The sequence below is a fragment of the Salvia hispanica genome, chromosome 4 (genome assembly GCF_029641045.1).
Source record: "Salvia hispanica isolate PSC_SH4W2 chromosome 4, Shi_PSC_v1, whole genome shotgun sequence".
Lineage (NCBI taxonomy): Eukaryota > Viridiplantae > Streptophyta > Magnoliopsida > Lamiales > Lamiaceae > Salvia > Salvia hispanica.
The window spans coordinates 59,226,580-59,368,166 of record NC_142695.1 but is presented as its reverse complement, the minus strand read 5'-3'; the positions used below and the strand labels follow the sequence as shown (position 1 = coordinate 59,368,166).

The 141,587-nt window shown below is 37.0% G+C and overlaps 15 protein-coding genes, 2 long non-coding RNA genes and 13 pseudogenes across 19 annotated transcripts; 14 read left to right on the top strand and 16 right to left on the bottom strand.

The window, feature by feature from the left end:
* Positions 1–1,857: 1,857 nt before the first annotated feature.
* LOC125195629 (ATP-dependent helicase rhp16-like) lies at positions 1,858–10,356 on the bottom strand (annotated as a pseudogene). The gene is made up of 8 exons (XR_016128912.1): positions 10,300–10,356; positions 10,146–10,217; positions 9,291–9,497; positions 4,826–4,828; positions 3,715–3,816; positions 3,456–3,610; positions 3,207–3,296; positions 1,858–3,122 (listed from the first exon to the last, which is right to left on the bottom strand). The product of XR_016128912.1 is annotated as an ATP-dependent helicase rhp16-like (transcript).
* A 136-nt stretch (positions 10,357–10,492) lies between these two features.
* Positions 10,493–11,360, bottom strand: LOC148929752 (uncharacterized). Its single transcript, XR_016129095.1, has 3 exons — positions 11,122–11,360; positions 10,974–11,047; positions 10,493–10,592 (listed from the first exon to the last, which is right to left on the bottom strand). It is a non-coding gene; the product is annotated as an uncharacterized LOC148929752 (long non-coding RNA).
* A 140-nt stretch (positions 11,361–11,500) lies between these two features.
* LOC125195628 (uncharacterized) lies at positions 11,501–13,178 on the bottom strand (annotated as a pseudogene).
* A 2,681-nt stretch (positions 13,179–15,859) lies between these two features.
* On the bottom strand, positions 15,860–17,799 carry LOC148929751 (uncharacterized). The gene is made up of 4 exons (XM_089069681.1): positions 17,173–17,799; positions 16,460–17,110; positions 16,272–16,369; positions 15,860–16,086 (listed from the first exon to the last, which is right to left on the bottom strand). The coding sequence occupies exons 1-4, from the start codon at positions 17,797–17,799 to the stop codon at positions 16,023–16,025; spliced, it is 1,440 nt and encodes a 479-aa protein (XP_088925807.1). The 3' UTR covers positions 15,860–16,022.
* Positions 17,800–21,295: 3,496 nt separating this feature from the next.
* Positions 21,296–27,058, top strand: LOC125196821 (DNA repair protein RAD16-like). The gene is made up of 15 exons (XM_048095461.2): positions 21,296–21,417; positions 21,525–21,593; positions 22,017–22,960; positions 23,456–23,578; positions 23,653–23,732; positions 24,019–24,079; positions 24,161–24,310; positions 24,393–24,478; positions 24,590–24,665; positions 25,108–25,311; positions 25,498–25,602; positions 25,692–25,844; positions 25,983–26,071; positions 26,157–26,240; positions 26,385–27,058. The coding sequence occupies exons 1-15, from the start codon at positions 21,375–21,377 to the stop codon at positions 26,455–26,457; spliced, it is 2,340 nt and encodes a 779-aa protein (XP_047951418.2). The 5' UTR covers positions 21,296–21,374; the 3' UTR covers positions 26,458–27,058.
* Positions 27,059–30,129: 3,071 nt separating this feature from the next.
* LOC125196543 (uncharacterized) lies at positions 30,130–33,244 on the bottom strand. Its single transcript, XM_048095106.2, has 3 exons — positions 32,832–33,244; positions 31,629–32,226; positions 30,130–30,612 (listed from the first exon to the last, which is right to left on the bottom strand). The coding sequence occupies exons 1-3, from the start codon at positions 33,126–33,128 to the stop codon at positions 30,377–30,379; spliced, it is 1,131 nt and encodes a 376-aa protein (XP_047951063.2). The 5' UTR covers positions 33,129–33,244; the 3' UTR covers positions 30,130–30,376.
* A 3,506-nt stretch (positions 33,245–36,750) lies between these two features.
* On the bottom strand, positions 36,751–39,285 carry LOC125195627 (premnaspirodiene oxygenase-like). Its single transcript, XM_089057714.1, has 3 exons — positions 38,951–39,285; positions 38,254–38,806; positions 36,751–37,421 (listed from the first exon to the last, which is right to left on the bottom strand). The coding sequence occupies exons 1-3, from the start codon at positions 39,283–39,285 to the stop codon at positions 36,813–36,815; spliced, it is 1,497 nt and encodes a 498-aa protein (XP_088913840.1). The 3' UTR covers positions 36,751–36,812.
* A 1,119-nt stretch (positions 39,286–40,404) lies between these two features.
* On the bottom strand, positions 40,405–40,993 carry LOC148929750 (premnaspirodiene oxygenase pseudogene; annotated as a pseudogene).
* A 3,093-nt stretch (positions 40,994–44,086) lies between these two features.
* On the bottom strand, positions 44,087–44,647 carry LOC148929749 (premnaspirodiene oxygenase pseudogene; annotated as a pseudogene).
* Positions 44,648–44,662: 15 nt separating this feature from the next.
* Positions 44,663–45,138, top strand: LOC148929748 (bicyclo-germacrene synthase pseudogene; annotated as a pseudogene).
* A 1,606-nt stretch (positions 45,139–46,744) lies between these two features.
* On the bottom strand, positions 46,745–49,645 carry LOC125195626 (premnaspirodiene oxygenase-like). The gene is made up of 2 exons (XM_048093759.2): positions 48,704–49,645; positions 46,745–47,530 (listed from the first exon to the last, which is right to left on the bottom strand). The coding sequence occupies exons 1-2, from the start codon at positions 49,610–49,612 to the stop codon at positions 46,922–46,924; spliced, it is 1,518 nt and encodes a 505-aa protein (XP_047949716.2). The 5' UTR covers positions 49,613–49,645; the 3' UTR covers positions 46,745–46,921.
* Positions 49,646–58,325: 8,680 nt separating this feature from the next.
* LOC125195625 (premnaspirodiene oxygenase-like) lies at positions 58,326–60,797 on the bottom strand. Its single transcript, XM_048093757.2, has 2 exons — positions 59,886–60,797; positions 58,326–59,095 (listed from the first exon to the last, which is right to left on the bottom strand). The coding sequence occupies exons 1-2, from the start codon at positions 60,792–60,794 to the stop codon at positions 58,478–58,480; spliced, it is 1,527 nt and encodes a 508-aa protein (XP_047949714.2). The 5' UTR covers positions 60,795–60,797; the 3' UTR covers positions 58,326–58,477.
* A 3,325-nt stretch (positions 60,798–64,122) lies between these two features.
* On the top strand, positions 64,123–65,082 carry LOC125197272 ((-)-isopiperitenol/(-)-carveol dehydrogenase, mitochondrial pseudogene; annotated as a pseudogene).
* A 315-nt stretch (positions 65,083–65,397) lies between these two features.
* On the bottom strand, positions 65,398–67,920 carry LOC125192145 (premnaspirodiene oxygenase-like). Its single transcript, XM_089070261.1, has 3 exons — positions 67,586–67,920; positions 66,890–67,442; positions 65,398–66,009 (listed from the first exon to the last, which is right to left on the bottom strand). Exons 1-3 carry the CDS (start codon positions 67,918–67,920, stop codon positions 65,398–65,400), a joined length of 1,500 nt encoding a protein of 499 aa, XP_088926387.1.
* Positions 67,921–73,594: 5,674 nt separating this feature from the next.
* On the top strand, positions 73,595–74,731 carry LOC125196631 ((+)-cis,cis-nepetalactol synthase NEPS3 pseudogene; annotated as a pseudogene).
* Positions 74,732–74,884: 153 nt separating this feature from the next.
* Positions 74,885–77,161, bottom strand: LOC125195624 (premnaspirodiene oxygenase-like). Its single transcript, XM_048093756.2, has 3 exons — positions 76,833–77,161; positions 76,141–76,693; positions 74,885–75,645 (listed from the first exon to the last, which is right to left on the bottom strand). The coding sequence occupies exons 1-3, from the start codon at positions 77,156–77,158 to the stop codon at positions 75,034–75,036; spliced, it is 1,491 nt and encodes a 496-aa protein (XP_047949713.1). The 5' UTR covers positions 77,159–77,161; the 3' UTR covers positions 74,885–75,033.
* Positions 77,162–80,219: 3,058 nt separating this feature from the next.
* Positions 80,220–86,525, top strand: LOC125192260 (bicyclo-germacrene synthase-like). Its single transcript, XM_089057742.1, has 7 exons — positions 80,220–80,348; positions 84,048–84,324; positions 84,416–84,785; positions 84,869–85,084; positions 85,247–85,388; positions 85,474–85,728; positions 86,075–86,525. Exons 1-7 carry the CDS (start codon positions 80,220–80,222, stop codon positions 86,351–86,353), a joined length of 1,668 nt encoding a protein of 555 aa, XP_088913868.1. The 3' UTR covers positions 86,354–86,525.
* A 1,481-nt stretch (positions 86,526–88,006) lies between these two features.
* LOC125191597 (premnaspirodiene oxygenase-like) lies at positions 88,007–90,144 on the top strand. The gene is made up of 2 exons (XM_048088987.2): positions 88,007–88,915; positions 89,505–90,144. The coding sequence occupies exons 1-2, from the start codon at positions 88,007–88,009 to the stop codon at positions 90,096–90,098; spliced, it is 1,503 nt and encodes a 500-aa protein (XP_047944944.2). The 3' UTR covers positions 90,099–90,144.
* A 2,486-nt stretch (positions 90,145–92,630) lies between these two features.
* Positions 92,631–93,544, bottom strand: LOC125196688 ((-)-isopiperitenol/(-)-carveol dehydrogenase, mitochondrial pseudogene; annotated as a pseudogene).
* Positions 93,545–94,757: 1,213 nt separating this feature from the next.
* On the bottom strand, positions 94,758–96,734 carry LOC125196686 (bicyclo-germacrene synthase-like). The gene is made up of 6 exons (XM_048095299.2): positions 96,629–96,734; positions 96,178–96,553; positions 95,870–96,085; positions 95,650–95,791; positions 95,309–95,563; positions 94,758–95,232 (listed from the first exon to the last, which is right to left on the bottom strand). The coding sequence occupies exons 1-6, from the start codon at positions 96,717–96,719 to the stop codon at positions 94,954–94,956; spliced, it is 1,359 nt and encodes a 452-aa protein (XP_047951256.2). The 5' UTR covers positions 96,720–96,734; the 3' UTR covers positions 94,758–94,953.
* A 2,903-nt stretch (positions 96,735–99,637) lies between these two features.
* Positions 99,638–103,513, bottom strand: LOC125196687 (premnaspirodiene oxygenase-like). Its single transcript, XM_048095300.2, has 3 exons — positions 103,477–103,513; positions 100,900–101,798; positions 99,638–100,222 (listed from the first exon to the last, which is right to left on the bottom strand). The coding sequence occupies exons 1-3, from the start codon at positions 103,487–103,489 to the stop codon at positions 99,638–99,640; spliced, it is 1,497 nt and encodes a 498-aa protein (XP_047951257.2). The 5' UTR covers positions 103,490–103,513.
* LOC125196895 (bicyclo-germacrene synthase-like) lies at positions 100,586–104,605 on the top strand. Of its 2 annotated transcripts, XM_089070050.1 has the most exons (8): positions 100,586–100,596; positions 102,414–102,495; positions 102,572–102,848; positions 102,924–103,299; positions 103,392–103,607; positions 103,686–103,827; positions 103,913–104,167; positions 104,327–104,605. In XM_089070050.1, the coding sequence occupies exons 2-8, from the start codon at positions 102,493–102,495 to the stop codon at positions 104,603–104,605; spliced, it is 1,548 nt and encodes a 515-aa protein (XP_088926176.1). In that variant the 5' UTR covers positions 100,586–100,596; positions 102,414–102,492. The 2 variants fall into 2 exon arrangements, with proteins under 2 accessions (XP_088926176.1, XP_047951512.1); XM_048095555.1 differs by lacking the exon at positions 100,586–100,596 and having other exon boundaries at positions 102,379–102,495.
* A 1,650-nt stretch (positions 104,606–106,255) lies between these two features.
* Positions 106,256–107,568, top strand: LOC125196896 ((+)-cis,cis-nepetalactol synthase NEPS3-like). The gene has a single exon (XM_048095556.2). The coding sequence runs from the start codon at positions 106,264–106,266 to the stop codon at positions 107,065–107,067; it is 804 nt and encodes a 267-aa protein (XP_047951513.2). The 5' UTR covers positions 106,256–106,263; the 3' UTR covers positions 107,068–107,568.
* A 3,805-nt stretch (positions 107,569–111,373) lies between these two features.
* LOC125193631 ((+)-cis,cis-nepetalactol synthase NEPS3 pseudogene) lies at positions 111,374–112,361 on the top strand (annotated as a pseudogene).
* A 3,889-nt stretch (positions 112,362–116,250) lies between these two features.
* Positions 116,251–116,601, top strand: LOC125195623 ((+)-cis,trans-nepetalactol synthase NEPS2 pseudogene; annotated as a pseudogene).
* A 3,347-nt stretch (positions 116,602–119,948) lies between these two features.
* Positions 119,949–121,405, bottom strand: LOC148929747 (uncharacterized). The gene is made up of 3 exons (XR_016137631.1): positions 121,249–121,405; positions 120,774–120,839; positions 119,949–120,299 (listed from the first exon to the last, which is right to left on the bottom strand). It is a non-coding gene; the product is annotated as an uncharacterized LOC148929747 (long non-coding RNA).
* A 2,558-nt stretch (positions 121,406–123,963) lies between these two features.
* On the top strand, positions 123,964–125,952 carry LOC125196717 ((-)-isopiperitenol/(-)-carveol dehydrogenase, mitochondrial pseudogene; annotated as a pseudogene).
* A 4,306-nt stretch (positions 125,953–130,258) lies between these two features.
* LOC125196700 ((+)-cis,cis-nepetalactol synthase NEPS3 pseudogene) lies at positions 130,259–131,374 on the top strand (annotated as a pseudogene).
* A 2,410-nt stretch (positions 131,375–133,784) lies between these two features.
* On the top strand, positions 133,785–135,112 carry LOC125196884 ((+)-cis,cis-nepetalactol synthase NEPS3 pseudogene; annotated as a pseudogene).
* Positions 135,113–139,739: 4,627 nt separating this feature from the next.
* On the top strand, positions 139,740–140,834 carry LOC125197199 ((+)-cis,trans-nepetalactol synthase NEPS2-like). The gene has a single exon (XM_048095912.2). It carries the CDS (start codon positions 139,836–139,838, stop codon positions 140,628–140,630), a length of 795 nt encoding a protein of 264 aa, XP_047951869.2. The 5' UTR covers positions 139,740–139,835; the 3' UTR covers positions 140,631–140,834.
* The last annotated feature ends 753 nt before the right edge of the window (positions 140,835–141,587 follow it).

The following is a 141,587-nucleotide window of genomic DNA, read 5'->3' as shown; positions in this document are numbered from 1 at the left end:
ACAAGCAACTTCTTTAAATGAAGAATCATAAGCATCTATCTAAAGTAGGCCTGTAGAATTTCACTTGTTAACATCAGAATTTGTCAATCAAGAAACAACCGTCAATATTTTAATATTCCATTTAACAATATATCCACAATATCTTGACACATTTCAGATCAAAAATACACATTATCAACATAATATTTCCCCTAATTTAAGCCTTCACAGTTATCCATTGAAATTCTACAATTTAACTAGAAAACAATTTAAATATGGACAGAATAAATGCAGTAACGGTGATTTCATATAATTATTCCTAATGCTTGAAGTTAGGTTTAGAGCTTTACACCTTGAGACTTCCTTTTTTTCTTGGAGATTGAAAAATGTGGGAAAATAAGCTGTGTAGATGAGGAGGATCGCGGCAGTCGACGGCGGGTGAGGTCGTTGCAGTTTGAGCTGGAAGTGGAGAAGCCGTGAAGAACACTGGAGAATATGATCTCTGAAATTCTATTCCATTTTGCAGTAGTGTGTGTGTGTGTGTGTTTTTCAAGAAGGAGAGGGAATTAAAACAGAATCTGTCAGTTTCCCTCCACCGTACTTGGATTTATCAATTATATCAGTTATTCATTAAATAGAGATTATAAACTATAAATATTTATAGTAGATGAAATTCGTACTATATGGTATTCGTATTTGATAATTTTATCAGAAATAGTATAAGGTAATTTTCACAAAAACCATTATTTTATCTAGGGAATATGACCTTGTAGCATTATTATTACTCCCTCAGTTTGCCGGCGAATAGAAATCCCGTCTTTTTTTTTTTTTCTATTTTAGTCCGCCCGCGAATAAAAGTCCCGGTTCACTTTTACCATAAATAGTACTCCCTCCGTCCGCGAATAGGAGTCCCAGTTGGCTATTTTCATCCGTCCGCCATTAGGAGTCCCGGTTAGACATTTTATCTTGGGAATATAAAAAATGACCCCACTTTTCCCTTAATTTAGAAGCTGCAATTAATTTTAATCCACTTTGATTGCAAATAATAATATAAATGGGTCTCACATTCTACTATCACACACTTAAATTATTACACTCAAACTTTTCTTAAAACCCGCACCCAACTCAACTGGGACTCCTATTCGCGGACGGAGGGAGTAATAGGCTCTAACATTTCAATAATTCATTTAACTCACATTTCATTTAAAACTAATACTACAAGTGAGACCCTTATTCCACTAACTTTTTTCTATCCACTTTTCTTTACATTTCTTAAAATCCGTCTATTCGCGGACGGAGGGAGTATTGATTAGAAGTATTTGCTCCGGGTTGTTTTCTAATTAATTCCAATATATTATAAGAGTATAATATATAAAATAAGTAAATTTAATGGGAAAAAATTATCATTAGAGACTCTATTATTTATTAATTGGAGAATGCGTCTCACTATATTAAATCTGTGAGAATTAATGTTTTCTCTTCGTAAATAGTGAGTGATATGAGATACAATTATAACAATGGCTACCTCCGTCCTCCAAAATTTGCTATACTTTGACCCGACACGGGTTTTAAGAAATGTAATGAAAAGTGAGTTGAAAAAGTTGGTAGATGTGAGTCCTACTTTTAAAGTATTAGTTTTATAATAAAATGTGAGTAGGAATGATTTAGTGGAATATGGGGTCCACTGCCAAAAATGGTAAAAGTAAAGTGTATCAAATTTTTAGGAACGGACTGAAATAGTAAACTGTATCAAATTTTCAGGGACGTAAGATAAATGTTCAAAAGAAAATTGTTATTCTATTTGTGAACAACAAAAAAAATAATGGTATACATAAATATTCTAACACGGCATTTATTTAAATATGCAACAAACAAACCAACAAAAATCAGAATTTAATAGTTGCAACTTTTTAAAAGTCAATAACTAATTAACTACACTATTTCAGCAATTAACGCAAGAAAAAAATGAAAATAGGAAGACTAATATTCCAACGGCTACTATTATGTCACATTACAACTTCAAATATTCAAGAAAGCTGATAAGCAGCTTCGACAAACGAGAGACGATAGGTTTGATAATTTTATTAAGAAAACGAGAGAAAAAACAACTTATGTGAAGGACTACATGAAATGTAATGCCAGATGGCATGTCAATCAAGTTCAAGACGATCCTAAACAGCTTTCAAGTGTCGAAAAGTTTGTCCGGAATAGATTTGCAGTCTGTTCACCTGTTGTAGTTTGGGATTTAATCGATCAAAGTCGATTAAATGTATTTCAGCCCTCCATCTCTCATCACTCTCCCTCTTCCATCTCCGCCAGCCACACTCACTGCCTGATAGGGCAAAACGCGCGCTGCGGCTGGGCCCCAACACTCCCCTGCAGTCTGGAAAAAGTGGTCGTTGCATTGCGGATGCCCTCACAAATGCAAAATAGAGGGAAAAAAGTGAAAAAATTACACTAAACCACTGAATTTCAACTGTTTCGGTTCACTCGGACAATATTCAGAGCTCTGTCTGTTGAAATTTAACGAATTTTAATATTCACTTATTCTATTTTCATAACAGCAAACAGAATAAATTGCATGATACTGACTCAGTTACAGAAATTAAACCAGATCAAATAAAGCAAACGGTGTGATCTTATATCTGTAATAGAGAGGCTTAGGATTCGAATTCCACCACCAAAACTGTAACACATTCATGCCTTTAACACATTCTTTGCCAAAAGGAGCCACAACTACCTGACTAGTTTTAGCAGTTTGTTTGCTCATCGAAAGGAAACACTAACCGATTGTTGCGACAAAAATCTAGAATTTCCCAGCAGACTGATGTAGCTTAGGGATCAAACTGGTATACCAGATCATCTGTTGTTAATTTATCCTGAGCCTCTGACGATTCATCCAGAACACGGCATCAAAGTGACACGAGTTAAGAATATAGGCGGTCGAGTTGGAGAAGGTTCTAGACGAATCATCGGTATCTATGGTTATATGGTTATTTTCTGCTCCCTTGTTACAGATAATAAAGGTCATAAACAAAACTTATAAGAGAATATCAACTAACCCATCGACTAATGATTCCTTCTGCTCCTGCAACTTGAAAACTCTTTCCTCAATGGTGTTTTCAATAATAAACTTCACAATCCTTAGAAAGAAAAAATGGGAACGAAAGATCAGAACCAACGTAAAATCTACGTGCAGACCTTAAACAACAACTCATTTAACATACCAGATTGGTTTATATTGGCATATTCGATGAATTTTTGTCTTGCGCATGCCACTCCATGGCAGGATTCCACCATGGATCCATAATGGAAACCTAATGCCATCGAAATGAAAATCATTAATTAACTTGTGGCCATATATCAGTATCTATATGAATACAATTCAGGAAAGGCAAGAACTGACTGAAGCTGTGTGTTTAAGATATCAGAGGGCAATAAAGTTCTAATAGGATCGAAGAAAATGAAATTCTTACATGTGAAGCTACTGTGAGATTGAGGGCAACACCCCCTGCTTTTAAGCTCATTAAAATCACTCTTCAGCTAGGATCCTCGGTAAATTTTTTTATAGCAGTATCTCTAACTTTCATAGCCATGGATCCATCTAAAGGAGCACAAAGTTCACTCCAGACTATTCACAAAAAGGAAAATAACTATTATGTGTTTTTCCTTTAAATAAAGTAATAAACAAACAAATAAAATACCAAACACTTTACAAGTTTAAAACCAATTCACATTTTGAAGGGCATAGTGTATGAGATCCAGGAAAGGCAAGAACTGACTGAAGACAATTGCCTTGGTAGAACCATCCCTTTCAACCATAAATCGAATTTCTTCCTGTTGAGAAAACCGGGCAAATTTTCTCTCAAATAGTGAAATGAACCGATTCAGTAATTTTAGAGTTAACCCAATGGGGTCTACCTCGATAAAATTACTTCCTCAAATAAATTCTCTGGAAAGACTGGTGGGGACACTGTCCTCTCTTAATTACCAGACTCCAAACAGAATTTATCAGTCGGTGTACAAAACACTACTACAACAACCCGCAAATAATATTGAATACAATATTACAGCAGAAAAGCAAACCCAGAAATAAATGCGGAACAAAATAAATAATAAAGAAAGAACACACCCGAAACTTTGATAACGAAGTTCGGCCAAATTGCCTACGTCTCCGAGCACCCTCAGCAGAGCCCGATTATATTAAATGGAGAAGAGAAACAAATGTTTGAGGATATTTAAAAATGGGGCAGGAGAGTTCCTTTTATAGGCAACTCTCCCCCAAACTAATCCTATCCCCACCGATGTGGGACAAATATTTTGCTAACAAAGTCAACAATTGTTGACTACAATTCAACAAATCTCCACCTTGGCAAAAAATTTCAAGTCCCACCGAACACGAATCTTCTCCACCCAAATAAATGACTCGCGGTGCTTTCATATTGGCGCTGTCAAGCGCCAACTCCAATTCGCAGAATATTAACCAAGTCCAAACAATGTTCAAACTTGGCTCTCGTCACCACCTTGGTCAACATATCTGCAGGATTCTCCAAAGTCGGAACCTTTCTGATGACAATTTCCTCTTCTTCGAGAATTTCCCGCACAAAGTGATAGCGAACATCAATATGCTTCGTCCTTGCATGAAAGACCTGATTCTTTGCTAAATGGATAGCACTCTGTCTGTCAGAATATACTTCAAGTTGTTTCTGACCAACACCCAATTCTTTCAGCAACCCATGAAGCCAAATTGCCTCTTTCACAGCTTCGGTAATGGCCATGTACTCTGCCTCTGTCGTAGACAAAGCTACCGTTGACTGCAAGGTAGACTTCCAACTAACTGGCGCACTCGCTAAAGTGAACAAATAGCCAGTAGTAGATCTTCGCTTATCCAAATCACCAGTATAGTCGGAATCACAATATCCGACTGCAAAATGACCAAGTGATTTATCCTGCTCAAACAACAAACCAATATCTATAGTATCTTTGATATACCGCAGAATCCATTTCACAGCTTGCCAATGACCCTTGCCTGGATCATGCATGTATCTGCTCACAATACCAACGACCTGTGAAATGTCGGGTCTTGTACACACCATTGCATACATCAAGCTTCCAACTGCGTTAGCATAGGGAACTTTCGCCATATATTCTCGCTCATCATCCGTATTTGGAGATAACTGAGAACTAAGTTTCAAATGAGGAGCAAGTGGGGTACTTACAGGTTTGGAATCATCGTTTATACCAAAACGCTGAAGTACTTTGGTCAAATACTGCTTCTGTGTCAGCCAAAGCTTGCCTCCCTCTCTATCCCTTGTAATCTCCATGCCGAGAATCTTCTTGGCTTCCCCCAAATCCTTCATATCTCGAACTCCTTACTCAACTGAGCCTTCAATCTGTCAATTTCAACTTGGCTCTTTGATGCTATTAGCATATCATCAACGTATAAGAGAAGGTAGGTGTAGGACCCATCTTGAAGTCTGCGCAAATACACACAGTGGTCGTATTTGCTTCTTGTGTACATCTGATCCTTCATAAATTTATCAAACCGTTTGTACCACTGTCTTGAAGACTGCTTCAATCCGTACAACGATTTGTTCAACTTGCAAACCCAGTTTTCTTTACCAGCAACCTTGAATCCCTCTGGTTGGGTCATATAGATTTCCTCTTTCAAATTACCGTGTAAAAACGCGGTCTTCACATCAAGTTGAGCTAGCTCCAAATTCAACTGCGCTACCAAAGCCAACAAAATTCTAATGGAGGAATGTTTAACAACAGGTGAAAATACCTCATTGTAATCAATTCCCTCCTTCTGGGCGTAGCCTTTAGCTACCAATCTTGCTTTGTAGCGAACATCATCTTTGTGAGGAAATCCCTCTTTCTTTGCAAAAACCCATTTGCATCCAATTGCCTTCTTGCCTTTCGGCAACGGCATCAGCTTCCACGTCTTATTTTTCTGAAGAGATTGCATCTCTTCTTCCAAAGCACCTTTCCAACCATCACTTTCTGAACTTTCAATAGCTTTCGAAAAGATACCTGGAACATCATCAACAACTGGAAGCGCATATGCTACCATATCCGCAAAACGAGCAGGTCTCTTATTTTCCCGCCTCGTTCGCCTGACTGCAATTGGCTCTGATTGCTGCGAAGGTTCTTGGGATGGAACCTCTTCATCATCTGACTCTTCTTCTTCCGTAGGAGAGTCATTTGTGGTGTTCGTAGTCGGGATCACAACTGCATCTTCGAACTCCACCTGCTTGGGTGTATACTCCACCTGCTGCGAAGTATCACTACTATTTGGATTTACCTTATTCAACATGGAAGATTCATCAAAGGTAACATCCCTACTTACAATCGTCTTCTTAGACTCCAAACACCATAACCGATATCCTTTAACACCAGCACTGAAACCCATAAACAAAGCCTTCTTTGCACGTGGATCCAATTTTGATTCAGTGACATGATAATATGCAACGGAACCAAAAATACGCAAAGAATCATAATCAGTTGCAGGTTTACCGGACCATACCTCTAAAGGAGTCTTGCCATCAATGGCAGAACATGGCAAACGATTGACAATGTGTTGAGCGTATGTAATGGCCTCAGCCCAAAATTTCCTGTCTAGCCCAGCATTAGACAGCATACAACGAACTTTCTCCACTAGTGTTCGATTCATACGCTCTGACACTCCATTCTGCTGTGGTGTATTTCTCACTGTGAAGTGCCGAACTATGCCACACTCCTGGCATACATCTTGGAAAGGATCACTCTTGTATTCTCCCCTGTTGTCTGATCGGAGAACCTTGATCTTCCTCCCCATCTGATTTTCAACTTGAGCTTTCCATTTTAGAAAAATCCCAAGGACTTCATCTTTGCTCTTCATAGTGTACACCCAAACTCTTCTGGAAAAATCATCAACAAAAGTGACAAAATAGTGTCTACCTCCAAGTGACGGAGTCTTGGCAGGTCCCCACACATCAGAGTGCACGTAATCCAGAATTCCCTTTGTATTATGGATTGCAGTGCCAAATTTCACTCTTCGTTGTTTTCCCAGAACACAATGCTCGCAAAACTCTAATTTGCAAGACTTCGTACCTTTCAGCAATCCTTGCTTGGCGAGAATTTGCAATGATCTCTCACCAGCATGTCCCAATCGCAAATGCCAAAGCTTCGTCGCCTCTGCATCCTTCTTGCTACTCGAAGTTGCAGTTGCTACTGTCCCAACAACTGTACTACCTTGGTAGTAATACAAATTGTTCTTCCTCACGCCTTTCAACATCACCAATGCTCCTGAAGTTGCTTTAAGAATTCCATCTAGCATCATCACAACTAGGCCTGTAGATTCTAAGGCCCCCAAAGAGATGAGATTCTTCTTCAACTGGGGCACGTACCGCACATCCTTTAAAATTCTGGTGGATCCATCCTGATTTTGCAGCTTGATTGAGCCTATCCCGACTGTTTTACATGGACTGTCATTTCCCATGTAAACAAGTCCGCCATTGATTTCTTCGAAATCAAAGAACCACTCCCTGATGGGACACATATGATAGGTACAACCTGAATCCAATATCCACTCGTCTAGATGCGATGTTGTAGGTGAAACCGTCAAAGAACAATCCGACTCTGCATCATTTTTGCATTCAGCAACATTTGCATCCTGCGAAGCCTTTTCTTTCTTCTTCAATTTTGGGCAGTCTTTCTTCCAATGTCCTTTCTCATAACAGAAAGCACACTCATCTTTGGCAGCTCGTCTTTTCGATTTGGACCTTCCACTTCTCTCCTTTGATCGGCCTTGTTGACGACCCCTTGCCACTAATGCTTCATCTGTAACTGCTTTGCCTTTCATTTTATCTGCCTTTCGCAATTCATGACTATACAAAGCAGAACATACAGTATCTAAAGACACATTCTCTTTACCATGGAGCAATGTGGTCTCCAGATGTTCAAATTCATCAGGAAGAGACGACAACAACATCAATGCCAGATCCTCATCTTCAAATTTCACATCTAAATTTAGCAGGTCTGCTACTAACTGATTAAACAAAGTAATGTGTTCATTCATAGTGGTACCTGATCGGTATTCAAATCGGAACAACCTTTTCTTCATAAGGAGCTTATTCTGACCACTCTTCTTTAGAAATTTGTCCTCCAGTGTCTTCCACAATCTATGTGCAGAAGTCTCATTCTTGACAGCATACTTCTGCTCCCTAGACAGACACGACCGAATTGTTCCACAAGCTAACCGATTTATGGTACTCCAATCTTTATCATCTATATCTTCTGGTTTCTTTTCTTCAATGGCAATGTCAAGACCCTGTTGGAAAAGAGAGTCTAGAACCTCCCCCTGCCACATACCAAAATGGCCAGTACCGTCAAATATCTCCACCGTCAATTTCATATTTGACAGTGGAAGCCTCGACCATGATGACGAACTAGCCTTGACTTCTTGATCATTACCCGCCATTACAGACTCAAAATAAAGTATTCAATATTACAAACAAATAGAACCAAGGACGAACCTTGGCTCTGATACCACTTGTGGAGAAAACCGGGCAAATTTTCTCTCAAATAGTGAAATGAACCGATTCAGTAATTTTAGAGTTAACCCAATGGGGTCTACCTCGATAAAATTACTTCCTCAAATAAATTCTCTGGAAAGACTGGTGGGGACACTATCCTCTCTTAATTACCAGACTCCAAACAGAATTTATCAGTCGGTGTACAAAACACTACTACAACAACCCGCAAATAATATTGAATACAATATTGAATACAATATTACAGCAAAAAAGCAAACCCAGAAATAAATGCGAAACAAAATAAATAATAAAGAAAGAACACACCCGAAACTTTGATAACGGAGTTCGGCCAAATTGCCTACGTCTCCGAGCACCCTCAGCAGAGACCGATTATATTAAATGGAGAAGAGAAACAAATGTTTGAGGATATTTACAAATGGGGCAGGAGAGTTCCTTTTATAGGCAACTCTCCCCCAAACTAATCCTATCCCCACCGATGTGGGACAAATATTTTGCCAACAAAGTCAACAATTGTTGACTACAATTCAACACTTCCCTCTGTAGTAAATTATACTCACAACGAAGCAGTTGCAACAGATTAATCACGAAAATATTTTACCTAAACCAAAGCTAAACATAGGCACACAAATCTATCTATCAATAAATTGATCAGAAAAAAAAGAGAAAGAAAGAAAGATGGGATGCATGAGTTATTATTTTTATTGCAGAAATCAAATTATCATATTTCCTTTTTTCCATTGAAGGGTTGAGGAGAAATTACAAAATCGCACATACCAAGGCTTCAATTTTGGTACTCGTCAGAAAATCCTGAACATCCTTAAGCTGAATTGTATTATTCAAAATACTCAATGGTCTGAATCCTTTAATGGTTGTTTTTTACTTTTGCTTTTTCCCATCATTGTTGGTGGTGAATTCAACTGCTTTGCCCTTTCTGTCCATTGAAGCAGGAGAAAAATCCACAAGATACGGATGATCAAGTGCCTGCATTTTAGTAGGATTAGTTAAAGTTAATGATCAGAAAAGTGAGGTATGGACGGAGTTTGGGAGCAATAAAATGATCCATGTTGCAATGTACTTTGTTATACGTAATAAACACAGAATTTTGCTTGCAACTAGAAACCCAAGCATGTGTTGGGTTATACTGCATCAGTTTGATCATATCCCACTTTCTTTATTTGTTGTTTTAGACAGGTCTTGTCCAAATTTGGAGTTTAAATCATTATTTGTTGCCTCATAGCTAATCTATACATGAAAAAATACTTCAGTATACTAATTCTGATAAGCTGATTACAAACATTTGATTATAGAAATTCATGACATGCTAAAGTTAGATGTCCAATCCTGCTTATATTGTTTCTGAAACTTGAACAATATATAAACATTATATGAATATGTTGAACATTAAATGAACCAAAATCTTAGCATAAGGCTGATCCAACAATAACCTGTCATAGACGTGTCAGTAGAGCCAATATGTTCCTGCATGGACGTATCTGCCAATAAGACACAAATATTGTATTTGTAAAGTGCCTTCATTTGCGTTCTTGGAGGGGGTAAACTTTTTACAATTGACAGATAAACTCGAAATGATAGATGGTGAATTCAGATGGCATACTTATTAAACTCTACTTGAGTTTCATCGTAGAGTGCTGTATAATAGTCTTCTTCATCAGCATCGAGTGAATATGTTTTCAAGGTAACCTGAATTAAAGCAGACTTACAATATATGACAATGCTGAACAATTCAACAATAAATTCTGATTGTTTAACATAAAAAACATACAATTCTATAAGGTAGTACAAGATCAGCTGCTCTGCCCTCTTTTGTCTGCCTTAACATTACACTTTTCAAGATTTTGTGCTTTAACAAAATCATAGCACCTCTACTGACCACCGTATTACCACGACGATATAGTATCGGCTTGGAAATATACTAAAATAATGAAAATATTGCTGGTCAATATGATATGTCTAAATACAAAAATGTCAGGAAAAATATATTTATCTATGCTCACTCTCGTCCACCAGCAGAAGTGTCGAGCATCTTTATGCTCACATCCTGGGCATTCTGCAGAACTGTAACACATAAAAGGTTCAGATATTTAAACAGCTAGACACAATAGATATTACACTATAGTTATAGTAACATCAGAACACAATAGGATACAAAGACATGCATTGCACTGGATCACAAAATTACTCTTAAGCAAGGAACAGAAAGGGAAAAACATAATTAATCTAGGGATATAAATAAAAATTATGGTCAAATTGCAATTAAGTATTGCAAGTCTGATCTGATATACATCCCATATTGAGACTAAACAAATATCCCAGTCCCATGTTTGCTTGTTTGGGTTTCTTGTACGTTCTCTCTCACACAGACCAGACCAGTGAGGAAGAGAAGACAGAAGAAGAAAAGTAATTGACAAAGAGATATGCCTTAAACTCAAGCTGTACCTGTGATCAAGCGTATTGCAATTGCAATCCCTGCAGCAATGATATGAGAAAGGAACTATCTGGACAAAGAGAATCTGAAAGGAATTTCAAACCTATTAGTATTGTGCAGTAAGTTTGAAGGTACCACTCTTCAACAACCATAACTTACAATGTAGTAGAGCTCGTCCACAAGGAGGTAACAATGGAACACTTTTGATGAAAGAAACAAAGTCCAATCTGTTGGCAAGGGAGAGAGAATTACAAATAGCAGAATCATACAGATACAGTGACAATAAATACCTAATTCAACAATTCATTGTTATTCATTGGATGTGATTAGTTTGAGCCCTTGTTTTACAAAATTAGCGGGTACATATGCTAAATGTATATTTCTCTTATACAAACCTAGTCAGACCGCTGGTTCACAAAATTATATTGATGAATTAATGAATCTCTTCCAACACAATGCATAAGTAATCTGTTACATGCAAAAAAGAGGGGCATAAATACCCACCGTCCGCAAACAAGCATAACGAAGGAACTTTATGACCCAACTTTGACTCTCATAATCATCAGTCTGCCAAAGAAAACAAATGCTTTATTCCAAACAAAAGTTAAGTAGCTAGATTCATACAATGGTTACATATCAGGGTTACCTCATCCAATACAATACGTTATGCAAAATATGCTTTCCCTCGGATGAAGTTTGGCCAGTCGCATCTGAAATCTCAATAGAATTGTCATTTTCCACTTCCTTGTGACCACTAATATTTATCTATGAACCTCAGCATTCGGCTTAACAATTCGAGGCCAATAGCAACATCTCAAGTGACCTTTTAACTTACGCACATGAAAGAACAACGCTGACATTCTTCTTTAGGAGTCATCACATAATTTCTATATTCCGTCTCACCAACTCCATATGTCATAATAACAAAATCATAATCCAAAAGCTGATGCTGACCAAGATTTTGTTTCTCGGCCGGGACCAAGATAGACAAAAACTTTGGTGCTTCCTTTTGAAGTGAACCGAACAATCACTCTAACCAACTGCTTGACAGCGACAACGGGACGCATAACAAGTGTACCCTTTATTTGTGGTTATTCACCTTGAAGAACTTCGTGTTGAGATACTTCTTTTGAAAAGAATGAGCACTATTTCCTGGAGAGTCTCTCCCATTCCCATCTCATCGGCAAGGATGCCACCTCAGGCAGAAGATTCCTCTTGCCCCAAAGCCCAAGCTAGCCACCCCTGTAATCTTAGCAGTGGAATTATCAAGTCATCTGAAGGATCGAAAGTTATCAGTATTTCATTCTGATTAACTGGTCGAAATCTATTTTTCTTGTTCTAATTTTTGCCACAAATTAGACTGGCCTATGTTTTTTCTTCCTACCTTCTGTTTCCAACCAGATTCCTCAGCTATGTCACCAGCAAAGTCAACTAAAATTCCTTCCATAATCTCAGTATCTGCATCCTCACTCTCTTCCTCCTCAGCTTTTTTACTACTCCGGCTTCCCCTTTTTGCATAGGACTCAGTTTTCCTCCTCTTCGGGACACCATCAGAATCACTAGTATCCAAACTCAAGATGAAAAGTGAGTGATGCCTCTAACAAATGTGGTTGGGCGTAAAGGGCTAAAGAGTGAATGTATACTAACAAAATTGAGTTTCACCTAGACGATTAATGGAATGGTAGATGTATGGAAGTAGGGAATAGCCATTCGTAAACCATATTTAGCCGAGTTTAAGTCTATCGAGCCTACACACCTATTGTTTCATAAAACATGATTGATACTCATTTAAGTCTAAGGTTTTCCTAAATCTATATCGATTTTTCACGCCTCAATATTTTTAGAAATACCACTACCTTCATGGTGAGAGACTTCCAAACAGCTCACCACAAATTAAATTTACAAAATATATATCCAATTTCACAATGCATTAACAAAACACTCCCAGAACAGCCATCAATAATCATTCCGAACAACCAACCTTGGCTGAAACATCACTCTGCGCCACTTCATCATCTTCCGAATCAGAACTTTCTGTGTAGTTGATCTTCTCTTTCCACTACATTTCTCTTCTCTTTCTCTGCAGAAATTTCACTTCTCAAAGTCGGTAAACAGCAATAAACACTACATCTCCATTAGCAGAAATTGAACCTTAAAGGCTTAAAATCAGAAACCGACAAGAAAAGGAAAATTATCTTTAGAAGAAGAAGCGCCATCTCCGTGAGAGCGGAGCTGTTGCAAGCACAAATTATCATATGCAATGAGCAAGCTAAGCTGAGGTGGAGAGGAATAAGCTACGTCGACAAGTGAGTATAATCTTCTAGTATGAGCTGGCAGAATTGTGCTGACTCAGTGAGATAGTGCAGCTATAAATAGAAGGCAAAGGGCAGTTGTTATTCATTCATGAAAAATGTGTGTTAGCTTGCGAGCTAGGGTCATCGTGAGAATCCGGTGATCCGGTGATTCTCCGTTGAGCTCGGGCTGAGGATCGTGGATCCGAAGCACTTCTATCTTAGCTTAGTTCACATTTCATTATCGTTCAATTCCTTTGTTCTTATTTGATCATCTGAATCTATCAAATCATCCGTATTACATTCTGCAATTGGTGTTATTAGTTGATTACTTGAGTTCTCTGTTTTTGTATAAATTGTGGTGTTGATCTTGTTGATTTGGCATTGATTGGTGGTGTTATGGTGTGGATTGTGGAGTTGTTGTGTCGATTACGCTGTGGATCGTGCGTAGGTCTCATTAAGCAATTGGAAAATCAAAGTAATGAACAAATCACAAAATAGGGTTTAAACGATTTAGCTGCTTGTTTGATTGTTAACTCAGAAATTTCGCGCCGGAGGCTGCTTTAAAAGGATCGTGATTCTTGACAAATTACGATTTCAGCCTTTTCAGATTTTGTATTAATATTGCAAAATCAAGTAAAATGATTAAATATATACTATCTCATTTTACCATTTAATTTTACCATTTAAAGAGTCATTTTGATCTCTTGCTATTTTTAAGAAATTGTATACTCTATGAAAAAAAATAAGTGGAATATGAGACTCATTTTTTATACTCCCTCAATGTAGTTATGTTGTATTTTTTTTTGATTGTCCCAAGGCAATTAATTTATTTCTTTTTTTGGATTCGTTACTCTCTCTTCGTTTCTCTAACTTTATTCTTTCTTTTATTTTACTTTCTCCACTTTAACCTTTAAGACATCAATTTTTTAAATCTCATGCCCAAAAGAATTCCTTCAACTATCTTGAAATGGAGGGAATATTAGTTCTATAGTAATAGTAGCAATAGATTGTGAGTGTAATAATTAGTGGAATGTGGCATCCGTAAATCATGGACAACCCAAAATAATAAAATGATTTTTTAAATGATAACATAGAAAATTGTAGAATTGTGGAAGCATATAGAACAATAAAAAGTGGAGATAAATATAATTAATGTACCAACGAAATGTAAAACATATGAGTAGTAACATAAAAAAAAGCTTGATAACAAAATATAAAGTATATATTATGTATACTTCTTCCGTCCACTAATATAAGGCCTCGTTGATTGGACACAAACTTTAAGAAATATAGTGAAAAGTAGACGGAAATAGTTAATAGAATGTGAGTTCAAATTTTATACAAATAAAGTTGGTGAATATGAGGTTAATTGTCGAAAATGAAATACTGTTATTAATGAACGGACAAAAATGATAAATAGAACAATTATTAGGGAATGGAGGGAGGAGGGAGTAAATACTGCCTCCTTAAATGTATCATATTTGACCGGGTCTTAAGAAATTGTTTGACTTTTATATAGAAAAGTGGGTAGAAAGTTAGTGGAAGATGAGACCTATTTTCATATATTGATTTTATAATAAAATGTGAGTAGAATGAGTTAGTGGAATATAGGGTCCACTTTCCAAATATAGTAAAAGTGAAACGAAATATTTATTGGCAGATAGACGAAAAAGGAAAAGTGGAACATTTAATGACGGACTGAGGGAGTAATTTTTTAAAGTATCTCATGTGGATAAGGATCGAACTCAATCTCACGAAAATTTGAAACTATGTTGGTTAAAACATACTACCTCCGTCCCTGAAAATTTGATACAGTTTACTATTTCGGTCCGTCCCTAAAAATTTGATACACTTCACTTTTACCATTTTTGGTAGTGGACCCCATATTCTACTAACTCATTCCTACTCACATTTTATTATAAAACTATTACTTTAAAAGTAGGACCCACATCCCACCAACTTTTTCAACTCACTTTCCATTACATTTTTTAAAACCCGTGTCGGGTCAAAGTGTAGCAAATTTTGGGGGACGGAGATAATAAAAATTTAACAGTTCAACATTTAGATTTGCCTATGCATATATATAGAAAACTATGAATTTGAATGAAATTTAGTATTTTATGGAACTTGAGAGGATTAATAAATTGGACAAATTATAATCAAATCAAAATATTGCTATTAAAAAGTACTTCCTCTGTCTCACATTAGAAATCTCGTTGACTTTTCTACACTCGTTTGTAAAAACTAGTGTTATAGCCCTCGGGCTATGCGCAACACGAAATATGTTCGTTGTGTTAATTAGGTGTTGTGAATAAACTAAACAAAATAAAAATAGCATCATCACAATGGTGAGGATGATAACGATGATTGATAAAATAATTTAATTTAATCCAATTTTTAGTTGCATGATGTAGTCCTATCGGTCAAACCAAACACTCCGATATCGAACGCATTTATCAAATAATCACTCTTGAGTATTATTACTGCATTAAAACGCGTAAACTACTAAAAACAAGCAAAAGGGAGCCACGAATTCAACTTGGTATGAGAAAGAATATATTGTAAGGATATATCGAAAAACAAAATGCAATACATGCAAAATTTTGAGGAAAGATTTTGCCCCTCCTAGCTTAAATAGCTTTACCACTGATAACAAGGATAAGTTCAAATCTAATAACGGAAATGTAGACAAAATCACGATTCAAACTAACTAATCGTAATAAAAAAAGCTAAAGCGCAAGTCATCCTCACTTTCCTAACACTTCCTCAAAGAATAGATAGAGCCCATGTCGTCACCATTAAAACATTTATCCAAAGAAGCACATTTACCCTACAAATAAAGGGCAATACACATATAAATCTATTTGTATCTTTAACAAATTGCATAAGAATTCAAAAACATATCTAAAAATCCTAACTTGGGCTTTGATGCATTCTTGAAGGTTGGTTCATTGCAAAATGTCTAAAAGAAAGACATAAGCTTTAAAACCTAAAAAGGAGAAATGAATTTCATACCAGGGAATACAAATTGGTTGTTTTCTTGATATTCGATTAAGTAGACCATTGGTCAAAGCAGAATTCGATGTTATAGATGCTTTCAATATGCTTAAAGCCTGCATAGAGAATTTTGTTTCAAATCATAAATACTTATAAGTATCATATCACTCTATAGATGAATGAAACAAGAAGTCAAGTGAATTTACCTCTTCCAAGCCAATTTCTATCTCCACTTCCTTCAAATCAGCTAATGAAATCATCTGCTCATTGAGACTGCAAAGGATTGAGGAAATGCAGAAAGGCATCACAGTTAAATCATCCATCACCTGATATGTTCTTGATCCAATGATATAATTTCCGTGGCCTTGAGGAAAAGCAATACGAGAAAACATAGAGTCGTCTTGATAGTGATAAGGTAAGATTTCCTCATCGAGAGGTAGAATTTGGTTTTTGGATATATAAACATGAGGTATCTTGGGTTTGATCAGCCTGTTTTTAGCCTCCGGAGACTTGAAATGCTTGTCGTCTATGAAATTGGAAATGCTCTTGTACAAGTTGTCAATACTTTTGATAGAAGACTTGCTTGCCAAAAGCCACTCCACTCCTCCAAGTGGGATGACGAGCAAACTAAATAGGAATTCGATGAATTCTTTCGTTGCTTGAGCAAACAAGACCCTATTTGTCGATTTTTGTAACGTGACCTTCAATATCATCTTCTTGGAGCCTGGATTTTCTTCCTTTTCAATGCGAGTTAATGTAGTCTCAAACTCGGATTCTCTCACATGTCTTGTTGTACTCAGTAAGACATCTGACAACGGTGTCTCAGAAATCATCGATGCCCTGAGCAAATTCATGATCTAACAAGAAGAATATATCAACAAGTGAACACAAAGTTGTCAAATGGAAGATCAAAACTAACCTCATTGAGCCCAAAAGTCACATCCACTAACTCCGCACCTTTTGTTCCTGCGATGTTAAGAAGGCTAACTGTTTGCACAACCCCTTTTTCATCGGGCACTATCTGCAAATCATCGGTTACGATGAAAGTTGTTGTATTTATGGCAAATACTCCACTGCTACGATCAGCTTGAGATAGCTTCGGTTCATGATCATATGTTTTTATAACAACTCCACATTTGCAAAAAGCATATTGATTGGCGCTTACGCTGATGAATCTAAGTTTAGAGCATCTCATACACAATAAATACTCTGGCTGGTAATCACTAATATTAAGCTTTAGTCCTCCACAGTCCTCGTCGAATGATGAAGTTGGATTAAGCAGAATATTCTTGGTACCCTTTGTCCAAAAATGGGATCTATCAAGATTCGCTATGGTGTTGTATAGATTGTTTATGCATCCTATAACAGGTGTCTCTTTTGCTCCATAGTGTTTCTCCAAAACATTCACGATTCTTCCTAATGGCAATGTCAAAAAGCTTAACAAAATATCTACAAAATCTCCATTGCATTCGGCAAATAGCACCTCAGTTTTCTCCTTATTTATCATCACTTTCATTGAGATCTTTACTTCTTCAGCATCAGACATTTTTGAGTGACTCTACATATGCAATAATCTTTTAGATTGTAAATAGCAAAATTAAAATAATAATAATAAGAAGAAGAAATTACTGATTTCTTGAGACATGATTGGTTGTATACAATTGAAGGGATTATGATCATAATCATAATTATCTAAATAAGAACAATATCGATTAATGACTGTTAATTCTTCTAAAAACATCTATGTTAAGAGGTATCAACGATCAATTAATGATGTAGAATAAACGATATACCTAATCACAATTGAATTTATTGTTTCGTCAGACAAACGGCTGGGCAGCGCGGCGGAGTTCAGGTGGTAAGAGGTGGCGCCTCCACAGAGGTGAATAATACGTGTAAAAATAAAATTATTAATGCATGTATAAATAAATTCAGATTAGCTGGCTTGGGCCATGATATGCATTGGGCCTGATCTGAGTTGTATGGGCATAATTAGGTTAAGAAGATAATAGGGAGAAGAATAGGTTGTAAGTAAACATGACTTGTGCTCCAAACTATCATATTCTAACACTCCCCTTGAGTTGAGCGGTGGGATCACCAAAACTCAACTTGCAACTAGAATTTTAACCAGGGGGACCCAAATTACTGTTAAATTTTGTTGAGTTGTTTTGATGTCGAGTTGTTTCAGTATCTACGACATGAAATTAAATCAAATATAATTAATAGAGAGATGTACGCGAGAGATGTATAATGAGATAATTAGAGGATGGTAATAAAAATAGAGATACAGTGACGACATCAACATCGATATAATTAAAGAATATATTTTTTTATAATAAAGAGTATTAAAATTAATTTTGCTAATATTATATACTTATTTATGAAATAAAAGAGTTATTTTCTATCTAGATTTTTAATAGTAATAAATAACATATCATTTTGAACCTAAGATCACTCCGTTATAACTTACAAGTACACTATCCATACCAATTGCACCGCTACGAACTTTGTTAAATTATTCATACATATATAGGGTAAAGTTCGAAAGGGTGAGGGGCCCAACAGCCCACTGGCCCCACCCTAGCTTCGCCACTGCTTGCGAGACTTCTCGAGATGACTACCTTGTTGAGAATTTCTGTCAGTTGATCTTCAGATCGGACAAATGAGAACTCAACCGCTCCATTCCCAATTGTCTCTTTGATGAATTGTCAGTCGACCTCCACATGTTTAGTTCTGTCATGCTTGACCGGATTTTTAGAGACGCTTATGGCCGCCTTGTTGTCACATAATAACTAACACTTTTCAGTGGGTAGCCTTATTTCGGTCATCAATTTCTCAACCACAGAATTTCGGTTAGGGCACTTTTGTCACTCTTAATTCAGCCTCAACGCTTGATGATGCCACCACCTTTAGCTTTTTGCTCCCTCATGTTACTAGATTTCCATCAAGAAAGGTGAAGTATCCATAGTTGACCTTCTGTCCACTCCATTACCTGCCTAGTTGGCATATGTGTAACCATGTATGGGGCAGATCTACATTGTATCTTGGTGGGGCATTTGCCCCTCCTCAAAAATGATATCAATCCTATTATTTTTCAAATTTGCAAATTTAATTTGTTTATAATTTTCTCTTAAATGGCTCCTTCTCAGTACTTCAAAATTTGTTTCTAATATATTTTTGCCCCTCCTTACATCAATTCCTGGCTCTACCCCCTCCATGCCCTGCAGTTCCTTTAAGATATCCGACAATCCTCAGCACAACTTCCAAGTGGTCCACTACTACTTTTATTGTGTAGACGATATCAGGCCGAGTATGGGCTAAGTAGATGAGCTTTCTGTTACAGACGTGCTCCGTAACGAGGCCGGTTAACTAACTTCTCAGAGGGATACTACACAATATCAGGCCGAGTATGGGCTAAGTAGATGAGCTTTCTGTTACAGACGTGCTCCGTAACGAGGCCGGTTAACTAACTTCTCAGAGGGATAAGGTGATCGAACCTTCGACGTTCTCGAAAGATAGACCATGAATTGCTGATTTTCGTACGTTCTCCGACGAACAACAACTATGAAACGAAAGATAATATTCTTGTTGCTCAAGACAAGTTTAGGAAAAGTATTTCATTGATTAATTGATTTCCCCATACAATGATATAATCTCTCCTATTTATAATAATAACATACTACTACCCTAACTTATTTAATAAGAAACAAATATCTAAATATAACTGGAAAAGATATGGTGAATAAATAGGAAACTAAATAATTGGAATATCCTATGATATAGGATCGTATCACTTTCCTACTAGGCGCTGATATCTTCACCTATCTGCTTTCCTAACCATGCCCCATTAGTTCGAATGCGTCCGAGCGTTGCCTTCCTTCTAGTGCGTAAATATGGGATATATCTTCAACTTGCTCGGGAATGAACTCCTTTTCTTCTTCTTCGTCCTCTTCTTCCACCTTCATATGAGCCTAAAATTTCCTCTTGCGCACGTGATTCGGAACCCGTACCACTCGTCGCAGTACCAGCAAAGCCCTCGTTTGGTTCGATTGGCCTTCTCTGTTGAACACGTTGTTTGCTCGATAATATGCAAACGATGGTCGTCTGACATCAACAAGTAGTCGAAGTTATATTGGATACAAGGATATTTTAATTATTTCATTGACATATAGTATATTTATTATATTTTGTGATCATACTTGTTATGATATTACAACTTTTTTTATATGTTTTATTTCATTATTATATAAATGAATATATTTATATTCAAACTTTTTTTTACTGTATGCTGCCACAATTCTATTACCCTTCTATCATAAAAAATAGTCTTATTTATTAACAATAGCTGATTTTTATGAAAAGTTAATAAAGTAAGAGGAAAGAAGAAAAATAAAGTAAAATATGAGAGAAAGAAGAATAAGTAAAAAAGTATGAGAGATTAGAAAAAAATAGATATCGTACAAGAGAGAAACTTTTGATTTTTAGAAAGAGGCTATTTTTTTGGATATCTCAAAATGTCAAAATAAGCCTATTTTCGTGGACTTATTATATGTCACCATTTCTTTTTGCACTATAAGAGCATCCACAATAGTGGACTAGCCGCTTGTCCGTGCGCTAGTCCACTATTGTGACCGACGAGTGGCAGACGGACTAGCCAGACGGACTAGCAGTTTATTCGATTTTTTTTTATTAATGTAATTTTTTTTTAATTATGTATGTTTCTTTTAATTTATATAAAATGGTTGCATTTCTCCGCATTCGTATCAAAATTTTAATTTCGTATTTCTAAATTTGTGATTTTGTTTGTTGGCTAGTCTTAGTGTTAGTCCTAGTGCTTGTCCACTATTATGCAGTGAGATGGTGACGTGACATTGCAGTGGCTAGTCCTAGTGACGTGACAAAAGTTATTTTTGGATGCTCTAAATACAAAATATGAAAAGGGTAAAATCGTAATTTGATACATCAAGATTCACGATTCCACGCCTTTTCTCCTTCAAACCGTTTATAACAGCATTTTCCCGCCGCGAAATTCACCGGTAACACTCAAACAAGAAGCTAAATCGTTCAAACCCTAATTTTTTTTTTCTGATTCGTTCACTACTTTGATTTTCCAATTGCACAATGAAGCTCCGCTCTCACGGCGATGGCGCTTCTTCTTCCAAGGGTAATTTTCCTTTTCTTGTCGGTTTCCGATTTTTAGGTTCAATTTCTGCTTTTGGAAATGTAGTGTTTGTTGCTGTTTATCGACTTTGGGAAGTGAAATTTCTGCAGGGAAAGAGAAGATCAACTACAGAGAGAGTTCTGATTCGGAAGATGAAGAAGCGCCGCCGAGTGGTGAAGGTTAGTAATTGACCGTGTGTGATTTTGAGCTACAATTGGGTGTTTGAAATGATGAAGGATGGCTGTTTTGGGGGTTTTTTGTTAATTCATTGTGGAATTGGATATTTTATTTGTGGTGAGCTGCTTGGAAGTCTATCACCATGAAGGTAGCTGTATTTCTGAAAATATTGGGGCAAGACATGAGAAAACCTTAGACTTAAACGATATTATCAATCATGTTTTAGGAAACAATAGGTGTGTAGGATCGATAGACTTAAATTCGGCTAAATGTGGTTTACGAATGGTAATTACCTGTTTCCATACATCTAACTGTGCTATTAATCGTCTAGGTGAAATTCAATTTCGTTAGTATACAATCACTCTGTTGCCCTTCACCCCAACCACATATGTTGAGCCATCACTCACTTTTCATCTTGAGTTTAGGTACTAGTGATTCTGATGGTGTCCCGAAGAGAAGGAAAACTGAGTCCTATGCAAAAAGGGGAAGTCAGAGTAGTAAAAAAGCTGAGGAGGAAGAGAGTCGGGATGCAGATACTGAGATTGCTGGTGACATAGCTGAGGAATCTGGTGGGAAACAGAAGGGTAGGGAGAAAAAACATAGGCCAATGTTATTGTGGAAAAAAATAGAACAAGAAAATAATAGATGGATTGAAGAGAACTACCAAAGAGATTTCGACCAGGTGAATCAGAATGAGATACTGATGGAAACTGTCAAGCCTTCAGATGACTTGATAATTCCACTGCTAAGATATCAGAAGGAGTGGTTAGCTTGGGCTTTGAAGCAAGAGGAATCTTCTGCCCAAGGTGGCATCCTTGCCGACGAGATGGGAATGGGCAAGACTCTCCAGGCAATAGCGCTCGTTCTTCTCAAAAGAAGTATCTCGACAGGAAGTTCACCAAGGGAATCATCGAAAATAAAGGGTACACTTGTTATATGTCCCGATGTTGCTGTCAAGCCGTGGGCTAGAGAGATAGATTGGTTCACTTCAAAAGGAAGCACCAAAGTTTTTGTCTATCATGGGGCCGACGGAGGAAAATTTTTTTATCAGCTTTCGGATTATGATTTTGTTATAACGACATATGGAGTTGTTGAGAAGGAATATAGAAATTATGTGATGACTCCTAAAGAAGAATGCTGGGGTTGTGGAAAAATCTTATATGTGGATAAGTTGAAAGGTCACTTGAGATCTTGTAAATGGCCTTGGGCTGCTAAGCCGAATACTGAGGTTCATAGAAAAAATGTCAGTGGTCGCAAGGAAGTGGAAAATGACAATTCAATTGAGAGTTCAGATGCGACTGGCCGAACCTCATCCGAGGGAAAGCATATTTTGCATTGTTTGGTTTGGGAACGTATTGTATTGGATGAGGTAAACCTGACATTTAAGTTTTAACCATTGTATGAATCTAGCTACTTTACTTTTGTTTGGAGTAATGTGATTGTTTTCTTTGGTAGACTGATGATTATGCTAGTGAGACTGTGAGTGTCAAAGTTGGGTCATAAAGTTCCTTTGTTATTCTTGTTTGGCTGGGATGGTGGATATTTATGCCTCTCTTTTTGGCATGTAACAGATTACCTGAGCATTGTGTTGTAAGAGATTTATTAATTCATCAATATAATTTTGTGAACCAGCGGTGTGACTAGGTTTGTATAAGAGAAACATTTAGCATATCTACCTGCTAATTTTGTAAAACAAGGGCTCAAACTAATCACATCCAATTAATAACAATGAATTGTTGAATCAGGTATTTCTTGTAACTGTATCTGTATCTTTCTGCTATTTGTAATTCTCAGGACTTTTCTTATTTCATCAAAAGTGTTCCATTATTACCTCCTTGTGGGCTAACTAATTTTTCTGCCACAGGCTCATTGTATCAAAGCAAGATATGGTACTATGAAAAGAGCTGTCCTAGCTCTAAAATCTAGATATAAATGGGCTTTAAGTGGTACTCCCCTAGAGAATCATGTGGACGAGCTCTACTACATTGTAAGTTATGGTTGTTGAAGAGTGGTACCTTCAAACTTACTGCACAATACTAACAGATTTAAAATTCTTTTCAGATTCGCTTTCTCCAGATAGTTCCTTTCTCGTATTATTGCTGCAAGGATTTCGATTGCAATTGCAATACGCTTGATCGCAGGTATAGCTTGAGGATTTTGGTAATGCCTTTGAGTTTAAGGCATATCTCTTTGTCAATTACTTTTCTTTTTCTGTCTTCTCTTCCTCACTGGTCTGGTCTGGTCTGGGGTGAGAGAGAAAGTACAAGAGACCCAAACAAACAAACATGGGATGGGAATATTTGTTTCGTGTCTTGATTGCAATTTGACCATATCCTTAGAATATTTATGTTTCTTCTCTTTATGTTCTTTGCATTTCTCTGTATCTTATAGTTTTCTTTACATATCTGAACCTTTTATGTGTTACAGTTCTGCAGAATGCACTGGATGTGGGCATAAAAATGCTCGGCACTTCTGCTGGTGGAAGAGAGTGAGCATAGATAAATATCTTTTTCCTAATATTTTTGTATTTAGACATATCATATTGACCAGCAATGTTTTCCTATTTTAGTATGTTTCTAAGCCGATACAAAATCGTCGTGGTGATCCGGTGGCCAATAGTGGTGCTATGATTTTGTTAAAGCACAAAATCTTGAAAAGCATAATGTTAAGGCGCACAAAAGAGGGCAGAGCAGCTGATCTTGTACTACCTTCTAGAATTGTATGTTTTTTAAGTTAAAAAATATGAATTAATTGTTGAATTTTTCAGCATTGGCATATATTCTAAGTCTGCTTTGATTCAGGTTACCTTGAAAAAATATTCACTCGATGCTGATGAAAAAGACTATTATACAGCACTCTACAATGAAACTCAAGAACAATTTAATAAGTATGCCATCTGAGTTCATTTGGAGTTATCTGTTAATTGTTAAAAGTGTAACCCCTCCAAGAACGTAAATGAAGGCACTTTACTCATACCATATTCGTGTCTTATTGGCAGATACGTCCATGCAGGAACATTGATGTTGATGAATAACTATATCCACATAATGACTCTACTGACACGCCTACGTCAGGTTATTGTTGGATCAGGCTTATGCTAAGATTTTGGTTCACTTAATGTTCAACGTATCCATATAATGTTTATTGTTCAAGGCTTCAGAAACAATACAAGCAGGTTTGGACATCTAACTTTAGTTCTACGATTAAATGTTTGTTATAAGATTATTAGAATCAGTATAGTAAAGTATTTTGTCTTTTATAAATAAGTTCTGAGGCAACAAATAATTATTAAAACTCCAAATTTAGAGAAGACCTGTAGAAAACAACTAATAACGAAAATGTGATACTGTCAAACTGATGCAATATAACATGCTTGGTTTTCTAGCTTCATAATTTTTTTTGTGATTTTTACGTATAATAACGTACATGGCAACATGGATCATTTTATTGTCCTCCAACTCCATCCATGCCTCACATTGCTGATCTTTAACTTCAACTGATCCTACTAAAATGCAGGCACTTGATCATCGGTACCTTTTGGAATATTCTCCTGCTTCAATGGAAAGAAAGGGCAAAGCAATTGAATTCACCACCAACAATGATGGGATAAAGCAAAAGTCAAAAATGACCATTAAAGGATTCAGACCATCAAGTATTTTAAATACAATTCAGATTATGGGTGTTCAGGATTTTGAGACAAGTACCAAAATTGAAGCCTTGGTATGTGTAATTTGTAATTTCTCCTCAACCTTTCAATGGAAAAGCATCCCATTTTTTTCCTTTTTTTTTCCTGACTAATTTAGTTATAGATAGATTTGTGTGCCTATGTTTAGCTTTTGGTTTAGGTCAAATATTTTCTTGATTAATCGCTTGCAACTGCTATGTTGCGAGTATAATTTACTACAGAAGGAAGAAATTCGAAATATGTTTGAAAGGGATGGTTCTGCCAAGGCAATTGTCTTCAGTCAGTTCTCGCCTTTCCTGGATTTCATACACTATGCCCTTCAAAAGGTGAGTTGGTTTTGAACTTGTAAAGAGTTTGGACTCTTATTTGCTTCTTTAGGAAAAACCCATAATAGTTATTTCCCTTTATTGAATAGTCTGGAGTGAACTGCGCTCATTTAAACGGGTCAACGGCCATGGAAGCTAGAGATACTGCTATGAAAAATTTTACCGAGGATCCTAGCTGCAGAGTGATTTTAATGAGTTCAAAAGCACGGGGTGTTGCCCTCAATCTCACAGTAGCTTCACATGTAAGAATTTCGTTTTCTTCGATCCTATTGGAACTTTATTGCCCTCTGATAGCTCAAACACAGAGATGTATACAAAATGTGTGTGATACTGATATATGGCCACAAGTTAATTTATGATTTTCATTTTGATGGCATTAGTTGTTCATTATGGATCCGTGGTGGAATCCTGTCATGGAGCGGCAGGTACAAGACAGAATTCATCAAATAGGCCAATACAAACCAATCCGGTATGTTAAATGAGTTGTTGTTTATGGTCTGCACGTAGATTTTACGTTGGTTCTAATATTTTTTCCCCATTTTTTTCGTTCCAAGGATTGTGAAGTTTATTATTGAAAACACCATTGAGGAAAGAGTTTTAAAGTTGCGGGAGCAGAAGGAATTGTTAATCGATGATGGGTTAGTTGATATTCTCTTATAAGTTTTCTTTATGACCTTCATTATCTGTAACAAGGGAGCAGATAACCATAGATATCGATGATTCGTCCTGAATCTTCTCCAACCCAACCGCCTATATTCTTAACTCGTGTCACTTTGGTGCAGTGTTCTGGATGGATCGTTGTTGGCTCTGGAAAGATTAACAGCAAATGATCTGATATTCCTGTTTGCTCCCTAAGCTGCATCAGTCTGCGGGAAAATTCTTGAATTTTGTCACGACACCGGTTAGTGTTTCCTTTCGATGAACAAACAAACTGCTAAAACTAGTCTGGTAAATTTGGCTCCTTTTGGCAAAGAATGTGTTAATAGGCATGAATGTGTTACAGTTTCAGATGGTGGAATTTGAATCCTAAACCTCTCTATTACAGACATGAGATCACTTTACTGTTTTTTCTATCCAACTAAATAAACTAGAATTTAAATATAATGCAATGTATTCTGTTTGCGGTTATGAATATAAAACCTAAATACTGAAACAAATTAAATTCAGTGGTTTAGACTAGTTTTTTTTTTCCTTTCTATTTTGTATGTGTGAGGGCATCCACAATGCAACAATCACTTTTTGAGACTGCGGTGGAGTGTTGGGGCCGAACGCAACGCACGTTTCACCCTATCGGGTAGCGAGTTTGGCCGGTGGCGGAGATGGAAGAGGGAGAGTGATGAGAGATGGAGGGCTCTTTTCATTTATTTTTCTAGCAATTTTTAACTACAAATATAAATGTCCATTATTTATTGAATTTCTATGTTAATGTAGTTATCATAAAATTCATAGCATTTGATTTTGTTGTTGCAAAATGTAAATTAGAGATTATTATGTAATTTTAATTTATTTCAGTCATGTAAGCTATAATTTTTTTTAAATTTTAATTTTAGAAATATCACAGATAATATTAATAAATATTTTAATTGAAAATTAACAGGTTTACTAGAGTAGTAGTAATTGATAAATAAACATGGATTACGGTAAGTGTTGGTAAAAAGATTGCGTTTGTAAAAAATAATGTGAGGAACATCGAGTCCTAAATTTAATGAAAATGCTAATCGAGTGAGTACTTTCACTAATTTATCGCATCGAGAATTTAATATTGTGGAAATTTGAAATAAAATTTAGATAATATAAAAATACTAATATGTTTGTGATTCATGCAAATTCGGTGAGTGCACGATCATAGGCTTAAATTATGGCGACTTATTTATTTAAAAATAGTAATAATTAGGCATCGTACGAAATATATATTTGAGAAAGATAAATCTAATATAGAGAAATTTGATATAGAATTTTGTATCAAAATTTGATATAGAAATAGCTTCCCATGGTATTGGTGTGACGTTCAATCCATTTTTGGATATGAAAGATAAGTGGAGAAGGCTCAAATTATAATTCTATAATTTTATACTCTTTTCCCCAACTTGCATCTCTTCTATTCCTTTTCGTTCAAGTTATGCATATTTTGTTGTTTTCCTTTTCTATATTTTTTAAAGTAAGGTTATGCAAAATATTCAATAACTTACTATATTTGGTGTTTGTATTGGAAAGACCATAATTTGGTGTGTGTTTTACTGTTATGTTCCTAATATGCATTTAATTGAAGAATGATCTTTATAATATGATATATTTTCAATTATAATTTTATTATTTTTTTAATTATTATATGGTAACTATTTATTTTCTCTCTCTTTTTTTTGTAGTGTTATCAATGTAAATACTTATATTCTTTGAGCTCGATTAATTGAGAGTATATGATACATGATGAATGCAATTGGTGATCATTGGGTTTCTATCTATTTTAGGATGTTTTCAAAGCACAAATATGGGCTTGTAAACTTTGAATGAGAGAATATATGACACATGATGAATGTGAATATTTTCTTGTCCTATCTTATGCTTTGGATGTATATGATCATAATGTAAATCATACTAGTGTTTTTTGCGTGTTATGTAATTATTTGTTGTAAAATTCTAAATTTTGTATTCAATTGAAAATTGATCATACTCCTTGCTATAAATTGTTATTGGGTTATATGAAACCTACCAAAATTGGATATTTAATTATCATACCACTAGACATTAAATAGAATAATACTATTTCGGATTAAAATCCACAATGTCGTCATAATATGTAGAAAACCTCAATTTCGAAATTGGATAAACCCTAAATTTTGTGTGGCCGACTATAAAATTATGGACATGACGTTGTGTGGATGAGGCTTTTTTCTCAAAGTTCTCAAATTAAAGGTACTAAGATACAATGTATAGAACGTGAAGCCTCATTTTTCTTTAATTCTTTTTCATTTCTCATAATAATTGAGAGATAGATGAGAGAGAAATTAGAGATGGTATGGACTGCGTGAAGTCTCTTACAAGATCACAATTAGGAAAGACTATTGAACATTTCAAATTCCTAATTTGCTTTGGCCACTTGTAAATTATTAGTTTATTACACTACTTATGTAAACAACATCTATGTAATTAGCTCTCTTTTATTTTATGTTAGTATAATTTATTTTGTTTTGATCTTGGTACCCCAAAAATTATTATTCAGGTCATTATTTTAACGAATTACGTAACAATTAGAACCTGGCCGGTTAGTTCATTTTCCAAACAAATTTAAACAAATGAATAAAATAATAAATTAGGCTTTGATTTTTATGTAATTCATAAATTAATAATATCAATAACAATTTTTAAGATTTATAATTGAATTAAATGTTACATACAATTGTAGACTTGTAGTATAACTTTCTCTTTGTGTTATTTATAGAGAGATGTTACATAGTACCTTATATGAGAATCAAATTTGTTCATTTATTTGTATTCTGCGATAAGTTAATATTATATGAATGAAAAAGTCCACAAAAAATGTGAATAATCTGGAAAAGACTTACTAAATATAGCTAACACAAGATGCTGTGTTTTTGCGAGATTGCGGATAAAAGTATACTATTTCAATTGATCTAATTAGTGTATCCAACTGGATTGTATACATTTTTCTCATTTTCATATTTTGTTGTCTTTCCTTGAATGTGAGGATTCTTATTTGGACCAATAAAAAATGACTACCAATTATTTTTTTAATAAAATATGTTTAGTACTAGGTAAATAAAAAAAATCCAGAATAGTGTTTTTATTAATGTTATTTATTAAATGAGATAATTGATGAAGTAATAGTACACAAATTATAAATGACATTTCTTCTGAGCCACACTTATTATATGGAGTACTAGTATTTAATATTATCTAACTTGTACATGCCTTATGTCTACATTAATACATCAATATTATATTCGGTTTGTACATCAATATGTTTAGTATGTCATTTCTTATGAGACATATTTGTTATTTTATATAATATTATCTAATTAGTACAGTCTTATGTCTTCATTAATACATCACTTTAATATATATATTCGGTTTGTACATCATATTTAGTAGTAGTACCAAAAAATTTAGGACTAATGATCGAATCCATCTGAACTTTAGTAGTTTATCAATTTTATCATGGATTTTGAAATCTATAAAATTTATCTATACTTTTTAATAATTTTATTAATATATCCTAGTATTTTTTTTCAACTTGTATCAATTTCGATTTCAGAATTTTACTCCCACATAAAGTGATATCGTGACATAACAGCATCGGAAAATGACCTATATTGTTTTTCACCCAAAAATTAGTTATATACACGAATATAAATATTTATTTCTACTTTTAGAATCAATTATTTGGAAACAATTAATTGTTTAAATTGGTACCAGTTCAAAAGACCAAGATAGAATTGTGTAAGTATAAAAGTTGTGATTTAATTGACACAATTACTAAAAAAATAAGGTTAAAAATGATAAAATTACTAAAAGTTTGAAATTGATTCGATCATGAACTCAAAATTTGATCCAAATAATGTTTCCAAGGAATACACGCATAAAGAAAGTACACTTCATGAACCAACACACAATAATATTTGAAACTACACCCTATTCAAATCCATATATATAACACATATTCATAAGACAATGTTTCAATCTTTTACCTTTCCAAATATATATACTCTCAATTCTTCAAGATTGATGCATTTGGTAGGGTTCTTGATTAATCATATCAGTAAATGCTTGGCATATTATTCCAAAGGCAAGATCCTGCAACCGGGTTGTACTCTGAGTCGATGGGTTGACTATGCATGGTGTTGCTTGTACCATTGGTCAAAATTGGCGATTCGCTTCCATCTTCTTCATCCCAATCAGGGATTGGAACGGATAGCGGGAAGTTATCTAGAAGGCTCATTAGTTCGTCGTCCATCGGAGTGATGCCCGTTCCGGGAGCCTTCGCATCAACACCTATGCCAAACCATAAGTTGTGAACAAGATCAGTAGAGAATAAGATAGCTTAACCTAATAAATATTAGGTCAAGGTAAGTAGAATTGAAGAATGAGGTTAATTCTTGATACTCAATAGGTTTAGGGCAATCACCATTGTCAATAAAATAATTTGATTTCATAATATATAATATATTTGAACTCTATATCTTCGAGTACATTTAACTTTTTTTAATTAAATGTAAGATTATCTGTGGCATATTCGAATGGGCCCAACCTTGTCAGAAAGGAGAAGGTCACAACTGTACCGCAATATCATTAATGTTAATATGGCGGCATAATAATTGACATTTTGTCGATGAACGATGACTTTGCCGATACTATAATCAGCAAAATGCATTTAAATACATTAGCAATAGTATCTACATTAATAATGCTATGTGACCATATTATGCCATAAAACGATTCTCCCTTTTACCAAAACGCACAAAGTGTTACACATGTAAATTGACTCAGTGCACTCTTAAATTACGAGAATGTCCCTCTTATGTGCGTAAAGATTCCCCGTGTAGCATCTATAAAGCCGGAATATATTTTCCGGCCTTAGACCAGTAAATTTCTCCGCTCTAATCAATTACTAAACTTATATTCTGCCAGAAAATTTACTTTAGTATCAACTAAATGAAGAACCAAATCACTATTAAATCAAGCTTAAATGACATTTAGAACTACATAAACCACAATCATCGATATAAACCATCAACTTAAAATTCTAAACCAAAAATTGACTGCAAATTCTGATTAGGGTTTATATAACACAAACACCAATCAATATCATCAAATCAATCCAAAATCCGTACTCCACTAAACTAAAACTAAACACAAAAATCTCATATATGCTACATTGTAAAACTATAAATCAAACTATTTTGAACCAAATAAGTTTTTTTTTTTAATTTTTTAAAAAGGATCAATAATAGTTTCTCATCTAACAGATCATAAATCAAATAAATTTCGATTATAAGAATTAATCATACCTTCATTGCTACCATTCGAGCTCGAACCCCCGAAATCCAAATCCGTTCCTTCTTCCCCCAAATTCCGAACCAACAAATCCTCCAACAGCCCGCTTCTACTCCTCCCCGCCGCCTCATCGCTCGACGAAGCTGCCGGAGTCACCGCCGCCGATTGGATCGAAGGCTCCAATCCATACCCGACCGAATTGGCCGGATCGAAACCGATCATCGGCAGCTGATTCAGCAGCCCTGGATTGATGAAAGTCGACGAAGCCATCGTCGGATTCGAGGCGTCCACCGACATCGTCAGGCCCCCGCTGTTGCTGTCGTGGTAGAGCTTCAGCTGCCGGTGATGATGATTCGGTGAGGAATTGATCATCAGCGGCGGCGGAGGAGGAGGAGCGAAGGCGAGCAGCGGAGACGGGCTGTGGCGGTGGGAGACGGCGAGGAGAGAGGAGAGGGACGGATTGGTGGTTTGTGGCGGCGGATTGTGGCGCTCCTCCTCCTCGAATTGCTGTGGCCGGTGCTCGAAGGGGTAGATCGGTAATCCGGCTTTCAGGCGCCGCTTCAGGCGAGTGTTCCAGTAGTTCTTTATCTCGTTGTCTGTCCTTCCCGGAATCTATCAAAATCAAATAAAAAAATATACAAGCCAAATTTAATTAAAACTCCATTTCAGTTACCAAAAAAAACTTGAGAAAAAATTGGCCTTCACACAAACACACACAAATTGCACACACATACACATACTTGTAGAGAAGCCATACAAAGGCAAAATTTAAAGGTTTAATTACAAAAAAATAAATTTGAGAAAGAATTAGTAAAACACATACATAGATATACATAGATAGACATGAGAAGCAATATGATCCAAATTTAATGTTTCAATTACAAAAAAAAAAAAAAACCTTGAGAAAGAACAACACATAGAGAGAGACTTGATAAACCATACAAGGCAAATTTAATGTTTCAATTACCAAACAAAGAAACTTGAGAATGAAATGGTAAGAAGAATTGGCTTTCCCCCAAACACACACACACACACACACACATATATATATATATATATATGTTTCAATCATAAAAACAAAAAAACTTAAGAAAAAAAAATCTCACACAAACACACATGTATTTTTTTTTTTGATGCATTCAGAAAGGCTTAAAACCAGAAATGGCGAGCAGAGGTCACACACATACGTATAAAGAGAGCGAGAGAGGGAGACGGACCTGAGAAGCCATGCGAGCCCATTTGTTGCCCATTTGGGAATGAAGCTCAACAATCAGGCCTTCTTCCTCCGGAGAGAAAGCTCCCTTCTTAAGATTAGGCCTCAAATGGTTAGCCCATCTCAGCCTACAGCTCTTCCCACACCTCAACAGCCCCGAGTTCCTCTGCACCGCGTTCCAGTTCCCCTCCCCGTGCTTCTTCACGTATTCGACCAACACCAAGTCCTCAGCCGCGGTCCAAGGCCCCTTCTTCAACGTCGAATTAGAACTCCTTAAACCCCTTCCACCAGCCTGCTCCATCAACCCTTTTCTTCAAATTGAAAGAAAGAGAGAAAGAAAGAAAGAGAGAGAAAGAGAGAGAGAGAGAGAGAGAGAGAGAGAGGTGTTGAGTAAAGGAAAGAATGGAGACTGTGTGAGAGTGTGAGAGGTGATGGTAATTTATAGGTGAAGCCTTATACTTCGGCCCCTTGTTGAATGCTCCTCCTCCATTTCACAATTTGGTTGTGAAATGACCAAATTGCCCCTTCCTTTCTAATTGAGGGTAATCGGCGATAAAGTTAATTTGCCTGTAAATACACGAGCTATAATTGCGTTTTCGTTCATTGTCAAAAAGATGTATGGACTTCTGGCTTTTCGAGTTTGGAATTTTGTTAATTACTTGATTTTTTTAAAGTTTGGCACGAGATTCGCACGGTGTATTAATTTCTTATACCGCGTGGTGTATGAATACAAATTCCGGTAGAATAAAAGAGGAAAAGATAGAGTTTTGTGGCTGTAGATTTTTAAGCCATTCCGTGACTACTTTCCGGTGAGTATCTTTGGATTTTAAATCAGTCTGAGTTGTTGCCTGTGAAATTTACACTCATGCGAATCTAAAAATTAAATGTTCATGCATTTTTTTAAAAAATTAGTGCTAGTTAAAAATATATTTTTATTAATAATTAAACAAATATTAACAACAAATAAAGAAAAGAAATAAAAAGAAATTATGGGTGTTGATTTGTGCAATGATCTTGGTCCAAATTCATATATCATTTTTGTACTTTTGCATGCTTTTCATGAACCATGGTTTCATCACGGTATTCAATATGTAGTATGAGATCATATTAATCTTTAGTAATTCACATGTATTGCACTTGATTTTAAGTTACTTACCTTATTTCATACATTGTCGAGATTCAATTTAATGTTATATGCCTTTGTTTCTAAATGTGTAATAGTGAAACACCTATAAATTTGAGTTTGATGGACAACCTTGATAAAAGAAAAATAAATATGTTATAACTTTAATCAATCTATCTTGATCCATTGAACAAAGAAAAAGCTAAGATAATTTCCTATTGTTCCGAGTAATCCACAAGCAACCATTCCACCTCATAATATTCTAAATTTCTAATAATACTACTCCCTGAGCATATAAAAAATGGGTTTTACATTTGAGTATTTTTTTTTCACTCACTTTCCTTTGTTTTCTTAAAATTCAAACCAAACTCAAATGAGACTCATAATAACAGACGGAGGGAGTATGATTTATTGAGGAGATCGGGTTGACAAAAGAAATCATATTAAATTATCATAACTTGAGAATTCATATTAATTACTCTTCGTTCCATAAAAATTATCTCACTTTTCCTTCTACTTTGTCTCATTAAAGATGACACATTTCCATTTTTTAAAATGGTTATCTCTCGCGTTAATATAAAAATTATAATTTTCTCTCTTTACATAACACACAATATAAACCTCCTAAAATCTCATGTCATTCCATAAGTGTGACTTCTTATGTGGAATGGAGTGAATATGATTTATAACATGTATACATACTTATTCCCAGATTTGGACTTCTCATTGGAATATCGAAATGACTTTAAATATCAAGATTTTCTAATACTATTACTGAAATCTGTCTAAAATAGACACTATAAGGATAATACAGATATTAATGCAAAGTTGGTAAAGTATGAGAAAGAAAATGAAAGATAGTTTATATAATGTTAGTGAATATTAAAATCTACTATTAATATTATTAATAGTGTAATGTATTGTGAAAAAGGTTAAAAAAAGTTAAAACAATCTAATTTTTGTGGACAGATTAAAATGACAAATGGAGTACTTATATAATACTACAATAGTAAAGAGAATGGTGTACCCCGATTTTAAATAGTTTATTACTACTATTATGATTATCGGCAGTTAGAGCTGCAGAGCCAAAAATACAATTTAAGAGGGGCAATACAAGGAAATTTTAAGAAAATGATAAGCGTTACGTATGTATAGAGAAATTTAATTAAATTTGTAAAATTGAAAAGTAAAATAATCTCATCTTTTCAAGATGTAAGCGACGTGTGATTTTAGAATATGTTGTTTAATGTTAAATAGAGAAAGAAAAAAAGATAATAGAAGTAATAACAAAAAGTAAGAAATGATGGGTAAGTGTGTTAATTAGTATTTACTTTTAAAAAAAAAGGAAATATCCAATTAAAAAGAAAGTGTGATACTTAAAATTTTGAGATAAGAAATCATCCCGTTGATATCAAAATCAATTTGGATTTGGATTTGGATTGCGTGAGTGAGATAGTTGTTTCGTGTTAACTCTCCTCTGATTTTATTGAATCATAGAGTGAATAAAGTGATATATATTTAATTTATTCTTTAACGTGAAACAAATTCACTATCGTATTTTCTATGTCTTTTTGATTGTTAGTTTGTTGAATATGAAAGAATTGTAAAAATTTTTAATTTTGAATTAGCTCGAATTTATTCTGTAAGCATTATAAAATGTTTTACTCCTATTATGGAACAAGCTTAAAGTGGGCTTAGATTAGTATTTTGTAAAAGCCCAATAACATTCCAAGTAACCTGTATTCATAATGGGCCAGACTGGTTTAGCCCGAACCAGTTCAATTACTAGCTTTAGGCGTTAGAATACTGAACTTAAATGGAGACTTTCGGCCTTAATCCGCAAACCCGGTCGAGCAGGATTAGTCGGATTCCGCCGAAGGTGGGTTCAGTATATCTGTGGTTAAACAAAAAAAAAAAGAGGGTGAAAAATTCAACTTAATTACTAACTACCCTCTCCATCCTTCATTAATGGTCTCGTGCATTTCTTTTTTCACGTGTCTGTCATTAAATATCTCATTTCATTTTTATTAGTTGATAAGTAGACCCTACATTTCATTAGCTCATTATTCTCACATTTTATTACTATAAAATTAATATATAAAATAGGAGTCACATTCCACTAACTTTTTTGCCGACTTTCCTTTATAAAGTCAAAAAGTTTCCAAATATAGGACATTTAATCATAGACGAGGAGAGTAACTAATAAAAAATTAAATATTGGTTCGACTTAACTCATTTGCACCCTTAATTAAAATGATCATATAATAGTTTCCTATCTACTTCTATGTTGACTCGAACCACTGATTTAAGTCATTGTGGAACTTCTGATTTCAATTACTTCTTTCATCCCCCATTATAATTTTTAGACATCCCCTATTAGATGTCTTATTTTACTTATATAATGATAAATAGACCTCTAGAAAAATGGGCTATCCTTGCATGATTCAACTTATCACACTTTACAAAAGATGCCATCACAAACAATCTATCATTACACCACCCTTTTGCTGCATTTATATATTGTAATACTAATACTACATTTCAAATAATGTCATAAATCATGATACTCCTTCCGTCCCATAAAAGTTGAGTCATATTCCTTTTTAGTCCGTCCCAACAAAGTTGAGTCATTTCCTTTTTTAACAAAAGACAAAACATCTAATCACTTTTTTTTTATTCCATCATTTACTTTACTCTCTCTTATCTTTCCTACTTTTTTCATCTCTCCTATTTATTTAATATAAATTCTTAACCTCCGTACCCAAAAATTTTGTATCAATTTTTATGGGACGGAGGGAATACTAAATATGTGGTCCAATCCTTCATCCACAATATATTATAGCATCATAGCATGTTCATTAGCTAATTATACGGAGTCGCAACCACAAATAAATTTTGTGTTCTTGAAGCCACTAGCCCAAAAGTTTCAGTCATGTCCAAATCCTCAGCCCTGAAACCTTCCGGAAGCTTCCAATCGAAGTTGTATAGTAACTGGGCTAGAGCCGACTCCATGGTAGCCAAGCCGAACGCCATCCCGGGGCACATTCTCTTTCCAGTTCCAAAAGGCAAATATTCGAAATCACCACCTACAAAATCCACAACCTGATTCTCGAACCTCTCGGGCTCAAAATTCTCTGGATCTTTCCAATACCTCGGGTCCCTCTGCATCGCCCAATTATTTACCATCACTATCGCTCCAGCAGGTATGGTGTATCCGTTGATCACACGTTCCTCGTTGCAAGCTCTAGGCAACATCGGACTAGGAGGGTGCAACCTTAGAATTTCTTTGATCACCAGTTTTATATATTTCAGATTATAAACGGTGTTGTTTTGTTCGATACTCGGGTTTTCTTTCAAGGCTTGTCGTACTTCAGCTTGTGCCTTGGCCATCACTCGAGGATGCCTCAATAGTTCTACCATGGCCCAGTCAATTGTTGTTGCCATAGTATCAGTTCCAGCAGTGAAAATATCCTACATATTGTAAAAGTTCAATTTTGTTACAAACAAGATGATCTAATCAAGTCAAACTTACTTTGAATAATATATTTGACTAAAACCTTGTGCATAAATAATTTTTCCTTACTAGTATAGACAATCGCTTATTGGTTGAATATATACTAAATATAGAGTGATTGACTATTAACAAATAACATGAATTGCGATATACAGGTTTCAATCCTTACATTAATAGTATTAGGAACATTTTTGTTTCAGTAGTCTCAAATTTTTAAAGGTGAAGTTAAAGGGGTTGGACTTTTTTTAATCGGGTTAGATAAGTCCTATATCAAATCGGATCAAATTTAAAGCCAATATACACCGTTGAATCAGTAATTTTTCTAGTATCAGTCCAAATACCTCAGACACTCGTGATAGAAGTCCATGACATTTCATTCCAAAACTATGTATTAACCATTTTTCTCTTTACAACAACGTGAGACTATTATTTGTTTCAATTATTTAATTTACCAACAAAGCCTATTGTAAGCAAGAATCATCAAGCAATACAAAAACTCAATTCAATTCTACTCTCTCTGTTCCATAGTAGTGGAGTCATTTTGTCATTTTGGTAAGTTTCATAGTAGCAGAGTTCCCTTTTCAGTAAAAATCAACACATTTTTTCCCACTTACTTTACTCTCTCTTACTTTATTCTCTCGTCGATTTTTTTTCATTTCCTACTTTATTCAACCTTTTCTTAACTCATTTGATACAATTTTTTTTTTGAAATTGCATGTCGAAAAGAAACGATCCCACTACTATGGAAAGGATGGAGTATTGAGTTCAGAGTAAGAGAAATTTACTTACAAACAACACAGCCTTGATATTTTGGTTGTCGATGGGAAACTGCAGCTGCCCTTCCTCCTTAGCCCTAAGAAACACATCCACCAAATCCTCACCCCCAAACTCCGAATTCCGGCCGCGATTCCTCCTATGCCGGTCGATAATGTCGTCCAAAATCTCATCCAGCTCGCGCCGCATCCTCTTCATCCGCCGCAGCCTCGTCCAGCTCAGCGCGGCCGCGATCCTCGACGACGGGAACAGATCCGCCGCCTCAAACCCCGCCGCCATCTGCAGCGAATCCGACATCATCTTCAACAACGTCTCGTTATCCTCGCTCACGCCCCCGAAGGCGGCGCGACAGGTGACGGAGCTCGACAACGAGAAGATCTTCTCCGTCAAATTCACGGAGCTTCCGGAAGATTGGCGCAAGGAATCCACCAATCGGTTTGACTCGTCTCCTCTGATCGATTCGAATAACCGCACCATTTTCGAGCTGAAGAGCTCGTTGACGCAGAGCTTCCGCATCTGGCGCCAGTAGTCGCCGTAGGGGCTGAAAGCGACGTCGTTGCAGTTGTACCTGTTGGCAAATGAAATAAAAAAATAAATATAACAATATCACACGTCGATGTAAAAATAGAACTAAAACCAGTATATAAGTCTCATGGCCACTCCTTCTATCAGTATCACCAATTAATTTTAGGATGGAACCGTCTATCAGTACCACATGATCTCGGCTGCAACGGTCTGAGGCCGGTCCGCAAACCAGGGGTCGAGGTCTTTGAGCATTTCTTTCGCGATTTCAGGGGACGAGACGACGATGGTGGTGGACTCGCCGAGCTTGAGGTGCATCAAGGGGCCGTGTTTGTTGGAGAGATATCTGAAGCAGCGGAAGGGAGGGTTGCTCATCTGGTGAAGGTTTCCGATTATAGGAAGTTTTCGGGGGCCGGGTGGAAGCTGTTTTTTCGGTTTGCCATTTTTGGATTTCTTCCATTTTTTGAAGAAGAAGAAGATTGCAGGAAGAATGAGGGTAGCAAAGGCTGTAATTAGGTCGAGCATGTTAATTTGTTGATGAAATAATTCAGGAGGAAGGATGGAGTGTTATACTCCCTCGGTACAGGATTAAATGTACCAAATCTAACCAGCACGGGTTTTAAAATATTATTTAACTTTATAAAACAAAGTGGATAGAAAAGTTCGTGAAACGTGAGTCTTATTTTTTCATAGTAGTTTTATAATGAAATGCTCCATCTCATAATAAAAGTCATACTTCATTTTTACCGTAAATGGTAAGTACGTCCCACATTCCACTAACTCTTTTCACCCATATTTTATTATAAAGCCAATATAAAAAAGTGGGTATTATATTCAACTAACTTTTCCAACTCATTATTCTTTACATTTCCTAAAACCCGTGTGCACAATAAAATTGACCCCTATCATGGGACGGAGGGAATATAAGATACTCCCTCCGTCCACGAAAAACAAAGCACATTTTTCATTTTTGGTTGTCCATGAAATATAGGGCCCCATTTAAAAAAGAAAAGTTTTCACCCAACATTCCACTAGCACTATTTTTCTCTTACTTTTTTTCCTTCGCTCTTACTAATAATATGGACCCCACATTTGTTACTACTTGTTACTTTTTTCTCTTCTCTCTTATTTTACTATTCCCACATTAAAACTCGTGTCAGTTACAATGTGTCTTATTTTTCATGAATGGAGGGAGTATTTAATAGCGGACGGACTGAAAAGGAAATGTAAGATACTTAATGCATGTGGAGTACATGATTAATAAACACTATACAACAAAAAAACATAATATAAAAAAAGGGCATGATTTTGAAATATATTGATTGAATATTTCAAAATTATGATTTACTATCTGTCACAATCACATGTAGCGTTCTTTGATTTTTATGGGATTAGGTGGATATTTATAGTTTAATATGTAAAGGTTGTGACAGACACGTTAAAAAGTGTTTTTATACCTTTGGCTAGCGTAACATATTTGAGTTGGGAATCAAGTAGGTAGGTAAGCAATTTGATTAACTTTTCAGTGATGACAAAAGAAGTAGAGAGAGGTGGCCCCTAATTCAAAGCTAATTCATATTATTGGTCGGTTCAAGTAAAAGCATCAAGGCAAAAAATCCGAAAAAGAAAGCACATTGAAGGAGTCTACGACACAATTGTAGGCGTATATGGAATAGCGACAACAAATAAATTTTGTTGTCTTGAAGCTGTATTTCCAACTTTTTCAGTCATGTCCAAATTCTCAGGATTGACACCTTCCGGAAGTTTCCAGTCAAAGTTGTAGAGCAATTGAGCTAGAGCCGACTCCACGGCGGCTAAACCGAACGTCGGCCCGGGGCATATTCTTCTTCCAATCCCAAACGGCGAGTATTTGAAGTCACCACCTACGAAATTGAGATCTTCAGTCTCGAATCTCTCGGGCTCAAACCTCTCGGGGTCTTTCCAGTAGCTCGGGTCCCTCTGAATACCCCAAATATTTACCAACACCATTGATCCAGCCGGTATGGTGCATCCGTTGATCACGTGTTCCTCGTTGCAAGATCTAGGAAGCATCGGAACCAGGGGATGCAGCCTCAGAGTCTCTTTGATCACCAGTTTTAGATATTTCAGATCATAAACGACGTCGTTTTGTAAAATTTTAGTAGTATTACTTTCATCCAAGGCTTGTCTTACTTCTGCTTGTACCTTGGCCATCACTCGAGGGTGCCTCAACAATTCTACCATGGTCCAATCGATAGTTGATGCTGAAGTATCAGTCCCGGCAGTGAAAACATCCTGCATTTTCATAAAAAAATCAATTTTGTAAATTGATACTCCTTCCGCCCCTCATTAAATTTCCAACTTTCACTCGACACAGTGAGTGAAATAATTTAGTGAAAATGTCTATATTCCCATTTTATAATAAAGAGTAAAGACCAAAATTGGTCTCGAACATATGGCCATTTTTACTATTTTGGTCCCAGACATTATGTTTTGATTTTTTGCATCCCAAACATTTCAACTCAGATCACAATCAGTTCAAAACTGACGGATCCGTCAAATATTACTACCTCTGTCTCTGAAAATTTGATACAATTTACTATTTCAGTCCGTCCCTGAAAATTTGATACACTTCACTTTTACCATTTTTGGTAGTGGACCCCATATTCCACTAACTCATTCATACTCACATTTTATTATAAAACTAATAATTTAAAAGTAGGACCCATATCCCACTAACTTTTTCAACTCACTTTTCATTACATTTCTTAAAATCCGTGTCGGGTCAAAGTGTAGCAAATTTTGGGAGACGGAGATAGTAACGATTTTGGCCTTTACTTTATAATAAAAATAAGTTAGTGAAATGTGAAGTGTATTTCGCAGAAAATGAGACAATTAAAAGAAGAACACAAGAGACTACTTACAAACAACACAGCCTTGATGTTGTTATTATCAATAGGAAACTTGAGCTCCTCTTCTTCCATAGCCCTAAGAAACACATCAACCAAATCCTCACCCCCAAACTCCGAATTCCCCAGTTTCCGGCCACCGGATTCAGCCCGCTTCCTTCTATGTCTGTCGATAATGTCGTCCAAAATCTCGTCGAGCCTTCCCCGCATCGTCTTCATGAGCCGCAGCTTCCTCCAGCTCATCGCGCCGGCTATCCTCCACGACGGGAACAGATCCACCATCTCAAACCCTCCGACCATCTTCTGCGAATCCGCCATCATCTTAATCAGCGTCTCACTATCCTTGCACGCGCCGCCGAAGGCAGCGCGGCAAGTGATGGAGCTCGACATCGCGAACAGCTTCTCCGTGAAATTCACAGGGCTTCCGGAAGATTCGTGCCACGAACGGACCAAGCGAGCGTTCTCGTCCTCTCGGATCGATTGGAACAGACGCACCATTTTCGGAGTGAGAAGCTCGTTGATGCAGAGCTCGTAACGAAAGCATGTATGATTTATTGAGGGGATCGGGTAAACAAAAGAAATCATGTTAAACATAACTTGAGAATTCATATTAATTACTCCTCTGTTATTCCGTAAAAAATGTCTTATTTTTTCCTTTTACGTTGTCTCATTAAAAATGTCACATTTCTATTTTTTGAATGATTTATAATTTTCTTTCTTTACATAACACACAAAATAAAACCTCCTAAAATCTCGTGTCATCCAATAAGTGTGACGTCTTTTGTGAGATGGAGTGAATATTATTTATAACATGTATACATACTTATTCCCAGATTTGGACTTCTCATTGGTATCGAAATGACTTTAAATGTCAAGATTTTCTATTACTATTACTGAAATCTGTTCCCTAAAATAGAGACTATGGGGATAATACAAATATTAATGCAAAAATGATAAAATATGAATGAGAAAGTGAAAAATAGTTTATATAGTATGAGTGGATATTAGAATCATACTATAATGTTTTGGTGAAAAAGTTTTTAAAAAACGGTACCCCGATTTTAAATGTTTATTACTACTATTATTGTTATCAGCAGATAGAGCGGAGCCAAAAATACAATATAAAAGGGGAAAAACAAGGAAATTCTAAGAAAATAATAAGCGGTATTTATAGAGAAATTAAATTAAATTTGTAAAACTGAAAAATAAAAATATCTCTTCGATATGTAACACTTGGGCGATGACATGTGATTTTAGAATATATTGTTAAGTATTAAATAAAAAAAATAGTTGACAGTATTAAAAAAGTGAGAAAAAGGTAATAGAAGTAATAATAAAAAGAAAAAAAAATGATGGTTAAGTGTGTTAATTACCTTTTTTGAAAAAAAGAAATATCCACTAAAAAAGAGAATGTGATAAATAATAGTTCTCTATCTACTTGATCATATTATTTAAAAGAACAGCCACTACGTAACTGCGGATATTTTCATAGATGATAAATAATAGTTCCCTATCTACTTCTATGTTAGACTCGAACAACCGATCTAAGTGATTGTGGAACTTCTAATATCAATTAGTACTTCTTTCATCCCCCATTATTAGTGCCACTTCTTATACTTTAGACATCCCCTATCAGATGCCTTATTTCACTTATATATTGATAAATAGACTTAATATTTCAGTTACTCATTTCACTCATATTTTATTATAATACTTTCTTCATCCTACAAAAAATTTCACTCATATTTTATTATAATACTTTCTTCATCCTACAAAAAATATGTGCACTTTTCATTTTCGTTCATCCCATAAAAATATTGGCATTACTATTTATGAAAAGTTTTCATCAACTCAATACTCATATATATCAATTTATTTACAACTTATACCTATATGACCCACTATTACACATCATTAAACACTAATCGAGTCTAACTATCAACTAACACTACTTTTTTTTTTGTTTAACCACAGGTGTACCGAACACGCCTTTGGCGGAATCCGACTAATCCTGTTCGACCGGGCTTGCGGATTAAGGCCGAAAGTCTCTTAGCGGGTGGCGGGGTTTGAACCCGTGACCTCAAGGTGACCACTGCCAACTGCGCTGCTGGGTGTTGGTTCAACTAACATTACTTTAACTACTCTTCTCTTCCTCTTTTTTGCATTACCAATTGTGCATTAATTATTGTGCCATTTCAAATGCACTATTTTTTTAGGACGGATGGAGTACTAAATATCAAAATATATTTATCTTTACATTTTTTAAAATATGTGGTAATTCAAAATGGGACACGTATCAGGGGACAAGACAATGTATATATAGACCTAAAAAACAAACAAGCAAAATACAGATATGACAGCTCCATCAGTTCGATCCTTGAGGATTTCTCACGAAAATATCAAGTTTTACATTACCAATCTATTAGCATGCTCACTAGCTAATTATACGGAGTCGCAACCAGAAATAAATCTTGTGTTCTTGAAGCTACTAGCCCAAAAGTTTCAGTCATGTCCAAATCTTCAGCCCTGACACTTTCCGGAAGCTTCCAATCGAAGTTGTATAGTAACTGGGCTAGAGCCGACTCCATGGTTGCCAAGCCGAATGCCATCCCAGGGCACATTCTTTTTCTACTTCCAAACGTCAAATATTCAAAATTACCACCTACAAAATCCACAACCTGATTCTCGAATCTCTTGGGCTCAAGCTTCTCTGGATCTTTCCAATCCCTCGGGTCCCTCTGCATCGCCCAAATATTTACCGTCACCATCGCTCCATCCGGTATGGTGTATCCGTTGATCACGCGTTCCTTGTTGCAAGCTCTATGCAGCATCGGAACGGGAGGGTGCAGCCTCAAAGTCTCTTTGATCACCAATTTTAGATATTTCATATCATATACGATGTCGTTTTGTTCAGTGTTAGTAGTATTTTCTTGCAAGGCTTGTCATACTTCAGTTTGTGCCTTGGCCATCACACTGGGGTGCCTCAATAGTTCTACCATGGCCTATCAGTGATCATGAGTGATCATGTTAGCAAAAAAGATTTCGATTGGATCGTAAATGAACCTCTAATTGTTCGAGCCGCATCAGTAATTTGTCGATTAACGGATGACCTAGTTGGAGATCAGGTATGTGGTATACATTAACATTAGTACTTATTAGACTTTGTGATGGTCTAGTAGCAGAGTGGTTAATGTTCGTTATCAAATTAATGTAGTTCGACCAGAAACCCTCATCGCAAATTTGTTACATGAAACAATATGGAGTGCCAGACGAGGAAGCTCGTGCTCAAGTTAAGAAACGAGTAAGGAACGCATGGAAGGATATAAATCAAGAATGCCTTGAGCCAAGACCCGCGTCTATGTCGATTCTTATGCATGTTGTCAATCTTGCTCGCGTCATAAACCTACTCTATTCGGACGCTGATTGCTATACTGATCCCAACAAATCCAAAGCATGGGTAAAGATGGTGCTCATTGAGCCCGTGGTGTGATATGAAACGGTCCAAGCATGAACCGAGCAACGGAAGCCATCAACAATGAATCACAGTTCAATTGAGACACAATTCTGGCGCCAAAAAGTGCTTCATAGGTCATGTATGAGTCTTTGACTCATCTACTTTATTTTTATTTTGTTATTTAATAAATGTTCTGGGTTTTCTTTGTCGGTTCTTTCCCAGATCGAATAAGTGAGTCGAACCGCATAGGGTCTTTAAACAATAAATATGTAATCCTTATAAGATTAAGGTATGAAATATATAAATTTAGCTAATCTCTTCCTTTCTCTCTCTCTCTCTTTGGTTTAAAACCCGAACCCTCCGATAACAAGCACCGCATTCGTGTTCATCCTCCCCTTTCAACGGTGACCATCCATCGAGTTGATTTTCCGAATTCAAGCTTATTTTGATTATTTATAAACTCGTTTTTCTGTCGGTTTGATTGGCTTGTTGATAAGCTCGTATTTTTTCTTCTCAAATTTTATCAAACTATGAAGCGATGAGTTCATGAATATTTAATTTATTCTTCAAATGTAATGTCTATTTGATTTGTTAGCGTGTGCGAATGGAAACTTGGATGTTCTAATTTTGTAGTATGATAAAATAGATGTTTTTTTCCAATATGAAATGACTTGTTATAGAACAAGCTTGGAGCGGGTATAGATAGTGCTGGGCTTAGGCCTCTAGTCGAGACTGGGCTCAGTTGGGCTTTTGTAAAAGCCCAATAGGATTTCAATAGCCCGTATTCATAACTAGTTCAGAGGACCATAATTATGATTACCCAAATAAGTACTTCTAAACTTAAGAGGGTGGAAATTTCAACTTAATTACTCCCTCCGTCCCACATAATTTTACCCAGTATTCCATTTCAATCCGTCCCACATAATTTTACCCATTTCACTTTTACTATTTTTGGTTGTGTACCTCATATTCCACTAACTCATTCCTACTCACATTTTATTATAAAACCAATACTTTAAAAGTAGGACCCACATCCCACCAACTTTTTTAACTCACTTTCTATTGCATTTCTTAAAACCCGTGCTAAGTCAAACTGTGTAAAATTATGTGGAATGAAGGGAGTATTAACTAACTATTAAAAAAATAAATGCTGAGTTGACTTAAGTCATTTGCACACTTAAACAAAATCATATAAAAATTATCTAAAGTTACCAACACTATATAATTGTTGGAGTTTTTTTAAAGGATCAACAATGGTTACTCGTCTACTTCTGTGATAACTCGAACCACGATGTATTGAATGCACTAAGCATTCCATTAACTCATACGGAGTACTTTATTTTAATACTCCATCCAAATAGAGATTTTTTCTATTTTGGCTCGTCTCATAAAATTAACACATTTCTAATTTTGATAATTTCTTTCTAAAGAGGTGTCCATTCTCTTTTAAAAATATTATAATTATTTTTTCTTTCTCTCTATTACTTTAATAATTATGTATTATAATTCATGTCAATTTTTATTGCACTAATTTTTCATGCACAATTTTTCACGTTTATTAAAATCTTAGTCAAAAGTGGGATACATGGAGCTGGGTGAGTATATAAACAGACATAAAAAAACCAAATAAGCGAAATGCCAATATAACAACTCCATATGTTCTTTGACTATTTCCACCAAATAAGCAAAATGCCAATACCATATAATATATTTGACTATTTCCACCAAATAGTTGATGTCCATTATTCTAGAGTTAGAGTGGTCTCTTGGTAATAGCAAGTTATACAATAACAGTCCATTAACATGCTAATCAGCTAAGTTATATATACGGAGTTGCGACCACAAATAACTTCTGTTTTCTCGGAGCTGACAGCCCCACAGTCTCAATCATGTCCAAATCCTCAGCCCTGACACCTTCCGGAAGCTTCCAATCGAAGTGGTAGAGCATCTGCGCAAGAGCCGACTCCACAGTAGCCAAGCCGAACGTCATCCCGGGGCACATTCTTTTCCCAGTTCCAAACGGCAAATACTCAAAATCACCACCCGTAAAATCCACAGCCTTTTCCTCGAATCTCTCAGGCTCAAACTTCTCTGGATCTCTCCAATTCCTCGGGTCCCTATGCATGGCCCATACATTCACCAACACCATTGCTCCAGCAGGTATGGTATATCCGTTGATCAAATGTTCCTTGTTGCTAGATCTAGGCAGCATCGGACCCGGAGGGTGCAGCCTCAGAGTCTCTTTGATCACGAGTTTTAGATATTTCATATTAGAAACGACATTGTTTTGTTCAAGACTAGAGTTTCCTTTCATGGCTTGTCGTACTTCAGCTTGTACCTTGGCCATCGCGCTAGGGTGCCTCAATAGTTCTACCATGGCCCAGTCAACAGTTTCTGCTGAAGTATCAGTTCCCCCTGTAAGTAAATCCTGCATATTGTAAAAGTCCAATTATTTCAAAGAGACAACAAAATCAAAGACGAGCATAATTGAACATATTTTGGAAGATTTCTTTCCTTAGACCAAAAGAAAACAGCTAGGGACATTTTTTTAAGAGCAAATGTCAATTTTGGTTCTAAATATTCACTTTTTGAAAAACTGGTCCATAACAAATGAAATTCTTGTCGGAGTGGTCATTTTTTAACGATTCTGTCAAAAATCTAAAGGTCATACCACTGTGCAATTATCGTTGACCGTTAGTTTTTTAACGGAACCATAAAAAAAGGACTACTTCGTCGTCATTTTCATTTGTTATGAATCTGTTTTTCAAAAAGTGAATATTTTAGACCAGATTCGTATTTAGGTCATATGTTTATGACCAAATAATCCTCTACTCTTTTTTTAAAACACTAATCTGTGTTTCTAAATATACCAGAGGCACAACCTCATTCTTGTTGTGCAAACTACAATTAGTTGACGCAAATGGACGCAAATGGAGACGTTCTAAAAAGCTAATTTTACCAAAAATATACAAGTTAGTGATGGTTAATTCTAACACTAATGAGCAATATTTAGGCATTCAACATACTTAGTGACTGAATATTGACAGACCGGTCATTAAAAATTTTGTAACTAAAAATTATTGACGGATTTGTGTCGCTGAAATTATAATGACGGAAATCAAATCGGCCGCCTTGGAAAGTTCGGATTAGTGACGGACTAATTCTGTCACAATTAGTGACGGCTCTTTCGGTCACATATCCGTCACTAATTCTTGAAATTTTTGACATGTCACTAATATCCGTCACTAATTCTTGAAATTTTTGGCAAGTCACTAATTTCCGTCACTAATTAGTACTCCCTTCATTCCGCTTTAGCAGTCCCATTGACTTTTATGCCCTCTTTTTGTAAAAATGATATAAAATAGTTAAAAAGGAAAAATGGTAAATTAAGAGAGAGAATAATATAGAGAAGAGTCTTATCTACATTATTGTCTCTCTTACTTTATCATTTCTTCACTTTAACTATTTTTTATCATTTTTACAAAAAGAGGACAAAAAAGTCAATGGAACTGCTAAAGCGGGACGGAGGGAGTATTACCTCTTTAGAATTTCTTATTTTTACAGACAGATGGAGTAAAAATAAATAGAGATGTCTACTTACAAACAGCACAGCCTTGATGTTGTGGTTATCAATTGGAAACTTGAGCTCCTCTTCTTCCTTAACCCTAAGAAACACATCCACCAAATCCTCACCCCCAAACTCCGAATTCCCGACTCTCCGGCCATCCCCGGCCGCAATTTTCGCCCGATTTCTCCTATGCCGGTCGATGATATCATCCAAAATCACATCAAGCTTGCGCCTCATCTTCTTCATATACCGCACCTTCCCCGAGCTCAACGCAGCCGCAATCCTCGACGACGGGAACAGATCCGTGACCTCAAATCCCGCCGCCATACGCAGCGTATCCCCGATCATCTTCATCAGCGTGTCACTATCCTCGCAGGCGCGGCCGAAGGCCGCCCGGCAAGTGATGGAGCTCGACAAGGAGAAGATCTTCTCCGTGAAATTCACGGAGCTTCCGGAAGATTCGCGCAGGGAATCGACCAGGCGAGCGGTCTCGTCTCGCCGGATCGACTCGAAAAGCCGCACCATTTTCGGGCTGAGAAGCTCGTTGATGCAGAGCTTCCGCATCTGGCGCCAGTAGTCGTTGTAGGGGCAGAAAACGACGTCGCTGCTGTTGTACCACATGATCTTTGTGGCAATGTTCTGCGGCCGGTTGGCGAAGCTCGGGTCGAGGTCTTTCAGCATTTCTTTGGCGATTTCAGGCGACGAGACGACGATGGCGTTGCAGTCACCGAGCTTGAGGTGCATCAAGGGGCCGTGGTGGGTGGAGAGATCTCTGAAGCGGCGGAAGGGTGGGTTTCTCATCTGATGAAGGTTTCCGATTATAGGAAGTTTTCGGGGGCCGGGTGGCAGCTGTTTCGTTGGGTTGCCATTTTTGGACTTCTTCCATTTTTTGAAGAGAAAGAAGATTGCAGGAAGAATGAGAGCTGTGATTAGGTAAAGCATTTTTTTTGATGGAATAATTGTAGAGGATAGATAGAATGGGTGCGAAAGTTGACTTTATAAAAGAAAGTGGTAGAAAAGTTGGTTAAATAGAATTTTTTTTTATATTAGTTTTATAATAAAATATGAGTAAAATGAGTTAGCGGAATGTAGTTCTCACTTACCAAATATTGTAAAATGAAATGGCACATTTAATAGCGGACGGACTAAAAAGAAAATATAGTATACTCCTTCCGTCCACAAAAAATAGAGCAATTTGTGTATGACACGTGTTTAATGTAGAATTGGTAAAGTAAGAGAAAAGTAGAAAAAGTAAGAGAGAAGGAGAAAAAGTAGAATGGTGTGTAGGGTTATTATTTATTTAAAAACGGAGGGAGTATTTAATAGCGGACTGACTGAAAAGGAAATGGAGTATAAGATACTTAATGCAAAGGGAGTATATGAATAACAAACACTAAACAACAAAAAAACAGAAAACAGAATACAAAAAAATGGCATGATTTTGAAATATATTGATTGAATATTTCAAAATTATGACTCTGTCATAATCACATGCAGCGTTCTTTGATTTTTATGGGATTAGGTGGATATTTATAATTTAATATGTGAAGGTTGTGACAGACTGACAGAAACATGTTAAAAAAGTGTTTTCATACTCAATAATCGCCTTTGGGAGGAGTAACATATTTGATTTGGGAATCAAGTAGGTAGGTAAGTAACTTTATTAACTTTCAGTGATGCCAAAAGAGGTCGAGAGAGGTGGCTCCTTTCTTGCATCTGATTTTGCCCAATAACAATTTCTTACTCAATTCGTAATTCAAGGCTAATTCATATTCTTGGTCGGTTCAAAAATTCATATTATAGGTTTGATTGGCTTGTTAAAGTAGTGAGTTATGAATATTTAATTTATTCTTCGATGCGAAATAAATTCACATGGACTTTTAATGTGTATTCGATTTGTTAGTGTGTGTGAATGGAAACTTGGATGTTCTAATTTTGTAGTATGATAAAATCGATTTTTTTCAATATAATAATAATTACTCCCTCTGGAACGTTCCATAGTAATGGAGACGTTTTTTTTTGGTACGGAGATTAAGAAAAATTGTGTTAGGTGAGTTAAGTAAAAAGAGAGAATAAAGTGTAAAATGAAAAAGATAGAGAGATGGAGAGAAAAAAAGTAAAAGAGAGTAAAGTATGTGTGAAAAAATGTGATGACTTTTTACTAAAAACATAAATGACTCTATTACTATGGAATAGAGGGAGTACTATAGAATGACTTTTTATAAAACAAGCTTGGAGCGGGCATAAATAGTGTTGGGCTTAGGCCTAAGTTGGGTTTTTGTAAAAGCCCAATAGGATTTCAAGTAGCCCGTATTCATAAAGGACCTGACTTAACCTGTTTAATTAAAATTTCTAGTTCAGTTACTAATGTATAACTAGCCAAATAAGAGCATCCAAAATAAGAATAGGTCAGTCATAAAAAAATACATTAAAAAAATGCAATAAATAAAAAAAAATGCATAAAAAAAATTAAAAAATAGCGCTGGCCGATCGGTTCGCCACAATGGCGGCCAACGCCCTCAAATCGGCTAGCCCACGCCGATTTTTTCGCCGATTCGCGGCTGACCGTTTCCAATAGTTCGGCTAGCCGACCGGCTAGCGACTATTAGAGATGCTCTAAGTACTTCTAAACTTAAGAGGGTGGAAAATTCAACTTAATTATTAACTAACTATTAAAAAAGTAAATGCTGATTTGACTTAATTCATTTGCACACTTAAACAAAACTATAAAATTATCTAAAATTACGGACACTAAGTAATCGTGGAAGTTCTTTTTTAAAGGACATTAATGGTTCCTCGTCTACTTCTGTGATAACCCGAGCCACCGATGTATTGAATGCAGTAAGCATTCCATTAACTCATATTTTATTTTAATACTCCATCCAAATAGAGATCTATTCCATTTTGGTTCGTGTCATAAAATTAGCACATTTCTAATTCTGATAGAGGTGCCCATTCTCCATTTATAATACATACAAAAAAAAATTTCTAGCTTTTTTACATTAACAATTATGCATTATAATTGTGTCTATTTTTATTGCACTAATTTTTCACGCACAATTTTTTACGTTTATTAAAATCTTAGTCAAAAGTGGGATACATGGAGTAATAGGACTAAAGGTCCGATTGATGAATTGAGCACTCAAACTTGAAGGAAAACTTGATGAAAAGCCCTAACAATGAACTAGGGTTTGGAACGAGAGCAAGGGAATGAGAAAATAAAAGTGGTTTATTTCTTTATTTCTCAATACTCGATATAAGGGAATTCTATAATTTATAGTAGGGATGTCAATGTAGCCCGTAACCCGTAAGCTGGCCCGAATAGCCCGCCAAATTTATAGGGTTAGGGTCGAAAATTTTTAGCCCGATAAAAACAAAATCCGATTAGCCCGCACCTGATTAACCCACAACTCGTTAGGGCCAGACCCGAAAACCCGATAAAATTTCCATTATTCTATTTTTTTCTCCTAATTCGACACTTTATTAATTAATTTTAACTAAAAAAATAACTTTCAAATTTATAATTAAATATACAAATTATGTATTGAATTTTTATTAATATAATAATTGATAAATAAATTTAAAACTTCAAATTCACCAAATAATTCTAAAACATGCATTAAAATTCAACAAAAGATCTCAAACATTAGTATTTGATCATGTTTATGAATGTTTAAGCATATATCTCAATATATCATAATTAAATGTTTTATATTGTATTCCCTCTGTCCCATTAAAAATGCAACGTTTTCCTTTTTAGGTTGTTCCACTAAAAATGAAACGTTTCCTAAAATGGAAACATCACTCTCTCTACTTTTTCCTCTCTCCTACTTTACTCTCTCTTCATTAACTCACAAAACAACACTTGCATAAAATCCTGTGCCAGAAACCAAATGTTTCATATTTATTGGGATGGAAGGAGTATAAATATTAGTCATTTTAATCATGATTTATTGGATTGATCGCATGTTAATATTATCGGTAGCAACCCGATTAACCCGCTAGGCTAGCCCAAAACCCGAGCTTTTAGGGTTAGGGTTGAACTTTTATAACCCGAAAGAAATCACAACCCGATTAGCCCGCACCCGATTGACCCACAATCCGAGTAGGGTTGGCCCGAAACCCGACAGGCCGGCCCGATTGACATCCCTAATTTAAGAATTCCCCCTGCTTGATTCGGACTTACGATTCAGGAATGAATGAAGAAGAAAATCCGAAAAGATTTGACTCAATCTTAAAAGGAAAAACGTTCAACAAAATAAGGAAAATCACAATTAAAAATATCAAAAGAAATCTAAGGAAATCCATGGTCTAATAGCTGACGAAGTATTTATACATCATGGACCGAGATTGGACACGTTTGGGTCGATCACTCTTCAATGGTCTATTCATACTTCGTCCTCTACCGCCAGCTTCTTTCTCATCCGCTGCCGGTGACGTCCGATCAGGTTGCATGGGTGTATGCGGCTCGGTATCCGGCGTTACTTGTGCATCAAGCTCCGTAGTCGTATCAACTCCCCCCTCCTTTGGAATCGCCTTGTCCTCAAGGCGTAAATCCGGGAAATTCTTCTTCAACAGACCCGCATCCTCCCAGTTTGCGTCAGACAACGCATCTGAAGACCACTGCACCAACCATTGTTCTTGAGGAACTCGATCGACTAACACAGTTCGGCTGGCTATAGCACGCATCGGAGTATCATTTGGCTGACTCCAGTCATCTGTAAAAGGTGATACCGCTTTAATGCTAGGGATGAAGGCTTTAGGAGAGACACATGGAACACATTATGGATTCGACTATCCACAGGCAATTGGAGAAGATAAGCCACTTTTCTGATCTTTTCCAAAATGACATAGGGACCATAATAACGACGAGCTAACTTGTTCGTGAGAGCCTTCTCCACCGAACGTTGGCGATATGGCTGGAGCTTAAGGAAAACCGAATCTCCCACGTTGAACTCCACAACACGACGTTTGCGATTTGCAAATTCCACCATAGAGCATTGTGATTTAGCGATATGAATCTTCAGAGCTCGGAGCATTTCCTCCCTCTCCGTAAGCATATCAACAACGTCGGTGTTGTGAGAGGGCTTAACATAAGTGTCGAACAAACTCGTTGGTTCCCATCCATACAAGGCTTGAAACGGTGACATTCCAATGCTAGAGTTGATGCTGCAATTGAGCGCAAGTTCCGCCCAAGGAAGAATGTCAACCAACGTTTCGGCCGCTCATAAGTGAAGGTTCTTAGATACTGCTCCAATGCACGATTTGTCACCTCGGATTGGCCGTGCGTCTGCGGATGATAAGCAGTTGTGAACTGAAGTTTTATCCCACTTAAGGTTAAAAGTTCATTCCAAAAGTCACTCATAAAAATGGAATCCCGGTCGAATAAAAGCTTCTTTGGAAAGCCACGGAGTTTCACCACTGTTTCAACAAACAACTTCGCAACTTGTCGCACATCGAACCCCGGCTTTAGAGCACCAAAATGAGCATACTTAGATAGTCGGTCCACTACCACCATGATTGCCGTCTAACCGAATGACGAAGGCAGCCCTACGATGAAATACATGGAAGCTGCTTCCCAAACCATGTCAGGAATTGGCAGAGGTTGAATGAGACCATTCGGTTTGTCGCGCATATATTTCGTTGCCTGGCAGGTGTAGCAAGCTGCAACATATTCCTCCACATCTCTCCGAAGGCCCGGCCAATAAAAACCGAGGCCACCCTAGCGAACGTCCGCCAAACTCCCGGGTGCCTCGCTGCTTGCGAGTCGTGGCACTCTTCGACGATGGCTCGACAAACCGCTGAATCTCTGCTCAATAGTAGTCGCCCCTTGAAATAAAGAAGGCCATCCATGACCGAAATGTGCGGTGGTGCCACTCCGGCAGCCACATCCTCGTGCAAACGAACGAGGTCTGCCAGTGCCGTGTTATCAGCGCGAACGATCTCGAGAATCGCTGGAATCAGGCGAGCGTAGAGCTCAAATATCTAGGCGTCCCTGCGTGCGGTTCCTCACTCTTGCGAAACAAAGCGTCCACCACCTTATTTGCTGCGCCCGACTTGTACTCAATTGTGAACTTGAAACATATTAATTTCCGCACATAGAATTGCTGATCGGGAGTCTGTACTACCTGCGAAAGGAACTCTTTAAGTCTCCGTTGATCGCTTCGGATAATGAACTCGCGACCCAGTGAATACTGTCGCCATTTCTTTACCGCTTCAACAATGGCGTATAGCTCCTTATGATAAGTAGAAGCCAAACGACGGCGGGGTCCCAGCTTCTTGCCGAAATATGAGATCGGGTGGCCTTGCTGCATAAGGACCGCTCCAACTCCAAAATCGGAGGCATCAGTTTCAAGAAGAAACGGAAGGGAGAAATCAGGCAGGCGCAAGACGGGAGTAGAGGTCATGGCCATTTTCAGTGCTTCAAAACTCGCAGTCGCGGAGTCCGACAAAACAAAGGCATCCTTTTTTAATAATTCTATAAGTGGTGCTGCGATAAGTGAGCAATTCTTGACAAACCAGCGATAATACCCCGTTAAGCCCAAAAACCCGCGCAGTTGCTTGATTGTCGAAGGAACGGGCCATGCCACCATTGCCTCGATTTTTGCTAGGTCTGCTTGCAATTGTCCAGCCGAGATAATGTGACCTAAGTAGTCGATAGTCGTGACCCCGAAGGCACACTTCGACTGCTTAAGGAAGAAGGAGTTTTCTTGAAGAATTTTGAGAACCTGGTGCAAATGTTGGATGTGTTCCTCCATGGATCCACTGAACACCAAAATATCATCGAAGAATACGATTACAGATTTGCGCAATAATGGCTGAAATATATTATTCATCGCTTCCTGGAAGGTCGAAAGCGCGTTGGTGAGGCCGAATGGCATAACCAGTAACTCAAAATGTCCGTCATGGGTACGGAATGCCGTCTTATGAATATCACCAACATGTATACGAATCTGGTGGTAGCCTGAGCGGAGATCAAGTTTAGAGAAAATTCTGGCGGCATGTAGCTCATCGAAAAGTTCATATGCTGTAGGGATTGGGAAATGGTCCGGTGTTGTTACAGCATTAAGGGCACGGTAATCGACACAAAATCGAATAGTGCCATCCTTCTTACGAACCAACAAAACGGGAGAGGTGAATGGGCTCGTGCTCTACTGAATCACACCCTGGGAGAGCATCTCGCGGACCAGTTTTTCAATTTCCGTCTTCTGAAAATAAGGGTAGCGATACGGTCTGACATTGATAGGCTTAACTGTTGATGGAAGATGAATCTTGTGGTCCCATTGATGGGCTGGTGGTAGACCCGTCGGAACAGCAAATACCCCCTCAAAATCAGCCAAAGTGTCGTGTAGGAGAGGATTGATTGGCAGCACCAGCTGCTTCTCGGACGCTGTCTGGTTCTCGATGGGCACGATTTCAAAAACCTCGGAATCAGGGTCGTGGCCGATGAGAGAAAATAAACCATTGTATGATATCTTACGGGGAGGTATATCCTCGCCCCTCAGACATATCGGTCCCTAACCCAACTCGAACTTCATCGTATGTGTTCTGTAATTCTTTGTCACATCCCCCAGATCCTGCAACCATTGGACCCCCAATATAACATCCGGGCCTTCCAGTTGTAACAAAAATAGGTTGATGTCAAAAGGATGTCCCTGCAATGTCAACGGGGTGCTAAAACTCACATAATCACAACGTAGAGAAGCACCATTTCCCACAAATACACGAAAAGGGAAAATAACATGGAGTGGAAGACATAACCTTTCAGCAACGGAGGGTTTGATAAAATTATGTGTGCTGCCCCCGTCAATCAACACCGACACTTGAGTATCATGTATTGTGCCATTGATCCGTAGCGATCGTGGTTTCAATTTCGGGCCAATGACATGAATAGTAGACACATCGCCTGTGATTATCATGTTTTCTCCGTCCTCGGCGAGCAAGGATTTCTCTTTAGTATCGGCCTCCTCCTCATCACTATCTTCACCAATAAGAGCATAAAACTTCTTGCTGCATACGTGCTCACGAGTGAACTTCTCAGGACAATACCAACAAAAATTGCGCCACGTCCTATCAACCTTCTTTGCTGCTAAAATTCGAATAATAGGGTAGTCACGCGGCTGGTTATCGCACGGTGTCGCTGCAGGCTTTTGGCTCGGCTGTGGTTTCTGTTGGTCCGAGGTTCTAGCGGTCTGTACCGAGTTCCTGAACTGTTGCCGCTGGTCGCGGTTGTTCTAACCCGGGCGGCCCGAGGAAGGCGTCGGCTGGAGGGTCGCTGCCTGACACGCTGCCAATTGTTGAGCAAGGGCGATAGCGTCGGTGAGGGAGGCCGACCTGCGGGTCAATAGTTCAAGCTTCAAAGCGGGAGCCAGTCCAGCAGTAAAAAGGGATGTAAGGGTCCCATCTCCCACGCCGGAGACCTTCTATAGTATCGACTCAAATTTAGCCATGTAATCATCTAGGGATCCGGTCTGTCGCAAGGTTGCCAGACGTCCCACATAATCCTCATAGAGATCGGCGTCGAAACGACGTTTGATGTCCATCAAAAAACCATCCCATCCACGACCCTCGTTGTTCGCTTCCCAAAAGGTGAACCACTCCTCCGCAGCATCATCCAATAAGAACTCCATCAAGTACAGCCTATCGTTCAAAGGAGTGAAATTGTGGTTGTAATACATTTGGATCTTCTTAATCCACATATTGACTTTGTCGCCACTGAAACGCGGGGGGTCGAGCTTAAGTTTGGGCCAGGTATCAGCGTCAAAGCTAACAGGTTTGACCAAGATTGAGCGCGGAAGAGACCAGCCTCTCGTTGGTTTGCCTGCTATCGCCGCGTCGCCGTCGGGCGGTTTCTTTCCGAGATTCTCAACCGCGACTAGTAGCTTAGCCATGTGGTCCTCGATGCTTTTGTTTAGGATTTTCTGTTGCCTCTCAAACGATTCGTGCGCGAAGCGATTAGATTGAATTTTCATCTCGTCGCTAGCGACACGCAGCGTCAAGTCGTGAACCATCCGGCCAGCCTCTTGAAGGGAATATTCCTCCGGATCGGTGTCATCACGCGGCGAAGAAGTGCTTCCCGTCATCGTCGCTGTGTGTGCGGGGGAAGAGAAGGTCAATGAAGCACCGGATAATAGGACTAAAGGTCCGATTGATAATTGAACACTCAAACTTGAAGGAAAAATTGATGAAAAGCCCTAACAATGAACTAGGGTTTGGAACGAGAGCAAGGGAATGAGAAAATAAAAGTGCTTTATTTCGGGAAAGAATCAAGAAGAAAACCCGAAAAGATTTGACTCAAGCTTAAAAGGAAAAGCGTTCAAGAAAATAAGGAAAATTATATATTAAAAATATCAAAAGAAATATAAGGAAATCCACGGTCTAATAGCTGACGAAGTCTTTATACTTCAAGGGCCAAGATTGGACACGTTTGGGTCGATCACTCTTCAATGGTCTATTCATGCTTCGTCCTCTACCGCCGGCTTCTTTCTCATCTGCTGCCGGTGACGTCTGATCAAGTTGCATGGGTGTATGCGGCTTGGTATCCGGCGTTACTTGTGCGTCAAGCTCCGTAGTCGTATCATGGAGTTGGGTGAGTATATAAGCGGACATAAAAAACCAAATAAGCAAAATGCCATACAACAACTCTATAAGTTCTTTGACTATTTCCACCAAATAAGCAAAATGCCAATACAATAAGAACTCCATAAGTTCTTTGACTATTTCCACCTAACAGTTGGTGTGCATTATTCCGAAGATAGAGAGGTCCCTTGTTATTAGCAAGTTTTACCATAACAATCCATTAACATGCTAATCAGCTAATTTATACGGAGTTGCTACCACAAATAACTTCTGTTTTCTCGGAGCTGATAGCCCAACAGTTTCAATCATGTCCAAATCCTCAGCACTGACACCTTCCGGAAGCTTCCAATCGAAGTGGTAGAGCACCTGGGCTAGAGCTGACTCCACAGTAGCCAACCCAAACGTCATCCCGGGGCACATTCTTTTCCCAGTTCCAAACGGCAAATACTCAAAATCACCACCTGTAAAATCCACAGCCTTATCCTCAAATCTCTCGGGCTCAAACTTCTCTGGATCTTTCCAATTCCTCGGGTCCCTCTGCATGGCCCATACGTTCACCAACACCATCGCTCCAGCGGGTATGGTGTATCCATTGATCGAATGTTCCTTGTTGCTAGATCTAGGCAGCATTGGACCCGGAGGGTGCAACCTCAGAATCTCTTTAATCACGAGTTTTAGATATTTCATTTTAGAAACGACATTGTTTTGTTCAAGACTAGAGTTTCCTTTCATGGCTTGTCGGACTTCAGCTTGTACCTTGGCCATCACGCGAGGGTGCCTCAATAGCTCTACCATGGCCCAGTCAACAGTTTCTGCTGAAGTATCAGTTCCCCCTGTAAGTAAATCCTGCACATTGTAAAATTCCAATTTTGTTAAAGAAGGTATCAATCAAAGCAAGAATCAACAAAATCAAAGACAAACATAACTGAACAAATTTTGGAAACTCCCTCCATGCGCAAGATGTTATCCATGTTTGACTTGGCACGAGTTTTAAGAATTGTGAAGAAAAGTGAAAGTGGGGTTCATTTACCAAAAATTGAAAAAAAGCAAAGTGGACAATATTTCACGGACGGACCAAAATGGTAAAAATGGACAACATTTCAAGTACGTTGGAGGTACAATTTTGACACTAATACGTATTTTTAAATATACCACCAACGCTTCGACACACATCCTTAGACCTGCCCAAAATTTACTGAACCGGTGGTTAAAACCAAAACCGTAACCGCCGATTATGGTTCCGAACCGAAACCATGACAATTTATTCGAACCGAAACTGTCGATTTTTGAACCGTGGTTCGGTTCAGGTTCAAAAATTTTCGAACCAAAACCATGTCGAAACAGCAAAAAACCGTCGGAAAACCGTGAAACCAAATGGGAACCGCAAAAAACCAACCGTTCGGAACTGAGAAAAACAATAAAATAACAGCCGGTTTGGAACCGAAACCGATGGTTTTGGATCTGGAACCGGAACCGGCAGTTCCGAACCATAACCACCAGTTCTGGAACCATGGGCAACTATACATATCCTCATTCTTGTTGTGTCAACTAAAATTAGAGGACACAAAGGAAAACGTTCTAAACAGCTAATTTTACCAATTGTGCATTAAAACTCCGAATAGAGATATCTACTTACAAAAAGCACAGCTTTGATGTTGTGGTTATCAATTCGAAACTTGAGCTCCTCTTCTTCCTTAACCCTAAGAAACACATCCACCAAATCCTCACCCCCAAACTCCGAATTCCCCAATCTCCGACCATCCCCGGCCGCAATTTTCGCCCGATTTCTCCTATGCCGGTCGATGATATCATCCAAAATCACATCAAGCTTGCGCCTCATCTTCTTCATATACCGCACCTTCCCCGAGCTCACCGCGGCCGCAATCCTCGACGACGGGAACAGATCCGTGACCTCAAATCCCGCCGCCATACGCAGCGTATCCCCGATCATCTTCATCAGCGTGTCACTATCCTCGCAGGCGCGGCCGAAGGCCGCCCGGCAAGTGATGGAGCTCGACAAGGAGAAGATCTTCTCCGTGAAATTGACAGAGTTTCCAGAAGATTCGCGCAAGGAATCGACCAGACGAGCGGTCTCGTCTCGCCGGATTGACTCGAAAAGCCGCACCATTTTGGGGCTGAGAAGCTCGTTGATGCAGAGCTTCCGCATCTGGCGCCAGTAGTCGTTGTAGGGGCAGAAAACGACGTCGCTGCTGTTGTAAAACATGATCTCTCCGGCAACGTTCTGCGGACGGTTGGCGAAGATAGGGTCGAGATCTTTCAGCATTTCTTTCGCGAGCTCTGGAGAAGAGACGACGATGGCGTTGCGGTCACCGAGCTTGAGGTGCATCAAGGGGCCGTGTTGATTGGATAGATCTCTGAAGCAGCGGAAGGGAGGGTTTCTCATCTGGTGAAGGTTTCCGATTATAGGAAGTTTTCGGGGGCCGGGTGGCAGCTGTTTTTTCGGTTTTCCATTTTTGGATTTCTTCCATATTTTGAAGAAAAAGAAGATTGCAGGAACAATGAGAGCTGTGACTAGGGAAAGCATTTTATTGATGGAATAATTGAAGAGGATAGAGAGAATGGGTGCTTTATATACTAAAAAAAATCAACATTTAAACATTATTTTACTGAAATCTAGTGGACAAAAGAATGCATCAATCATGGTGGAAATTGAAAGAGTATAAAATTTCGTTATAATGATTAACCAATAGTATAACATCTAAAAATTGAACTACCTTCTTCCCACAATATTTGACTCACGCAAGAGTTTTAAAAAATATAAAGAAAAGTGAGTTGAAAAAATTAGTGAAATAAGGGTTTCACTTTTATTCATTAATTTTATAATGAATGCGAGCGAAATAAGTTAGTGAAATGTGAGATCTATTTACTATTTATAGTAAAAATAAAAGTGGACTCTTGTGGGGGACGGAAGTAGTAATTTTAAAGTAATTGATTGATTATTTTAAAAAAATGGTATATAAAATATTTTAATATTCAAGTTTTTGTTATGAAAACATAACAAGATTTATTAATAAAGTTTCATTTTAAAGTAAATTTAATTAAAAATAGTATGGATAAAGGATGCCACCTGGTATAGATGGTTGGCCTTTCACTTTCGTTGAATTTTACATGATATACGGTATAGATTGTGTTTCAATCTAGTAGTATTATTTTATTTTGAATATACTACTCAATTCTTTTATTTTATTAATCGACCATTCAGTAATACACGACATAAGCGCATGCAATGTTTCTTTCAATAGTTAGATATTATAGTTTAATGTAAAATAGGTACGTATTCCTAAACATTCATTAATTTCCTCCAACTGTTCGGCCGATGTATTCCATCCGTCCTATAATATATTAGCACATGGATTTTAGTATTATTTTGTGTGTTAGGTGGAGAGATAAAATATTATATATATTAATGTGAGAGGAGTTCTTTTCAAAAAATGATATATAATATTTTTTACGGGACAAACTAAAAAGGAAAGTGTGACATCTATTATGGTACAAAGGGAGTAACTTATTACTATTAAATGCCTCATATTTGTATGACGTAGGTTTTAAAAATTGTTTAACTTTAAGAGAAATGGATAAGAAAAGTTAGTGGAGTGTGAGTCTTAGATTAATATTTTAATTTAATAATAAAATGTAAGTGTATGGATAATATACACTTTGGTAGGGATGGACCTAGCTCAGGCCAAGCTGCCGCTCCAGCGGGGGCTTGGCCGGAGCCGGACTCAGTAACCCCGCGCTGCTGTCCGCTGTCTGCCCAGATATTTTCTCGACTACTATGTGAGATTTTCAGAAATAAAGATATAAAGGTGGGCCTTGAGCATTAATTATTTAACTACAAAATATTGGGCCTTGTAATTTGTTTTTGAGAGATTGTTGTATTAAATGTGTTAAATTAGATTTAAATTTTAGTACTAGGAGTTGTGATGAATGTCGAACCCTTCTTAAAGATCGAACTAGAGACTAAATTTGGGCCACTCATTTTTCTTAATTCTTAATCTTATGGTTATGATTAATTTAATATTTTGTTAAATAAAAACGTTTATTAATTTTTTTAAAAAAAAATTTAAATTTTTTATTATTTTTTTTATATATATATTTTTATTGGATAAAAACTTGCTGGAGTAAATAATGAACTATATTCACTACATAATGAACTAAATGAATATATGTTATAAAGTAATTTTTCGCATTCATTATATACTGAATTTACTTCAACTGAAAGATAATTATGTCATAACACATTATGAAGTAATAAACTAATGAAATGAAGTATTAAACTAATGAAATGAAGTAATAAACTAACGGAATGAAGTAATAAACTAACAGAATGAAGTAATAGCATGAATAAATGAAGTAATAAACTAACGGAATGAAGTAATAGCACGACTGAATGAAGTAATAAGTTCATAACAATAAATGACTGAATAACTAATAAACTAAAGGAATGAAATAATAACGTGACTGAATGAAGTAATAAACTAACGGAATGAAGTAATAACCCTAAACCCAACTGAAAGATAACTATGTCATAACACATTATGAAGTAATAAACTAATGGAATGAAGTAATAGCATGATTGAATAAAGTAATAAACTAACTGAATGAAGTAATAAACTAATAGAATGAAGTAATAGCATGAATAAATGAAGTAACAAACTAACGGAATGAAGTAATAGTACGACTGAATGAAGTAATAAGTTCATAACATACATTCATTTAGTTCATTATGTAGTGAATATAGTTCATTATTTACTCCAACAAGTTTTTATCGAATAAAAAAATTTAAAAAAATAATTAAAAAAATAAAAAAATTTAAAAAATTTAAAAAAAATTTAAAAAAATAAAAATAAGTTTTTAATTAATAAAATATTAAATTAATTGTAAATTAATCATAACCATAAGATTAAGAAAAATGAGTGGCCCTGATTTGGTCTCTAGTTCGGTCTTTAAAGGTGGATTTGTGGTTAATAGGACTCTTAATACTAGTATATAATTTTATACGGAGTATCGAAAATAGTTGAAATAAATAAGTAAAACTAATCTTTTTACCAAAATTCTTATCCTATGAACTTCTATACGTGTATTAGAAGGAGGGTATTGATTTTATGTGTAGCATCATAAGTGATAATTATGATAACATATTTTTTTAATGTCAATAAAAGTATTAACTTTTTTTTGTGATTTGATATTTTTACAAACCAAACAAAAAAAAACTGAATTATATGTATATATATTTTATACTATATTATTATTATTATTATTATTATTATTATTATTATTATTATTATTATTTATTTTGAATATTTTAATAATTTTATTATTTTTAAAAAATTAGCCCCGGCTACTTAAGCTTTCTGTTTCCGTCCTTGCACTTTGAGTTCGGCATGAGTTTTCGTGCAAAATTAGTAAAGTAAGAGACATGCAGAAAGAAAAAGTAATTAAAATAGTTATTGCAGAATAGGTCTCACCTCATTAGACATAAAAAGAGTTTCTAAAATTAGAAATTACGTATTCTTGTAAGACTGAATAAAAAGAATAGAATGCATATTCTTGTAGGACGGAGGCAGTAAATAAATTGGAAAAGAAAATAAGGTGGTCGTTGGCTGGATCGTTATCATATTCCATATCCAACTCATTATTTATTGTAATTGTCACATATTCAATTCCTAGGTTGGCTTTATTTTACATATGTGGTCCAATCCTTCATCCAACAGTGGTATATTATAGCATCATAGCATGTTTTCAGCTAATTATACGGCGTAGCGACTATAGATAAATTGTGTGTTCTTGTAGATATTATACCAAAGTTCTCTATATATAGACATCGGTCATTTGGTAATTAACACATCTACAAACCTAATTTCTAAATCCCAAATATGTCAAACAATTTGATGAAGAAAAAGCTTCAAGGCAAAGTAGCCATTGTAACCGGCGGCGCCAGCGGCATCGGCGAGACCACCGCCCGCGCCCTGGCCGATCACGGGGCGCGCGCGGTGGTGATCGCCGATATCCAACCCGAAAAGGGCCGCGCTGTGGCCGAATCCATCGGCCTGCAGCGCTGCAGCTACGTCCAGTGCGACGTGGCGGACGAGGAACAAGTTGCGGCCATGATTGAATGGACGGCAACGACGTACGGCGGCCTCGACGTAATGTTCAGCAACGCCGGCATCTTGGCCGGCTCCCCTCAGACCATCCTAGAGCTGGATTTTTCGGAATACGAGCGCGTGATGCGCGTGAACGCGCGTGGGGTGGCGGTGTGCGTGAAGCACGCGGCGCGTAAGATGGTGGAATTGGGGACGAGAGGCGCCATCATCTGTACGGCAAGTACGGCGGCGGAGAAGGCGAAAATGGACTTGACGGACTATATAATGTCGAAGCGGGCGGTGCTGGGGCTGATGCGGTCGGCGAGTTTGCAGCTCGGGAAGCACGGGATACGGGTGAACAGCGTGTCGATGGGGGCGGTGCCCACGCCGCTTTCTGCAAAGCATGGGCTGGTGACAGCGGCAGATGTGGACAAGTATATCGGGCCCTACACGAGCTTGAAAGGGACAACGCTGACGGGCGAAAATGTGGCGGATGCGGTGGCATTTCTGGCTTCGGATGAGGCGGCGTTTGTCACCGGAGTTGATTTAGCGGTGGACGGAGGATTGATTGCCATCCCTTTCGACCTATCTAACTAATAATGCTTGTCCACAATTCCAATAAAAATGTACGTATCTAAAATTCTACTAATAAACATATGTATTGCCCTTTGTCGTTTCAATTCGTACGAAAAAGACATGTATTAATAAATTTGGTATCCTCTTTATGTCCATGTGTTCTATGATTTCCACGTATAATTTCCTACTACACGCTAATAAGGACCTAGATATTTACCGGAATTGAGCTGATGATCTCTCTGTATAATAATTTAACCTATTTTAAATTTATTTTATTATTTAAGTGTTATAATTTGATTTGTTAATACACTGCGTTGATGATACGTTGGCCGGAATGGTATCACATTCCCCATCCAACTCATAATTTATTACAATAGTCTCATATTCAATTCTAGGTTGGCTTTATTTTACATATGTGGTCTAATCCTTCATCCACAATATATTATAGCATCATAGCATGTTCATCAGCTAATTATACGGCGTCGCGACTACAAATAAATTGTGTGTTCTAGAAGACACTAGACCAAAATTTTCCGTCATGTCCAAATCCTCAGCCCTGAAACTTTCCGGAAGCTTCCAATCGAAGTTGTACAGTAACTGAGCTAGAGCCGACTCCACAGTAGCCAAGCCGAATGTCATCCCAGGGCACATTCTTTTTCCAGTTCCAAATGGCAAATATTTGAAATCACCACCTACAAAATCCACAGCTTGATCCTCGAATCTCTCGGGCTCAAACTTTTCTGGATCATTCCAATACCTCGGGTCCCTCTGCATGGCCCAAATATTTACCATCACCATCGCTCCATTAGGTATGGTGTATCCGTTGATCACGTGTTCCTCGTTGCAAGCTCTAGGCAGCATCGGAGCAGGAGGGTGCAGCCTCAGAGTCTCTTTGATCACCAATTTTAGATACTTCATATCATAAACGATGTCGGTTTGTTCAATGCTAGTAGTATTTTCTTGCATGGCTTGTCGGACTTCAGCTTGTGCCTTGGACATCACTCTAGGGTGCCTCAATAGTTCTACCATGGCCCAGTCTATTGTTACTGCTGCAGTATCAGTTCCAGCGGTAAAAATATCCTGCATATTTGTGAATTGATGGAAACAAAATCATTCATACAAGCGACAAAATCACGATAAACGAATCTAAGTCAAACTTAATTTGAATAATTTAACAAAATCCTTGTGCATAATATCGAACTGGATCAAATCTAAAACTCGTATACATTGTTGGATATCATTTTTTCTATATCAAACCAAATACTTGCTAGGTAAGTTTCTCGGTCCACAATGGGCTACTCATGTTAGAAGTCCATGGGATTTCATTCCATGAACTTCTACTCCCTATATCTGTTGTTAAATGTCTCATTTTTTCTTTTGTCGTCTGTCTGTCAATAAATATCTCATTTTACTTTTAGTATAATTAGTAAGTGGAACTTAGGCTATTCAATATAGTGGAAAATGGGGATAGGATGCGTGTATAGTCTGGGCTATTGCAAGTGTATGGGCTGAAAGATAAAATGCTGACTAGCAAACTAAAAATGGAGATAGGGCGGGTGTTACATTAACTATGTCCTGTCTCTCATGCCCTTAATTAATTAGAAAGTTGTAATATTAGTATCTGTTGAATGGGAAAAGACACTTCTCCTTCATTCATTATTCTTCGGGGTGTATAGTCGGGATATTGTGAATGCCCTTACATTCCATAAACTCATTCCTCTTATATTTTATTATAAAGCTAATATATAAAAGTAGGACTTATATTCCACTAATTTATTCTATGCACCTTACTTAAAGTAAAAAATTTCTTAAAACCCGATCCGGTCAAATATGAGATATTTATCGGTGAACAGAGGAAGTATTATTTTATTCAATTATTTGATTTGGAAACAAAACCTATTGTAAACAATGATTTATCAAGCCATAAAATACAATATTCAGAGAGGAGATATCTACTTACAAACAAGACAGCCTTGATGTTGTGGTTGTTGATTGGAAACTCGAGTCCCTCTTCTTCCTTAGCCCTAAGAAACACATCCACCAAATCCTCACCCCCAAACTCCGAATTCCGGCCGCGATTCCTCCTATGCCGGTCGATAATATCATCCAGAATCACATCCAGCTCTCGCCGCATCTTCTTCATCAGCCGCAGCCTCGTCCAGCTCAGCGCGGCCGCGATCCTTGACGACGGGAACAGATCCGCCACCTCAAACCCCGCCGCCATCTGCAACGAATCCGGCATCATCTTCATCAACGTCGCATTATCCTCGCTTACGCAGCCGAAGGCAGCGCGACAAGTGACGAAACTCGACAAAGAGAAGATCTTCTCCGTTAAATTCACGGAGCTTCCGGAAGATTGGCGCAAGGAATCCACCAATCGATTTGATTCGTCTTGTCGAATCGATTGGAACAAGCGCACCATCTTAGTACTGAGAAGGTCGTTGATGCAGAGCTTTCTCATCTGGCGCCAGTAGTCGCCGTAGGGGCTGAAAGCGACGTCATTGCAGTTGTACCTGTTGGCAAATGAAATAAAAAAAAATATATATAATAATATTACACGTCGATGTAAAGATAGAACTGAAACCACTTTATAAGTCTGATCAGGGCCACTCCTTCCGTCAACAATTGATTTTAGGATGGAACCTAATATCAGTACCACATGATCTCAGAGGCAACGGTTCTAGGCCGATCGGCGAAGCAGGGGTCGAGGTCTTTGAGCATTTTTTTCGCGATGTCAGGCGACGAGACGACGATGGTGGTGGACTCGCCGAGCTTGAGGTGCATCAAGGGGCCGTGTTTGTTGGAGAGATCTCTGAAGCAGCGGAAGGGAGGGGTTCTCATCTGGTGAAGGTTTCCGATTATAGGAAGTTTTCGGGGGCCGGGTGGCAGCTGTTTCGTCGATTTGCCATTTTTGGGCTTCTTCCATTTTTTAAAGAAAAAGAAGATTGCAGGAAGAATGAGGGCTGCAAAGGCAGTAATTAGGTCGAGCATGTTTACTTTTGTTGGAATAATTAGGGAGGGGAATAATGGGTTTGCAATATATAGAAAGGTACTCCCTCCGTTCGCCAATATATAAACATCATGACTGACTCGTGTTTTAAGGAATTTAATTTTATAAAAAAAATTGATTAAAAAAGTTATTGATACATAGATCATATTTTCTCTATTGATTTTAATAAAATGTGAGTATATGAAATGAGTTGTTGAGTATGACATTTATGCGGACCAAAAAAAGGTGAGATATTTAATGGCAGATTGGTAAGTAATATTTTCTATGACAACAAATTGACTTAGGTACGAGCAGGGACGGAACTAGAAATTGAAATAAGCCGGTGCTGAAATTTCACTATAAATACACCAAAGTGCGCGATGCCTCGTATTGTCCATTTACAATTACTTTGACTCGTTTATAATAATATTAAAAATATAGTAAAAAAGAAAAAATATTAGACGAATGTGAATGAATATGTATAGGCATATAGACCAAAAACAAAATATGAGATGAATAATTGCTTAAAAAATACTAATCAATAATGTTATTATACAAATAAAAATAATAAAATTACAAAATATTAATAAATAAATTGATTCATATAATACTGTTCTGATATAAATAAAAATTATAAAATTTTAAATTGTACAGATTGATATTAAAACATTTTTCAAAAAGAACAAATATTAGTAATATATTCCTAAACACACAAAACAAGAAATAGGATTTAAATGCTCTCTGTTACCGAGATCATAATTTATATGACTCGTCTACTCCTATTTATTCAACACCCTGTTTCTCTTTCCTCTCTTCTTTATTTCTTCATTATCTTCTCTCTCAAGTTATTCTATATCTGTAAACACTACATCCGATTCTAAGAGGACGGCACCGGCCAAGCCCCCGCTGCAGCGGTGGCGTGGCCTATTCTATCTCCGTCCCTGGGTACGAGGGAGTGTTATGCATGATTAATGAGTGTTATGCATGATTAATGATACTTAAAACAAAAAAAATGAATTTTAAAAATTATGGCACGATTTTGAAATGTATTGATTGAATATTACAAAAGTATGACTTACTATATGTCATAATCATATCATGTACTATTAAGCTATAAGCAAATGCAACGTTCTTTGATTTCTATGGGATTAGGTGGACAGTAATTGTTTATTATGTGAATGTTTTGACTGATACAAGTTAAAAAGTATTTTTAATTAAATAATTGCCACCAGTTGTTTGGCTAGCGTAACTTATTTGATTTGGGAATCAAGTAGATAAGTATGTTTATTAACTTTTTCACTGATGACAATAGAGATAGAGAGATGAGAGAGGAAGCTATATTTCCAATCAGGAATATTAAATAATTGTATGTAGATATATCGAACTTTTTGAATGTGGAATTTTGTGCAAATTACTCGATCCTTCGAGCCTGACGTGAAAACCGATGGCAAATTTGGCAATTTTGTTATTGTAAAGAGTAAAAAAATTGACAACAAACGGAAAAGAAATTAAAAGTCAGTTTTGTGACAATAAATTGGGCAAATTGTTGAAAAATAATGAAGTTTGATTAAATTTTATTCCGTCTCATAACTTTGAAAATTAATTGAAAAAATAATGAAGGTTGAATATATTATCCTGCCATGTTAATTGGAATTTCTTTACATATATAATTAAGCTAAGATGATGTGCTATGTAATCTAATAATTGGGTTAAAAAGGAAATCGTATTAATAACTGAGAATTCTAAATAATTATTACACATCATATTTTTTAATGGGTAAATAATGCTTTCTTCGCTTAAGATAGTTGAGGTATTTTTTTTTAGCATATGATTTAAGAAACTAATGTGTTAAGTGATTATGACATTTAATAGAAAATATAAACTCTTTATGTTTGATACTTTTGCATATTTTATAAATGTGGATATGATTTCATTTTTTTTGATCAAATGATTCAAATCATATTTATTATAAAGGGACTTACTATAGAAAAGCTTGGACCGGCTGCGATTGGGCCTCTAGCAAGACTAGGCTTAGAAATGCTCCCAAGCGGCCTCTATAACTAATAGGCCACACCGGGCAAGCCCGAACCAGTTCAATTAGAATCTCTAGTTGTAGAATTAAAACACAACGGAAACTAATTGTGTAGGACCAAAATAGTAATTAACCTAATACTACTAACTAAACCCATGCTTTCTTTTACAAAGAGGTTCACTAATAATCTCCATTTATGCGCGGTCGGCAGTGCAGAGCTATAGTGACAATAAGGTCACGGTTCAAACCCCGCCACCTACTGGGAGACTTTCAGCTTTAATCCGAAAATCCAATAGGGCAGGATTAGTCGGATTCCATCAAAGATGTGTTCGACAAGTGATCCAACCAATTTATTAAAAATAAAAGGGGGCAAACTTTTATAGACCATCCAAAAATGAAAAAAAAAACAAAACTATTTGACCATAGGCAGGACAATACTAGCATGCTCATCAACTAACCATACGGAGTGGCGACCACAAATAAATTTTGTTTTCTTGCAGGTGCTAGCCCACTACTTTCAGTTATGTCCAAATCCTCAGCCCCGACACTTTCTGGAAGCTTCCAATCAAAGTTGTAGAGAAAAAAGCCAACTCCATAGTAGCCAAACCATACACTATCCCGGACACATTCTTCTTCCAGCTCCAAACGGAATATACTCAAAATCACCACCTATAAAAAATCCACATCTAGATTCTCGAATCTCTCGGGCTCAAACATCTCCGGATCCCTACAGTAGTTCGGGTCCCTATGCATCGCCCAATTATTCACCAACACTATAGTTCCAACCGGTATGGTGTACCCGTTGATCACATGCTCCTCGTCGCACGTTCTAGGAATAAACGGAGCCGGAGGGTGCAGCCTCAGAATCTCCTTGATCACCGATTTTAGATATTTCAGATTGTAAACGACTTCGCTTTGTTTGTTATTCTCTTTCAAGGCTTGTCACACTTCAGCTTGCGCCTTCGCCATCACTCGAGGGTGCCTCCTCAGTTCCACCATGGTCCAGTCAATAGTTATCGCTATAGTATCAGGTTCCGCCATGAAAATATCCTGCATATTATATGTTGTGATATAATAGAGCAATTTTGTAATCGAGATAAACAGAAACGTAAAGAGACACAGAATTTACGTGGTTCACCAACGTTGCGTTGGCTACGTCCACGTGTGGAAACGGAGAACAAATGCTATTCAGATTGTTTTAAGATTACAGAATTATGCGCTCTACTTTTATATAAATTGGATGCGAATGACTGTGATTATTTCGTGTGATGATAATACTATGAAATTAAGGAATCAAAATAAACACATGAATTTTAAAATTAAAGAATTAGATTAATTTCCAGACAGATGTCAACCAAACTTGGCAAAAGAAATTAAGCATATATCCATGCAGTAGTTTTTATAACTTAGAATTTTAAAAATTATTATTATTAACTAAGAAATTAAGTGTATATATATGTAGTCTCTTTTATATCTAAGGATTTTAAGAATTATTTAATAATAAAATAATTAAATGTGAATGATGATTATATATACATGCAATCTTTTTATAGTAGAATTTTAAGAATTATAAATAATTAGATGAGAATGATTATAATTATTTCGTTGGATGATAATACTAAGAAATTAAGTATTATATACACATGCATTCTTTCTCTAACTTAGATTTTTTAATATCATTTACTAACAACATAATTGGATAAGAATGATTATTATTTTTTTGAATGATAATATTAAAAAATTTAAATATATACGGATATAATCGTATTTGTAATTTAAAATTTTAAAAGTTATTGCATAACAAATAATTTGATGTCAATAACTATTAGATGAGTAAATTTAAAAATCAGTATTTTATCAAATTTTAAGCATACGCAGATGATAAATAAACTTTTGTATTAGTTTTGAATATTAAATAAAATTCAGCATTTAGACAAGGCAACTCAAATCCTTTTAGTATTTTGCAAATTTGAAAGGATGTGTTTAAATTTTGATAAAATGGTAAAGAAATATACTTATTCTTGTTATTGGAAGAATAATTATGTAACGGTTAATGTACATAATTAATTACTAGTGTGATATAGTAAATCATTCCTTAAATGTATATATGTTGATTGAAAACTTAGTCTTTCCTAAATGATCAATAAAAGGGTAAATATGTAATAGAATAGTTTAATTAATAATTATAAATGTAAAATATCTAAAATGTCCAATTTTGTATATAGAACTTTTGTTAATTTATCACTACCCTTAATATATTTAATTTTCATGATTTAGTCATTGCAAGCAATCCCATACTGTATCTTGGTACTCCCTCCATCCCATAGTAGATGGCATAGTTGAAAAATGACATAGGATTTTAGGAGATGTTATTTTGTGTGTTAGGTGGAGAGAAAAAATTAACAACGGACCCAGATGGGGTAGGGTGGGGTCGGCCGACCCACCATCAGCCGATGAGTGCCGCCGGAAACCTCTGCGATTGGCTGGCGAGCCACTGCGCAACTCCTCACCCGACACCGCAAAATTAGAGATTAAGAAGGAAGAGAGAAATAGATCATATCACCAATTGATAAATGAAAATGGATTAAGATAAGGAATTGTTTTACGTTTCACAATGTGAAACTCTTATGACTGTTTCTTTTATTCCCTTATTTATTCGGAAAGGTGGAATAGGTTGCATTATTTTATTTTGATTTTTCAGTTTGATTTTAGATTAAATTATAAAATATTAAAAAAAATGTTATAAAACACTTCAGAGATTTGATTTTCATTTAATTTTTATTAATATAAAATTTTATAATTTTCAGTTTGTTGTTAAAAATTAATAAAAAATTTAAAAATTAAAATAATTACTTAGTTTTAATTTTTTTTACATATTTTTTTATGCATTGTATCCGACCCCACGATAAATATTTTCTGGGTCCGTCATTATAGAAAATAATATATTTATATTAATGTGAGAGTTTTTTTTTAAAAGGAAATATCACATCTTTTGTAGAACAAACTAAAAAAAGAAAGTGCGAAAGAAAGGGTGACATCTATTAGTTAATGGAGGGAGTATAATTTTATACAACCGACCGAACGTCACCATAATTTATTATAATAGTCCCATATTCAATTCCTAGGTGGGCTTTATTTTACATATGTGGTCCAATCCTTATCCACAATAGTATATTATAGCATCATAGGATGTTCATCAGCTAATTATACGGCGTCGCAACAACAAATAAATTGTGTGTTCTTGAAGATACTATACAAAAATTTTCGGTACAATTGCTGAATAAAACCAAAAATAAAAAATACTCCTCCGTTCCTGAAAATTGATCATTTATTTCTTTTTTGTCTGTCCTTAAAAATTTATCATTTTTCACTTTTACCATTTTGGTTAGTGAATCCTACACTCCACTACTTCATTCTTACTCATATTTTATTTTAAAATTAATATATAAAAATAGGACTCACATGTCACTAACTTTTTCAACTCATTTTCTATTATATTTCTTAAAATCCATGCCAGGTTAAATGGTGACGAATTTTATGGGACGGAGGGAGTAAAAAATTGAAGCACTTTTTATTTATTGTATACATCTTTCGTTATCTATATAAAGGCATCGATCCTTTGGTAAGTAACACATCTACAACCCTAATTTCTAAATCCAAAATATGTCAAACAATTTGATGAAGAAAAAGCTTCAAGGCAAAGTAGCCATTGTAACCGGCGGCGCCAGCGGCATCGGTGAGACCACCGCCCGCGTCCTGGCCGATCACGGGGCGCGTGCGGTGGTGATCGCCGATATCCAACCCGAAAAGGGCCGCGCTGTGGCCGAATCCATCGGCCTGCAGCGCTGCAGCTACGTCCAGTGCGACGTGGCCGACGAGGAACAAGTTGCGGCCATGGTCGAATGGACGGCGACAGCCTACGGCGGCCTCGACATAATGTTCAGCAACGCGGGCACCGTCAGCAGCTCCCCTCAGACCATCCTGGATTTGGATTTTTCGGAATACGAGCGCGTGATGCGCGTGAACGCGCGTGGCATGGCAGTGTGCGTTAAGCAGGCGGCGCGTAAGATGGTGGAATTGGGGACCAGAGGGTCCATCGTCTGCACGGCGAGCACGGCGGCCGAGAAGGCGATGGTGTACTTGACGGACTATGTGATGTCGAAGCGGGCGGTGCTGGGGCTGATGCGGTCGGCAAGCTTGCAGCTCGGGAAGCACGGGATTCGGGTGAACACCGTGTCGCCCGGTGGGGTGCACACGCCGCTTGCAGCAAAGCAGGGGATGGAGACGCCCGCGGATATGGAGAAGTATATTGGGCCCTACACGAGCTTGAAAGGGGCGCCGCTTATGGGGGAAAATGTGGCGGACGCGGTGGCGTTTCTGGCTTCGGATGAGGCGGCGTTTGTCACCGGAGTTGATTTGGTGGTGGATGGTGGGATGATTGCTATGCCATTCGACCTATCTAACTAATTAATATCGCTTGACTACAATTCAAATAAAAATGAATCCAAAATTCTAATATACTTATGTATTACATGAGAGAGAGAAAAGTAGAAAAGTAAAAAATGAATAAAGTATGTGGAGAACAAAGTAAGAGTGGGGAACTTTTGCTAAAAAGAGAAATGACTCACTTATAGTGGGATATCCTAAAAGGTAATATGACTCGCTTATCTTAGCACGGAGAGAGTATTAATTACTGCATATTGTTTCTCTATAAATAGTTGTAATCCTTTGTGGCATGGGATTAAGCAAGAATAGTAAAAACACATTTCCCTTTCCTCTAATTTATCAAGCCTTCTTAAATTTCCATAAGTTTAGTTATTTTATTGGAGATAGAATCCACTCGAAGGATTCAAGTTTATAACACAATATGAGTACTAGAACAAAAGGGCAAAAAACCCTAGTTCGAACAAGGGCTTGAGCGAAAACTCAAGGAAAATAGAACAAGATACTAATCATGTTTGTTTCTCAATGGAGAATCAACTAAGCATAGTCTCATGTTCAACTCATAGGTTGGTTTTATTTTTATATATGTGGTCCAATCTTTCTTCTACAATATTTTATAACATCTTAGCCTATTCATCACCTAATTATACAGCGTCGCGACTACAAATAAATTGTGTGTTCTTGAAGATATCAGACCGAAACTTTCCGTCATGTCCAAATCCTCAGCCCTGACACTTTTCGAAAGCTTCCAATCGAAGTTGTACAGTAACTGGGCTAGAGCCGACTCCATAGTAGCCAAGCCGAACGTCATCCCAGGGCACATTCTTTTTCCAGTTCCAAATGGCAAATATTTGAAATCACCACCTACAAAATCCACAGCTTGATCCTCGAATCTCTCGGGCTCAAACTTTTCTGGATCATTCCAATACCTCGGGTCCCTCTGCATGGCCCAAATATTTACCATCAACACCGCTCCGGCAGGTATGGTGTATCCATTGATCACGTGTTCCTCATTGCAAGCTCTAGGCAGCATCGGAGCCGGAGGGTGCAACCTGAGAGTCTCTTTGATCACCAATTTTAGATACTTCATATCACAAACGATGTCGTTTTGCTCAACGCTATTAGTATTTTCTTGCATGGCTCGTCGTACTTCAGCTTGTGCCTTGGCCATCACTCTAGGGTGCCTCAATAGTTCTACCATAGCCCAGTCTATTGTTACTGCCGTAGTATCAGTTCCAGCAGTAAAAATATCCTGCATATTTGCGCATTGATAGTGTTGGAAACAAACACGTTAATAGAAGCAACAAAATCACGATAAACGAATCTAAGTCATAGATAATTTAACTAAATCCTTGTGCATAATTTGGAGGGTTGGATGTTTTTTTAATTCTGTTGGATCAAATTTAAAGCTCATATACATCGTTCGATCATTCATTTTTTCTAACAACTCCACCTAAAGTCTCTTGTCACTCGTCACTCAAGAATGTGGACATCTTGATTGGGACAGATAGTACTTATATTCCACTAACTTATTCTATTTACTTTGCTTCACAAAGTCAAAAAAAGTTCTAAAGCTAGACCAGTCAAATATGACCATATGAGACATTTATCAGTAGACAGAGGGAGGGAGTATAATATTATTCAATTATTTGAATTGGAAACAAAACCTATTGCAAACAAGGATTTATCAATCAATAATATACACAATATTCATCCTACTGGATTCAGAGAAGAGATATCAACTTACAAACAAAACAGCCTTGATGTTGTGGTTGTTGATTGGAAACATGAGTCCCTCTTCTTCCATAGCCCTAAGAAACACATCCACCAAATCCTCACCCCCAAACTCCGAATTCCGGCCGCGATTCCTCCTATGCAGGTCGATAATGTCATCCAAAATCACATCCAGCTCGCGCCGCATCCTCTTCATCCGCCGCAGCCTCGTCCAGCTCAGCGCGGCCGCGATCCTTGACGACGGGAACAGATCCGCCACCTCAAACCCCGCCGCCATCTGCAGCGAATCCGACATCATCTTCAACAACCTCTCATTATCCTCGCTTACGCCGCCGAAGGCAGCGCGACAAGTGACGAAACTCGACAACGAGAAGATCCTCTCCGTCAAATTCACGGAGCTTCCGGAAGATTCGCGCAAGGAATCCACCAATCGATTTGACTCGTCTCTTCGGATTGATTGGAACAAGCGCACCATTTTCGGGCTGAGAAGGTCGTTGATGCAGAGCTTTCTCATCTGGCGCCAGTAGTCGCCGTAGGGGCAAAAAACAACGTCGCTACAGTCGTACCTGTTGGCAAATGAAAACAAAAATTAATATAATAATATTTCACATCAGTGCAAAGACAGAACTGAAACCATTATATAAGTCTCATGGGTTACTTTCTCCTATCACTAATTTGTTTTAGGATGGAGCCTTCTTTCAGTACCACATGATTTCGGCTGCAACGGTCCTAGGCCGGTCGGCGAAGCAGGGGTCGAGGTCTTTGAGCAATTTTTTCGCAATGTCAGGCGACGAGACGACGATGGTGGTGGACTCACCGAGCTTGAGGTGCATCAAGGGGCCGTGTTTGTTGTAGAGATCTCTGAAGCAGCGGAAGGGAGGGTTTCTCGTCTGGTGAAGGTTTCCGATTATAGGAAGTTTTCGTGGGCCGGGTGGAAGCCGTTTCATCGATTTGCTATTTTTGGATTTCTTCCATTTTTTGAAGAAAATGAAGATTGCAGGAAGAATGAGAGCTGTGATTAGGTAAAGCATTTTTTTGATGGAATAATTGATGAGGATAGATAGAATGGGTGCTATATGTATACTAAAAATACCAACATTTTTACTCTTTCCTACTTTCATTTACTGAAATCTCGTGGACTAGGGGTGGGTAGGTACGGTATACCTTACCGAAACCACCATACCGTAAATATGGTATGCGAAAAAGTCATATCTTTACCTTACCAAAATTTTCGGTATACCTTATTTTCGATATGACGAATTTCCATACCGATACCGTATCTCATTTTCGGTATACCGTATCGAAATTTGGTATACCTTACTTTTGCGGTATACCTGACTTTCAACATCAATTAAAATAGAAAATTAGAGTTTTTAGAATATTTTTTATATTTTAAAATTTTATAAATAAATTAAATATAATTTATTCATAATTAATTTATATTTCACAGTAGATTTTATAATTTACAAATATATAAATTATATTTTATATATAATTGTGTTTATATATTTGTGGTATATACCTTAGTTTACGGTATATACCGAATTTCGGTAGGTAGCAGTATACCGCGGTATTTGAAAATTCATATTGTTACCTTACCAGAATATTTGGTAAGGTATCATGCCGTACCGAAAGTCACGGTATACCGAAAATTCGGTATTTTCGGTATTTTTTCGGTACTAAAGCCGGTATTTCGGTAATTCGGTATTTTCCTCCAGCCCTATCGTGGACTAAAGAATGCATTAATAGTAAAACATGTAAAAAATGTACTCCCTCCATCCCCGATTAAGAGTCACACTTTGACCGGGCACGCGTTTTAAGAAATGTAAAGAAAAGTTGGTTGAAAAAGTTAGTGGAATGTGGGTCCTACTTTTATATATTAGTTTTATAATAAAATGTGAGTAGAAATAAAGTAAGAGAGATGAGAGAGGGTAAAGTAAATGAAAGAATAAAGTAAGTGTGATTATATGTTTTGTTTTTAGCTAAAAAGAGAAATAACTCAAGTAGCTTGGGACAACCCAAAATGGAATACGACTAAAGTAACTTGGGACGGATGGAGTATGTTCTATAGAAATAGTTCATATTTATTTAAGGAAACCTTTTCTCCTTCTCTTATACTTTATCATTTATAAATCTCACAGTGCACTACACTATTTCAATTACTTTTTCTCATTCCCTCATACTTTACTTATTATTCTCCCTCCGTCCCACAAAGATTGTCTCATTTTTCCATTTCGGTCCGTCTCACAAAGTTTGTCTCATTTCACTTTTTACCATTTTTTGTAGTGGACCCCATATTCCACTAACTCATCATTCCTACTCACATTTTATTATAAAACTAATATATAAAAGTAGGACCCACATTCCACTAACTTTTTCAACTCACTTTCCATCACATTTCTTAAAACCCGTGCCCGGTCAAAATGGGACAATCTTTGTGGAACGGAGGGAATACATTAGTATCTGGATCATCCTCAAATGACCTATTTATATGGAAGGCGGCGTTTAAAGCTTTAATCAAGTACTCGCGTACTTCTAGCCTTGTTGGTCCTGCCCTATTATATATTAGCCAACTCTACAGAAATGTTCCACTAATTCAACAAGACTTTTAATGTCCCGCTAAACAGTTGACTATTCTGGAGTATTACTCCATTCGTCCCGACTAAGATGACACATTTCATAGCCGGTAGAAGATTTTAAAAGTTGTGGATTAATGCGGTTAATTTATGAGAGAATGAGTGGGTGTAAGTATTAAATAGAGAGAAATAGAATTAAATATTTAATTGAAGAGATAAAAAGAGGTTGAATGTATTAATTGAAGAGAGAAAGTTACCATAAATAGAAATGTATAATCTTGGTTGGAACAAACTAAAAAAGAAAGTATGTGATGTTAGTTGGGCCTGAAGGAGTATAATCTAACAATGTGATGCAGAAACGTATAATGGATCATCCATCCTCAAATGACCTATATAGCTATTACTATTCTTCGACGGTTCATCCGTATCAGATGATGTGAAAACGTCGCTAAATAGTGGATCGTCCATCGAACGACGTTCCGACGCATTAGACCTCATCGGCTTGGATTTCCCCCGACGCTCATCCAGTCGCGCCAATCGTCGTTGTTGGTCTCGAACTTGTTGTTGCAGATCCTCGTTCTCGATGTCGCGCTGGACGTATCGAACCTGTTGTCTCAGATTATCGTTCTCGAGGTCGTGCAGATCACGCTGTCGTGCAGCCTCTTCGTTTGGGAGATCTCCACGTCTGCCACCACGAGCATCGCCACATCTGCCGCCATGTCTATGTTCAGCCATTGATAATCAACCTGGATCATGATACCAAATGATAACAGACACGTATGAGAATGACTGAACTGGTGAATAAAGAACTCAACTAATTGAGAACTCTAGAATATAAAACTCAATGTAAAATTAATATACAAAAGTCTGTCTTTTAAGTTTAATAATGGGACCTTTATATAGACAAAGGGAAATCATAAACTTATTGAAAATAAAACTAAAGAAAATAATTGAAAAGGAAATAAACAAAAAGGAAAACCTAATTTAATATAAGGAAAAACAATTACTCATAATATTTTTCCATCTACAAATTCCATTAACTAGGAATAAATAAAACCTAAAATATAACTTGCTTAACCTCCCACTTCTATATTCTATAACTACATCACAATGCAACAGTATTCTCAATTAAGCTAGTTTTTGGGACCGGTAAGAAATCTATACAACAACGTTTTTTTATTGTTGACTATTTAATTGAGCTTAGGGTTTATTAAAGTATACTCACACTATTCTCAATTAAGCTAATTTTGGGACCGCTAAGACAACTATACAACAACGTTTTTTATTGTTGACTATTTAATTGAGCTTAGAGTTTATTAAAGTAGACTCCCTATATCTATAAACAACTTCACTAACAATTTGGCATATAAATGTTATAGAGCATTTATGGTGATTAATAACGCATTGTCACGTAACGCTGGACCACAAAGTCTATAAATACATTAACATTTCCTCAAATGAATCACCAACCATCTTCTTTGCCCTTCACTCACATTTTCTTGAAGCATATAGTAAGATGGAAATATATTCATCACCTGTTCCTGCAATCAAGAATGGCAAGAGCTTAGATGAAATTCGTAAATCCGTGAAATTTCATCCATGCATTTGGGGAGACTTCTTTCTCAAATATGATCCAGATAACACGGTTGGCATATATATTCATAACAAAACACTGTCATTTATTATACAACTATGTTTTATTCTATACTATTTTATGTACTACTATAATATGTTACGGACTCAATTCCCACATCGATTGTGAGAACAACTGGTGTGGGGTATATAGACTAAATGGACTCTCTCTCCTAATAGGCTAGTCTTTTGGGATGAGTTCTCTTGTTTGGTCTGTATCAATTGGTGCTTTCATTGAGAGCCCAAACGGCTCGGAGTGGTGGCCGGGCAACGAACTCACCGTGACCAACACGTGCGTTTGGGGCAGACTCGGAGTGGTGACCCACGGAGTGGTGGCCGGGCAAAGAATCCGCCGTGACCAACGTGGCCGTGACCAACGAGAACTCGGAGTGGTGGCCTGGCAAAGAACCAGCCGTAACCAACGTGGCCGTGACCAACGAGGACGTTGGTCCTTAAAGGAGGGTCGAATGTTACGGACTCAATTCCCACATAGGTTGTGAGAGCAACTGGTGTGGGGTATATAGGCTAAATGAACTCTCTTTCCTAACAGGCTAGTCTTTTGGGATGTGTTCTCCCGTTTGGTCTGTATCAAGCCACGTTGGTCACGGCGGATTCTTTGCCCGGCCACCACTCTGAGTCGGCCGCAAACCTACTCGTTGGTCACGGCGAGTTCGTTGCCTGGTCACCACTCCGAGCCGTTTGGGCTCTCAATGACAACACCAATTTATACAGACCAAACAGGAGAACTCATCCCAAAAGACTAGCCTGTTAGGAGAGAGAGTCCATTTAGCATATATACCCCACACCAGTTGCTCTTACAACCGATGTGGGAATTGAATCCGTAACATAATGTATGTTGCATACAGGCCCATCCACATTAGATGAGTAAGGAAAGTTGGCCCAAAAATAAATCTGTGTGGGTTTGACCCAAAGCAGACTATATCAAACTTAGGTGGCTTTGGGTTGGGTTAGGTCGGGCCTGGATGAGCCCGAGTTAAGATTGGGCCCTAAAAGATTCGGGTTAGAGTCGGGCCCTGGTTAACTCAGGGGTCAAGGGGTCAGGGCTAGAACGGCCCATGTTCGCGTTGACTGTGCTCCCCATGTGGTCTCGGTTTGAGGGGAGGTTTGTTGGGTACAAACACATCCCACGTCGGATGAGGGAGGGAAATTAGAAGGTGTATATAATTCCAGTTCAACCCCAATTAGTTTAAGGCCTTTAAAGAGTAATCCAAAAACAAATGCATGCGGGATTGACTCAAAACGGACAATATCAAACTAATATTGCCCGTCAACTATCCTAACAATATATAGGTTACATAGGACTCACTAATCAAGTTATAGCTTATAGTAACCCTTTAATTAGATTTAAATTGCATTTGTATTTAATTAACAATATGGGCCGTCTTGGTTTGAGCCCAGGCGTAATTGAAACCTATATAGCCCATATTCATAATGGCCCGGTCTAAGCCAGCCCATTTTTGCTCAATTGATTATTAATTATTAGAAATGTGATCAAATGAAAACTCTAAATATTGTACAAACTCAAAACTATGATCTGGACCATTGAAAAATGTCAACAGATCAAAAAAAAGCATCAATAGGAAAATGTCAACAGAATTTCAACGGTAATCAATTATTGATGTTTTGATTGATATTGTGTTGATACTGTGTTGGCATTAAAATCTTGAAATTTTACACTGTGTTGATACTGTATTGAAAGTGTTGAAGCTGTGTTGAGGAGTTTTGAATTTGTACAATATATAAGTTTGCATTTTATCACTACCCTTAATTATTATTAGTTAAAAATTCAAATAGTCAAAAAAACGTTTTGGGTTTGTCGGATTTTCCTACATTAATGTAGGAAAGCGACTTGGGCTGCTAATAAAAACTTCCAATAAGAAAAATAAATGAAGTTAAGACAACTAGATAAACTAATCACATGAATCTAAAAATGTATGTACCAAGACCAACCATCTTTCAACATTTTCATGAAATGCATTTAATTAGTTGTTAGAATATTGAAATTAAGCACATTCATGCATTTTGAATTTAGAATTGACACTGCATGGATTTAGACATTCACCTGCTCATACGAATTACAGTCGATTTAGCTTACATATTTTGATTTTATTCTACTTGACTTTAATTGGAATCCATGCGTGGAATTGGACTTCATATTTGAGAATTAAAGAATGGTCACTTTATTCAACATGCTTCATTTTAACACACCGATCGAATATTGCATTTAAGTAGGGATAGATAGGTAAATATTACTACAAAGATTGCTCTCAAATTAATTTGAAACATCACTACTTAAATAATGTCGACTTCATTTGTTGGGAAATTAACTTTGATAAAAATATGCATTGATTACACATTATATTTATAAAGGGCGAATTGTCAACTAAATCACGAAATAATATTGTCAATTACACTTTTCAATAACTGAATTATAAATCACGAAGTTCATATTTTTTGCATTTATCCCATCCATATCCTTTCCGGAAATATACATCAAGATGTGGCAATTGGATTTAAACACGTGGAATTTGTTGAAATAAATACAAACTTTGTTGAAATTTAAAGTGATAGGTAATTTTAAAGACGCTTACTGTTTCGTAACTTTAGTTGTTAGTTTTCATCAACATAAGGCGCTACTATTTTTTGCTATTAATATTCTTGCAAATTAGGGAGGTTTGATTATTCCACATGATTAAATTAAGCCTTTCTCTCCAAAACACTAATTACCTGCATTTATATTTTAAAATGTTGAAAATAAGAGCATCCACCTCAGTGCTCTTGCGAAAGAGCTCTGCTCTTGCCGTCCATGCTCACCGTTGCGCTCTTGCCGACGGCACCAACATGCTCTTGCCTAAGAGCACCACCGTGCTGATGGCAAGAGCACGACCAATGTTGGTTTATCATTGTTTCAATTTTTATTTTTTCAAAAATCCGCAAAAATCTGAAAAATTCAGATTTAATAAAAAAAAATATTTTCCCACTTCCCAATAAAATATATCCATTTTTTTTCCACACTTTTAATTTATTTTTTCCATTATTTTTACCCCAAAATGAATAAAGGTGGGTCCAGACCCACATCGATGCTCTTGGCAAGAGTACGGATGTGGATGCTCTAAGTACATGAATTGCAGTTAGACTCTTAAAATGTTTAAATTAAGGACTTGTATTTATTTAGATTTTAGAATGTTCAAATTAGTCAGAATATGGACTAAAGAGTCCGATAAATGTCTCTGACATTTGTTCAATAGAAAAATCAACCATCCTCTGTGTCTCTCACACATTTGCTTTGTTATTAGATGGAAATTTATCCACAAAGTTCATCTTACCATTCTTTAAAATGAATCTAGAACTTAAACGATCAAATAACAATTTTTTGTGCATCAATGATATTTGAAGTTTCAATTTGACCATTCATTTTGAGCTCATAATCATCAAACTATTCCCCATTTATTATAAAAAAAAACTATTCCCCTACACACTATTAATGCTTATATATTGATCGAATCACACAAATTAAATCTCAAACACCTAATGGAAAAAAGTAATCATACCAATTAATGCAAAATGTCAAAAGAATGACCAAACTTATATATGATTCAGATTACACGGTTGGTATATTTAATATTCTCATAAAAAATTGTCATTTATCGTATTGTTAATTCCAATGTTTTTCTTACATCATAATGTATAGAAAAATAGTGATGCTCAAGAAGAAGAACACATAAAGCAGCAAGAAATGGTGAGAAATATGTTCTCTCAAACTCCAGAAGATTCGACGTATAAATTGGAACTCATCGATTTGATTCAGCGCTTGGGAGTGGAATACCATTTCAAAAATGAAATTGAAGAATCCTTGAAATATATTCATGACAATTACATGCAGCAAAATAGCAAAGACGACGAAGATCTCAGCACTGTGGCTCTTCGCTTTCGCTTGCTTAGACAACAAGGTTACAACGTCCCATGCGGTAAGATTCTTACATAGTCGTTACTTATTTGTTACTAAGATTATTAAGTAATTATTACTAATTAGAACCTTTACTTGATTGCTTGAAACAGATGTTTTCCACAAATTCACAGACATGAAAGGAAATTATGTGGCATCGTTGCAAAACAACGTGGAAGGATTGCTGAACTTGTACGAGGCAGCGCATCTTCTGAAGCACGACGAGGAAATTCTGGACAGAGCAATAGATTTTTGTTCGTCTCATCTCAATGCTTCACTAATCGCCGATGTTTCACTATCTAAACGCGTTGCAGAAGCTCTGAACATGCCAAACCGTTGGAGTCTCGCAAGATTGGGTGCGAGAAAGTTCATTTCTGCATACCAAGAAAATGAGTCGCGTAATGAAATACTATTGAAATTCGCAAAATTGGATTTCAACCTGGTGCAGAAGATGCACCAGAGAGAGCTCAGTGATGCTACAAGGTACTTGTATACTACTAATTAGTCTGATTTCATTTAACTATATCTCAATAATATTCTTATGAGTTGGAATTTGATTTAAATAGGTGGTGGAAGAAATTGGACGTAGCGAATAAAATGCCGCATGTAAGAGATAGGATTGCGGAATTGTACATGTGGGTTCTAGGAGTCTTCTTTGAGCCATGCTATGCTAAAGCCAGAAGAATATTACTGAAATGCATTTCTATGGCTTCCATTTCCGATGACACATACGAATATGCAACACTAGATGAACTACACATCCTAACCGGCGCTATTCAACGGTTGAATGCCAATTTACAATACATTATTATTTACTAGTACTCCCTACGTCCGTTATTAAAATAGTGCAGATGCAAAATGTGATATTAATGGCGGACGATGGAGTATGATTTTTTAAAAATATTTGACATAACAAATGCGTTTATTATCTTGTTGTATTTCAGTTGGGATGTTAATGAGACCTTGGAGGATTCACCACCATACATCCAAATACTATACAGAAGCCTTATCAAAACATACACTGAAATCGAAGATGAAATGGCGAAAACGGGAGATTCGTACCGCGTCCAATATGCAATACAAGAAGTATTAATTCATCCGTTTATTTTATAAATTCAACACAAGAAACATTATTATTATTTTATTTTTTAAACAGCAAAAATATTTGCAGATGAAGAAGTTATTGGTGTCATATTTTGACGAGGTGAAATGGTTGTATAATGATAATTATATTCCAACCCTCGAAGAGTATTTGACAGTGTCTGCTGTATCTGGTGGTTACATGATGTTGTCAACAACTTCTTTGGTTGGAATGGGAGGTGATGAAGTTATTAAAAGTGATTTCGATTGGATTGTAAACGAGCCTCTATTAGATCGAGCATCAGCATTGTTAGGTCGACTGTTGGATGACTTAGTTGGAGATGAGGTATGTCATACATATATATTCATAGAATCATAATCAAATGAAAATTCACATATTCTATATCATTACTCCCTCCGTCCCAGATAATTCGTCCCAGTTTTTCATTTTAGTCTGTCCCACATAATTATTCCCACTTCACTTTTACCATTTTTGGCAGTGGACCTCATATTCCACTAACTCATTCCTACCCACATTTTATTATAAAACTAATATACAAAGGTAAGACTCACATTCCACTAACTTTTTCAACACACTTTTCATTACAATTCTTAAAATCCGTGCCCGGTCAAAGTGACCCGAATTATCCGGGACGGAGGGAGTATATCTTATTCATGGATTTAATGTGCAGTATGAGGAGAAACCCTCGGCGATACATTGTTACATGAAACAGTGTGGCTTGTCGGAGGATGATGCCCGTGCTCAAGTTAAACAACAAGTGAAGAATGCATGGAAAGATATGAATCAAGAGTGCCTTGAGCCGACACCCGCATCCATGCCAATCCTCATGCGCGTTATCAATTTGGCTCGAGCCGCCCAACTCATCTATTCGAACGGGGATTGTTATACCGATCCCAACAAATCGAAAGAATGGGTGAAGATGCTACTTATTGAGGCCGTGCCAATTTGAAGTTACGAATCTTGGCGTGTTGTTAAGAAGAGACGGTTTTTCTCATGCGTCGCTCCTAAACCTGAAATTTAGAAAAAACGCAGTACACATATGGAATAACAAGTACTCCCCCCGTCCCATTAAATATGCAACATTTGCTTTTCGGCACGGGATTTTATGTAGTGTTATTTCGTGAGTTAGTGAACAGAGAGTAAAGTAAGAGAGAAGAAAAAGTAGAGACGGTATTGTTTTCATTTTTGGAAATATTTCATTTTTAATGGTACAGACCAAAAAGGAAAATCATTTCTAATGGGACAGAGAGAGTATTCCCTATAACCAAAAAAAAAAAAAAATATTGCCACCTGGACCCAAAAAAACTTCCTATAATCGAAACTCTTTTAATTTCATCAAACTTCATTATTTTTCGACAATTTGGCCTATTTATAGTCACGAAACTGTTATTTTAATTTCTTTTCTGTTCGTTGCCAAATTTTTGAATTATTACTAACCAAAATTGCCCAATTTGCCATCATTTTCACGCCAGGCTCCGAAGGATCGAATAATTTGCAAGCAAAATTCCAAATTCAAAAAGTTCGATGTATTTACCAACAATTAACTAATATTGCTGATTGGAAATGTAGCTCCCTCTCTTATCATCGTGAAAACGTTAATAAACGTACTTTTCTACTTGATTCGCAAATCAAAAAGTTAAGCCAGCCAAACAATTGGAGGCAATTATTGAGGGTACAAATACTTTTTAAATTGTTTCAGTCAAAACATTCACATAATAAACTATTATTACTGTCGAGAAATGATATGCTACATGCCTTAAGTGGGCTCCTTATATGAGCACCACTCTCGTTTGACACACGTTTAGTATCGTTCGTTTCGATTTATCTATTTAGCTTAATTCTAATACATTAAAAAATGTTATTGCAATTTTTAATTTCACAAAATTCATAAAAATCAAAGCTTGATTTATTATTTTATTCATTTATTTGAAATTATTGAGAAATCGAGCAAATCGAGCTTTGATTTTTATGAGTTTTGTGAAATTAAAAATTGTAATAACATTTTTTAATGTATTAGAGTAAAACTAAATAGATAAATCGAAACGAACAACCCTAAATGTGTGTCAAACGAGAGTGGTGCTCATATAAGGAGCTCACATAAGATATGTAGCATATCATTTCTCTATTACTGTCCACCTAATCCCATATAAATAAATAAAAACGTTGCATTCGCTTATAGCTTAATAGTAAATTATATGATTATGACATATATATAGTAAATCATATTTTTGTAATATTAAATCAATACATTTCAAAATCATGCCATAATTTTTAAAATTCATTTTTTGTTTTAAGTATTATCATGACTAACACTCCCTTGTACCTAAGTCAATTTGTTAGTCATAGAAAATATTAGTACTTCCCAGTCTGCCATTAAATATCTTACTTATTTTTCCGTTTGCCGCTAAATGTCATACTTACCTATTTTGGTACGTGAATTTTATTTTCCACCACTTTATTTAATTAATACGATCCACATTTCACTAATTTTTTAATTTAATTTTTTTGAAAAAGACAAATAATTCCTTTAAACCCGAGCCAGTCACATGTTTATATATTGGCAAACCCATTGTTCCTCTCCAATTATTCCAACAAAGGAAACATGCTCGACCTAATTACAGCCTTTGCTGCCCTCATTCTTCCTGCAATCTTCTTTTTCTTCAACAAATGGAAGAAATCCAAAAATAGCAAACCGACGAAACAGCTGCCACCGGGCCCCCAAAAACTTCCTATAATCGGAAACCTTCACCAGATGAGAAACCCTCCCATCCGCTGCTTCAGAGATCTCTCCAACCTCTACGGCCCCTTGATGCACCTCAAGCTCGGTGAGTGCAACACGGTCGTCGTCTCGTCGCCAGAGCTCGCGAAACAAATGCTAAAAGATCTCGACCCTAGCTTCGCCGACCGGGTGCAGAACGTGGCCTGCAGGATCATTTGGTACGACGGCAGCGACGTCGCCTTCAGCCCCTACGGCGAGTACTGGCGCCAGATGAGGAAGCTCTGCATCAACGACCTTCTCAACCCCAAAATGGTGCGCTTGTTCCAATCCATCCGAGAAGAGGAGTCCGCTCGATTGGTCGAATCCTTGCGCGAATCTTCCGGAAGCCCCGTGAATTTCACGGAGAAGTTGTTTTTCTGTACGAGCTCCATCACTTGCCGCGCTGCCTTCGGCAGCATATGCAAGGATAGAGAGAGGTTGCTTAAGATGATGGTGGATTCCATGAGTTTGATCGGAGGCTTCGATATGGTGGATCTGTTCCCTTCGTCTAAGATAATTAGCGCGCTCAGCTGGAGAAAGCTGAGGCTCTTGCATACGATGAGGCGCGAGCTCGATGTGATTCTTGACGATATTATTGATCGGCATAAAAGGAACTCGGCCGAATCCGGTGGCCGGAAAGAGGGGAATTCAGAGTTTGGGGGTGAGGATTTGGTTGATGTGTTTCTTAGGGCTATGGAAGAAGAGGACCTCAAGTTTCCAATTGATAAGAGCAACATCAAGGCTGTGCTGCTTGTAAGTAGATGCTCCCTCTGTTCCATTATAGTTGAGTCATTTCATTTTTTTTTTAAATATCACTTACTCATTCTATATTCATTTATATACTACTCCCTCATTAATGATGACCCACTTTCTTTTTTGTTTTTACCATTCAAGATAACTCATACTAAAAATAGAAACACTTTTATCTTTATGGTATTCCATCTCTCTTACTTTATTCTCTCCACTTAAAACACAAAATAAAGTTACATAAAATCTCATATCGGCCAAGGAAGGAGTCATCTTTCTTGGGATAGAGGGAATACTTTTTCTTTAAACTACTCACTCCGTGTCATACTATGTGTCCCAGTTTCCAATTTTAGTTAGTCCCTTATATATTATCCAACTTAACTTTTACTACTTTTATAATGGACCTCACATTCCACTAACTCAATTTTATTCAGGATCTATTATAAAACTAATATATAAAAGTATGATCTACATATCATTAATTTTTTAAACACACTTTCTTTAATATTTCTTAAAACTCGTGTCTAGTCAAAGTGGGATACATATAAGGAAAAGCAGGGAGTATTTTATTCTCTTTTCATTTAATTTGGCGCAGGATATGTTTAGTGCTGGAACTGATACTTCAGCGACAACTATTGATTGGACCATGGTGGAATTGATGAGGAACCCTGGAGTTATGGCTAAGGTACAAGCTGAAGTAAGACAAGCTTTGAATGCGAACATGGGAGCAGATAATGATCTTAAATATCTAAACTTGGTGATCAAGGAGACCCTGAGACTACACCCTGCGATTCTGATGCTTCCTAGATCTTGCAACGAGGAACAGTTGATCAACGGATACACCATACCGGCGGGATCAATGGTAATGGTAAATATTTGGGCGATGCACAGGGACCCAAGGTACTGGAAAGATCCGGAGAGGTTTAATCCTGAGCGATTTGAGAGTGGAAATCTGAATTTCATAGGTGGTGATTTTAAATACTTGCCATTTGGTTTTGGAAGAAGAATGTGCCCCGGCTTGGCTTTCGGTTTGGCTAACGTCGAGGTGGCTCTGGTTCAACTGCTCTACAACTTCGACTGGAAACTTCCTGAGGGTGTCAGGGCTGAAGATTTGGACATGATTGAAAATGTGGCAATAACATCTACAAGAAAACAAAATTTGTTGGTGGTCGCCACCCCGTACAAGTAGCTTGGAGTTGTAATATCTAGTACTACCTTGAAAAGAAATGTTTCAATTCTAATAGAACAGATAGAGTATTTGACAATGTCCCTTCATATGTATATGTACATAATAATGATGCGTTGCAATCAGCATGTGATATTGTCCGCTTACATGGGATTGATTTTTGCAAAAGTATGCGTTACTAAGAGCATCTCCAATGGCTTTAGGCCAGCCACAGGCTAGCCACTCTCTCTCCATGCCATGTCATCAGCACTAAAATTCCACCTGCCACATCATCATTTTAAGCAAATAGGCTAGCCTAAGGCTAGCCACAGGTTAGCCGCAATAAAAATAATTCAACTTACGGAATTAAAATTTACGAGACATATACGGGAAAATTCATTAATGTCATTTAAATAAAAAAAAGGTACATTGATTAAAAAAAATTACATAAATAAAAAAAATTACATAATAAAAAAAATAAGGCTTCCACACACGAGCCCCACCCCTCTCTACTCCTCGTCGTCGTCGTCGCCGTCGCCGCCGCCACCCGGGACCTCCACGTTTGAGCCCCCCAACTGTGCCCTCGCGGCATCCAAATCGACCTGCATGCTCTCGAGCATCGAGTGAAGAAACCTCTTCTCCGTGGGGTCAATTGCGGCCTACCAATCTTGGAAGACCGTGTACATCTGCTCCCGCGTTTTTTGACGCTAGAAGAAGATGAGCGTGGGTGGGGGGTTGCCGACTGGACCTCTTGGGGCGAGTGCGGCAAGCAAACGATGGAGAGGACGGAAACTCCTCAGCATCCGGGGGGAGGTCGTGGGAACCGCCACTGCTGCCGCTGTAATCGCCAGAATAGTTCAGCTTCTACTTCTTCGGCCACCCAACTGCGACCCCCGCCCGGAACTTCTCGGAGTCCTGCAGCACCAGATAGCAGTTCCATTAGGTGAACTCCTTATAAACCCCCGCCTTAGGGAGCTGACTCTCCGCTATCCTCCGACAGTCCTCCTCAGTCTGCCCACTAGTCTGCATGCGGAGGACGTTAGCGTACAAGCCCGAAAATCGGCCAATCGCGGCCCTGATGCGTTCCCACACCTTCCGGCACTCCTCCCCGGTGAAGTCCTTTCCTTGTGGGCAGTTCATCTTGTAGGCTGCTCTAATTTTAGCCCCACATATTGACGATCGTCGCAACCAGAGGATCGTCGCAAACCGACAACCACGCCTTGGACAGGGCGACGTTCTCATCGTCCGTCCACTTCCTCCGTGCGGTGGTGTCATCAACAGCCGGCTGGGATGACTCCCCGACCACCTTGCTCTTCCCCTTGTTCTTCTTCTTCTTTGGCATGGCCCCGCTCTGCTCCCCTGTTGGAACGGGAGTGTCCGCCTCCTCGACATCGATCCCCAACTCCTGTAATGAGAAACGGTCATCCCCAGTAAACTGCGTCTCCACCGGGGTCGATGTGTGAGACGAAGCCGTCAAAAAGTTAAGAGTGGGACGATAGACCGTGTCCCCCCAGCGACACCTGCATACCGGGCTGCACCCCCCCTGCCATACCGGCATCATCCCCATCATCTGTTGCATAAACTGCGGCGTACCTCCCCACCCCGACATTCCCTGCCCCCCCGCCCGGCATCGCCTGCCCGCCCGCCATCATTCCCATCAACTGTTGCCACGGGTACATGTTGTACTGCCCGCCCATCTGCCTCCCCCATATGCCCGCCCATCTGCCCCCATCCAGACCCCACGGGTACCGTAGGAGTTTGAGACCCGCTCGTCGCCGGAGTAAACTAGTTGTTGTTGTCCATCTCTCAATGTTGCTCTTGTACAAAAATTTAGATAGAGAGAAAACTCGTTAAAACAAGTGGTGCAAATGAAAATGACGTGAAAATCGCGAATATATAGTGTTTAAAAATTAAAAAAAAATAATAATAAAAAATTACGCTGGCCGATCGCCAGGCTGCAATGGCGGCCAGCGCATCGGCCAACGCCTTCAAATCGGCGTGCGCTCGCCTAAGCGCTAGCCGATTCGCCGCTCGCTGATCGCAGTAGTTCGGCTAGCGCCGCGAATCGGCTAGCCGCTATTGGAGATGCTCTTATTATTATCCTCCCTCTGTCTTATTACAAATAAAACGAAGTATTTTTTTTAGATTATTCCACTAATGAAAAGAAAACGTTTTCTATAATGGAAACAACACCATCTTTACTTTTTTCAACTTTTTAATTTTATCTTCTTCATTAACTCACAAAATAATATTGTGTAAAATTTAATGCCATCATATTTATTGAAACGGAAGGAGTATTATTTTAGTGAATGAAATTACATAGGATTGTTTTTGCAAAAGTAGATATGAGTCATTTATCTTGTAAATTGTGACACGTGGAAAATGAGAGTAATTATTTACTTCCTCCGTCCCACAATGATTATTTCATATTTCCATTTTCGTTCGTTCCACAAAATTTGTCTCATTTCACTTTTTACCATTTTTTTTAATGGACTCATATTTTACTTACCCATTCCTACTCACATTCAACTCTAATACGACGGAGGAAGCCTACGATACAAGAAAAGGTTTTTTCAATGTATTAACATTGAAAAATTGGAATTTGAAATTCGAAACATTTATTCGTACGCAAACATTGATTAATTAACTTGACATGTCAAATGGCATGGCAATCATCCCTCCATCCACCGCCAAATCAACTCCGGTGACAAACGCCGCCTCATCCGAAGCCAGAAACGCCACCGCGTCCGCCACATTCTCCGCCGTGAGCATCGCCCCTTTCAAGCTCGTGTAGGGCCCCAAATACTTCTCCACATCCGCCGCCGTCACCAGCCCATACTTTGCAGCAAGCGGCGTGATCACCGCCCCCATCGACACGCTGTTCACCCGATTCCCGTGCTTCCCGAGCTGCAAACTCGCGGACCGCATCAGCCCCAGCACCGCCCGCTTCGACATCACATAGTCCGTCCCGTCCACCGTCGCCTTCTCCGCCGCCGCACTCGACATACAGACGATAGCCCCTCTCGTCCCCAACTCCACCATCTTACGCGCCGCGTGCTTCACGCACACCGCCATCCCACGCGCGTTCACGCGCATCACGCGCTCGTATTCCGAAAAGTCCAGCTCCACGATGGTCTGGGGGGAGCTGGCCAAGGTGCCGGCGTTGCTGAACATTATGTCGAGGCCGCCGTGGGTCGTCGCCGTCCATTCGACCATGGCCGCGACTTGTTCCTCGTCCGCCACGTCGCACTGGACGTAGCTGCAGCGCTGCAGGCCGATGGATTCGGCCACGGCGCGGCCCCTTTCGGGTTGGATATCGGCGATCACCACCGCGCGCGCCCCGTGATCGGCCAGGACGCGGGCGGTGGTCTCGCCGATGCCGCTGGCGCCGCCGGTTACAATTGCTACTTTGTCTTGAAGCTTTTTCTTGGTTGCCATATTATTGGAGTTGATGGTGTATTTTTCTTAACCAAAGGTTTCGTGTCTAATGAATATGACTATATAGTGAAACAAAGAAGGATACAATACTCTTTTCTAAATTTTACTCTTCCTGTCCATCATTTAAAGAGTCATTTTATCATGTTACGTTGTCTACGATTTATAGAATTATTTACTTTTTTCCACTTCTAGGATATGAATTCCAAATTTCACTAACTTTTTACACGCACAATATATTACTCACTCCATCCCAGCCTAAGTGAATATTCCTTTCTGGTACGTCTCAACCTAAGTGAAACGTTTCCTTTTTTTGCAACAACCAAATCACTCCTCTCTCCTACTTTATCGTCTCTCATACTTTGATCTCTCTTACTTTATCTTCTCTCTTACTCTACTATCAATAATTTAATTCACTAAACTCCACTACCTAAATTTTTGTGCCAAAATGGAAATATTTCGCTTAGGCCGGAACAGATGGAGTATAAAACTAATACTCCTGCTAAAAATGAATCACATATTCCTGTTACTTTCTTCCTTTATTTTTTTTACCAAGTCATACAATTTTTAAAGATCTGTACCGAGTCAAAATGACTAATTAAATGGACCGAGAGATTACTATTCAATATGTAACACCCTCTATTTCAAATAAAGTTGTCTAGATTCTTTCTATTTTCAATCATTTTACTTTCTATATCTCTTATTCCACTAATTTTATATTAAAATATGTATTGTTTTAAGTAATTAACAAGCATAAATTGTTGATTTTTAAAATGCAATGATCGGTTGGTGTGGAGTCAGTGTTGTATTGCCTAATTAAATAATGTAACCTAGTGACCATTCTAGAAATCTAGACGTGCACGACAGCTCTTACGTTCTAAAAATACAAATTTTGGTAAAGTACGAAGTCCACAATCAATTCAAAATAGCCAAATACAGTAGATTGACACTCGGGAAATGTTGAAGTCTTGTAGAATAAAAGTAAAATAAGTGGACTAAATCGATTTAATTCTTGTATAAAGTAGGTGAATGTCTTTGTAGATAGGGAAAAATAAAACGAGCGTAGAAAATATGGGCCGAGAATAAAAGACGAAAAAAATTAAAAAATGTATTTGCCGTGTATACTTTTCCATACTTCTATAAGTTCGTAGATTGTATTAAAAAATTAATCACGTCCTAAATCATAATAAAAAATTATTAATATTATTGAATTCATTGATGATCAATATTGGACTTTAGTCTTATAAATATTGTATATTCTCAAAGTTACACTAGACATGAGGCAATCACCCATGATCAAAACATAAGATGTTGCAAAGATTCAAGATCTTGCATTATTAACATTACATAGAAACAATCCAGGCTTTATTAATTTATCAAGGTATATAGCCTCAATTTATTACTCAAATCTTCTACTGAAAAACCTTGATAACACTCCAAATCTTCAAATTGGCACGGCCTCGATAAGTAACATCTTGACCCATTCCTTGGCTTTGTTGGGATCGGTATAGCAATCCCCGTTCGAATAGATAAGTTGGGCGGCTCGAGCCAGATTGATAACGCGCATGAGGATTGGCATGGATGCCGGTGTCGGCTCAAGGCATTCTTGATTCATATCTTTCCATGCATTCTTCAATCGTTGTTTGATTTGAGCACGAGCCTCATCCTCCGACACGCCATATTGTCTCATGTAACAATGTATTGACGATGGCTTCTCCTCATACTGCACGTGAACAAACCCATAAAATCCATGAATAAAATACTAATGATGTATTGATGTGCACACACACAAGAAATACCTCATCTCCGACTAAGTCATCCAACAATCGAGCTAATAATGCCGATGCATAATCTATTAGAGGTTCGTTTACGATCCAATCAAAATCCTTTTTGGTAACTTGGTCATCTCCCATACCAACCAAAGAAGTTGTGGACAGCATCATGTAACCACCGGATACTACGGACACCTTCAAATACTCTTCTAGTGTTGGAATATAATTATCATTATATAACCATTTCACCTCATCAAAATATGACACCAATAACTTCTTCATCTGCAAATAGTTTTGTATTTTAAAACAAAATACGTAATAAATTTATAGACAAACACATTAAAAAAAATGGGCGGATGAATTAGTACCTCTTGTTTTGCATATTGGACGCGGTATGATTCTCCCGTTTTCGCCATTTCATCTTCGATTTCAGTGTATGTTTTCATAAGGCTTCTGTATAACATTTGGATGTATGGTGGCGAATCCTCCAAGGACTCATTAACATCCCAACTGAAAGAAGATAATAGTACTACATATTGTTGAGTCAAATTTATTTAAAAAAAATGATTGAAAATTGATATAGCTAACCGTTGAATAGCTTCTGTTAGAATCCGTAGTTCGTCAAGGGTTGCATATTCATATGTATCGTCGGCGATGGAAGCCATCGAAATGCATTTCAATAATATTCCTCTTGCTTTAGCATAGCATGGCTCAAAGAAGACTCCTAACACCCACAAGTACAATTCAGCAATCCTATCTCTTGCATGCGGCATTTTATTCGCTACGTCCAATTTCTTCCACCACCTATTTAAATCAAATGGAATATAAATTTAATTAAATGTAATCAAATTATACAAATATATTTAAATGAAATCACAATAATTAAATATAAGTACCTTGTAGCATCACTGAGCTCTCTCTGGTGCATTTTCTGCATTAGGTTGAAATCCAATTTTGCGAAATTCAGCAGTATTTCATTATGTGACTCGTCTTCTTGGTATGCAGAAATGAACTTTCTGGCACCCAATCTTGTGAGACTCCAACGGTTTGGCATCTCCAGAGCTTCGTTGACACGTTTAGAGAGCGAAACATCAGCCAGCTTGTGGAGTGAAGCATGAAGATGGGACGAACAAAACTCTATTGCATTGTCCAAAATCCCCTCGTCGTGTGTCAAAAGATGAGCCGCCTCATACAAGTTCAGCAATCCTTCAACGTCATTTTGCAACGATGCAACATAATGTCCTTCACTGTCAGTGAATTTGCAGAACACATCTGTTGAAGTAAAGATGCTAATTAGTAGGCATATATATGTCTAAATTTTTTTTTTTAAATGGCTAGGAATCCTACCACATGGGACATTGTAGCCTTGTTGTCTAAGCAAACGAAAGCGAAGGGCCACAATGCGTAGATCATCATTGTCTTTGCAATTTTGCTGCATGTAATTGTCATGAATATATTTCAAGGATTCCTCGATTTCTTTTTCGAAATGGTATTCCACTCCCAGGCGTTGTATCTCATCGATGAGTTCCAGTTTAGACGATGAATCGTTTGGAGTTTGAGAGAGCATTTTCCTAACCACTTCTTTTTGATTTGCGAGTTCTTCCTGTTCAGCATCATTGATTTTCTACACAAACATTATACATTAGAATTATAGTATAACATAATAAAGAACAATTTATGTTTATAAAAATATACATACCATGGTATCGGAATCATATTTGAGAAAGAAGTCTCCCCAAATAGAGGGATGAAATGCCGCAGATTTACGAATTTCATCTAAGCTCTTGACATTCTTGACTGGTGAACACATTTCCATCGTCTTACTCTAATTGATAGATAGATAGATAGATAGATTGCAGATGGTTTGGTCTTTGATTTGAAGAATGTGAAGGTATTTATAGGTCTTTCTTGGTTCAAACTATACTCACAATTAAATTTTTCATTACTTGGTATTCTACTTTTCCTTTTAGATAGATGCTCATATTTCTTTCTTGGCTAGCGGTAGTTTTTTGGCGTTCTTTTGTTTAGATAAAGAAACAGGTGCTTTATGGCGTTCCATGCCTTAAATTTTCATATGTACATGTCTCTGTCGAAGCATTATAGTAGTACGGAGTTGTCATTTGTCGGGTGTATTTGGGGTCCAGCTCCATCTTTTTGACTATTTTATTACTCCTTCCGTCCCAAGGAAGATGACCCCTTTCTTGGACGGCACGGGATTTTATGCAACTTTATTTTATGTGTTAAGTGGAGAGAGTAAAGTAAGAGAGAGGGAATAAAGTAGAGATAAAGGGGTTTCCATTTTAAGCAATGAGTCATCTTGATTGGGACAAACTAAAAAGGAAAGAGGGTCATCTTCATTGCGACGGAGGGAGTACTATTGTCCGAACCAAATTTAAATGTATAACAAAGACCAAATCTAACCACAAGATCTGGTAATCTAATGGATTAACAATCAAATACTCCTTCCGTGCACAAAAAATAGAGCAATTTGTGTATAGCACAGGTTTTAATGTAAAATTGGTCTAGTAAGAGAGAATGAGAAAAAAGTAAGTGAGAAGTAGTGTTAGTGGAATGATGTGTAGGGTTATTATTTATTGAAAACTTTTCATAAATGAATGTGTTCTATTTTTTTTGGACGGTGAAAGTATTTAGTTAGTTATGATAAGGCTTATTTTATGGTGATTTGCATATAATTAATGATGTACATTCAATGATTCAATGTAATAATGTTGTAATCCATACATCGAACTTGACTAGCAAAAAATTCCCAATACTTGAACTCAGATTTCAATCTTTGTGTATGCATTAATCAATCAAATCATTGAAGGTGACAGGGGAGTACACTAGGTGTGCCGTAAAATCTGGCATGTGTTTAATATGAAAGCACATATTGAACTGCACATAGAAAGGTGTGATTTACCATTTATACTAAAACTGAAAGTAGACTCTTGCTATGGCCGCGGATGGAGTAATTGTATTTTCTTCATTGATTGTTTTATGAGAAACTTAACATATATTTTTACTACTCCCTTCGTCGATCAATAAATGTCCTATTTTTCTTTTTCATCTGTCTACCAATAACTATCTCATTTCACTTTTACTATATTCGGTAAGTGGACTCTATATTCCACTAACTCATTCTACTCATATTTTATTACTCTACTTACATTCCACTAATTTTTTCTACACACTTTAGTTAATAAAGTCAATAGTTTCTTAAAACTTGTGTCGGTCAGATATGTGACATTTAATAGTGGACAGAGGAAGTAATATCTAAGAGATACAAATAGATATACTCCCTTCGTTCCCTCATAGTTGAGTCATTTCTATATATGGTAACACTTTTCTCACTCTTACTTTATTCTCTCTATTTTATTCACTTTCTACTTTATTCTCTACTTTTTTATTTATCTACTTAATACACCAAACATCCATTTCTTAAACTTCGTGCCAAAAAATTTTGACTCAACTATGAGAGAACATAGAGAGTACTATTATAATAAATGAAATAAATCAAATCTAATCTAACAACTACGGTAATAAATCATAAAGGTAAATACTAGTAATATACTTACTCCCTCCTTTCAAGACAAGCAAATCACTCCTTTTGGGCACGGATTTTAATGAAATGATATTTAAAGAGTTGAAGTAGAGAAAGTAAAGTATGAGAGAAAAAAAAAGTCGAGAAATAAAGAGAGAATAAAGTAAGAGAGATGATATTTGGTAAAAAGAGAAATGACTCACTTATAGTGGGACATCCCAAAAATGAATATGACTTGCTTATCTTGGAACGGAGGGAGTACAAATTATCAACTTAATTCATACAACCCGTCTGCCAAATTTTTTTTTATATTAATTTTCATATTTTCCTTTTATTTCCCTTTAAGTTGTTAATATTTGTGAACAACTTATAAATATTCCTATTGGAATGATGTAACCGAATATAATTGAAATGAAGCTTCGTGACGAGGTTAGGTTAGTACAAAGGTAATTCTTACTCCCTTCATCCCACAAAGTTTGTCCCGGTTAGACCTGGCGCAGATTTTAAGAAATTGTTTGACTTTTGTATTAAATGGAAGTGTGTAATGGAATAAAAGTCCCACGTTAAGGAGATTGAGGGATGTATATAATGTCTTTTTTGTGAGACGAACGAAAATGGTAAAATGGAACAAACTTTGTGGGACAGAGGGAGTATTATACTATTATTGATTATTCCATTATTGATACAGAGGAAATGATCTAATCCTATCGGTTCAAGAAAAAGCATCGAGGGAAAAGAACCGGAAAGAAAAACCTCGAAGGAGTCTTGGACTCTGCTAAAAATAGTAAGTATTACAATTCAATGATATTCATTGTCTACTTGTACGGAGTGACGACCACACACAAATTTTGTTTTCTTGTAGCTGTTATTCCAACAGTTTCAGCCATGTCCAAATCCTCCGCCCTGACATCCTCTGGAAGTTTCCAATCGAAGTTGTAGAGCAGTTGGACAAGAGCCGACTCGGCAGAAGCCAAGCCGAACGTCAGGCCAGGGCACATTCTTCTTCCGAATCCAAACGGCAAGTATTTAAAATCTCCACCTACGAAATTCAGATCTTCAGTTTCGAATCTCTCGGGCTCAAACCTCTCGGGATCTTTCCAGTGCTCTGGGTCCGTGTGCATGGCCCAAATATTTACCATCACCATAGATCCAGCCGGTATGGTGTATCCGTTGATCACGTGTTCCTCGTTGCAAGCTCTAGGCAGCATGGGAGCCGGTGGGTGCAGCCTGAGTGTCTCTTTGATAACCAGTTTTAGATATTTGATTTCTTCATTGTTATCTTCCATAGCTTGTCTTACTTCAGCTTGAACCTTGGCCATCACTCGAGGATTCCTCATCAATTCGACCATGGTCCAGTCAATAGTTGCCGCGGAAGTATCAGTTCCAGCTGTGAATACATCCTGCATCCAATTTTTGTCAATTGATTGAATTTATTCAACGGAGTGTAATCAAATGAAAACTCTAAATATTGTACAAACTCAAACTATGATCTGGACCATTGAAAAATGTCAACAGATCACAAAAAAGCATCAACGGGAAAATGTCAACAGAATTTCAACAGTAGTCAATGATTGATGCTGTGTTGATATTGTGTTGATACGGTGTTGACATTAAAATCTTGATATTTTACATTGTGTTGATATTGTATTGAAACAGTGTTGAAACTGTGTTGAGGAGTTTTGAGTTTGTATAATACTCCCTCCGTCTCTGATTAGGGGTCACACTTTGACCGGGTATGGGTTTTAAGAAATGTAAAGAAAAATTGGTTGAAAAAGTTAGTGGAATGTGTGACCTATTTTTTTTATATTGATTTTATAATAAAATGTGAGTGAATTGAGTTCGTGGAATGTGGGACCTACTTATATTTATGGTAAATATGAAGTGTGACTTTTTATTGGGGACGGACCGAAATGGAAAGTGTGACTCTTAATGGGGACGGAGGGAGTATATAAGTTTGATATTCTCTCTCTTACTTCATCTCTCTACTTTTTTAACTCTAGTACTTTATTCACTTTCCATTTTACTAACAAAACCTCATTTCCTTAAATCACGTGCCGAAAAGTTTATGCTCACTTACGAATAAGACAGCCTTGATGTTGTGGTTATGAATAGGAAACTTGAGCTCCTCTTCTTCCATAGCCCTGAGAAACACATCGACCAAATCCTCACCTCCAAACTCCGAGTTCCCTAGTTTCCGGCGATGCTGATCGATAATATCATCAAGAATCCCATCAACCTCGCTCCGCATCCTCTTCATGAGGCGCGTCTTCCTCCAGCTCAGCGCGCCGATGATTGCTGACGACGGGAACAGATCCGCCATCTCAAAGCCTCCGACCATCTTCAGCAGCTCCGCCATCATCTTAATCAGCGTCTCACTATCCTTACAGGCGCCGCCAAAGGCAGCGCGGCAAGTGATGGAGCTCGAATACGAGAATAGCTTCTCTGTGAAATTAACGGGGCTTCCAGAAGATTCGCGCAAGGATTCAACCAAGCGAGCGGACTCGTCTTCTCGAATCGATTGGAACAAGCGCACCATCTTCGGGCTGAGAAGGTCGTTGATCAAGAGCTTTCTCATCTGGCGCCAGTAGCCGCCGTATGGGCTGAAGGTGATGTCGCTGCCGTCGTACCACATGATCCTGCTCGCCACGTTCTGCACCCGGTCAGCGAAGCTCGGGTCGAGATCTTTTAGCACTTTTCTCGCCATCTCTGGGGACGAGACCACGATTGCGTTGCACTCACCGAGCTTCAGGTGCATCAGGGGACCGTGCTCGTTCGATAAATCTCTGAAGCAGCGGAAGGGAGGGTTTCTCATCTGGTGAAGGTTTCCGATTATAGGAAGTTTTCGGGGGCCGGGTGGCAGTGGCTTCCTCGATTTGCTATTTTTCAATTTCTTCCATCTATTGATGAAGAAGAAGATTAGAGGAAGAATGAGAGTTGCAACACTTGTGATTAGGCCAACCATCATTTTTTGCTTTTGATATTTTGAGAGAATTGATGGTTTAATTTGGTGTTTGATTTGAAGAATAGCATCAGGGTATTTATAGTCCTTTGTTGGCTCAAAATAATTACATTGCTTATTTTTATCATCTTTTTTTTTTTAATTTGTGGCGTTCTTTCTCAGTATTTAATTATTGATAACTTGGGTGCATATATATGTATATATCCATTATTGGATGGCTTGTCTCTGTCTAAGCATTATTGTTAAGCTCCATCTTGTTGAATAAATTTATTTATATCCCTTTTGGCGTTCTTGTCCTAGGTTGACTGTTTTTACTGTTAAAATGGGACGCCAAAAATCACCTATATATGCACCTAATTTATTGATAAATGAATAAGAAAGAACGCCAAAAAAACTACCGCTAGCCAAGAAAGAAATATGAGCATCTATCTAAAAGGAAAAGTAGAATACCAAGTAATGAAAAATTTAATTGTGAGTAGAGTTTGAACCAAGAAAGAACTATAAATACCTTCACATTCTTCAAATCAAACACCAAACCATCTGCAATCTATCTATCTATCTATCTATCTATCTATCTCTATCACTCAGAGTAAGACGATGGAAATGTGTTCACCAGTCAAGAACGGCAAGAGCTTAGATGAAATTCGTAAATCTGCGACATTTCATCCTTCTATTTGGGGAGACTTCTTTCTCAAATATGATTCTGATACCATGGTATGTATATTTTTACGAACATAAATTGTTCTTTATTATGTTATATATGTAATTCTAATGTATACTGTTTGTGTAGAAAATCAATGATGCTGAACAGGAAGAACTCGCAAAGCATAAAGAAATGGTTAGAAAAATGCTCTCTCAAACTCCAGACGATTCAACGTGCAAACTGGAACTCATCGATGAGATCCAGCGCCTGGGAGTGGAATACCATTTCGAAAAAGAAATCGAGGAATCCTTGAAATATATTCATGACAGTTACATGCAGCGAAATTGCAAAGACAATGATGATCTACGCATTGTGGCTCTTCGCTTTCGTTTGCTTAGACAACAAGGCTACAGTGTCCCATGTGGTAGGATTCCTAGCCATTTAAAAAAATTTGTTTAGACATATATATGCCTACTAATTAGCATCTTTACTTCAACAGATGTGTTCTGCAAATTCACTGACAGTGAAGGACATTATGTTGCATTGTTGCAAAATAACGTTGAAGGATTGCTGAATTTGTATGAGGCGGCTCATCTTTTGAAACACGACGAGGGGATTTTGGACAATGCAATCGAGTTTTGTTCGTCCCATCTTCATGCTTCACTCCACAAGCTGGCTGATGTTTCGCTCTCTAAACGTGTCAACGAAGCTCTGGAGATACCAAACCGTTGGAGTCTCACAAGATTGGGAGCCAGAAAGTTCATTTCTGCATACCAAGAAGACGAGTCACATAATGAAATACTGCTGAATTTCGCAAAATTGGATTTCAACCTAATGCAGAAAATGCACCAGAGAGAGCTCAGTGATGCTACAAGGTACTTATATTTAATTATTGTGATTTCATTTAAATATATTTATATAATTTGATTACATTTAATTAAATTTATATTCCATTTGATTTAAATAGGTGGTGGAAGAAATTGGACGTAGCGAATAAAATGCCGCATGCAAGAGATAGGATTGCTGAATTGTACTTGTGGGTGTTAGGAGTCTTCTTTGAGCCATGCTATGCTAAAGCAAGAGGAATATTATTGAAATGCATTTCGATGGCTTCCATCGCCGACGATACATATGAATATGCAACCCTTGACGAACTACGGATTCTAACAGAAGCTATTCAACGGTTAGCTATATCAATTTTCAATCAATTTTTTTAAACGAATTTGACTCAACAATATGTAGTACTATTATCTTCTTTCAGTTGGGATGTTAATGAGACCTTGGAGGATTCGCCACCATACATCCAAATGTTATACAGAAGCCTTATGAAAACATACACTGAAATCGAAGATGAAATGGCGAAAACGGGAGAATCATACCGCGTCCAATATGCAAAACAAGAGGTATTAATTCATCCGCCCATTTTTTTAATGTGTTTGTCTATAAATTTAGTACGTATTTTGTTTTAAAATACAAAACTATTTGCAGATGAAGAAGTTATTGGTGTCATATTTTGATGAGGTGAAATGGTTATATAATGATAATTATATTCCAACACTAGAAGAGTATTTGAAGGTGTCCGTAGTATCCGGTGGTTACATGATGCTGTCCACAACTTCTTTGGTTGGTATGGGAGATGATCAAGTTACCAAAAAAGATTTCGATTGGATCGTAAACGAACCTCTAATAGATCGAGCATCGGCATTATTAGCTCGACTGTTGGATGACTTAGTTGGTGATGAGGTATGCCATAATATATATGTATCATTGTACTCCCTTCATCTCCAAAAGTAGTCATCTTTGTCATTTCCGTCCTTCCACCAAAAGTAGTCCACTCTTATTTTTAGAAACTTCTGGATCCCACTATCCACTAATATTAATTCAACTATTTTTCTCGTGCAGTATGAAGAGAAGCCCTCATCAATACATTGTTACATGAGACAATATGGCGTGTCGGAGGATGAGGCTCGTGCTCAAATCAAACAACGATTGAAGAATGCATGGAAAGATATGAATCAAGAATGCCTTGAGCCAACACCGGCATCCATGCCTATCCTCATGCGCATTATCAATCTCGCTCGAGCCGCCCAACTTATCTATTCCAACGGGGATTGCTATACCGATCCCAACAAAGCCAAAGAATGGGTGAAGATGTTACTTATCGAGGCCGTTCCAATTTGAAGATATGAATCTTGGAGTGTTATCAAGCTTTTTCAATAGTAATAAATTTCATAAATAAATGGTGGTCAAAGTGAGAAGTTAATAAATCCTGGATTGTTCTATGTGCTAGTACTATATTTTTCAACAAGATCTTCAATTTTTGCAACATATTATTTGAATCGTCTAAACATAGAGATGGATATGTTTATTTTGTTAGGGTGTTGTTTATGGACATAGTTATAGGGATTTTACTATAGCTCTCACATTATCGTCTAAACATTGATTTTACTATAGCTCTCACGTAGAGTTGGATTTTATTATAGGAATCGTCTAAACGTAGAGATGAGTTTTATTGCTTATTGAAAATAAAAAAAATTACGAAACGTGGGTGAGTTGGTGTTCTTAACAGTCCCAAATTGAATTCGTTTTTTCAAAAGGTTTAATTGGACATTAAGTACTAGTTCTAGTTGAATTAGTGAAATTTCAGTAGAGTTGGCTAAAATGTATAAAAAAAATTAATAGGACATGACCAAATTTAATTCGTTTTTTCATAAAATATATAAAAATTCAAATAGATATAAAAATCCATCTAATTAGTTATCAAAACGACGTCGATTTATGTGTTGCTTTTTTTGTTATTTCATCTCGGGCTATCATTATTTACAACTTCACCACACAAAACACATCCTTTCTCTTCTCACACCATTTTTATCAGCAGAAATATAGGTCTCTTTCTCAACATCAACAAAATCCAAAGTTTGATCAAATAATATATGAACACTAAGAAATCTAGTAATAGTGAGACAATTGCTTCACCACTCTAGCTAATTAAAATCCGCCGAACCCTAAACCCTTTTTACAATTTAATTAGGTAAAATCTAGTCACGCAACACCTACATTTCTAAATATATAGGACTGTTAAGCTAACTCAATCCAACTCACGGTTTATTATAAAACTAATACTTCCTCCGTCCGTGAAATGATGTCCAGTTTCGCCATTTCGGTTCGTCCGCAAAATGTTGTCCACTTTGTTTTTTTGTCATATTTGGTAAATTGACCACACGTTCCACTAACACATTACACGCACATTCTATTATAAAACTAATAGTATATAAATGTGGAATTTACATTCCACTAATTTTTTCCACCAACTTTTTTTTACATTTCTTAAAACTCGTGTCGAGTTAAACATGGACAATATTTTACAGACGGAGGGAGTATATAAAAGTAGGATCCACTCTCCACTAACTTTATTCAACTCACTCTCTATTACTACCTCCGTCCCCCCAAATTTTGACACAGTTTATCATTTCGGTCCGTCCCTGAAAATTTGACACACTTCACTTTTACCATTTTCGGTAGTGGACCCCATATTCCACTAACTCATTTCTACTCACATTTTATTATAAAACTAATACTTTAAAAGTAGGACCCACATTCCACCAACTTTTTTAACTCACTTTTCATTACATTTCTTAAAACCCGTGTCGGGTTAAAGTGTGCCAAAATTTGGGGGACGGAGGTAGTACATTTCTTAAAATTCGTGACCGGTTAAAATATGACAAAGTTTAAGGAACGGTGAGAGAGTATTTTCCTTTTGCTTGTATCCATCTTTCTTTCTCTATAAATAGACCTAAATCCTTTGCTTTTACTAACACATCAATCTCTAAATCCAAAATATGTCAAACAATTTGATGAAGAAAAAGCTTCAAGGCAAAGTAGCAATTGTAACCGGCGGCGCCAGCGGCATCGGCGAGACCACCGCCCGCGTCCTGGCTGATCACAGGGCGCGTGCGGTGGTGATTGCCGATATCCAATCTGAAAAGGGCCGCGCTGTGGCCGAATCCATCGGCCTGCAGCGCTGCAGCTACGTCCAGTGCGACGTGGCGGACGAGGAACAAGTCGCGGCCATGGTCGAATGGACGGCGACGACCCACGGTGGCCTCGACGTAATGTTCAGCAACGCCGGCACCGTGAGCAGCCTCCCTCAGACCATCCTGGATTTGGATTTTTCGGAATACGAGCGCGTGATGCGCGTGAACGCGCGTGGGATGGCAGTGTGCGTGAAGCAGGCGGCGCGTAAGATGGTGGAATTGGGAACCGGAGGAGCTCTCATCTGCAAGGCGAGTGCGGCGGCTGAGAAGGCGACGGTGGAGTTGACTGACTATGTGATGTCGAAGCGGGCGGTGCTGGGGCTGATGCGGTCGGCGAGTTTGCAGCTCGGGAAGCACGGGATTCGGGTGAACAGCGTGTCGTTGGGGGCGGTGCTCACGCCGCTTGCGGCAAGGCAGGGGATTGAGACGGCCGCGGATGTGGAGAAGTATCTTGGGCCCTACACGAGCTTGAAAGGGGCAACGCTCACGGCGGAGAATGTGGCGGATGCGGTAGCGTTTCTGGCTTCGGATGAGGCGGCGTTAGTTACCGGAGTTGATTTGGCGGTGGATGGTGGCATGGTTGCCATGCCATTCCTCGAATCATACTAAACAACCAATGTTTTTATAACACAAAATAAATTAAAGCTTATTAGCAACGCCTTTTTTTTTTAATTTGAAAAAACATTTTAAAAAATTAAAAGTCGGCTTCTGCTTTTGATGTCCGATCGAACCGGTCCGAGCGCAGTCCACATTGGTTTCACTGGGCAGTTGGACCAGACTGCCTGCTGGTTTACGATCGGACCGTCAAAAGGCTGACCCAATCTGGTCTTTAAAATACTTCCTCCGTCCCACAATAGAAGTCACTTTTATTATAGGGATATGTTTTAAGAAATGTAAGGAATAGCAGGTTGAAAAAGTTGGTGGAATATAAGACCCACTTTTTTAGTGAGTGAAGTGAGTTAGTGGAATGTGTGACCTACTTATCATTTATGGTAAAAATGAAGTGTGACAATTATTGTGGGACGGATCGAAATGGAAAAGAGTAACAATTATTACGGGACAGAGAGAAAGTGATTTGAATAAATGTATGAAATCTAAAATTCCAATAAATATTACTCCCTCCGTCCCCCATTAGGAGTCATGGTTTGACCGGGCACGGGTTTTAAGAAATGTAAAGAAAAGTTTGTTGAAAAAGTTAGTGGAATGTGGGACCCACTTTTTTATATTGGTTTTATAATAAAATGTGAGTGAAGTGAGTTAGTGGAATGTGGGACCTACTACCATTTATGGTAAAAATGAAGTGTGACTCTTAATTGGGGACGGACCGAAATGGAAAAAAGTGACTCCTAATGAGGGACGGAGGGAGTACTTGTTTGAATATGACTTGTAAGGATCACTGATACAGGCCCAACTATCTTCAGCCCACATACGTGAGAGAGATTCAACACTTTTTCAGTAGGAGTTAATAAGGCTTTACCCCAAAATTTTTTAGATAAATCATATTTTGAAAGCATGCATCTCATTTTGTCAAGTAAAGTCATATTCATTCTCTCGGCAATCTTATTTTGATGTGGGGTATAAGAAACAGTATTATGTCTTTTTAATCCAAAACCAGCACACAAATCATCAATCTGCTTATTGCAAAACTCAAGACCATTCTCAGTTCTGATGGCCTTAATCCTTTTACATGTCTGAGTTTCAATCAAAGTCTTCCAAGTTTTTAGCTTCTCAAACACTTCATATTTATGTCTTACGAGAAAACACCAAACTTTTCTAGAGAAATCATCAATCACAAATCAAAAGTACACAACACCAGAGTGAGAAGACACAGAAGCAGGGCCCCAAACATCTATATGCAAATACTCAAGAACACACTTACTAACATTAGTAGGCACAGGAGAAGGAAAGGAGACCTTATGCTGTTTATCCAGCACACATGAATCACAAAAAGGCAACTCACTATGGACATCATCACTGGACAGAATAGCATGCTTTTCAGAATATTCAAACCTTTTGCACTCAGGTCACCAAGCCTATTATGCCACAACATAGTTTTATCAGATTTAACAATATTGGCAAAAGCTTTTTCACCAGTAAGAGGCACAACATTGCAGGCATATAAACCACATTTCTTTTTACCTTTAAACATACACATATATTTTAAAGTGTTGTAATAAGCATTTGTTTTTTATATTAAATATATATTTAATTAATTTAATATGCTTTTATTTACCTTATAAAATATTATTATACAATTTTTATATTTGGAGTTTACGTAATGATATTAATTTTTATTTATGTTAATTTTATTTTGAATATTCAATCAATACATAAAAATTACATGATCCGTGCGTAGCACGGGAGATGATACTAGTTATATATAAACAAGAGGTTATATATGCATGTGGTTCGAGACTGTGCCTCCTTTCTATCATGTCCCAGGTTCAATTCCCATATGTGGCTTTATGATCCATTGCTAACTCACTCTCTAGTTGCTAACTACAACTAATTTAATATCATAGAATTTTAAAAATCTAGTGGTCTAAATTTGCCACATGTAATTTTTTATTTTTATTAATTCAATCGAAAAATATTAAAAAAAAACTACTAAATCAGGGTTTTGGATGAAAATGTCAATATACTGTTTTGAAAATATCAACACAATGCTTTGAGAATAACAACACATTGCTTTAAGAATGACATTCTACATGTATTCTATTGACATATTTTATATATAATGGTGACATTTGTTGTTGTACGAAAAAATTGAAAAAATTTTCAAATTTTTTTTTTCAAATTTTGACATTTGAACATATGCAAGTGAGATTCTCGTTAGAACCTTACAAAATTATCTTTAATTTGATATATGTTGTGCGAAAAAATAATTTAAATCGAGAAAGTTATATCCGTTTTAAAGTTATGGGATATTTTTTAAAAGTTAGTTACAACTAATTTGTTGTAAATTGATCTTAATACCCTTATTGATTTTTTTGTTGCTCGTATTGACATTCCGGGGCTGATGATCTAGGCCCTTGATTTGAATATCTAATGTGGCTATTATTTAATTGTAGTTAGCAATTAGGTATTGAGTTAACAATATAACACTCCTCTTTTACTTGTTATACTAGTTTATAGTATTTTCTATCGTGACATTTAAACATTATAAAAATTTCCTTTCATCCATTATATACTCGTAGAATATCGATTATTTTGAGCTTCCCACGCACGAACATCGAAAAATCATATGACTATTAACATTAATTTGGGGCCCCCTCGTAAAATTTCTGGCTTCGCCACTAGTTTAAGAGGTAAAATAATTATTTTATTATTTTTTAACTTTTTATAATTTTATTTTATTTCCTTTGTAGTCCTTGGGTTTCCAAGTCATTTATAAATAGGGGATTCATTATTTTTTCATTAAGTTTAAATATTACTCCCTTCGTCCCACAAAATATACACTCTTTATTTTTAGTCCGTCCCACGAGATTATGTACTTTCTAATTTATAAACTCTTTACTCTCTATTGAGATGAGACTCATTTTCCATTTCTTTTTTCCTATTGTGCATTAAAATGTGTCCAACACAATATACATATTGTTGTAGGATGGTGGGAGTATAAATTAGTTAGGAATTCAAGAAATTAGGGATTATGTATGTTTTCTCTGTCAGTTTCATTCATTCAGTGGCTGATTTAGGGGGCCATGGGGCGGTTGCCCCCTCCCGGCCTTCGGAAAGCCTAAATTTTTCTATGAATCGAGCCGAAAATATGATATTCGCCCCCTCCATGGAGTGTAGAAATATACTTTGTTTTCAATAAATGTCATATTTAATGGTGTAGTCTAGTGGTTTGGAGGTTTGTTTATTTCTAAGAGACCTAGGGATCAACCCTTAATAAGAACATGTTTTTTCATTTTTGACTCTTTTAGTTTATCAATTCATAATTCTTTCATACATCAAAGTAATACCTTTAAATACTTTATAAAATCTAAACTTTTACTAATTTGCATATATTATGTTGTTATATATTTATTCTTTAGTTAACATTATTTTTTATTTTGTGTTAATCTTTTTTTTACTAAATTACTTATAATTTGTGATCCATGCATCTTAATTATTTTCTATGTAACAAAATAAACATTTAAATATTTTTAAAATCTAAATATTTATTGCTGTATTTATATCACATTTGTATATAATTTTTACGATGATTTTGAATGTATATAATATTTACAATAATTTTATATTCTTAAATGATTAATACATATTTGCAAGCTAATGTATGTTTACATTTTATTAACGAAGCTAGTGCTACTTAAATATTACTCCCTCTGTTCTATTGAATTTGATCCACTTTCCTTTTTTGTTTGTCTCAACCAAGATGACTCATTATTAAAAATGAGAACATTCTTTCTCTCTACTTTATTCCCTCTCTCTTACTTTACTCTTTCCACTTAACACACAAAATAAAGCTGTATAAAATCCCGTGCCGCCCAAAAAATATAATATTATTTATTTTATTATTAAATTCAATATTTAATATTTAAATATTAATTTTCGCCCCACTGCATTCATTGTTATGAATTCTATATATACCAAACTTTAGTGGGGAAGATTCAGCACTCTTAATTTTTAGCTTTTTAGGGCGTACGCTATCAATTTTTCAATATATTTGCAACTAAACTGAAATTTTCAACAAATTCTACCACTTTAATGACCCATTCTATATAATCATGCATGGTGTTAATTTAATAATGGTGAGCAAGCATCAGCACTTTAATTAAAATCTGCCAAACCCTTTGCCTATTTGATTTTAGATAAGTTGGTCCTCTTAAAAAAAAAAAGCAATTCAAATATTCTTGTATCCATCATTCCTGCTCTATATATATATAGATATAAATCCTTTGCTATTAGTAACACATTACCAACCCTAATACCAAAATCCCAAACATGTCAAACAATTCAATGGGGAAAAAGCTTGAAGGCAAAGTAGCCATTGTGACCGGCGGCGCCAGCGGCATCGGCGAGACCACCGCCCGTCTCCTGGCCGACCACGGCGCGCGCGTGGTGATCGCCGACATCCAGTCCGGAAAGGGCCACGCCGTGGCGAAAGCCATCGGCCTGGACCGGTGCAGCTTCTTCTGGTGCGACTTGACCGTAGAGCTCGAGGTCGAGAACCTGGTCAAGTGGACGGTGCAGAAGTACGGCGGCCTCGACATCATGTTCAGCAACGCCGCCGTCGTCAGCACCGTCCTCCAGACCGTCCTCGACCTGGACATGGAGCAGTTCGACCGCGTCATGCGCGTGAACCCGCGCAGCATGGCGCTGTGCGTGAAGCACGCCGGGCGTAAGATGGTGGAATTGGGCACGAAGGGCTCTATCATATGCACGGCGACCACGGCCGCGGAGAAGCAGATGATGAACACCACGGACTACGTGATGTCGAAGCGGGCGGTGCTGGGGCTGATGCGCTCCGCGAGCCTGCAGCTCGGGAAGCACGGGATTCGGGTGAACAGCGTGTCGCCCGGGATGGTGTACACGCCGCTCGCCGCGAATAACGGGCTGCCCACGCCCGAGGCGCTGGAGGAGTACATTGGGCCCTACATGAGCTTGAAAGGGGAAACGGTCACCGAGAAGAATGTGGCGGACGCGGTGGTGTTTCTGGCTTCGGATGAGGCGGCGCTTGTCACCGGAGTTGATGTGAAGGTGGATGGTGGGATCATTGCCATGCCATTCCTTGAGTCAAACTAATCTTTGTTTGAATAAATGTATCAAATCTTCAATTCCAATAAACAAGCTCAACTACCTTATGTTGAATAAAGTTGGATTTTCTTTTCTGGAATTGTAACATTTTCTTTTCTTTTGTTGAGTCGCGTAATAAATTCATTTTAGGATTTTCTTTATCAGTTCTTATTGAGACGAAATCTGCGCAATTGATCTCTATACATACAGGACCACGTATTCAGAATTTTGGCACCGGGAGAGACGATTAAAGCTCTAAGCATTTAAAAAGCTAATTTTAGGTCCTATACTATTAATATTTTACTACGTGGGTGTTCAGTTTGCAAGATTATATCCCGAGATTAAATATGTAGTGTGTTTGGTTCATGACATAACGCAATCCTAGATGAATAATTTTGAGACAATTAGTCGAAGCTAATCTGCTATGACTAAAATAATCTCACAACTCAATCCAAAATTATATCTTAGTATTATTTTATCAAGAAAATCAAACACCACCTAAGATTATAACAAGTCTGCTGACCTTTTCAACTAATTCAACTACACTTGGCCACTATTCATTATAGCAAGTCTATCTTGTTTTGAATATACATATACTCCCTTTGTTCCATTATATGTGAGAAATTTTATTATTTTGGATTGTCCACAAAATTAGATCAATTCTAAATATGGAGTTTTAAACAAATACTACTAACAATGCACATCATTCTAAATGTGGACCTCATAAAACTAATATTACTTTCACCACAATTTTCCCTCGTTCATTTTTACTTTACCAATTGCACATTAAAACTCGTGACATTTACAATTTTATCTATTTTGTCGACGGAGGTAGTAGTAAATAACATATGCACACATGAACTAAAAAAATGTATACACCGCTAGAAAATCATAGATAGTATTCCGTTATTTAATTTGCATAATCAAATATATAGTCCAAATTCTGCTTAATATATACTCCTTCTCCTAATAATTATTTAATTTTAATTTATATTTTGAATATAATAAAAATTACATTAATACATATTATTTCACACATGTACTTAAAAAATTAAATAATAATAATAATAATAATAATAATAATAATAATAATAATAATAATAATTGGAAACAGCCAAACGGGAAACGGAACAGTGAAAACCGTTGAAAAAATGGCAATTTACGAACCAAAATCGGAACCGCCAAAATTTGCTCACGGGCCGGTTCCAGTTCACAATTTTCTGAAAATCGGGACCGGTGTTGCTGAACCATAATCGCCAATTTATGAACTTTGGGTATCTCTATATAGGGTCATATTCTAATGCTTATAGCACCCTAATCCAAAATCAAGATCAAATCTCCACCCTTAGATTTTAAAATGAGTGGATCAGATTAAATCTTACGAATCTCAATAAATAGTAGGCAAAATATTAACAAAAGGGTAATATCGTCATTATGATAATATGATAATTTTTGTGAATGTTTTTTTTATATCAACATAGTGTATTACAAATAACAACAATATGACATAAGAATATCAACACTAGTACAAGAAAATAGCAACAAATATTTATTGAGATTTTTACATGGTTTTATTGAGATTTTTTAATATATTTGTTGATAAAAATCTGGTTATCAACATTTACGAAAACTAAAAAAAAATATCAAATTTCATCATCCGAACGTCGCCGGAACATATGCAATTGAGATCTCATTGAAATACTTATAAAATTATCTTTAATTTTAATATATTTTTTGCGAAAAAATAATTTAAATCGAGAGAGTTACGTAAATTTAAAGTTTTAAGATGATTTTAATGAGAGAGAATTGACATTAATACCCTCTAATTTTATTTATTAATTTTCTTAATTAAAAATATAATGCATGTGACATTATTTCAACCACTAGATCTTCTAATCTAATAGATAAGATTTAGTCTTAGTTTGGGATTGTTAATTAGTTAGCAATGAATCACTTCCCTCTCTGTATATACCAAATTATAGTGGGGAAGCTTCAGCACTCTAGTAAATTATTCAGGAAAATTTCAGCATTTTTCGTCTTACCCTATTAATTTTTCAGTATATTTGCAAGTCGACCAAAATTTTCAATTAATTCAACCACTTTACTGACCCACTCTGTATAATCAAGGTGGTAACAAAGTACGTGGTCATAAGAGGGCAAGCATCACCACACTAATTAAAATCTCCCAAACCCTTTGTTAGATATGGTGGACATGTGACATACTTGGATTTTACATGGTTTTAGAGGGTGGTTATGTATGAATTTGATCATATTTTGTCTATTATTGAACATGTTTATATCTACTTCTCTATTATGTTGGTATGTTGACCATTTTGTTAAGAATGTGTAGAAAAAGGTACAAAATATGTAGATGTGCAACAGCCTTGCTTTGAGATAATATTTACTGGAGATTTTGAAGTCCAATCAGCCCATAATGCATATCAATCTCTTCGTCTTCGAAAGAGCTTCGCGTTGGTATCTTGCACGCCTCTATCGGAGTTCGGTAGAAGAAGTTATGGGCGTTACAAGAACACTGCGCAGTCCAGAAACCTCCACGCGGCCGGGTGAATTTATAGCCTGTAAATTCACCCGGCCGGGTACTGTAACTCAGCGGGAAATGGCCAGAAAGGGGTCGAAAATGACCACCCGGCCGGGTGAATTTTACTCTTTGTAATTCTACCCGACCGGGTACGTTATTTTGGCGTATTTTCTTGCCAAAAACGCGATTTTTGATAGTAGATTAAAGGGAAAACGCCTAGGGTTCACATTCATTCAACATCTACCGCCTCCAACACTCACATACACCCCCAAGAATACCTTTGAGAGAGAGAATTGAAGATTGAAGACTTCCAAGGAAGATTGAAGTTGCAATTCCATAGATTCATTCTCACAGGAGTATCTTAATCTTTTCTCCATGTATTTCATTGAATTCTTTGTTTCAAACATGGTTTTTGTGAAGAACATGAGTAGCTAAACACCTTTTGTAGAATTCTTGGTGAAGATGCATTAATTTCATAGTTTTTATCCAATTAATCTTGTTCTTACATTGCTCTTGTAGTTATTTGATTATTCTTGGGTTTATTCCTTTCAATTGCTTGATCACCACTTGATTGTTTAGGATTAATTAGATTAATCGGGAGATGAAATAATTAATCTGGAAATAAGAATAATTCACACCTTAATGCAATAAAACTCGGGAGAGTTGAGGTTTTGAGTGAGGTCTTGGACCTAGTCGAGCTTTTTGGAGTTAGGGGTTTTAGGATTAGAAGGGGACTTCAATCCTAGCACTTAATCTACAGGTTTCTCACCCCGGGAGGGGGTTTAATCTATAATTGTGGTCGACTTAGTAACTCTAGAGACACCAAAAGGTAAGGCAATTTGATTGGATAAGAGCTTGGAATTGTGCATCGGATCCTTGATTTCTACAATTTTCTCCATATTATTTTTTCACTCCGTGTTTAATTGTTTTCATTTAATTAATTGTTCATTATATGCTTTCCGTAGTGTTAGAACAAAACCAAACCTTTCCCGATTCTCTAGATAGTAGTCAACATTTGTTCGTGGTAGTTAAGTTGATACAAATTTGTTTCTGTGGGATACGATACTCTTACTTGCTAATTGCTACACTAGCCCCGTACACTTGCGGGTATCACTTGTGTTAAAATAAGTTGAGTCAACCTGTTTTAAGAAAAAAACAATTCAAACACATTTTGTTAGAAATTACTAATACTACTATATAATATAATGTACGATACTACATTCATCCAAGAAAGCAGTCTTTAGTAACACGTCATTAACCCTAAAATCTAAAATCCCAAAGATGTCAAACAATTCGATGAAGAAAAAGCTTCAAGGCAAAGTAGCCATTGTAACCGGCGGCGCCGGCGGCATCGGCGAGACCACCGCCCGCGCCCTGGCCGACCACGGCGCGCGCGCGGTGGTGATCGCCGATGTCCAGTCCGAAAGGGGCCGCGCAGTGGCCGAATCCATCGGCCTGCAGCGCTGCACCTACGTCCAGTGCGACGCGGCGGGACGAGAGGGTCTATCATCTGTATGGGAAGTGTGGTGGCGGAGAAGGCGACGGAGAACCTGACGGACTATGTGATGTCGAAGGGGGCGGTGCTGGGGCTGATGCGGTCCGCGAGCTTGCAGCTCGGGAAGCACGGGATTCGGGTGAACAGCGTGTCGCCCGGTGTGATACAAACAGCACTCGCCGAAAAAAACGGGATTTCGCCCGAGTATATGGAGAAGCGTATTGGGCGCTACAGGAGCTTGAAAGGGGCAACGCTCACGGCCGAGCACGTGGCCGACGCGGTGGCGTTTCTGGCTTCGGATGAGGCGGCGTTGCTCACCGGAGTTGAGTTGGCGGTGGATAGCGGGACGATTGCCATGCCATTCCTTTGATCAAACTAGTCAATCTTTGAATAATAATTTAGGAAAATAATATTATTAAGTTTGAGTGGAAATAATAATATATGTGAGAGGAGAAAATAGGAAAGATGAAAAGAGAATAAAATAAGAAATAGAGAATAAAGTAAATGAGTGGAAATAAAGTAAGAGAGAAACTGGCACGGGGGAGTACTATGCATGTATATTTCTCTTTTTTTTTAATTAAAAGTTTAAACACTAATTAATAAGTAGTACTCCTTAACCCTGATTCCTGAATATTATGTACTTCCTCCGTCCATCAATGATCGTCCCATTCTGCATTTTTGTTCGTCTATCAATGAAGGTTCCATTTGTTTTTTTTTTTACTATTTTTTATAATGGACCACACATTCCACTAATCCTTTAACTCATTTTCCACTACGTTTTATTTTTATCTCTCTTACTTTTTGACAAAATACAAAACATTCAATCATTCTTACTTTATGCATCACCTACTTTATTTTCTCTTCGTTCTCCTACTTTTTTCCCTCTCATATTTGTTTTATTTTCATTTAGTTTATTTAATATAATTTTTTAATCTCTGTATCCAAAAGTTTGTACCAATTTAATTGGGACGGAAGGAGTACTACACAATAAAATAGTTGAATTATCACCAACTAGCATATACAATTAATCTACTAAGATGGTGTTCGGTTTCCAAGATAAAATAATACAAAAGACACAATCTAGGATTGAATTGTGAGATTATTTTAGTCATAGAGGTTAGCTATGACTAATTATCCCATGATTATCCATATAAGTATGAGTTGTGGGATTGAATCTCATGAACTAAATACACTACAAATTTAGTCTCGGATATAATCTTGTAAACCGAACACCAGTGGCATAGAGGATTTAATGTTATTTATATCAATAATTGATATCAACTGTCTACAAAAAATAGACTAATTTTATCATTTTTAGTTCTCTACAAAAATTAGACTAATTTTAAATATAGAAAGTTTTAAATAAATATTAACCATATACATCATTTTAAACGTGGATCTCATAATCCACTAACACTACTTTCACCACAATTTTCCCTCCTCTCTTATATTACTAATTACGTATTAAAACTCGTGTCGTTTACGGCTTTATCTATTCTTTCGTGACGGAGGTAGTAGTAAATAATATATGCACACATGAACTTAAAAAATCGTATGCAATCCTAGAAAATCATAGTTAGTGTTCCGTTATTTTGCATAATCAAATATAGTCCAAATTCACTTTAATATATACTCCTCCATCCTAATAATTATGTTTTAATTTATATTTCAAATATAATAAAAATTACATTAATGCGTAGTAATTCACACATGTACTTTAAAATTTTTAAAATAATAATTAAAAAACCCTGGAAACAGCTAAACGGGAACCGGAAAAGTGAAAACCACCGAAAACAGCGAATTAACAACAAAAAACGGAACCGCCAAATATGCTCACGGGCCGGTTTCTGTTCACAATTTTCTGAAATCGGGACCGATGGTGCCGAACTATAATCGCCGATTTACGAACTTTGGGTATCCCTATATTTACCGAATTATATAGTGGGGAAGCTTTAGCACTCTAATAAATTATTAAGTTTTGAGTATATTTGCAAGTCGACTAAAATTTTCAACTAATTCAACCACTTTAATGACCCACTCTATATAATCAAGGTGGTTATAGTACATAGTAATAGTGGGCAAGCATCACCACTCTAATTAAAATCTCTCAAACCCTTTGTTAGATAAGTTGGTCCTGTTAAATTATCTTTTTTGTTCAGTGAAGCATGATGAACTACATTTAGGATTTCTTTTGGGTCTCTACATATGTTCTCGTGAAAAAGATGATGGTATTAAATATGTTTTCATAGCAGTGTACCAAATCATACATACAAAACCACAAATTCAGAATTTTGGTCATATCCTCATTAATAATACAAAATCCAATGACGGGCCCAGAATATATAGCTAGTGGGGTCGGACCGATAATTTAATACTAATATAGTTACTCCCTCCGTCTCCGATTAATTGTCACTCTTTGACCGGAACGGTTTTAATTTTAAGAAGTGTAAAAAAAGTTGGTTGAAAAAGTTAGTGGAATGCGGGACCCACTTTTTTATATTAGTTTTATAATAAAATGTGAGTGAAGTCAGTAAGTGGAATGTGAGACCTACTTACCATTTATGGTAAAAATAAGTGTGACAATTATTGAGGGACAGACCGAAATAGAAAAGAATAACAATTAATCGGGAACGGAGGGAGTAATATTTAAATAATAATTACATAATATATAGTATTAAATAATTTTTTTTTTATCATTTTTGTTGTCCTTATTATATTTTTGTTACAATTGAATACAAAATTTATAAAATTTGAATTAAATCAATTAACTACACTGGTTAAAATTAACATAGTATTAAAACTAAAAAATAATGAAATAAAACTAGTTTACAGCATAAAACTAAAAAATAATGAAATAAAAACCATAAAAAAATATTCCTAGATTATTAAATCGCCGCCCCCTCTCTTCTTTCAACTCCAAATTCATTAATGGAGCTTCCTCTTCACTAAATTTTTGCAGTATCTTTAAATTCATTATTCTTCTCTAAATATCCTTCGTATTATAATCCACAACAATGGTTTCTTTATATTTCTCTACTCTCTTCTCATTCATTCTCTAGTTTTCTGTAGAGGCGGAGTTGTAGTATATGGGGTCGGGGAGGTGGAGTTGTCGTGGGTCGGAGGGTGGATTATAGAGCTTCCCAAGCAGTACTCACGGACCAAGAGTGGGGTCGGCCGACCCCGCCCGACCTCACCTGGGTCCGTCGTTGACAAAACCCATCTGCCATTTAATGTCACATTTTTCTTTTTTCTTCCGTCCGCCAATAAATGTCTCATTTCATTTTTACCATATTTGATAAATGGACCCTACATTCCACTAACTCATTTCACTCACATTTTATTATAAACTAATATATAAAAGTAGGCCCCATATTCCGCCAACTTTTCTACCTACTTACCTTCATAAAGTTAAACAATTTCTTAAAACCCGTGCCGGTCAAATATGAGACATTTAATGGCACACGGAGGGAGTAGTATAATAGCAAGTCCACTGAGAACTATGGTTAAACGTTGTACTCCCTCCATTATTGAAAGTTTGTCACATTTCTTTTCTGTACTCGTTTTGTAAAAATAATACTCCGTCAGTTCCATAGTAATGGAGCCGTTTCTTTTCGGCACGGAAATTAAGAAAAATTGTGTTAGGTGAGTTAAGTTGTAACGACCCGCCCATTTAGGGTATAATAAATGCGGCGTTCGCTAACTGGGTAGACATAAATGCATCAGAGACCATAGGCTAGGGTTTCATTTAAAAGGGATTTGACCAAAGCATTTAATGAACAATTAAGTAGAGGAAGAATGATACCTTAGCAAAGGAAATCCAATAAAAGACTATCGAAATAAGTGCTTATCAATGTTTCCAAAATATCTTCAAACATTTCCCAAATCCAACAGTTATTCCCACAAATAAAAGTATTCAACCCATCAAAAGATCATAGTTTTCATAATCAATAGCGGAAGCGACCAAGAGAGAAGTGAGGCTATGTATGAAGACACAACGACACTTTAAGTACCAACATATCATCTTTATTATTTCCTGCTCAACACCGCCGCCGCTCGTCACTGCTCAACCTACACATAAGGAAAACACATGCAGGGCTGAGTACGATAAACATACTCAATGGGCTCATTGCCGAAAACAGTTTTATCACAAATATAGTTATTATCATGCCATTTTCAAGTGTCTGTCGGGGTTTTAACTTTAGAAAGACCCGAGGCACCAAAATATCTTCTTTCTCAAATATCACGGTCGCGCAACCATTTTTCTCATAGACGTTTACCATATCCTCATTCTACATGACAAGGAATGCGGCCGCAATCCAGGTCACTAGACCGGCCAACCCGTACGCTGACTCTCGGTCTAACGTTGGTGTACACTAACCCAAGTAGAGTTTGCGGCTCTACAAGGTTCCGAATTCGATTATAACAATAGTGGCATAGCCACGAGGGATAGGCACGACAAAACAAATCAAGTCATGATAACACATCTTTCATTCTCATCAATATCATTTTAGGACAATGTCCTTATTTTAAAAGAAAGCCCACCTCGTAGGTTTAGCTCGATAGAATTCTCTTCTCCTCGTTTATCACACTGAGAGCGCGAAGTATCACCTTTAAATTAGGCGTATCACAAATCAGTTTCAATCATGGATTTCAATATTATGCATGATCTCACGTTTTCCCTTTTTCCCATCGATTATTTTCAAAATCAAAATATCAAAATCAAAGTATGATTAACATACCATTTTTATTTAAATAATCATTCCAAAATCACCAATAATTCGTATCACACATGAGTGTTCTACACACACAACACATGCACACGATCACTACACATGTGCACGCCAATCGAGGCGTGCACACACACACACACGATCACGCACACACACACACGTTTTCACACACATCCGTGTATCCCTAAAATTCACCGATTAAAACCCCTTTCACTCGTTCTAGATGCATGTGGATTCAAGAATACCGTTTAATCGGTAGAAGAATAGAAGATCAATAATTAAAGTACCTTTTCCAAAAGAACGAACGGTAGAAACAAGGAATTAGTCTTGATTCTTCAATAATCTCTTGAATTTCACTTGAATTCTTCTCAATTGATGAAGAAATCTTGAAGAAAATTTGAAGAAAACTTGGAGAGAGTGGGGGAGAAGTTTCGAAAATATGGGGAGAGTGGGAGGCGCCGGTTTTTGATCTCTAGGGTTTAGGGTCTTCTCTTATTTATAGAGTGCCCAAATAATAATATCCAATAATTAAATAAATCAAGATTTGGAAGATTTGGTAGAGATAATGGAGAGATTTGAGGAAGTGGCGTTAAAGCCGTTGAGAATCATGGGGTTTTCGAAAATTATAGGCTATTTAATTAGCCTATAATTTAAATTCAAATATTTCACGGAGTAGAATAATATATCACGGAGCAAGAATAAATAATTAAATCTCCCCAATTTAATAGGGAATAGGCGTGACTTGCCTTCTTCAAAAGGGATTCATAATCAAATCCTAATTTAATTAGGATATGACAAGATATGGTAGATATTTTGGTTTATTTATATTTATTCATGGAATAGAATAAATAAGGGATCAATAAAATAATAAATAAATAATCCTTTCCTCCTCAAACTAGGAGATTTCGAAAATCTCCTTAAATAGAATCATAGGGGCCGAAAATTTATGAAATAAATTAGGTATATCCGGACTTTGGATTTAATTTGGATAATTATCCCAAACAAATAATTAAATCCAAGAATAATATTATTTCTTCTCCAATATATGTAATGGCCGAAAATTTCACATGATTTAAATAAATGCTCCTATTATTTTTCTCACTCATCCCTTAGGAAAATAAATAGTAATTTTCCCACAATTATATTTCTTCGCATCAAATATTCACATATTCAAAATCAATCATCTCTTCACTTTCACTTTATTTTCTTATCGCATTGACCTTTCAACGGCCACGTCATTTTTCCACATCTTTGACTATTCAATAGCCACGTCAACATTTCAACAAGTTGATTATTCAACTCAAACAAAATTCACATATGCAATTAGGTCACATAGACACTATGCAATTAATCACTCATCAAATAATCCACATATCATAGCATTTAAGGCATTTAATGCAAAAACTTTATAACCCGAAAATTAGGGTTTGAAAAAGTGGGGCGTTACATAAGTAAAGGGAGAGAAAAGTGGAAAATGAAAAAAGGTGGAGAGATGAAGAGAGGATAAAGTAAGAGAAAGTAAACTAAGTGTGGAAAAATGTGTTGACTTTTACTAAAAAGGGAAATGACTCTATTACTATAGAACGTACCAAAATGGCAAAATGACTCTATTACTATGGAACGGAGGGAGTAATAAATATTTAGAGTGGAGAGTGTAAAGTAAAAGAGAATAATTTAGTTTAAACTTATCTCTAAATTATCCTCTTTCTTACTTTATCCTCACTCCACTTTAACTATTTATTACTCTTTGCGTCTCACAAGAATATGCATTCTTTCATTTAGTCCATCCCACAAGAATATGCACTTTCTAATTTTGAAAACTCTTCTCTCTAATGAGGGGAGACTCATTCTCCACTAACAATACTTTAATTACTTTTTCTATGCATCTCTCTTACTTTACTAATTTTGTATTAAAACCCGGTGCCGAACTCAAACTGCATATTTTTGGGGACGGAGGGAGTATTATTCTTACAAAACGAGTGCAGAAAAGAAATGTGAAAAACTTTCAGGGACGGAGGGAGCATTATTTTTACAAAACGAGTGCAGAAAATAAATTTGACAAACATTCAGGGACGGTGGGAGTATTTCTTAAAATATGTACTCCCTCTATCCCATCACAAGTAATCAACTGCCCATATTTGGTTGTCACGCCACAAGTGATTAGTTTCCTTTTTAACAAAAATAAAACTTAACCTCTCTTACTTTATTTTCTCTCATTCTTACTTTATTCTTTCTTTATCTCTCTTACATTTTTCTCTCTCATACTTTATTATCTACACTATAACTCAATATATATTATTTTCTTAAACATGTGCCAAAAAGAAATTCATCACTTGTGGTGGGGCGAAGGGTATATAAAATATAAAAGAAAATAAAAAAAATATGGAAACAGCCAAACCGGAACCGGAACATGAAAACCGCAGAAAAGCCAACGGTTTACAAACCAAAACCGACAAGTATGCTCACGGGCCGGTTCTGATTCACGATTTCCTTAAACCGGAACTGAGTGATCCCAAACCATAACCGCCGTTTACAAACTCTAGGCATCTACCATATTAGATTGGGCTAGCTTCAACACTCTAATAAATTATTCAGGGAAGTTTTAGCATTTTTGGTCCTCTCCTATTAATTTTATATTTGCTAATCAACTAAAAGTTGCAACTAATTTAGCCACTTTAATGACCCACTCTATATAATCAATGGTGGTAACTTAAAAATAGTGGGCAAGCCGCAAGCATTAGCATTCTAACTAAAATCTGCCAAACCCTTTTTCCTATTTGAGTAGATAAGTTAATTATAAGAAAAACAATTCAAGCACATTTTAAGTTTCTTTCTTTTGTATTGAAAAATAAACAAACAGAAATTTAAAGATTCTATTATGGTGGACTGCAACCTTACCTTTGGCATCATGTATTAGCACCACTACCACTACGCCGATGTACGCACACTATTTGATTTGACAGATATTACTAACTTTATAAAGTACTATATTCGTCTAAGAAAAACTGTCTTTTTTTCATTTTTGGTTACGCATCAAAACAATGGCGGATCAAACTGAATATCGTGGGATCGAATTCGAACCAAACAATTAAAATAATTAAAATAACTTTACATTGAAACTTGTGTAGTCCTAATATTTGTGTATCCATCTTTCCTGCTCTATATATAGACATATATTCTTTACTTTTAGCATCTAAATCCCAAATATGTCAAACAATTTGACGAAGAAAAAGCTTCACGGCAAAGTAGCCATCGTGACAGGCGGCGCCAGCGGCCTCGGCGAGACCACCGCCCGCGCCCTGGCATACCACGGGGCGCGCAGGGTGGTGATCGCGGACATCCAGTCCGAAAAGGGCCACGCCGTGGCGAAAGCCATCGGCCTGGAGCGGTGCAGCTTCTTCTGGTGCGACGTGACCGACGAGCTCCAGGTCGAGAACCTGGTCCGGTGGACGGCGACGACGCACGGCGGCCTCGACATCATGTTCAGCAACGCCGGCACCGCCACCAGACTGCCTCAAACAATACTGGAGCTGGACATGACGGAATACGACCGCGTGATGCGCGTGAACGCGCGTAGCATGGCGGTGTGCGTGAAGCACGCGGCGCGTAAGATGGTGGAGTTGGGGACGAGAGGGGCAATCGTCTGTATGGCGAGTCTGGCAGCGGTGAAGGCGATGGCGAACACGACGGACTACATGATGTCCAAGTGTCCGACGCTGGGGCTGATGGAGTGCGCGAGCTTGCAGCTCGGGAAGCACGGGATTCGGGTGAACAGCGTGTCGCCCGGGCTGGTGTACACGCCGCTGGCCGAGGAGACGGGGTTTGCGTTGGAGGATATGGAGAGGTTCATTGGGCCCTACAAGAGCTTGAAAGGGGTGACGCTCACGGCCGAGCACGTGGCGGACGCGGTGGCGTTCCTGGCTTCGGATGAGGCGGCGTTGGTCACCGGGGTTAATTTGGTGGTGGATGGTGGGATGGTTGCTGCGCCATTCCTTGAAACAAACTAATCAGTGTTTGAATAAAAGTATCAAATTTAAAATTCCAATAAACAAGCTCAACTACGGCGATATCTCAAAGTTTGTCCCATTTTTCATTTTCATCTGTCCCATAAAATTTGTCTCATTTCTCTTTTTACCATTTTTTTAGTGAACTCATATTCCATTAATTCATTCTTACCCACATTTTATTATAAACTACTCCCTCCCTTCCCCATTAAAAGTCACTTTTTTCCATTTCGGTCCGTCCTCAATTAAGAGTCACACTTCATTTTTACCATAAATGGTAGTAGGTCCCACATTCCACTAACTCACTTCACTCACATTTTATTATAAAACCAATATAAAAAAGTGGGTCCCACATTCGACTAACTTTTTCAACCAACTTTTCTTTACATTTCTTAAAACCCGTGTCCGGTCAAACTGTGACTGCTAATGGGGGACGGAGGGAGTAATATATAAAAGTAAGATCCACATTCCATTAACTTTTTCAACCACTTTTCATTACATTTTTTAAAATTCGTGTCTAGTCAAAGTGAGATCATATTTAAAGGATGGAAGGAGTATTTTATTTCCTTAAATTGTTATATTTTCTTTTGAGTAAAGGCCAAAACAGGTCCTCAACATATGCCCATTTTATAATTTTGGTCATATACTTTATCTTTTTAATTTTTGCATCATGAACATTTCAACTCGGGTTAAAACCGTTTAAAAATCGGTCAAAATCAGGTTAAAACCGTTTAAAAATTGACGAAATTGTTAGTATAGGACCAATTGTGATCCGAGTAGAAATGTTCATGATGCAAAAATTAAAAAGATAAAGTACCAAAATCATAAAATGAGCCTATGTTGTTTTGGCCTTTTAACTCTTTTCTTTTTTGTTGAGTCAAGCATGATAAGTTCATTTCACGTTTCTTTATCGGTTCTTTATACATGTATCTACAGGAAAAAATGATGATAGAAGAAAACAATGGTTGACTTTGTGTTCTTGACAAACCCGAATTTAGCCCCATTGAAAACTGTAGTGTCGTATTTCTAAATATTAGATATTAATTCAAAGAGTCAAAGGGTTTAATTGGTTATTAAATTCTAGTTAATTTAGTGAAAATTTCAGTAGAGTTGGCAAAAATGTACATCAAAAACATTTAATAACACAGGACCAACAATGCTAGTATTAACTAGCTGAGTTCTTTATTAGAGCTCTTAAACGCTGCCCCCGCCGCCCACCCACTGCACAGTGCCAAACTCCAAATTTATAGTTTAATGACTAATAGATGATTTGTTAATATTGGGAATATATATATATATTGGCTAATTAATTGATGATGATTAAGAAATCGTTCAAATACACCACAACTCAGAGATATTTGTAATCAAATTATTTCATGATATTTATTACACATAAATATTCATTACAGTTATTACAAATATTTAGATTTGTCCAAAAATTTTAAATATTTAAATTTATACCCAAAACTAATAAATATTCAATATTAAAGGAAAAACTCATCTTTTATATAGTTATAGATATATGCAGGGTTAAGTATTTAATATATTCAGCTGACTCTTGCTGGAAAAAAATACATCTTATAAAAATTTATTTATCATATCATCATCAAGTGACCTCAAGATTTTTACTTTGAAAAGTCCAGAACACTAAAACATTTCAGTGTATCATCCATCAACACTCATCATCAATATCATCATACCATATCTGAACATACATGATAGAGAACCTGGCCACATTCCAATTCAATAGACCTGACCGGCCATCTCGAAATATGCTACCCGATAGACCTGACCGGCCATCTCGAAAGATGCTACCCAATCTACTGGGTGTACACTAGCGAGTAGGGTTTGCGGCACTACTAGGGCCCGACTTCAATTAAACATACATGACAAAGCCACATCAAATATATTCCATCAAATAAAAACATGGCATGACAAGTATACTGTTAGGTTTGGTATACTGAAAAGCATGTTTAGAGCAAGTTACGCGCGCGAATAGAATCTTGCTTGTATACGTAAAACTCTACAATCCACTTTTAACCTGATTCAGTATTATTCGAGCAGTCTCGCACGAATAGAATCACTATTATTATTACATTGTGTTTGCTTGTGCATTTATAAGATGTTTTATAAATATTTAAATGTATAAGAAGCAAACAAAGTCTAAGTCTTTTGCTTAGTAGACCGGTTGTGGGCGTCGTCCACTTTAAGGTAACACGGTCAGATCCATGCAATGCTTTGCAAAAGAAAAAGAAGAATTTCACAACCTAGATAGGTTTTGACTACCTATCGTGAAAGGTTGCAATGTCAGTCCGCATATTTCTAAGCCTTACTGAAATAAGATGACATTGGTGTGGTATAGCACTGAACGGATCTAACAGCAAGACGTGTCTTTATGTTATCTACTGAAAGACTAGGTCTTGATAAAATACTATTTCTTAATCTACATATGTTAGTATTGAGCATACGGTATTGATTATGCACTACTTTGACTTATCAAATGGTGCGGGTTTTTCGCAACCCAATAATCCTGATATATTGGGTAGTGGTGATTAATATCTAGCGGTGCTAGGATTACTATTATGTTGAAACGTGCGCGAGGTGAGTCTCGTTTGATAATGTCCTCAAGAGGAGCTCAAACAAGGTTTTATTATTCGGAAAACTGGCTAGTTGGAGTTCTATTACTCTATGAATAATAAATAAATGATTCTTGCTAAGTCCACTCTTGGAATTAATAAGATATTAATTAATTAAGTCCATAGCAGACATTAATTAATTAATGGACATTTATATCTTAAGCGCGGGAAATCAATAATAAAAGTGGAAATCCGGATTACTTGTAATTTCGGATTTGGATGGGGAGAGTTCAATATTACTTCTGTAGTGGCTGCTCGTAATATTCCAATATAAACTTGTATTAAATTGTGGGTTCAATTTAATTAGTAAAAAGCTAATTGGGCGAGCCTATATCCAAAACCTTCCATAGATCCCTGTCTGGGCCCAAAAGGAACTTAATATAAATAGGAGAATAAAGGAGACAGAATAATCACAATTTGTTTTTCTCAAATTTTCGAAAATTTCGAAACTCCCAGCTGTAGGAGATTTCGAATTTCAGTCCTATTCCAAAAAGGATTTCTTCTGTGTTCTTTATTTAAGTCCTAGTATTCTAGTAAGATCAGCCCACACTGATATTGGAGTACAGTTCGGGAACCAGAGAGAAGATCTGTGGTTTAGTATTGATGATCATCGTGGAGAAGGCGCAAGCAATCGTCGATTCTTTGGATAATCAAATCGGTAACCCTTAACTGTAGTATTCATGTTTAGGATTTACTTTCTATGAGCATGAATTATTTGCGTTCTAGCGTGCAATTATCTGTTTAACATGTGAATTGATTAATCGCATAATCGGTCAAATAGATCCGTATCTGATTTATGTGTTTTGTACAAGTCTTCCGCTGTGCAAGAGGCTCCAAAACCCCAGCATATACTCCACATCACATTTCACGTCAAAAGTATATACCCAGGACATAGTCAATATTTAAAAAGAAAGTCCATCACGTTTGCTTAATTCCCAATTCAATTTTCTATTATAGAACTAATAACAATATTAATATTGAAAAAGACTAAACCAAGATATGCAAATTGGACAGGAGTATGCCAGTAGTGTTGCTACACAGAAATATGACCACATCATCGTCCTTCGTCCACATCATGCCCATCTACCTCATTCTTTGATATAATTTGTCGTCGAGAGAAAAAAACACACAGCCGCAACGCAAATGCAACAAATGATAAACTTGAAATTGTACAAAAAATCACTTTTAAGTATTGAATCAAACCTCTCATGTAAACTTCACAGAAAAGTTGCTTGATTACTAAACAACATACACACAATAATAAAAAATACAGTATAAACTGAGGACATTGGTTTTGCGCCTACATGATCGGTAGCTTCATAAACTTGAATGCAACGAACTTTGATAACCGAATAAATTGTGGAAGGCTCCAGATCAATGAGCAATGTGTGAAATAATTCTATGATGTTAACCTTTCTTTCTATGGTATAAAGAAAAATATCAAACTTGACTTTTGTAAGTTAAGTAGGAATGCGTGGATCAAAATGTCATATTTATAGGTGAAAAAAATAACCATGAGATGGTTTAACTTCTCCAAATCAAAATATGAATAATAAGCTTAAAAAACTGAATAATTAATTTAAAAATTGATTGGTGGGAGGAAACTATATAGGAACACACGTTTTTTCTTTATGATGAATTTAATATTTTACTTTTTTTTCTATTCTCTTAAAGAATTCATGATAGAAAAAAAGTAAATGTAAAAAAAGAATGATAGGCATTAATTTCTTAATTGATAATGTAACTCTATGCTAAGAGAATATTTATAATTCGTTAAACCCATTACATTCTCCCCTATGCACCCTTAATCACATTAATGTAATGGGCCTAATGGCAGGTGCATAATTTATCTATATTTTTAATGTCCAGTCAAAATCAACGTTATTCAGTTATTTGAAAATTTAACGGCCACATTTAACATTTGAAATTTAATGGCCAAAAACCGCTTAATGATACACGTTACAAATCAACCTAATATCTAAATAATTGAAAATCTTCCCCAAATTTATAAATATTTAAATTCATGTTTAAATTTATGAATATTCAAATTAAGGTCAAAACTCGCCTTTTGTATACCTATGCATAGATAGATAGATTCAACCGGACTTTAATAACCACTATAGAGTGGAGGTGCTCCAATACTGTAATTAATTAAAATCTACAGAGTACAAAATTCTTTGCCAACTTTAATGAAAATAAATAGAGCTTAGGGTTAAAATATATGATGCCTCCCTATTTAGTTTGATATGAAGCAGAAAGAAAAAATAATTAAAGTGGTCACACCTCAATAGAGAGAAAAAAGTCTTGTAGGATGGTGAGTATTTCTATTTTCACATGTCTCAAAAAATTTGTCACATTTCATTTTTACTATTTTATGATTTTATCAGTGATCCTCGCGTTCTGCTAAGTCATTTTCCCTACCATATGCTCCTCCTATCCCATAAACTTTATCACACTTGACCGGATATGAGTTTTAACAAATATAAAGGAAAGTACTGTGTATTTTTATAAAAGTAAAATGTTATAAATTTTATGGGACGGACGAAAATAAAAATATGTGACCAACTTTCCAGGACGAAGGAAGTACCGTATATTATTACAAAACTATATTAAAGCAGGACCTATATAACATACATTCTACTAACATTTTCTAATTCATTTCTATTTGATAAATTCATACATTCTACTAACATTTTCTAATTCATTTCTATTTGATAAATTTTGTGGGTGGGGGAAGTATCCATCTTTTTTATCTATATAAAGACATCGATCCTTTGGTTAGTAACGCATCATAAACCCTAATCTCCAAATCCCAAATATGTCTAGCAATTTGATGAAGAAAAAGCTTCAAGGAAAAGTAGCAATTGTAACCGGCGGCGCCAGCGGCATCGGCGAGACCACCGCCCGCGTCCTGGCCGATCACGGGGCGCGCGCGGTGGTGATCGCCGATATCCAATCCGAAAAGGGCCGCGCTGTGGCCGAATCCATCGGCCTGCAGCGCTGCAGCTACGTCCAGTGCGACGTGGCGGACGAGGAACAAGTCGCGGCCATGGTCGAATGGACGGCGACGACGTACGGCGGCCTCGATGTAATGTTCAGCAACGCCGGCATCTTGGCCAGCTCCCTTCAGACCATCCTGGAGCTGGATTTTTCGGAATACGAGCGCGTGATGCGCGTGAACGCGCGTGGCATGGCGGTGTGCGTGAAGCAGGCGGCGCGTAAGATGGTGGAATTGGGAGCCAGAGGAGCCATCGTCTGTATGTCAAGTGCGACGGCGGATAAGGCGTCGATGAACGTGACGGACTATGTGATGTCGAAGGCGGCGGTGCTGGGGCTGATGCGGTCGGCGAGCTTGCAGCTCGGGAAGCACGGGATACGGGTGAACAGCGTGTCGTCCGGGGCGGTGTTCACGCCGCTTGTTGCAAACGATGGGATGGTGACGGCGGCGGATGTGGGGAAATATGTCGCGCCCTACACGAGCTTGAAAGGGGCAACGATCGCCACGGAGAATGTGGCGGACGCGGTGGCGTTTCTGGCTTCGGATGAGGCGGCGCTCGTCACCGGAGTTGATTTGAAGGTGGATGGTGGGGTCATTGCCATGCCATTCCTTGAGTCAAACTAATCTGCGTTTGAATAAATGTATCAAATCTTTAATTCCAATAAATAAGCTCGACTACCTTATGTTGAATAAAGTTGGATTTTCTTTTCTTGAATTGTTATAATTTCTTTGTTTTTGAGTCAAGCATAATAAATTCTTTTTTGGATTTTCTTTATCAGTTCTTTAGAGAGACGAACTATAATCGGGTTTCAGTTCGATTTTTTTCCTAAACCGAAAAATCGAATTTAGTTCAAAATCCAAACCGTACCGAACTCGAAAAATCGAAAATCGAACTAAGCCGAGAAAACCGAAATTAATTTTGAAAAACCGAAAAACCAAAATAAAACGTAGTACATATATTAATAGGATATGTATAGGTTTGTATTAAAATGACAACACCTCTTAAAGTGATATCATACCACCATTTCTAGTCAATCATTTGTACACGTGGACGAATAATCAGCTATCATGTGGCAATCATAAAAAACGCTCAAGGGTAAATTTTCTTGGTCTGCATATCCAATTACGCTAGATTGCAATCTATACATTGCAGTTTAGCGTTTATAACAATGCAGGCTACGTGGTATCACAGTGTCACTTTAACATATAGTCTTTTAATGCACCCCTATATGTATATTTGGTCTTACCCTATTAATTTTATATTTGCAAATCAACTAAATATTTCAACTAATTCAAACACTTTAATGACCCACTCTGTATAATCAAAGGTGGTAACTTAAAAATAGTGGGCAAGCATCAGCCTTCTAACTAAAATCTGCCAAACCCTATAAAAGGTATTGTCATTTTAACGTACCCCAGGGATGCGTTATATTGCTAACTATTTAAGTTGCTAACTCTGCTAACTCATCAATACAGTGTATTAAAACTGTCAATACGGTGACAACAAAATGTCAACACATAATATCAACACATTATATTGAAGTTCAACAAAATTATGTGTAGACATTTTGATGTCACCGTGTTGACATTTTTAATACACTGCATTGATAAGTTAGCAAGTTAGCAACTTAAGAAAGTTAGCAATTGATCACACCCCATATATATATATATATATATATATATATATATATATATTTAATCTTATCTTATTAATTTTATATTTGCAAATCAACTAAAATTTCAACTAATTCAACCACTTTAATGACCCACTCTATATAATCGAAGGTATAACTTAAAAATAGTGGGCAAGCAATAGTGGGCAAGCATCAGCCTTCTAACTAAAATCTGCCAAACCTTTTGCCTATTTGATTAGATAAGTTGGGCCAATTATAAGAAAAACAATTCAAGCACATTTTTAAGTTTATTTCTTTCAGATTGAAAAATAAATGAACATAAATTTAAAAATTTTATTATAGTGGAATGAAAAGTAAGACCTTTGGCATCATATATTAGCCCCACTACCACTACACCAACATACACACGCTATTTGATTTGATAGAAATTACTAACTCTATAAAGTATAACATTCATCCAAGAAAAACGGTTCTTTTCTTCATTTTCGGTTACGCATCAAAACAATGGCGGATCCACCAACTGAATATTATGAGGTCGAACTCGAACCAAACAATAAAAATAATTAAATATTTTTTCAATAAAAACATAATTTAATTAGTGCAAATGAGTAATTATTTTAACGTGAGAACGACGTATAGTTTTCGCTTATTTGAAATAAACAAATAAAGAATAAATTCTCAGTCTATTTTAAAACGTGATGCCAACCAGCTAAGCTATTTAAATTTTCAAAACATATGATTTAGATAATGTATTGATTAAATGAAATTAGGAACAATATAATAAATAGGAACGTATATAGATTAATGACTAATAGATTATTTGTTAATATTGGGAATATATATATTGGCTAATTGATTGATGATGATTAAGGAATTCTTTAAATACCCCACGACTCATGAATATTTGTAATTAAATTATTTCATGATATTTATTACACATAAATGTTCACGACAGTTGCTACAAACATCTAGATTTACCCAAAATAATTAAATATTTTAACTTCATAACCAAAACTAATAAATATTCAATATTAAGGGAAAAATTCGTCTTTTATATAGTTATAGATATATGTTTGGGATGACACGGGAATTAATGCATAATTGGTAAAGTAAGAGAGATGACACGGGAATTGATGCATAATTTGTAAAGTAAGAGAGATAAAGAGAAGGGTAGTTAAAATAATGTTAGTGGATAGTGAGACTCATATTATTATTAGTGTAATGGTGGGTCTGTCTTAAAGGTATAAGTTGTAAATAAATTAATTTATATATGTAATGAATTTGGGAGAACTTTTCTTAAATAGAAATGGGATAATTTTATGGAAGGGACGAAAAAGAAAAGTGTCCTTATATTTATGAAATGGATGAAATATCACTTATGAATTCCACTATCAACTGAAGTAGGAGTACATTATTTCAGCTACTTTTTCTTTTTTACTTATCTATTACTCCTATTAAAATTTGTATCATTATCCATTAGCCTAGTTCTATAAAATGGTGGGAGTATAAGTTGGACTTTGTTATAAGAAAAACAATTCAAGCACTTTTTTAATATTACTATATCCATCTTTCTTTCCCTATATAAGACATACTATATCCGTGGATTAGTAGCATCATCAACCCTAATCTCTAGATCACAAATATGTCAAACAATTTGATGAAGAAAAAGCTTCAAGGCAAAGTAGCCATTGTAACCGGCGGCGCCAGCGGCATCGGCGAGACCACCGCCCGCGCCCTGGCAGACCACGGGGCGCGCGCGGTGGTGATCGCCGACATCCAGGCCGAAAAGGGCCGCGCCGTGGCGGAATCCATCGGGCTGGAGCGGTGCAGCTACGTCCAGTGCGACGTAACGGACGAGGAGCAGGTCGAGGCCATGGTCGAATGGACGGCGACGACCTACGGCGGCCTCGACGTAATGTTCAGCAACGCCGGCACCACCACCAGACTCCCTCAGACCATCCTGGATTTGGATTTTTCGGAGTACGACCGCGTGATGCGGGTGAACGCGCGTAGCATGGCGGTGTGTGTGAAGCACGCGGCGCGTAAGATGGTGGAATTGGGGACGAGAGGGGCTATCGTGTGTATGTCAAGTGCGGGGGCTGAGAAGGCGACGGTGGACAAGACGGACTATATGATGTCGAAGCGGGCGGTGCTGGGGCTGATGCGGTCGGCGAGCTTGCAGCTGGGCCGGCACGGGATTCGGGTGAACAGCGTGTCGCCCGGGATGGTGTACACGCCACTCGTCGAGGAGCTGGGGTATGCGTGGGAGGATATGGAGAAGTACATTGGGCCCTACATGAGCTTGAAAGGGGAAACGCTCACGGCCGAGCACGTGGCCGAGACGGTGGCGTTTCTAGCTTCAGATGAGGGCGCATTGGTCACCGGAGTTGATTTGGCGGTGGATGGTGGGATAATTGCCACGCCATTCCTTGAATAAATGTACTCCCTCCCTCCGTCCCAAGGAAGATGACCCCTTCCTTGGGCGGCACGGGATTTTATGCAACTTTATTTTGTGTGTTAAGTGGAGAGAGTAAAGTAAAAGAGAGGGAATAAAGTAGAGATAAAGGGTTTTCCATTTTAAGTAATGAGTCATCTTGATTGAGACAAATAAAAAAGGAAAGTGGGTCATCTTCAATGGGACGGAGGGAGTATCAAATCTATAATAAAACTAGCATTACACCTGTGATATGCACGAACAAAGATGTTTTCAAACCATGTATTTAGATTATGTGAACAATATCGTTATACGAAAATTACATTAAAAAATGTTATATACTCCCTCTGTCCGCGAATAGGAGTCCCACTCCATTCCGGTACGGGTTTTAATAAATGTTAAGAAAAGTGGGTGGAAGAAAGTTAGTGGAATATGGGTCTCACTTGTATATATTAGTTTTAAATGATATGTGAGTAGAATGAGTTGGTGGGATGTGGGGCCTTTTTACCATTTATGGCATATATGAACCGGGACTCCTATTTGCGGACGGACCAAAATGGAAAAATGAGACTCCTATTCGCGGACGGAGGGAGTAATAAATATGAAACAATTAATTACAAATTATATAAAAATATATCATAATAAATTGGTTAATCGATTACAATCATGATCATATATATTTGGGATGCTGATTTAATGCTAATTAGTAAAGAACAGACTATATATAGGAACGTAAATGGATCAATGACTTAATAGATGATTTGTTAATATTGGGAATATATATATTGGCTAACTGATTGATGATGTTTAAGAAATCGTTCAAATACCCCACGACTCATAAATATTTTTAATCAAATTATTTCATGACATTTACTACAAATATCTAGATTTACCCAAAATTTTTAAATATTTAACATCAGAGTCCTATTATCCACAAATCCACTCTTAAAGACCGAACCACCGAACCCTATCAAATTAGGGCTTTTAGATCTAGTTTTTTATGGATAAGATACATAAATTTATAAATTATTTTCGCCTTCATCACGAGCCTATTTTAATTCATCCGAAGGTAAATAAGTCATACTAACATGCTACGAAGATTTAACTTCGTTCCAGAATATATTACTTCATTCTAGTAGGTTTTTACTTCATTCCAGTAGGTTTTTACTTCATTCCAGTACTTAAATGTGGTTTCGCCGTTGCGTGCCGTTCTTTCTCTCTACAATATCTACCACCAACGACATGGCGCTAATATGGTTTAATAAACACATGGAATAATGTAATAAATTATTGGAATGAAGTATGGTAGAAGCATTTGAAGTACAGAATGAAGTTATAAACCTATATAATGAAGTAAAATGGGCTTATAATGAAGTCGAAAAAAATTTTCATAGCAGCACATCTCATAAAAAAACTAGATCTAATGGCCTAGATTTGATCTCTAGTTCGATTTTTAAAATTGGTTCGACATTGATCACAACTCTTTAACATTATACTCAAAACTAATAAATATTCAATAATAAGAAAAAATAGTGTCTTTCATATTGTTATAGATATATGAGAGTCGAGTACTTATATATTCCGTTGACTCTTGCTGATAAAATATTTTATAAGAAAGTATTTATCATGTCTTCATCAAGTCAATTGACTCTTGCTGAAAATATATTTTATAAAAAAATATTTATTATATCTTCACCACATCATCTTAAGATTTTACTTTAAAATCCTTGAACACAAACATTTCATCGTATTATCCATCAATGCCCACCAACAACATCATCGTCGTACTAAATGTGGGGTATTTAAATATCCAAAGCAAAAGTGAGTCCATGTAAAAAATTAACATGTGGCCCAAGTGTTTAAATACCCAACGCACACAAACTGCGGCCCATTTACTATAATCGGCAGTCTCATATTCCACTAACTCATCATATGCACACTATAAAACGAATATTTTAAAGTGGGATTCATACTCCACTAATTTTTTCAACTCTCATATTGATATATTTCTTAAAATTCGTGTTTAGTCAAATTTGAACTACTATTCTGAAACGAAAGTAGTAGTAATTGATTGGCCCAAGATTATTTCACTTTTGGACCATTCAAAACCATTCACCACGACGATGGGCCGCTTGTTGCAAACGATGGGATGTTTACGGCGGCGGATGTGGGGAAATATGTCGCCTCCTACACGAGCTTGAAAGGGGCAACGATCACCACGGAGAATGTGGCGGACGGGGTGGCGTTTCTGGCTTCGATGAGGTGGCGCTTGTCACCGGAGTTGATTTGAAGGTGGATGGTGGGATCATTGCCATGCCATTCCTTGAGTCAAACTAATCTGTGTTTGAATAAATGTATCAAATCTATAATTCCAATAAACAAGCTCAACTACCTTCGGCCCACGAGACGATTATGTTAAATAAAATTGTATTTTCTTTTTTGTTGAGTCAAGCGTAATAAATTCATTTTTGGATTTTCTTTATCAATTTTTTAGAGAGACGAACTACATTCAAGTTTCGGTTCGTTTTTTTGCCTAAACCGAAACAAAATCGAAAAATCGATTTTAGTTCAAAATTCAAACCGAACCGAACTCGAAAAAAGGAAAACCTAACTAAACCGAAAAAACCAAAATTAATTTAAAAAAACCGAAAAACCAAAATAAAACATTAGTACATATATTAATATAGGAGTGTGATCAAATGAAAACTCTAAATATTGTACAAACTCAAAACTATGATCTGAACTATTGAAAAATGTCAACAGATCACAAAAAAGCATCAATGGAAAAATGTCAACAGAATTTCAACGGTAGTCAATGATTGATGTTGTGTTGCTATTGTGTTGATACTGTGTTGACATTAAAATCTTGAAATTTTACATTGTGTTGATATTGTATTGAAACAATGTTGAAGTTGTGTTGAGGAGTTTTGAGTTTGTACAATATATAAGTTTGCATTTTATTACTACCCTATTAATATATGTATAGGTTTGTGTTAAAATGACAACGCCTTTTAAAGCGACATCCTACCATCATTCCTAGTCAATCATTTGTACACGTGGACGAATAATCAGCTATCATGTGGCAATCATAAAAATCGCTCAAGAGTAAATTTTCTTGATCTACAATATCCAAAACGCTAGACTGCAATCTATATTTTACAACAAAGGCAAACTTGTGAAGTGCCCCGGGGTCCCATGAAACCCCAACCTTTGTATGTTTTACTATATATATATATTAGGTTGACGTAAAACAAATATGTTTCCCATTAGCATTGTTTTTTATTTTGTCAACACTATCTTTCTTTTCAAATAGACAAGATATTAATTTTAAACTATACACATTTTGCAATAATTTTTTTAATTTAATGAATACTTCCCATTTTTAAACTACTTTTATTTTGTCAACACTCTTTTTTTTTTTTCAAATAGACAAGCTATTATTTTAAAATATACACATTTTGCAATATTTTTTATTTTATGAATACTTCCCATTTTTTAAACTGCTTTTAACAATTATATGTATAAGTAGTTATTGCCATCATCCTTTTAATATTCTGCAATTGTTAATACTCCCTCTGTTCCATAGTAGTGAATGCTTTCTTTCCGTCACAAAGAATAAAAAAAAATTGTATTGAGTGAGTTAAATAAAGGAAGAATAAAGTAGGAAATGAAAAAGATAGAGAGATAAAGTAAGAATAAAGTAAGACAAAGTACAGTAAATGAGAAGAAATATGTTGACTTTTACTAAAAAGGGAAATGACTCTGATATGATGGAACGTACCAAAATGACAAAATGATTCTACTATTATCGAACGGAAGGAGTAGTAATTTGGACCCCCCAGAGTCGAAATCCTACCTCCGCCACTGTATTGCAGTGTAGCGTTTATAATATTGCAGATTACGTGGTGTCACAGTGTAACTTTAAGAGGTGTCATTTTAACGCACCCCTATATTAACGCACCCCTATGTATATATTTGGTCCTACCCTTTTAATTTTATATTTGCAAATCAACTAAAAATTTCAACTAATTCAAACCCTTTAATGACCCACTCTATTTAATCAAAGGTGGTAACTTAAAAATAGTGGGCAAGCATAAGCCTTCTAACTAAAATAGTCAAATCTTTTAAAAGGTGTTAGTCATTTTAACACACCTTTATATATATATTTATATATATATTTGGTCTTATCCTATTAATTTTATATTTGCAAATCAACTAAAATTTCAACTAATTCAACCACTTTAATAACCCACTCTATATAATCGAAGGTGGTAACTTAAAAATAGTGGGCAAGCATCAGCCTTCTAACTAAAATCTGCCAAACCTTTTGCCTTTTGATTAGATAAGTTGGACCAATTATAAGAAAAACAATTCAAGCACATTTTAAGTTTCTTTATTTCTTATTGTAAAATAAATGAACATTAATTTAATGATTTTATTACAGTGGACTGCGACCTAAGACCTTTGGCATCATATATTAGCCCCACTACCACTACCACTACACCAACCTACACACACTATTTGATTTGATAGAAATTAATAACTCTATAAAGTATAACATTCGTCCAAGAAAAACAGTTTTTTTTTTTCATTTTCGGTTACGCATCAAAACAATGGCGGATCCACCAACTGAATATCATGAGGTCGAACTCGAACCAAACAATAAAAATAATTAAATATTTTTTCAAAATAAAAACATAATTTAATTACTGCAATTGAGTATTTTTTTTTTTAATGCGATAACGACATATAGTTTTTTCTCTTATTTGAAATAAACAAATAAATAAATTCTCAGTCTATTTTAAAACGTGATGCCAACCAGCTAAGAAAACATATGATTTAGATTATGTATTGATTAGATGAAATTAGGAACAATATCATTATACGAAAATTATAAAAAGAAAATGTTATATAATAAATATGAACAATCAATTACAAACTATATAAAAATCTATCATAATAAATTGGTTAATTGATTTATGTTTGGACAGCTGATTTAATGCTACTTAGTAAAGAATCGACTATATAATAGTAAAAAATGTCATTTTTTTCATGAATTTTCATCTGAGTTATCACCCAATTGCTATATCCATCTTTCTTTCCCTATATAAGACATACTATATCCGTGGATTAGTAACATCATCAACCCTAATCTCTAGATCACAAATATGGCAAACAGATTGATGAAGAAAAAGCTTCAAGGCAAAGTAGCCATTGTAACCGGCGGCGCCAGCGGCATCGGCGAGACCACCGCCCGCGTCCTGGCCGATCACGGGGCGCGCGCGGTGGTGATCGCCGATATCCAATCCGAAAGGGGCCGCGCCGTGGCCGAATCCATCGGCCTGCAGCGCTGCAGCTACGTCCAGTGCGACGTGGCAGACGAGGAACAAGTCGCGGCCATGGTCGAATGGACGGCGACGACGTACGGCGGCCTCGACGTAATGTTCGGCAACGCCGGCACCTTGGCCGGCTCCCCTCAGACCATCCTGGAGCTGGATTTTTCGGAATACGAGCGCGTGATGCGCGTGAACGCGCGTGGCATGGCGGTGTGCGTGAAGCAGGCGGCGCGTAAGATGGTGGAAATGGGAACCGGAGGAGCTATCGTGTGTATGTCAAGTGCTGTGGCGGAGAAGGCGACGGTGGACTTGATGGACTATGTGATGTCGAAGCGGGCGGTGCTGGGGCTGATGCGGTCAGCGAGTTTGCAGCTCGGGAAGCACGGGATACGGGTGAACAGCGTGTCGCCCGGGGCGGTGATCACACCGCTCGCCGCGAGGTATGGGCTAGTGACGCGGGCGGATGTGGAGAAGCATTTGGGGCCCTACACGAGCTCGAAAGAGGCGACGATAACGGAGGAGAGTGTGGCGGAAGCGGTGGCGTTTCTTGCTTCAGATGAGGCGGCGTTTGTCACCGGGGTTGATTTGGCAGTGGATGCTGGCATGATTGCCATGCCCTTCCAATAAACATGTACCACTCTCTTAGTTATTCCAATAAAAAAGGTATATACGATGGCGGTTCCAGAAATTCGTAATCGTGGGGTGGAAACAAAGATAACTAATACCCCCTCTATACTGTTAAAAATAAGACGTTTTCCCTTTTAGATTGTCTCATTAAAAATGAAATGTTTTCTAAAATGAAAACAAAATCTCTACTTTTTATCTCTTTTACTTTACTCTATCTTCATTAACTCATAGAACAATACTGCATAAAATCTCGTGCCAAAAAACAATTGTTTCATTTCTAATGGGACGGAGGCATATAATATTTGAATAATTATTTTTTAATAAAAATATTAAAATTTAAATAGAACTATTAATTGGCGTCAATGATTATTCAATTATGAAAATGACTAAATACTCCCTACGTTTCGCCATAGTTGAGGCGAAACTTTTCGGCATGGAGTTTTAGAAAGGAATATAGGGTGTGTTAAATAAATAGATAAAAGAGTAAGAGAGAGGAAAAAGTAGAGATAATAAAGTATAAAGTGAATAAAGTAAAGAGAATAAAGTAAAGGAGTAAAGTAAGAATGGGAAAAAGTTACCATATATAGAAATGACTCAACTATGAAGAAATTTCCCGACTCAACCATGAAGAAACGGAGGGAATAATATTTTATTATAAATTATTCATGGTAGTTTGGATAAATTTAATAAAATTACTAAAAGTCAAAATGCAGCACTTTTTTATTCTAGTCTGTTAAAGAAAATAATGAAATCAATAATTAAAAGTAATTATTATGTTTATTCAAATTAGGGTATAACAATTTATGAATTCGAAAAATAATAGTGAACATACTAATTGTTAATTAGTACTATATACAAAGTTGAAAAAGAAAATAATAAAAATTCTTACAGAAAAAGTAAAATATCATCAACATTAATGCTAAAACTTATGCTAAAGTTTTCGTTCATTCAAATGTT

Excerpts from the sequence above, each read along its gene's own strand:
- LOC148929751 (XM_089069681.1), bottom strand. The coding sequence starts at position 17,799 with ATGTCTGATGCTGAAGAAGTAAAGATCTCAATGAAAGTGATGATAAAT. Across the intron at positions 17,111-17,172 it reads TGACTTTTGGGCTCAATGAG|ATCATGAATTTGCTCAGGGC; the intron begins GTTAGTTTTGAT and ends TCTTCTTGTTAG. Across the intron at positions 16,087-16,271 it reads CAACCAATTTGTATTCCCTG|GGTAAATGTGCTTCTTTGGA; the intron begins GTATGAAATTCA and ends CTTTATTTGTAG.
- LOC125196821 (XM_048095461.2), top strand. The coding sequence starts at position 21,375 with ATGAAGCTCCGCTCTCACGGCGATGGCGCTTCTTCTTCCAAGG. Across the intron at positions 24,479-24,589 it reads ACTCAAGAACAATTTAATAA|ATACGTCCATGCAGGAACAT; the intron begins GTATGCCATCTG and ends TCTTATTGGCAG. Across the intron at positions 25,312-25,497 it reads GTACCAAAATTGAAGCCTTG|AAGGAAGAAATTCGAAATAT; the intron begins GTATGTGTAATT and ends AATTTACTACAG.
- LOC125196543 (XM_048095106.2), bottom strand. The coding sequence starts at position 33,128 with ATGGAGCAGGCTGGTGGAAGGGGTTTAAGGAGTTCTAATTCGACGTTG. Across the intron at positions 32,227-32,831 it reads GGGCTCGCATGGCTTCTCAG|ATTCCGGGAAGGACAGACAA; the intron begins GTCCGTCTCCCT and ends TGATTTTGATAG. Across the intron at positions 30,613-31,628 it reads CTCGAATGGTAGCAATGAAG|GTGTTGATGCGAAGGCTCCC; the intron begins GTATGATTAATT and ends GGTTTGGCATAG.
- LOC125195627 (XM_089057714.1), bottom strand. The coding sequence starts at position 39,285 with ATGCTCGACCTAATTACAGCCTTTGCTACCCTCATTCTTCCTGCAATC. Across the intron at positions 38,807-38,950 it reads GTTGCAGCCGAGATCATGTG|GTACAACTGCAACGACGTCG; the intron begins GTACTGATAGAC and ends ATTTGCCAACAG. Across the intron at positions 37,422-38,253 it reads ATATCAAGGCTGTGTTGTTT|GATATTTTCACTGCTGGAAC; the intron begins GTAAGTAAATTT and ends TACAATATGTAG.
- LOC125195626 (XM_048093759.2), bottom strand. The coding sequence starts at position 49,612 with ATGCTTTACCTAATCACAGCTCTCATTCTTCCTGCAATCTTCTTTCTC. Across the intron at positions 47,531-48,703 it reads ACATCAAGGCTGTGCTGTTT|GATTTACTTACAGGGGGAAC; the intron begins GTAAGTAGACAT and ends TACAATATGCAG.
- LOC125195625 (XM_048093757.2), bottom strand. The coding sequence starts at position 60,794 with ATGCTTTCCCTAGTCACAGCTCTCATTGTTCCTGCAATCTTCTTTTTC. Across the intron at positions 59,096-59,885 it reads ACATCAAAGCTGTGCTTTTT|GATTTACTTACAGGGGGAAC; the intron begins GTAAGTAGATAT and ends TACAATGTGCAG.
- LOC125192145 (XM_089070261.1), bottom strand. The coding sequence starts at position 67,920 with ATGCTCGACCTAATTACTGCCTTTGCAGCCCTCATTCTTCCTGCAATC. Across the intron at positions 67,443-67,585 it reads GTTGCCTCTGAGATCATGTG|GTACAACTGCAATGACGTCG; the intron begins GTACTGATATTA and ends ATTTGCCAACAG. Across the intron at positions 66,010-66,889 it reads ACATCAAGGCTGTCTTGTTT|GATATTTTTACCGCTGGAAC; the intron begins GTAAGTAGATAT and ends ACAAATATGCAG.
- LOC125195624 (XM_048093756.2), bottom strand. The coding sequence starts at position 77,158 with ATGCTTTACCTAATCACAGCTCTCATTCTTCCTGCAATCTTCATTTTC. Across the intron at positions 76,694-76,832 it reads GTTGCAGCCGAAATCATGTG|GTACGACTGTAGCGACGTTG; the intron begins GTACTGAAAGAA and ends ATTTGCCAACAG. Across the intron at positions 75,646-76,140 it reads ACATCAAGGCTGTTTTGTTT|GATATTTTTACTGCTGGAAC; the intron begins GTAAGTTGATAT and ends GCAAATATGCAG.
- LOC125192260 (XM_089057742.1), top strand. The coding sequence starts at position 80,220 with ATGGAAATATATTCATCACCTGTTCCTGCAATCAAGAATGGCAAGAGC. Across the intron at positions 84,325-84,415 it reads AGGTTACAACGTCCCATGCG|ATGTTTTCCACAAATTCACA; the intron begins GTAAGATTCTTA and ends TGCTTGAAACAG. Across the intron at positions 85,729-86,074 it reads ATGACTTAGTTGGAGATGAG|TATGAGGAGAAACCCTCGGC; the intron begins GTATGTCATACA and ends TTTAATGTGCAG.
- LOC125191597 (XM_048088987.2), top strand. The coding sequence starts at position 88,007 with ATGCTCGACCTAATTACAGCCTTTGCTGCCCTCATTCTTCCTGCAATC. Across the intron at positions 88,916-89,504 it reads ACATCAAGGCTGTGCTGCTT|GATATGTTTAGTGCTGGAAC; the intron begins GTAAGTAGATGC and ends AATTTGGCGCAG.
- LOC125196686 (XM_048095299.2), bottom strand. The coding sequence starts at position 96,719 with ATGCAGCAAAATTGCAAAGACAATGATGATCTACGCATTGTGGCCCTT. Across the intron at positions 96,086-96,177 it reads GAGCTCAGTGATGCTACAAG|GTGGTGGAAGAAATTGGACG; the intron begins GTACTTATATTT and ends TGATTTAAATAG. Across the intron at positions 95,564-95,649 it reads TCCAATATGCAAAACAAGAG|ATGAAGAAGTTATTGGTGTC; the intron begins GTACTAATTCAT and ends AACTATTTGCAG.
- LOC125196895 (XM_048095555.1), top strand. The coding sequence starts at position 102,379 with ATGGAAATGTGTTCACCAGTCAAGAACGGCAAGAGCTTAGATGAAATT. Across the intron at positions 102,849-102,923 it reads AGGCTACAGTGTCCCATGTG|ATGTGTTCTGCAAATTCACT; the intron begins GTAGGATTCCTA and ends TTACTTCAACAG. Across the intron at positions 103,828-103,912 it reads TCCAATATGCAAAACAAGAG|ATGAAGAAGTTATTGGTGTC; the intron begins GTATTAATTCAT and ends AACTATTTGCAG.
- LOC125196687 (XM_048095300.2), bottom strand. Across the intron at positions 100,223-100,899 it reads ACATCAAGGCTGTCTTATTC|GATGTATTCACAGCTGGAAC; the intron begins GTAAGTGAGCAT and ends AATTGGATGCAG.
- LOC125196896 (XM_048095556.2), top strand. The coding sequence starts at position 106,264 with ATGTCAAACAATTTGATGAAGAAAAAGCTTCAAGGCAAAGTAGCAATT.
- LOC125197199 (XM_048095912.2), top strand. The coding sequence starts at position 139,836 with ATGGCAAACAGATTGATGAAGAAAAAGCTTCAAGGCAAAGTAGCCATT.